We start from the raw sequence: 144,179 nt of genomic DNA, 5'->3' as shown, positions 1-144,179 counted from the left end.
CAGGGGCAACGTTCCACAACTTCACAGAACTTGTAAAAAAAAATCGTCCACATCTTTAGATGGAGCCTTCTTTCTTACAATCTTAGTGGATGTCTTTATGTTCACTGGAAGGACCTACCAATGAGATAAAGCATCAGAGTGTTTATAGCTGTAGTATAGTGTTTAATATCTATACATGGTTATCATATCACCCCTTAATCACCGCTTCTCCAGCATAAATATTCACAACTTGGCCAAACTTTCCTTATAATTGAGACCCTTCATACACTTTATCAACTTAGACACTGTTTTTCCTTTTTAAGAACTGGAGACCAAAACGGGAATGCATATCGTAGAGTACTTACCAGTGCTTTGTAAATAGGGTGTATAATCTGTGAATCAATACCCTATTAAACAAAGAATACCTTGGTGGCCCTTTCTGATGGTGACTGGCATTGCTTGCTAGCGCTAAGTTTATTATCCACAAATACCCCCAGGTCCTTCTTCATCAAGGATGTGTCTTAGTTCCATGAAGGGTATAAATGGCTTTGCATATTTTTTAAGACCAAATTCATAAGCAACTTTTATTAGCGATGCATTGATTCCACTATTTTGGGTTTTGGCCGAATCTTTCATGAAGAATTTGGCTGAAACCGAAACAATCGCTGGCAAATTTTCTAGGCCATTTTGCAAATCGTGCAAATTCGCTGCGAATTCGCGCCTGGCGAATAAATTCGCCCATCACTAATCCCAAACCAAATCCTGGAGTCAGTTTTTGGAAGGAGGACCCTTTTTAAGTGTCAAATACATTTAGGATAGACTCTAAACAAACCTGCTGCATCTATGACCCCACATGTTATTTCCCACCTTTAATAATATAAAGAAATAGAAACTCTACTTTAAATGAAATAGATTTAAAGATAATAGCATCCTTGTCCTTATGCTCATACAACACAGTTTCCTGCATGAACAAGTCACAGACACACAGATATAATTTATACATACTGTGTTTTTAATGCCAAGTCTTCAGATATTCTCGCCCTTCTGATTCACTTTTTTCTCATTGCTTAATATGTTTTGTGACAGACCAGTGCTGCTTTGTATTAGACTGAAAATTACACATAACTAAGCTCTATTTATTGGGATGAATGTTTTAGAGGTTACTGTAATTCATCCTCTGAATTGCAGGAGAATTTGGTCTTTCAGTTGATTAATGAACTGCAATTATAGGGTTGCTATGATAAAAAATAATGTTGAAATGGATATTAGCAGGTAGTGGGACTGTATATTTTTCAGTTATTTGCTGTTCTTATTCTGGCTCATGGCCTTTCAGAAGAAATGCAGGTTGTTCAGAGATGAGTATAGCAGTCTCCCAGCATGACCCTTCCTCTTTCCCTGTTATAATTGCCTTGATAACAGAAAGTTCGCTTAGGAAATACATTTGCAGCCAAGCACAAGGCTTTAATCACCAGTTGTAAATTACAAGCTTCTTTTTCAAGATTCTGAAATATTACAGGGCACAGTGGTGAATATTTCTTCAAACTTCCTCCTTATCATAGTTTATGCACGTCTAATTATTAATATGGAGTTTTCCATATATTGCTGTTCTTATTAACTACATAATCTTATTAACTACAGTGTTGTTCTTTCCTCAGCCTTTCTAATTTCTCAATTTCAGTCATCTTGCAGAACGTGATAAATCTGCTTTTGATGCAAAAAAACAAATATTTTTTGGATAGAATCTGTGCTTACTGTGACCACATACTATGACATATATGCAGATACACCGCTATGGAACATAAGGACTAATACTCCAGAACTAATACTCTATTGAACATTATAAACCTGAACTTGTGTTAAGATGCAACAGTTTATGATAGCAGTGCCAAAACGTGTTTAAGGCTAATCAGAGAAGGAAAGTGTACAGTATGAGGATTATTGTGCTTCGTGATGGGCGAATTTGGTGTATTTCGCCAAAAAATTAGCGAATTTGCAGAAAAATTCAAGAAACTGCAAAAAATTTGTGAAACGGAGCCGGCGTCTCGTTTTTGACGCCGTCGAATTTTTGCGGCGGTTTTGCGACTGTATTCGCCGGTAGCGAACTGCGTGAATTCGCTGTGAATTCGCCCATCACTATGCTTCTTTTTGAGATGGTATTCCGAGCATGTACTATAGCCATAATCATTCTAATATACCTTTTTCAAAGACAAAACCTCAAGAACATAAGACATTATTAAGGTCAAATGAAATATTCACGCAGGGAAATAATTCCTTTATCCAAAAATCCATTATCCAGAAAGCTCTTAATTACTGGATGGCCATCTCCCATAGACTCCACTATAATTAAATAAAAATGTAATAATAATGTCTCTATAATAATAAAACAGTACCTTGTACTTGATCCCAGGTAAGATATATTAATCCTCACTGGAGGCAAACACATCCTATTGGGTTTATTTAATATTTAAAATAAGTAGACTTACAGTATGGAGATCCACATTATGGAAAGATCCCTTTTACAGAAAACCCCAGAGCCCAAGCATTCAGAATAATAGGTCCTATACCTGTATTACATTCTGCATATGCACTGTACATATTGAGAATAAGGGCAAACATTTATACTGTAACAGTTTCAGCTATCTGCATTCCCAATAAGAAAAAATTGTTGGCCCATAGCTTTTCCAGAGCAGAACAGAATTACCAGCAGGTCCTTGATCAAACAGTTTCATTAAAACGACAGCGATTTCCCGAAAACCTGAAGGTGATGAGTAAGTATGGGTAAACAAGCAGACATTCTGACTGGAGATAACATTTTATGATCAATGTTAGTTTGGCAAATATGTGATGCGTAATGCAATAAAGAAGACAGATCCACTGACATACAGAACACTAAAATAATCTCCATCAGAGAAGCGCTGAGCTGCAAACAGCGAATGTTAAAAGCAAGTGGTTCCTAAGCTCACTCATATGAATGTTTTTTCTGATCCTAAAGGTTTTGAGTGTTTAACCAGCTACATATTTCTTACCTTTAGTAAATTATTTTGTTCTTAATAACTTTCAATGTGTAGTAAAAACATTAAACTGTTGAGCAGTATTACATGTTTTACACTGCTCCGCATGTGGTGTTGCATCATGCATAGTATCCAAACTTAGCTCACTGCATTTTGGTGATTTCATCAGGAACCTTGCAATAGAAGAAAAATAAGATTAGGAAGGGGTTAAAGAGAAAATTCAAAGATGAAGGGGTTAAAAGGCAGTTGTTTGTAAGGAGTTTAAATTCAGGGATAGGGAAGATCATGAAAGACGGTGACAAGGTTTGGTGAGACATCCATAAGGAATCAGTAAAGGGGCAGCCACATTGAAACATTGGGAAGAAACATTGCAAAATGCTTCAATGAGATAATGGATGGTACTTATCAATAAATTCAATTAAGTTATACACAATTTCAGGTTGAATTGTGACATATCATTTGCAATACTTTCTAAATCTTCCTAGAAGATGTAACTCCCTTTCAAAAAAATGTAGGGTCTGATGAAAGCACCATACACTATAGACTGTTATGGTTGAAAGCAAAAATGTTATTGGTTGCCATTGGTTACTAGAGCTGGAGAAAATGTTGTTACACCACCCTATAAATATCCATGATGAGTTTAAGGTTCCAAGTAGATTCTACAAATAGAGTTTGGGGTATTGCAAGGAGTTATTTGAGCTTGAAAGTGGTCTCACTGTTTGAAACATTATCATAAACACTTTACAATAGTAAATTCGCATTTGAATTTTTGAAAAATAATGCTGGTGTTAAAATTCACATATTCTAATTTTAATCCCCCAATTTGAATATAAATTCAAATGTGAGATTTATCACACCTCGACCATGGAAACAGTTCTAATTCGAATATTCGCCACCTAAAACCTGTCAATGGCAGAGCTCCGTTGAGCCATTTGGAGATGTTAATTGACTTTCTCACTTTCCATTTTTTTCAGATGGAGAACTTGCTTCAAATTTGTTTATAATTTTCGGGTCAGGACTATTCGATCGAATATTAGGGGGCAGATTCATTAAGGGTTGAATAGTAAATTTGAATTCAAATTCGAATTTTTTTTTTTTTTGGTGTCAAAATTCACACATTTGAATTTTAATCCCCCTATTTGAATTTAATTTCAAAAGTGAAATTTATTACATCTCGACCATGGCAACAGTTCTTATTCGAATATTTGCCACCTAAAACCTGCCAAGTTAATTTACAAGTCAATGGCAGAGGTCCATTGAGCCATTTGGAGATATTAATAGCCTTCCTGACATTCAAGTTTTTTTCAGGAGAAAAACTTGATTCTTACAAATTGAATATGAATTGAATAGGATTAGAATTTTCGGGTCGGAACTATTAGATTGAATATTAGACATCTAATTTTTTTCTTAAATAACCTCCTAGTCGAATTGTGAATATAGTCAAGTCAAGTGGATTTTATTGTCATTTCAGCCATATACAGTAAATAAAGTACATAGTAGAAAAAAAAAATTCAAATGAATTAGAAATTTAAAGACCAACCCTTAGGGGCAGATTTATCAAGGGTCAAATTTTGAATTTGAAAAACTTCAAAATTCAAATTCAAAAAGACCAACCAAAATTAAATTGAAGGGTTTTTTGGCTGAATAGGTCCGTTTTCGATCGAATTCGAATTGTATGAAAAAAACTTTGATTTTTCAAAATCCACCAATTGACTACAAATAGGTTCTATGAGGTCCCCCATAGGCTAGAACAGCAATTTGGCAGGATTTAGATGGTGAATGGTCAAAGTCGAATACATTTCGAAATTCAAATTTTTTATTTTTTTTCAAATTAGAATTGAATTTGGACTATTCCCTAATAGAAAACAGTAGACAATACCTTGGCTATCTGTGTTTCCATTAGTGTCTTGGCAAAGATTCCTAAAAGGATGTATTTATCAGCAAAACACTGTACTAGAGAATATCTTGAGGTGCCACAGGCTGCTCCAAATAGAGAGGTGAGCTTGACATATAATGCAGTGCAATGACTAATGTTTCTTTTCATATGAAGCTTGGGAATTCATCTGCTATGATGGTAGCAGAACAGAGGCATCATCATCAGATCTACAGTTTTTTGCTGATGCAAATACATAAGTTGACTGAAAAGTGCTCTGATGCAGCGTTGATTTGCCTATTATGCTTGTTTCCGTGAGAACAATTTTTATGGTTGAAATACAAAACTGCCTCATAATTGTCCATGTATGTGTAGCACCCTTATCATTTGTTCCTTCTATGTTACGACCTCTGTTCCAATGCTATTATTTTCCTTTCTTCAAAAGCATACATAGAAGGACAATTCAAAATGAGTCTTACATATATGAGTGCTATTACAGTCTATTTTCCCCAAATGAAAGTGGCTTTTCAATTTTGTTGCTTTGTTTTCTCCATTCCCTTTTATTCTTTCTTTTTTTCTTCTTTCTTGCCAATAGGTTTTTGCAAGATTTCCTTAACACTTTTCAAATTTGGGCATAAATAAAATAGAATACCCTGAAATCAGGAAAATATCCTGGTGCAATTAGAGAATGTGTCCATATGTACAGTAATGCACTCAGGGAATTTTATTGAAAAAAATATATAAATCATGTATGTCTTGAGAAAGGTCCCCTAGTAGGACCGAAACGTTGACAACAACCAATCTTTAATTTTTTCACAATAATTTAATATAAAGACCCTGAGTGGATCACTGTACATGTATGGACCCTATTATCGAGAATACTTGGGGCCTGTGGCTTTCCGGATAACAGATCTTTCTACTAGAAAATAATGTAAACATTAAATAAACCCATTGCTTCTAATAATGATTAATTATATATATTTGTTTGAATCATGCGCAAGGTCCAGTTTAATTATTACAGAGAGAATATAAAAAAATTGAATTATTTAGATAAAATGGAGTCTGTGGGAGACAGCGTTTATGTAATTTGGAGCTTTCTGGATAACAGGTTTCCGGATAACCATAACACTGCTGGATTTCTAGGGGGAAACGCTGCATTGTGGGAATAAAACATGGCAATTGTGCTCGAAATTGCACTTGCGGGTGTACATGTGCACTATAGTCTAATTGGAATTCAATATAAGGATTGCTTTTGTTTAGATAAAGGTTAATTATGACACTAAATTATATGCACATACAATACATTGCCATTGTTTTTTTATTTTGTACTATTTCTTACACATGTTTCAAAGTGATTCATGTGTGAAGATTTTACACTTGGTTATTTTTGGTCTTTGCTAAAGAAAAAGGGTAATTTATTCATTTTTTAATTCGAGCTTGTTTAAAAAAAATTGTAAATGTGTTTCAAATTTACGAGAAAATGAATTGGAAAAATCTGATCCTGTTAATTTGTGGGGAAAAATAGTTCATCACAAAAATCACATTCTTTTCATTTTTACAAATGTTAATTTTTTAAAAATAAAAAAATTATGACTGTTGAATATACACCTTTTATTGACTTATGTTGAATCTCACCGGTTTAACTTGGAAAGCTAAAAAAGAATTTTTTTTTATTTTTTTTTGACTGATAGACCTCAAAAGCATTCAATTTTTTTCTTTTTTTTTGCTGCAGTGTTTGAGAATCAGTTTCACATTGTAATAAATCTACCCCTAATATAGTAAAGTTAAAATGCAAGTGATATTGCCTTCCCTAGCAGACAAAGCAGGGCCAATTCACCCCAAATTGAGTAAGTGAATTATTTGTTACTACAGGTATGGGACCTATTATCCAGAATGTTCGGGACCTGAGGCTTTCCAGATAATGGATCTTTCTGTAATATGGATCTTCATAACTCACTAGAAAATCATGTAAACATTAAATAAACCCAATAGGCTTGTTTTGCTTCCAATAAGGATTAATTATATCTTAGTTGGGATTAAGTACAAGCTACTGTTTTATTATAATAGAGAAAAAGGAAATCATTTTTAAAAAATGTGGATTATTTGGATTAAATAGAGTATCGGAGATGGCCTTTCCGTAATTATGAACTCTCTGGATAACAGGTTTCCGGATAACGGATCCCATACCTATACTAGGGTTTCATAATAAAATGGGTTGATTGGATTGGTGTTTATAAAAAAGATGTAAGTGATTAATTGGAATTGACATTTATTTTTGTTTTGGAATATTATATTAAAAATAGCGAAAAAGATAAAACTGTAGATAAAAAATATTTCTAGACTTGGGAAGCAATAAATATACATCCTCTATAATGGGCACAACATGCCATTCTGCTCTCATAGGGCTTTAGGAGAAAACATGTTAAATATTTTAAAATGGCAGACAGTTGTTATGTTTTGGGTAGCCGAGGAGGAGTAGAGTAACTGTAGTTATAGTGTGTGTAACAGTGCTTTATTAGCAGAGTCATGCAGGCATTACACAACAGTGACTTTCACTTTTAAGCTGTCAGGAAGTATGCACAGTATATGTCTGAGCACAGGGACATCTACAGGCCATTTGTATAAACTCCACATATTCCCCCTATAGTAGGAAAGCATTTGGGCAAATGTTATAATCAACAACAATGCATCTTAAAGCAATAATATACATTATTCACATCACATAGTCCTGCGTCCATGCAGGTAGTTTTCTGATTCTCTCAGTATGCCTTATAGGTTCACTTTCTTCAGGCCTATTGCAGTTGACATCAGGAGTAGGAAAGTCCTTCATCAAATGGAGCTTCTCCAAAGTTATATCTAACAGGAGCAAGACGACTTGCATTCCATATGCATCCATCAGATAGTTCATATGTGTATGGTCCTCGCTGGCGTCTCACTTCAAGTGGTGTAGTAAATTTACATTGTCCTTGTTTCAGTATTCCTGGTTTCTTAATTCTGACTAAAGATCTAGGCTGAAAGTGTACTTCTCTGGTACCACGTCAGTATAAGCCTTGCATTTTGCTTGTTGACATTTCACAATGTCAGCAGTAGATGATTTTGTAGGCACAGTAATTTGTGGAAGTTTGATGTCTGCAACATGTAACGTAGTGCGCATCTGTCTGCCATGTAATAATTCAGCAGGAGATGATTGGGTTGTTGCATAGCACATTGCTCTGTAGTTATGTAGGAACTCTGTTGTAAATACTTTCCAAGATTTCCCAGTAAGATTTGCTGTCTGTAGTGCTTCATTCAGACTTCTGTTGAATCACTCAATTTCTCCATTTAGTATGCACAGTATAAGTCTGAGCACAGTGACATCTACAGGCCATGTGTATAAATGGCCTGTTCAGTCAAATACAATTTATCAAATCCATGAATGTAGCAAACAGCAGTGTTTAGGCAATTCGAAAATATCAGCTTCAAGGGAATCTGTGACTAAACTGCTCAAGAACCTTGTGATAGTTAAATCATCTAAATTGCAAATGAAACCTGCTTGCCTTCCTTACAGCTAGGTTTCTATATGTTTTAACAGAAAACCAGTCGTAAAAAAAACAATTTGCACAAGATTAGAATTATTTTGCCAGTTGAAGCTTTATATTTATATAGTTATTTGGAACAATGGTGCCACATGAGTGATATAGCTGCCTTGTGTGGCCCTCTCTTATTGTATCCACGTGTCTTGCTCCATAGAAGGTGCACTTGTCTTGCTCCATAGAAGGTGCAAAGTTTTGGGTTCACGATGTTTCACATGGTAGGATAAAGCAACAGAGCAAAGCAACCCAAGAATAATCACATGTTATTAGTTGTGGAATATGGGTAAACTGAGCATGTGGAACAAATAAACATGATGATCAAGTTTTAAACATACTCTAACCCTAATCATGACACCTTGTGTGGTATAGGATGTACATTCTCTTAATTATTCTCAATATAGGGCCTAAATCCCCTTTGCTATGTGAAAAATACTGTAAATTTTATCATAGTGCCTCCATCTAGTGGGTAGGCCCGGATTTGTGGAGAGGCCACCAAGGCCTGGGCCTAGGGTAGCAGGATTTTAGTGGGCTGCATGTTGTCCAACCACACCCACATAGGTTCAGAAAAACTGGGTATGCACAGGAGATAACAATAGTTTTACAATTTTCCCATTGTTTCAGTCCCAATGCAGAAAATTTGAGCAAATAATAGGGAGGGGATGGGGGTGACGAACGACAGCGGGCCTAGGGGCGCCCACTTATGTAAATCCGGCCCTGCTAGTGGGCACTGAGAAGTTACACCTCAGGGAAATTCCATTACGACAAATAAAACACAAAGGTGCAGCACACAAATAGAACTTTATATGAAAAAAGGCAAAAATGCAACAATATCAGTATTATCAATATCATCAATATCACACCTGCCCTGGGGAACCCGTATGGTTAGTCTAACCCTGACACAGTTTTTACCAGAACACAGTCCCACACTCCACTCTGGGTGGACAAAAACAGTCCCGCAGTTCAGACCTTTCCCCCAAGGCCTCATATCTCCAGCTAGTGCTACCTCCCCCCTCCCCATGTACCTCTCCCTTTGGATAAGGCAGTAGCTCCCACATAGCAGGCAAACAAACACCTGACCACACTCTGGACAAGACATCCACAGTGTCTCTGCAGAAATATCAAATTTTCAGGCCAGGTTTCAAAGCTCCTTCCTTGTCTTCTGTCTGTGCTCTCTACACTCGTCCAAAGTGTGAGCACACCAAAACACGCAGGAATCCATCCAGAGGCAGCTACTTTTAATTTCTAGACCATCTCCTCCCGCTCAAGCTTCAACAATGCACGGGGCCCTGTCCCCAGAGTCCTTCAAGGGCATCACCATCCCTTGGACCTAGATTCCATTTTGATCCCACAGCATCCACCCCCTCTTGATGTGGAAGGCAAAGAGACTGAGCACATGACTAAACAGTTCCACAAAATCTGGACAAATCTGGAACTACCAGGGCACACTTCACTGGAAAAGGAATCATTCCCCCGCTCATATTCAATTAAGGCACAACTCTTAGCTAATCACATCAGGGGATTTCCAGCCTGTACGAGATTTATAGAACATAGGGAAAAGTAACCCTATGGACTCCTACAATTCTGTGGCAGGGTTTAAATGCACAATGTAAAATATAAAGTAGAATTAAAGGGAGTATTTACTGTAAATAGAAAACTGGGGGGATGGATTACTTTTACTTATTAAAATTAGTATATGTGATGAGCATATATATCCACCTCATCTTCAGAAATAATTTGGACCTCCCAATTCCAGGACTTGTCTATTGGTCCCTGGCACACATTAGTGACATGTAGATGATGTTTAAGTACTGTTTATGAAATGTATTTTACTGTTTAAAAAAATAATGCTGTGTTGCTTGTTTGCACCTCTTATTGGGGTTTGAGTTTCCAGCATGACTGATATGGACTATGCCTTGGCCTATCATTGTGACCCAGCTCTTTATAATCTTACATATAAATTACTAACAAATGAATGTGTGTAGTGTGCTTGTGTGCACTGGTGACAATACTGGGTTGGCTGATACAATGCCCAGAGGTTTCAGCAAATAATTAATTGGCCCAAGATTCTGAGATCCTTTATTCACAGGAGCTGGGTGACTTCATGTGTAACATTCCTGATGTAAGGGTTTGTTAACGGCTCTCTACAAAGTCCAGTCTGGTGCACACGGCAAATAGAAACAACAATGCTTGTGTGCTGGTTATAAATAAATCATATTTTCAGCAACAAAAAAAAAATGCAAAAAAATAGGGCTTAATAGAGAAATAAATATCAAATTTTATTCAACGTTTTGGCTCACTTACTTGAGCCTTCTTCAAGAATAGAAAAACTGTGCATGCAAACAAGCCTATTTAAACACTCACAGAAAGGCGCCAAGGTTTGAGTGACGTGAGCAGTGGGTGTGATCTCAACCCCTATCACGTCGACGTCATACTTAGATATAATTCAACAAAGTGATCCAGTACTTCCCCAAAACCTAAACCATCCTGTGCAATCATGTGTGGATAAAAAATGCAATCGGGCATCCAGCCATACTTTTGTATTCTTAAAAACATATAGTACCTCTCACCTCCCCCTCAAGCGAGGAAATGAAGACGCACCCACAAACACACAGCGGAAGTGTAATTCAGCTGTCTCATACCTGTATACATATCAACCCCAATGCAGGTACGGAGTAATGCATAGGGCAGCGGACCAGTTGGTGATCGCCCTTATTCCCATCAGCCAGTTGCCTCAGCAGGCAAACTCCACATAGAGTTGGAGTGAAATTTGCCACACTACCTGGCCTCTACTGAAACCAACACATAACTCTTGCTGGAACCTATTGAACACCCCCGTCCAGGGTTCTTTACTGACGCACACAATTCCCACTGACACCTCCGTCTCCCGGTGGCAGACAGAGGAGTGCTTACCTTGCGCTTTTTGTAGTAGTTTGATATCATTTAGATCGATCACGCAGGCTATTCTAGTCATGCCCATAGGTAGGTTGGTGTGCTAAAGTCCACTCTCTCTGTTTTTATAATAGGCTGATTAATTGTTTTTTATCATTTGACAGGTACTGCTGCACAGTCTCCATTTTCCTGTGTGTGGCCTTTACCCAATTATGAGCCGAATATGATTGATATCATTAAGACTAGAAAAAAAAAAAAAAATTATATATAGATATAGATATAGATATAGATATATGTATATATACATAGCATAACAACACTTTTCAAAGCATGACCATTTACTTAAATGTATTTTCCCACTTAGCAAACTGCCACCCAATCCATCAATAATGGCATTTTGGTGACAGAAACAAGTTCAATATTATTTGTTTGTGTAAAGAGTGGGAGGAAGCCAGTCTCTCAAATGCAACAGAGTTGATGCCAATTTACAGGGAAAAGGAAAGAATAAAGATACAGTATGCTAGGCAAGTGGCTAGAATTCGTGCTGCTCTGAACACTTTCTAAATTATCTGTACATTTACATTGCTGGCAGGCAATGCATTGTGATGTCGAAAATGCCACCTTGCAGCTTATAAATTGGGGGCAGTTCTGGCATGTTGGATATAATAGGAAAGCTGGAGGGAATCTATTTTTAAATGAAAGAGCAGATATATCAAAAAACATTACAGACCAACATTCAAGTGAAATAGACACAACCCCCCCTGTAACATTGGTTTCCCATATCAGGGCAAACTATAATACTACAAGCTTGACCTGTTTTAGCATAAAGCATAATAAGAAACTAGTACACCCCATGACGGAGATGAACAGCAGTGTAGCCAATCAGATCTAAGATCATAAATAGCTCTATGGTTATAAAATGAAATAAGCTGCAGTGAGACATCAACAGCTTGACCATGTAGACACTTATTTGAGGCAATGACCTCCCAGTCAAGTTGGCACCTGTCACATACTGTAAGTTTACATAAGAAACAGATGGCCACCTTAGCGGGTACTGGCAGAAATACACTAAATGGAGGTCATCAAATGGAAAACTATATTGAATCAAGCAGTAGCCTTCTACATTCCTTCTTTATATGAACAACCAGTAGATCACTCAACCAAGATAGCTTGGAAGCTGTTTTCTTTCACTAAGCTAGCATTCATTTTGGAAAGTCTAGCAGAAAGGCATTTGACAGATCTATTTCAAAGCAGGCTTTGCTGCAGTTGGGCACAGGCTGTCCTGCCAAAAAAGCAAGGGATTTCCAGATGGGGGTCACCCATCCTTTAGACAAATATCAAAAGTGGTGTGACTTTTTAACTCGTTTTATTCTAAAATTATATTTCCTCTCGACAAGTGGCATACAAAATTATTATCCAAGTATGTTGCTTGGGTTTCTTCATGATAATGACAGGGCATGAACTGCTTAAATGGACCTTTCCTTCCTCTTGGGGAAGAGTTATATTCATGGCGCATGTATCGGTTCGCTACATTGTTTTGGCAGGCCACAAAAATGGTCAAACCTGCCATGTTTCCTAACATTCACTATACTGGAAATGAATCTACTAATCATGCTTTCAAGTTCTCCGTTCGTCGGAGGTGCGCGCCAAACACACGCTTCCAAATGGAGGAGGCAGGAGAATGCAGCAAACAGCCGATCCCTATCATCCGCTCTGGCTGCAAGAAAAAAAACCAAATAAGAAAAGGGTTTAGACCATGGGATCGTAGAGCTGAAATGAGATGTGAGCATGCAGCCAAACTTTGTTAATCCATTTGAAATCACCATAATACAAAGCAGGCAGGGTGAGATTGGCTTAACGCGTTTCGTGACAAACAAGTCACTTCATCAGAAGCTAAGGCACCCCCTGCTGGCAAACCACTTATATAACCACTTATCACTAATCTCATTTCAGCGCTACGTTCCCATGGTGTAAATCCTGTTCTTATGTCTCCACCCCACGTTCTCTAGGTTGGTGCATATACTCTACATATTTTCTATTGAGCTTCCACTCAGTTGAACATCAATTATTATAATTGCCATGCACATTTATTCATATTTATGCACCCACCAGTTTCATCAATCTGAATTTGCCCAGAGCTCCAGACAGAGAAGAGAAAAATATTGCCAGCATTCAGTTTCAATATACTGTATGTAAATATGAATATCTAATATGGAGAAAATGAAGGAGCTGGCACAATAGTTTGGTAAAAAAAAAAAAAAAAAAAAAAAAAAAAACACCTACACTCAAATGCAGCTTCAAAGCCCCTCATTATGAGTCATCAACTCACACGTTATTAATCCAAATATTGTGATACATTTGAAATCCTCAGTCTTCTGCAATAACAATCACTAGGTCACGTGTGGTGAAATACAAGCTCACTCAACAGAAAAGATTTTTAAACCCCATCTTATTCTGATACATTTGCATAAATACTTCTACTAATAATGATTATATGATAAACTGAATGACTTCACTTTAGAGTTACACAGCTAATAAAATTACAGTTATCATTAGCTTTTACTACCAACATTTATTTCTAAACTATACATCCGGCTTCTACTTTTCTTTACTTATATCTGCCACTTTCTCTTGGTATAATGACCAATACTGAGGTCAGGTGACATTTTTTCCAAGGAAATGCTCCCACGCAGGAAGGTGGCAGCCAAAGGCTGAGTGCAGTATACAAGGTGGGTCTGAGGAATCCAAAACTAGATGACAAGGACTGGGTCAGGAACAGAGACTAGATCACAGCTATACAATTTAATGACCAAGCTCTGGTAATAAGAAAAACCTGGCTCATCAAGGCTCTTGGCTATTGAAATTTGTAGCATCAGCGTTAACGTGACTTAACAAGAGGAGGTGAAGACAGAGATGACAATGATTGCATAAGATTATGAATAAGCTCACAAAGCCTCACATGACTCATCAAGACCATGCACTTATCAATAATTGCGTAGCCTAAACAAGACAGGTCATGCCATTATTTAAAGTATTAACTTCCCTTTGCCCGTTTCCCTTACAGTGGCTTTCTATGCATTCCTCATTCCCTGTGCCTAGCTGTGAGGTGTCTTCCAACATCAATGACTTTAATGGACTTGACACCCCTTCTTTGGATATTTAAACCATCTACCTCACCAAGGTATCAGGACCACATTTTCCTGACCTGGTAAGTCACACCCACAATGTCTAGAGCTGCTCTGCAAAGAACGGCAGGAGAGAAGATTAAATTAATTATTATTTGTCTCAGTATCTGTTCAGAATATCAGTACAACATGTTTCTAGTCATGCAACAGTATGATTCTATTATGCTGGCAGCCCCTATGAGAAATTCTCAATATTTTGTTTGCTGAGAATGTTCAGGTTGTTTATTGCCCTTGCATTTTTTTTCAATGAATCAGATAGGAGTCTCCTTCACATTAGTTTCTTTGGGACTGGGTTTGGAAGTTTTCTGTACCCTGAAATGAAGGTTATGGGAAATGAATTTCATTGTGTTACTGACTGTATACAGAGACATTATTTGTTTTAATAACTTGCATATTTATTTTATTGCTTATGCATGTCTTTTTGCAGGTGTTCTACTTTTGGTTGTTTAGGCTTTTCTCATTATACTGTAGCAGGTGTTTCTGTGATACTTCCCAGCTACTGCCCTCTCACAACTTCCAACAATCACATTCTCTGGTACCAATATCAATACAAAGTTTATAAAATGAAACCCTTGTTATAATAAAGAATTTTTCTGAACCCGAAAAATACGAAACTGAAAATACTGTAAAGAATCTAATTAATACAGTTCTTTTAATCCACTCCAGATATATTAGACTCCCCTTCTCTAACCACTGAAAATCAGATAAAGACCGCAAACTGCCTACTAGTAGTGAATAAATTCGCCAGGTGCGAATTCAGGGCACATCTCCATGTTTTGCTGCCGGCGAATAAATTAGCGAAAATTGGTCAACAAATTCAAAAAATTTTGAACGCGCATCAGAAAAGTCGTTTGCGTCTGATCCACCATGCGTCAACATTATTCAGATGCCCATTGACTTTAACGCCAGTGTCAAAATTGACGCGGGCATCAAAATCGAGTTTCACCCATCACTATCTACTAGCTATCTCCTCCTGGATGAACCAATGGCACCTCACGCTCAACCTGTCCAAAACTGAACTCATGGTCTTCCCACCTAAACCTAGCCCCTTTCATCCTTTCAGCATTGCTATTGATGGCATGACCATTAACTCTGTTAATTCAGCACGCTGCCTGGGGTTATCTTTGACCAGTCTCTCTCCTTCTCTAATCATATTAGTACTACCGCCAAAACCTGCCACCACTTCTTCTTCTTCAATATTGCAAAAACATGCCCCTTTCTTTCAGAAATAACAGCCTAAACACTAATCCATTCCTTTATCCTATCCCATTTAGACTATTGCATCTCCTACTTACTGGTCTTCCTGTCTTCCCTCAAATCAGTCTTAAACTCTGCTACCAGGATCATCCTCCACCTGTTCAACCTCATCGTGAGACCACGATCTTCTCGGAACGATCGTACGAATTTACCATCAACTAAAAAGACCAATTTGCCAGGAAAACAAAGGGGAGCTGCCTACTTGGCCCTGCAAACATAGATAGATTGCACTGGGACCGACAAAGATTTTTTGACCTGGCCGATCAATTTCCTGACAGATGTTTGCCAAAAAAATCATAAGATGTACGATCATTCGAATCCCACTAACCGCACGATAATTTCGAAGGATTGGTCAGACTTTGCTAAAATCGGTCATTCGGCAAGAAGAATCGTCGCATCTATGGGGAGCTTTAGCATTACTGCCTGTTAAGCAAATAATAGCACATAAAATCATTCTGCTAATATTTTAAAGCCCTTCACTTATCTGCTCCTCAATACAGTTCTTCACTTGTCTCATTGTACATTGCTGGCCATCTCTTCCGCTCCTCTCAGAGCCACCTTCTCTTCATATCATCCACTGTCACCTTTCATCTCAAACCTTTCTATCTTGTTGCTCCTTACCACTGAAATTTCATCCCCGAATTCCTTTGTAAGGATTTCAAGAACAAATGTGGAAACTTATTTATTAAAGGTTGAATGTAAGTGGTTTTAGTGGTTTTTGAAACCACAAACTCTAAAACCATGATTGTCATTGAATTTATTATTATAAGATCCTATGCGATGAAAAATACGAAAACTGGGATGGAAAATGGCCTTAGTGCATGACACTTCATTAGAATCTGAAGAGGACTGGTTTATGTGGAATATTTATTCCTAGTGATGGGCAAATAAATTCACCTGGCACGAGTTTGCAGTGAAACGCGTTTCGCCGTCTGTGAATAAATTTGTGAATCTCGTGAAATTCCTGTGAAAATACGCCAGCGTCAATAATCTATTTTCACGATTTTTTTGAGAAAAGGTTCGAATTGCTCAATTCGTCAAAAGGTTTGAATTGCTCGATTTTTTAGTGAAAAGGTTTGAATTTCTAGATTTTTTGGTGAACACGTTTGAATTGCTCTATTTTTTCGTGAAAACGGTAGAATTTCACGATTTTTTCGTGAACTTTTATGTTTCGCGGTTTTTCACAAATTTTTTTGCAGTTTTGCGAATTTTGCGGGAAATTCACAAATTTTTAGGCGAAGCGAAACATGAGAGATTCGCCCATCACCACTTATTACCATGAGTTGCAAGACCACAAATAAGTACACAAGGGCTTTCACACTGGCCTTACAAACTCTGAGAAGAAGGGACGCGAGACAATGGGCTGTCCATTAAGGGAGGAGAGCTTGAGACTGTCCAACAGGGAGATGGGTTCTCCGAGTCCCCCATCTGCAAGCTCCAAAAGATATCACATAATGTAACTACTGATGCTCAATCGATGTGAGTTTGTCTGACAATTTTTAGTGAAGAAAAAATCCAAAAACCTCAAAGTCTGAATCGATTTAAAGAGGTCCAATGGGATCAGAGGAGTGCCCATTGGCTTCTATAGCAACTTGACAACTTTTACTTGGCAAAGTTTTATATTAGAGGTTATTACACTTAATAAATCTCAAAATTTTAGAGCTTTTTAGAAATACAGGGAAACCACAAATTGTTTGTGATTTGTGTAAAAAAAATCACAATTCGACTGTTAGTAAATAGACCTACTATAGAGTCCTACCTTTTGGGCACTAGAACATTAGTCTAGTCCTGGCACCTACTGGACAATGCCCACCCACCCACTTAGACTGTAAGCTCTACGGGGCAGGGACCGACTTCCTACTGTATATCTTACCATATAGCACTTTAGCACTGTGTCCTTTAGTACTGTGTGTATGTGTATATATATATATATATATATATATATATATATATATATATATATATATATATATATATATATATATATATATATATATATATATATATATATATATATATATATATATATAGTATTTATTATGTGACTTGTCCTCCCTGTGTCTACTTTTATATATTGTACTTTTATGTATAACAGGACTTTACAAATAAAATTATACATACATACTTTCTGAGCACAATGTGAGTAAAAATATGCAGTTTCCTCACACCAAATTCTATAAAATGATGGTTTTAAATGCTGGTTACATAAATGTATCATCTTACAAGGAATCAGCTTTGCAGTAATTCAGGTAGCCTATAAACTGTCCATGACTTATTAAGTACATTAAATCAAATGACTTCATGTTCTAGATGACACCTTACAGTCTAGGTGTGTGAAATAGCCAAGGTAATTATACATGGGTGCTGCTCAGTTGAACTGTTGCACCCACCCCTCACTTTTTTTTTAATACATACATCATTTTTAAGCTTCTTTTTCTGCCATCATTCCTGAGGAGTATAGGCTCTTAGCCTGCTGTATATAAATGAGGCGAAACATATGTGCTGTCTACAAATGCTTTATGATCTGTCAGATGCTAGGGGCAAGATCCTTTATGATAATTTATTGGAACAGATAAATGTTTGCAATGGAATATATTATGAAGAAGGTACAGTGTTCCTAATAACTACTGAGAAGGTCATTCATCTGTGCTAAAGACATGCAGACTTGGAGCAATGTGCATGTTATCATATTGGTCAACTTGTATAATGTTGTTAATTTAGGTGGGCAGTTATGAACCCCAAATGGGGTTCTTGAGTGGGCCTGTATGTAATAAACATAATAATAAAACAAAATGCGGCAATACTGATTTTGAGCTGTGGTTTTAAATAAGTTCTACAAAAACACACTAAACATGGCAATCAGTGGCGTAACTAGATGTTGCTGGGCCCCACAGCAAATTAATTCTAGGGCCCCCAACATATCCAGTGTTTGTCCTGTTTTAACAATAAATGTTGAAATTGCTCATCAATGAGAGCCTCATGGGGCCCCCTGTACCTCCTGGGCCCCCCTGCAGCCGCAGGGTCTGCTGCCTCTGTAGTTACGCCCCTGATGGCAATAGTGTATTTGTAAAATAATGATTTAACTGTATAGGTATGGGACCTGTTATCCAGAATGCTCGAGACCTGGAGCTTTCTGAATCACAGATTTTTCTGTAATTTGGATCTTCATACCTTAAGTCAACTAGATATATTCATGTAAACGTTAAATACAAAAATCCAATCCATCAATCCAAAGGTCTATCTCACATATAACGTTTCTCTGCCAGAGTATGATAACCAGCAGAGAAACACCTGTCAGTGAAGCCCTTCATTAAATAAAGGTGTAACCCTTTCCTGCAAATATTATTACTTCCACTGCTCCCTGGTAGAACAGCCTCTCGGGGAATTAAATATATCCCTCTCCATTGAGTGTCTCTTAGCTTAATGCAAGGTCTCTAAACTGATGTTGCTCTTTCTATGTACCCTTTCTACTTTATAATTCCTAGAGTGCAGGAGACATGCAGTAAAACTGATATTCACTACACCTTATTTACAAGGTCCCTGTTTCCTGAACGTCTCTTTGTGTACAAAGCTTTTACTGGGGCCATGTGCTCTAGGCTCCCCATCACATTCAACCCTGGGTCCTCGTAGACATCAGAAGAAGAACCATATACTCCATCCCCTTAAATAAACTATGGACAGAAATTGATCATGAATTAAGAGTTAAAGAGTGCACATTTAATTCTGTTTTTCTTTTTGTGTGTGTGCTATTGTTGTATGTGAATAATAAAGATTGTTTTCAGGAAGATGTTGTATATATCCAGGGGGAAAGCTAATCTAATGGTCTGTCAGTGAGAAGTATTGGGGAACAACTTGTGGTAAAAAACAAAGTTTATTTGACAAGAACTCAGTGGATTTTGAACTCACAAAGGGGCAAATTCACTAAAGGACGATGCGCTTAACGCTAGCGTTAATTCGCTAGCGTTGGGCATTTTCGTTAATTCGACGATTCACTAATGGACACTGTCGTAAATTCGCTAGTGTTACTTCGCACCCTTATGCCTGGCGAATTTACGCAATGGACGTAACTATGCAAATTCACTGACGCGCGCATTTTTCTGAACGCTACCTTTTACGCTAGACTTCCTTCGCCACCTCAGACCAGACGAAGTGCAATAGAGTAGATAGGGATTGCTTCAAAAAAAGTTGAAATTTTTTCAAAGTCCCAAAAAACGCTGGCGTTTTTCTTTTTTTATGGGTGATAAGCTGAAAAAGATCTACATTTTTTTTTGGGGCTACCCTCCTTCCCCCCTAAATTTCCTAACTCATGGCACCTTAACTATACAGTGAGCACATGTGTAGGGCAAAATAAAAATTTTATTTGATGTTTTGAAGGTTTCCCAGGCTTGTGTAGTATACTTCCATTGTAAATTCAATTTGGCGCCGTATGCAAATTAAGCATCGCTAGCGTAATTTCGATTTGCCTAGCGAATTAACGGTAGTGCAACCTTTCGTTTCCCCTGAGCGCAACTTCGGATTTTAGTGAATTTGCGTAGTGCTGGCGAAAATTTGCATGGCGAAGTGTGGCGAAACGGACGCTGGCGCAACAACGAATCTTAGTGAATTTGCCTGAAAGAGTCAGAACCCAGAACAAAGAGGTCACAGGGTTTTTATAAACTTGACGTGAGTTACAAATGAGAGCATAAAGATATCACTCCACAGCAAAAACAAAGAACTCCCCTTACAGCCAAACAGGTGGGTCTGCTCTCAAGGCCAGGGTAGTAGTGACCAAGTCTAGCTTGAGAACAGAATCCATCCAGGTCAGGGGGGTTTTGCATACAGAGAATTGTATTCTCTTTCAGTAGTTAGGGACAGCAGACTTCTACTGAGGGAGAGAGCAGGCCAAGAGACCAGGCCATGTGGGACAGTCCAGAGACTGTGCACCCAGTGTAATGTTGTTGATTGTGTAAAATTGTGCAAACAAACAAAGAATTCCACACAAATGATGCTTGCATGTTCCATTGTACATTGTCCATTGGACTTGTACGCGCTAACTGAACCTTACACTTTGCATTGGTAAGCACGAGGATGAACTCAATGATTCTGATCATGCCTCAAAAAAGGAACTGTTCCAGTATTCTGTCACACAGCAAAATACAGGTAAGAATTGTTGGGTACGAAGGTGCATATAGAAGTGGTACTTTATCATGCAGCCACTTTAAAAGCCCCTTTGTTTGAGCAAGAATTCACTAAAAGGCAATAGATCATCTTTGACCCATGTATAAGTGTTCATTATAAATGTTTTCTATTTTCACAGGGAGCACAGTGTTTAGAGAAGGATTCATATACCTAAAGCAAATCCATGTTAAAAGGAACAAAAGCAAAATGAAAGGTATTATGAATGGCCCTTATTTGCATGCCATTACTCAGAGTTCCTGGATACAGTGACAGCACTTTATGCTGTGTGATTATGTGATAATAAAAATGTTTTGGACCTGGCTGGAATATGTTTAGAAGTGTTCATTATGTTTTGCTGAAATGCAAGCAAAGTCTTTGACAGCAACAAAATGAAACAATAGACAAAATAACCATGCTTGTATGAAAAATATTCTTTCAAAATAAAACCCACTGTACTGAAAATGCACTAGTGGCTCTGAAACTATTTGGTAAAGCCTTCCCTGAGAGGGATGTATTTAGCCCCTTTTGTTCTGATGCACACAAGCTTTGTCCTAGCCATGAATAAAGAAATAAGCCTTAAACATGTAGGTCATTCTATTTCCTCTTTTATCTGCTTCTCTAAAAGCACAGCTGTGTTTTTCATATTGGATGTATAATATATTCGCCATCACACAATTGGCTTGGTTTCCAGATGGTTCCTAGATAGTCATACACATATGTAAGACAATCAAGACAAATCAAGATAGACTCTAATAGACCTTAGCTAACCTAGGTGGCCTTTTATCTTCTCAGCAAAGCAGATGTATTTCCCCAACCCAACACAATGTGATGCACTTACAGCCAAGCCACTCATCCCTTCCAAAAGCATTTAGTGAACTATTGTGTATATGGAAGTGGGGAGATGCTGTTGCTCTTTCTGCTGTGCTATGGAGGCATTTATAACTGTGCTGCCTTTTATTGCTAGCTATTTTTCATTCTCAACTTCTCTTTTACGCTAGTGTCACTTAGGGGAAGATTTATTAAGGTTCGAATGGTAAATTAAGATTTTTTTTTTGTCAAAACTCACAAATTCTAATTTAAAAGCACCAACTCGAATATGAATTCGAATGTGAGATTTATCACACCTTGACCCTGGAAACAGTTCTAATTCGAATATTCACCACCTAAAACCTGCAGAGTTCATGTGCATTTGAAGATGTTAATGGCCTTGCTGACATTCAGTTTTTTTTCAGAGGAAAATTCATTTGATTAAAATTTTCGGGTCGGTCGTATTCGATCGAATATTAGACGTTCGAGTGTTTTCATAAATAACCTCCCGTTCGAGTTGTGAGTACATTTGAATTTATTTATTTATTTCTGATTAATGTGAACTGTTAGCAGGGAACTTAGTGCAGACACAGGCTATTTGGGAAATCTTGACTTTACACATCCTATCATTATGTTACCTTATTATTGTTGTTTTGCAACAGCTTCCTCACCTGACTGTCACGGTTGGCACCCTACCCCAGAACAGATGCCAAGCACCCTGGTCTCGGCTCGACTTCCCCAGTTAAGTGACTGCCTTTGGCCTCGGGAGGAGCCCTCGGCGTACTCAGATACCACCTGGACTTAACGAGAGGTGCAAGGCATAAGTTCTGGCAGGCAATGGGGCACGACTGTTTACAAGGATGCTGCAAGATAGGAAGCCACCAGAAACAGGCAGGCAGGGCCAGCACAAGCAGTTAGAATAGTCAGACAGGCCAGAATCAGGATTAGAGATTAGAGATGTCGCGAACTGTTCGCCGGCGAACTTGTTCGCGCGAACATCGGGTGTTCGCGCTCGCCGGAAGTTCGCGAACGTCGCGCGACGTTCGCCATTTTGGGTTCGCCATTGTTGGCGCTTTTTTTTGCCCTCTCACCCCAGACCAGCAGGTACATGGCAGCCAATCAGGAAGCTCTCCCCTGGACCACTCCCCTTCCCTATAAAAACCGAAGCCCTGCAGCGTTTTTTCACTCTGCCTGTGTGTGCTGAAGAGAGTGTAGGGAGAGAGCTGCTGCCTGTTAGTGATTTCAGGGACAGTTGAAAGTTTGCTGGCTAGTAATCGTTTTGATACTGCTCTGTTATTGGAGGGACAGAAGTCTGCAGGGGTTTGAGGGACATTTTAGCTTAGGTAGCTTTGCTGGCTAGTAATCTACCTTCTACTGCAGTGCTCTGTATGTAGCTGCAGTGGGCAGCTGTCCTGCTTCTGATCTCATCTGCTGACTGCTGCAATAACAGTAGTCCTTGTAAGGACTGCTTTTATTTATTTTTTTGTTGTTTTACTACTACTACTACTACTACTACTACTATAAGAGCCCAGTGCTATTAGTCTAGCAGTGTTGGGGAGTGGGACTGGTGTGCTAATCTGCTGCTCCTAGTAGTTCAGCAGCACCAACTTTAATTTTTTTTTTTAATATTCATTTTTTTTTTATTTTACTTTTTTTATTTTACTACCGCTGTAGTAGTGTATAAGTTGACCTTTTAGGCATTATTTGCCCTGTAGGCATTATTTGCACACTGTTTTCTTCAACCCGCCATCGAGCTGTGTGACCTTGTTCACATTCTGTCTAAATATCCATAATATTACCGTCTCCAGAAAAAACACCGGAGTCACTTTTTTCAAGCAGCCATAATATATTTTACGTAATCCGTATCCACCGCTGTAGTAGTGTATACGTTGGCCTTGTAGGCATTATTTGCACACTGTTTTCTTCAACCCGCCATCGAGCTGTGTGACCTTGTTCCCATTCTGTCTAAATATCCATAATATTACCGTCTCCAGAAAAAACACCGGAGTCACTTTTTTCAAGCAGCATTCATATATTTTACGTAATCCGTATCCACCGCTGTAGTAGTGTATACGTTGGCCTTGTAGGCATTATTTGCACACTGTTTTCTTCAACCCGCCATCGAGCTGTGTGACCTTGTTCCCATTCTGTCTAAATATCCATAATATTACCGTCTCCAGAAAAAACACCGGAGTCACTTTTTTCAAGCAGCATTCATATATTTTACGTAATCCGTATCCACCGCTGTAGTAGTGTATACGTTGACCTTGTAGGCATTATTTGCACACTGTTTTCTTCAACCCGCCATCGAGCTGTGTGACCTTGTTCACATTTTGTCTAAATATTGATAATATTATCGTCTCTAGAAAAACCACTTGAGTTACTTTTTTTCAAGCAGCATTCATATATTTTACGTAATCCGTATCCACCGCTGTAGTAGTGTATACGTTGACCTTGTAGGCATTATTTGCACACTGTTTTCTTCAACCCGCCATCGAGCTGTGTGACCTTGTTCACATTTTGTCTAAATATTGATAATATTATCGTCTCTAGAAAAACCACTTGAGTTACTTTTTTTCAAGCAGCATTCATATATTTTACGTAATCCGTATCCACCGCTGTAGTAGTGTATACGTTGACTTTGTAGGCATTATTTGCACACTGTTTTCTTCAACCCGCCATCTAGCTGTGTGTATTATCGTTTCCAGAAAAACCAACTGAGTTTTTGTTGTTGTTGTTGTTTTTTTAAAAATAATGCCAGGCAAAGGCAGGCCGCCACGCAGAGGCCGTGCTAGGGGCCGTGCTGCTATGCAATCCTGTGGCCCTAGCAAATTGCCCAGTTTTAAAAAGCCAATGACCCTGAACTCCCAAAATGCTGAAGAGGTAGTTGACTGGCTTACACAGCACACCCCATCCTCTACCGTTTCTAACTTTACCACAACATCCTCCTCATCCTCCACTGCTATGGCCACCCCACGTAACACTTCCTCCACCACCGGTGCCCCTTCTTCACTGGGGTCAGAGGAGTTATTTTCCAATGAGTTTCTTGAACTGAGTAATGCGCAACCATTATTGCCAGAAGAAGATGAAGGAGATGAGGACCTTACACCAGATTTAATTCTGGCAGAGAACACGATAGAGATGGACATAATGAGTGATGAGGAGGAGGTCCCCGCTGCTGCTTCCTTCTGTGATGTGTCAGAAGAAATTGATGCATCTGAGGAGAATGATGATGAGGAGATTGATGTTTTGTGGGTGCCTAGTAGAAGAGAGCAAGAGGAGGGTAGTTCAGATGGAGAGACGGAGAGTCAGAGAGGCAGTAGGAGAATAAGACTTAGAAGAAGCAGGGAGGACAGCCCGCAGGGATCAGTAGGGCAACAACATGTATCGGCACCTGTGTTCAGCCGGCCAACGCACCCGCCATTGCCGCCAATACCGCCAACTCCGCCAACTTCTACTGTTACCGCCAGATCGCACACTTCCAAAAAGTCAGCAGTGTGGGATTTTTTTAATGTGTGTGCCTCTGACAAAAGCATTGTAATTTGCAATGAGTGCAGTCAGAAACTGAGCCTTGGTAAGCCCAACAGCCACATAGGTACAACTTCTATGCGAAGGCACATGAGCGGCAAGCACAAAGCACTTTGGGAGCAACACCTCAAAGGCAACAGGCAAACTAAAAGCCACACTCCTTCTGGTCCAGCATCTTACTGCTCTACCTCTGCTCTCCTTGACCCGTCTGAACCACCCTCCACTCCGCCTTCCACCTTGACCACCTGTTCCCATTCCCAGTCATCTGCCACCAGCCAAGTTTCTGTGAAGGCCATGTTTGAGCGTAAGAAGCCAATGTCTGACTGTTGACCTTGTAGGCATTGTTTGCCCCAGTTTTTTTGGCCACAGCCACTGAAGCACAGAGGCCAGAAAAAATATGCCATATAAATGCTGAAAATAGTCATTTTTTGCCATACGTTGACTCAACGTATATGGCAAAAAATGACTATTTTCAGCATTTATGTGGCATATTTTTTCTGGCAACTGTGCTTCAGTGGCTGCAACCAAAAAAACTGGGCAAACAATGTCTACAAGGTCAACGTATGGCGAAAAATTACTATTTTCAGCATTTATATGGCATATTTTTTCTGGCAACTGTGCTTCAGTGGCTGCGTCCAAAAAAACTGGGCAAACAATGTCTACAAGGTCAACGTATGGCGAAAAATGACTATTTTCAGCATTTATATGGCATATTTTTTATGGCAACTGTGCTTCAGTGGCTGCGTCCAAAAAAACTGGGCAAACAATGCCTACAAGGTCAACGTATGGCAGTTGTTTAAAGAGAACAGTAGATTACTAGCCAGCAAAGCTACCTAAGCTAAAATGTCCCTCAAATCCCTGCAGACTTCTGTCCCTCCAATACAGAGCAGTATCAAGCAGATTACTAGCCAGCAAACTTACTATCATCTGTCCCTGAAATCACTAACAGCTCTCCCCCTACACTATCTCTTCCAAGCACACACAGGCAGATTTTTCAGATACATTTTTGCCCTTGATCCCCCACTGGCATGCCACTGTCCAGGTCGTTGCACCCTTTAAACAACTTTAAAATCATTTTTCTGGCCAGAAATGTCTTTTCTAGATGTTAAAGTTCGCCTTCCCATTGAAGTCTATGGGGTTCGCGAACCGTTCGCGAACCGCTCGCATTTTTGCGCAAGTTCGCGAATATGTTCGCGAACTTTTTTTCCGACGTTCGCTACATCCCTATTAGAGATCGTAGAATAGTCGGAAAGCAGGCAAGGTCAGGATTGGAGAGAGCAACGTAGTTTCAGGCAGGCAAAGTTCAGGATTGGAGAGGTCAGAGTAGTCAGCAGGCAAGCAAGGGTCAAGACACAGTAGATCAAACAGGAATTACACAAAACAAACACCCAGGAACAAACTAATTGAACCTAACAACGGGCAACTTGCTGAAACCTAAATTCCCCTTAAATACATTTGAATTTCGCGCCAATTGCGCGCTGGCGTCATCACGCCAGCGCGACTGCGCCTTTAAATAATGCACGCGCGCGCCCTAGAGGAACCGGCATAGGAGGAAGAGAGAGCAGCGCAGCGGGCGTCCACGCCGAAGGAGCGGCGGTGGACCCCACTGCCCACTATACCACCAGGGTAAGTCCTGACACTGACTCAAGCCACTTAACCATTATTGCTTGCTTAAAAAAAAACTCATTTATTATCACTGATGGCTGCTGGTCTCAATGCACTGGGTGTTGCAACACAATGGTGCAGGAGATTTTGCAATCTACCCCATAATAAGGTGATCAACAAAATAAAAAAATGAAAACCCACACAGTTCATTTCTCTTGACTATGACTGGGGTAGGAACCAGGAGGATAGGGTGCTCCAACCCTGCAATACCAACAGAAATGTGGACCACAGCAGCAACCCATGTTTTTAGTTTTGGAGAATAAGTGCAGCCTTTTTTCCTTTTCTATAATAAGGCAGTGCCTTTTCTTTTCCTGTAGTAATATTCATCACATATTGTCTTAGCAGTTAAATAAGTCACAGTGATACTTAATGGTGATGATCAAATTGTAAGTGTGACTGCCATGAAGACTTATATATCTATGTTTTTCTATATCACAGAGCCAGCAGATAACTGACCTCGGATGCTTCATGCCACCCTCTGAGAGTCCAACTTAAAAGGTCGAATGTAGCAAAAGTGTCTGAGGTGGAACAAGGAAGTAGAATAGCAGATGGCCAGATTGTCCGAGGTGGAATGGCAGGCAGAATAGCATAGTAGTTTAGAAAACAGGCCAGGTCAGGATCAAGAGACAGACAAGACATGGTCAGAGAATTAGGCAAACTTAGGAAACCAGAAGAGTGATTTAGTATACAAAGACTTTCAGCAGAAGCCAAAAATGCACCTCACATGAAGGTTCCAACATCTATTTAACCCCAACATGCATGGGTGCATTAAATGCCCCATGGTACACACTTTTTTGGACATCCTGAGGCCACCACAGTGTCCTAGAAGAGACAGAAGGTTGCACACTGCAACACCAGCTACTAATGACAGATCAAGCCTTCTCTTGTTTATAGAAATATGGGCCACCTAGCATTTCGTTTATTTACCTTATCTGCCTGGCTTCAAAATCTAGCTAGCTTGGCTTTGTGCTTTACTGATATTAAAATATAAATAGAACGGCCTCTGAAAAGGGATTCAGAGGAATCCTATTAATTTGCCTGCTAGCTGGGTGCCAGTCAATACCCAGACTGTACTGTAGATTTTTCTTCTCTATTCTTCTATTGAACATGCACTTTCAGCAGTATTTTGCAGTACTCGATAGCTGCAGATACAACACTCAATTCTCTCATTAACAATGGCCGATTTACATATACCTACTGGGGCCGACTGGATATTGATGGCTATGTGGTACAGTCAGTAGTCAAACCGGAACAGTTTTTCCTTGTTCATTTTCTTGCAAAAAAATAATGTGTGAGCTTCAGGTAGCGAAACCCCAAGGCTCCGGCACAGTTTTCAGCACAGAGAATGGAGACTGACACTGCCTTTAAGTTTAAATGCAGCTTTGCTGACTTTTATTTGGCAAAAACACAAATCTTCAGCCCACTGCCTTCACATTGGGTTTAACATTAGCTTTTCATAAGCATTAACAGTCCAAATTCACACCCTCACTGGTGTTAACTTTAACTCACGGTTTCCTTAGCCCTCACTGGCTTTTGGGTGGACCGCAAATCCCAGAATCCTCTCTGGGCACACTCAAGACACACTTGTCTCCTGGGAGGGGTTTCTCTTTTCCTCTCCAGTCCTTTAGAGCTTTCTTTCGAACACAGGTCAGCAGGGAATCACTCTCCTTCCCAGCTACACACAGGCACCTTCCATAACTCAAGAAGGTCCTCACATGGCCCCTCACCCTCCTCCAGCTCCAGAATATATCCAAGGGAAGAAGCTTTGAGGTGTTGCTCCACACCTCCTTTTAACTACAGCTCACCTGTAGCTTAATTAGTTAACTGCCTCTAGCTTGGCAGCTGAAAACCCTTACTGAATCAAGGAATGGAAGCCCACCCTGCTTTCTTCCATTCACTCCAGGGACACACTATCCATCTTTTCCTAAGCCAGAATAGAATTAAACAGCATTACTTGCTGCAGCCACACAGACTTTTCCCTGGAGTTTATACTTCACCAGCCTAATGCTGGTAAAATACACACAATATTGGGCCCTTTTGACGCCCATATCCTACAAATGGATAAGAGGGTTAAATAGTTGCAATGCTTTCTGCATAGTACAGTACATAGATTTTTTTTCTGTTTATAGAAATACACAATAAATACACAATGATGCTTAATATAAATGGAGCTAAAAGCATTTATGTAGGTAGCACAGTTCATTTAACACTGATACAGCAGTGCTTATTTATTGATTGCTGTGTCATGTCAACTAAATTTTTAAAATTTTGCAGCTGCGGGTTATATTTACCTACCAAGTGTTCTGTACTTCCGTCCAAGGAAACAATTAAATGATCTTGTTATGCATTAATATTGCACGTCATATTACTGGTCAAAGTGTAGCAATTTTATTAATCTTCTTATGTTTTATTCCTGTCCAGCTCTTCTTAGGTGCCGCTGCCCTTTATTTAAAATCTCTGCTGTCCTCCTGCCTGACAACCTGCTATTACCATGTCTTATAGAAAAGCAGCAATCTGTGCTGGTGTACATGCATTATGCCTCATTCAACTCAATCACATATGAAAGTACAATGTCATGTCAGAAGGGTCAGTAAAAACCTCTTTTCCCTTGTCACATAAAGGTTGAAGACCATTAGGGATGCCTGAAGTTGGACAGGCTAAACACTACAATTCTTGGAATGGCATGCTGCTATTATTTGCACTCTTCATGTTGCTGACTTTTTCGGAATATCTGATTAGGGAGCAAATACTAAAAATCTCCCACCTACATCATCCATATATAGAATATCTGATTCACACTCCAGTCTAGGCGATGGGAGTTGAGCTGAGGAGACCCTGCAACCTGCAGCTGAAAACTATGAAAGCAGTGAGTTTTGTCCCATTCCAAAACTTAATGAATCACTTTCATTTATACCCATTAAATTCAATTCAGTATTTTTATCAGTGACCTCCACAGACATTGCAAAGCACTGACAATTTCCTAATAACATAAGACAACACTTCCCCACCATATTAAAGTAACCATTTAAAGCACCAGTTTACTCTAAATTAGCTTTTAGTATGATGTAGTGATATTCTGAGGCAATTGGTTTAAATGTCCTTTTTTATTTTCCAGCTTACTGCTCAGTTGCTCTCTATTTTCTTGTTGCTAGAGCCATATTCACCCTAGCAACAAAACAGCCAATTGATTGAGAGACTGGAATATAAATCTGTGGTGCTTATACAAATGGCCTGTAGATGTCACTGTGCCCAGACTTATACTGTGCATACTTCTTGACAGTTTAAAAGTGAAAGTTACTGTTGTGTAATGGCTGCATGACTCTGCTAATAAAGCACTGTTATACTCTATAAATCTTCTGCTACCCAAAACATAACACTTTGACAAGGAGATGGCTCTTCTACCTCTGCAGCAGCTTGCACCTTTTTTTCCAAACCCTGGTAAGCTTACCATACCTTTTACTGCTTGGATCCGTATGTTTGAAAATTACATTATTGCTGCTGACCAAGGGGAGATTTCTGCTGCTAGAAAGCGTGCTTTACTTATTCACTGCCTGGGAGCAGAAGGACAGCGTATATTCTATACATTACCATTACCTGAAGATAATTATGAAACTGCTCTTACTGCTATAAAGAACTTTTTCGTGCCAAGATTAAATGTGGTTGCTGAAAGATATAAATTCGGCCAACGTGGACAGTGTAATGGCGAATCCACAGAACAATTTGTAGCAGCTTTAAGAGAGCTGGTTGTTACCTGTGAGTTTGGGAATCCAACAGATGAAATGCTAAGAGACCAAATAGTGGAAAAAACAAAGTCACCTCGCATTAGAGAGAGACTGCTCCTAGAGCAGGATTTAACCCTTGCAAAGGCTATTACAGTTGCTAGCCAAATTGAAACAGCAGTGGCAGAGGCTACAACTCTCAGTCAGGGAACTGCTGGGAATGTACAGACTGTGAATTCAACACTGTGGCCTAATAATGCACAGTCACAGGCAAAATACAGTGCTAAGGAAAGGGATTCACCTACACTGCAAGTGCAAAACCATACAGCAAATACAAATAGAAAATACTGCTTTCACTGTGGTTCAACACAACACACTGCAAATCATGTTACATGTCCTGCAAAAGCTGTACAGTGCCCCAAATGCAAAAAGGTAGGATATTTTGCTAAGATCTGCCGTAGTTCTGCTAAAGATGTTCATGAAGTCACTACTACAAATGTCACAGTATTAAGTGTAGATAAAGCTGGTACATTTATTCCAGACAAGTTTATATGCACGGTCAGTGTCAGTTCTGCTTCTGCTGACAAGGGACACTCCATTAACCTGATGCTTGATACAGGTTCAGCTGTTTCTATACTACCAAAGGAGATTTTCTTGAAATAATTTGCAAAAGATCCGCTTGTTGCACCTGCCCTGAAACTGGTCTGTTACTTAAAGGATCCAATCCCTGTGCTTGGTTGCTTGTCATTGAATGTACAATTTGAATCAAATACTGCAAAATGTGACTTTTACATTGTGAATAAGGGTACTGCTATACTTGGAAGGGATCGCTTTGCTGCATTAAACCTACAATTAGTTGATGGTCTCATTACTAAAGCACCAGTGCCTGCCACACAGCCAGTGTCTAAAATTTCACCACAAAGCAACACTTTACTCGATTGTGTCAAGAACTTTGTACACAAAGTTAAAATGGATGCCGATGTGGTAACTGCCATTCATTCTTGTGTTACTTGTCATGACAAAACAGCTATCACACATACCCCACTACTTCAGCCAGTACCATTCCCTGATTCAGCGTGGGAAAAACTCGATATTGTCGGTCCTTTTACAGATGCTCCTATAGACTGTAGATTTGCTATAACCTTGATAGACTATTACAGTAAATGGCCTGAAATTGCATTTGTTTCTCATATAACATCAGCTACAGTAATAACATTTCTGACTACTGTCTTCAGCAGAGAAGGTAATCCAAAGGAGTTAATATCAGACAACGGACCACAGTTTGTCTCATCTGAGTTTGAATCCTTCGGAATATTGTGTATAGGAAATCTTCAGTGTATTACCCACAAGCAAATGGAGAAATCGAGCGATTCAACAGACGTCTGAATGAAAGAACTACAGACAGCAAATCTTACTGGGAAATCTTGGAAAGTTTGGGGATGGGCGAATTTGACCTGTTTCGCATCGCCAAAACTGCCCACCGGCAAAATGACGTCAACACTCATTAAAGTCTATGGGTATCAAAATTTGATAACATGCTGAAATAATCCATCCCTATTTACAACAGAGTTCCTACATAACTACAGAGCAATGAGCCATGCAACAACTCAATCATCTCCAGCTGAATTATTACATGGCAGACAGATGCGCACTAAGTTACTTGTTGCAGACATCAAACTTCCACAAAATACTGTGCCGACAAAATCATCTACTGCTGACATTGTGAAACGTCAACAAGCAAAATGCAAGGCTTATATTGACAGAAAACGTGGTGCAAGAGAAGTACACTTTCAGCCTGGTTCTTTAGTCAGAATTAAGAAACCAGGAATACTGAAACAAAGACAATCTAAATTTACTACCCCACTTGAAGTGAGACGCCAGCGAGGAACATACACATATGAACTCTCTGATGGATGCATATGGCATGCAAGTCGTCTTGCTCCTGTTAGATTTGACTTTGGAGAAGCTCCATTTGATGAAGGACATTTTCCTACTCCTGTTGCCAACTGCAAAAGGCCTGAAGAAAGTGAACCTATAAGGCGTACTGAGAGAATCAGAAAACTACCTGCATGGACCCAGGACTATGTGATGCGAATAATGTAAATTATTGCTTTAAGATGCATTGTTGTTGTTTATTACATTTTCCCAAATGCTTTCCTACTATAGGGGGAATATGTGGTGTTTATACAAATGGCCTGCAGAAGTCACTGTGCTCAGACATATACTGTGCATACTTCCTGACAGCTTAAAAGTAAAAGTTACTGTTGTGTAATGCCTACATGAGCCTGCTAATAAAGCACTGTTATACTCTACTCATGCTCGGCTACCCAAAACATAACAATGGAATGGGTTTGAGCAGAAAGATAAGCACTCCAGTCCCTCTGGGAGTTCCTAACACAGACAGGTAACCTTCCTGTTCTGTGTCCTGCTCAAAGAGACCTTCCTAACACTCTCATTAGAATTAAATACCTTTCCACAGGACAGACTTCCCGTGAAAAGGGAGCTCCAATATGGTAATTGGACCGCTGGAATGGACTTTCTACTTTGCTCGTTCCTTCCAGAAGGGCAGATTAATGTGGTGTAAAAAACAGCTGAATTATTTGCTACACGTCGCCAGGCATTGCTGTGCAAAAATTTTGTTTTTTTGGCTTGGGTTTGAATACTTAATCCTAGAGATATATCTAATATAATACACAAAAGCCATGAATATCCTGTAAATAATATCCTTTTAAATGGTGAGTTCTGATGTCATCAGTTATAAATGGTGAGTTCTGATGTCATTTCTGTCACGTGACTCACTGAAACTTGTGTATTATAATAAATAAAGTACCCCCAGTTGCAAAATATGAGGATATTAGAAGTTACCTCTGAGTTCCATGACCTGTATAAAAACACTCGGCCTTCGGCCTCGTGTCTTTTATATGGTCATGAAACTCCTCGGTAACTTATATTATCCTTATATTTTACAAGAGGGGGTACTTTATTCACTATATAATGGTTTCATGTTCAGTGATCAGTACTGACTACTATCATGTACTGGTGAAAAATACTCCCAAGTTCCAGTTCCAGTTGGGATTTGCTCCCCCTAGTGGTCACACAGCACAGGTTTGTAAAAGAAGCACAGAATTTATTTTTTTTAAGCAACATTCTCAAAGCTGATCTTTCCATGAGACTTTTAAATGACCTAAAAAAAATAAACAGATCCCCCACTGTGCTCCTGCTAGTCAGGCATCTCCAAAAAACATTTCATATTTGTTACCGGCTACTAAATACACCGTATAAAATGAAATAATCAGAAAAGTTATCAAGGGGTGTTTTATTTTGCGCCATGCAAATGACAGATTTCCCGACTTTATTTAACACTGCATCAGACCTTTGTTAGTAAGTTCTGGCTCATTGAAAAAGCTTGTAAAAAAAATTATGCCATTTTTACCTAGGCTTGCCAACCTTTCTGAAAAAGTTTACAGGCCGGTGGGGGCGGGAACAAAAGGGGGTGGCCCGTGATGCAAAAGGGGCGGAGCCACACACCATGATGCATGGTGCCTTCTTTGGATCAACTAGCAGTTAGGCAAGTTAAAATACAGTTAAAAGGTTGAACTTGATGGACATGTGTCTTTTTTCAACCTAAATTAAATGTTACTATGCTGCAGAACCTCTTGGATTGTGGAGCAATGAAAATTTCAGCCTTAGGTTTAAAGTTCCACCCACCAAATAGCTGGAATGCCTATATGAACTGCTGCAGATGTGCCTCTCGGGCAAATTTACTAACCTCCGAAAATTCGCCATCGACGGCTTCGTTCACATTGCAACACTTCGCCAGGCGTAGATTCACCAGGACAGCGCTAATTCATCAAAATCCGAAGCTGCTTCCAGGGCACCGAACGCGGACAAAGTTGCGCTAGCATTACTGCGGCAATCGAAGCAAAGTTGCACTAGCGTTGCCTCATTTGCATACAGCGGCAAGTTGAATGGACGTATATGTTGCAGCAAATACATTACATTACACAAGCCCGGGAAACCTTAATAAAATAAAAGAGAGTTGTTATATTGCCCTAAACATGAGCCCAGTGTATAGTTTATGTGCCATATGTTAGGAAATGTAGGGGGGAAGCTGGTTACCCCCAAAAAAATGTATGCTCTTTTTCAGCCTATCACCCTGAAAAAGGAAAAGACGCTAGCGTTTTTTTTGGACTTTTTCAGCTATTTTTTGAGGAACGCCTATCTACTCTATTGCACTTTGCCTGGTCTGAGGTGGTGAAGGCAAGTCTGGCGCAAGAGGTAACGTTCATTAAAATCCGCATCTTAGTGAATTTGCGTAGTTACGTCCTTTCGCCAGAGCGCAAATTTGTCAGGCGTTAGGGAGCAAAGTATCGCTGTCGCTAGCGAAATTACGCCGCCGACCATTAGTAAATCGGCAAAAATCTCAAATGACATCACGCCAGCGTTATTCACTTCGCCCTTTAGTAAATTTGCCCCTTGGAGAGGACAATGCCCGAGGATGACTTCATTTTATTACTGGAGATATCAATAAGGTGTATTTTATGCAAGCAAAGTAAAAAGCTCCCCCCTTCTGCTGCAGAACCTCTTGGATTGTAGAGCAATGAACATTTCAGCCTTAGGTTTAAAGTTCCAAAAAAGAGCTGGAATAAGTTCATGCGAATCCCTGTAGGAGCTGCTGCAGATGTGTCTCTATCTTTTTGGCCAGTGAGAGACTCCCATTGCCTGTAGGAGAATAGGAGAAAGCTGCTGCTCTGGCCACATCAGTAACCTGCTCCTTGCGTAGGGCATTGCTTTTACAGCAGGAGCGCCGCGCTTTCCCTGTGACAGGTCTGTCTCTCCCCCTAGTGACATGTAGCTCTGTAGAAGCCCCAGGTCTGTCTCTGCCTATTCCCAGGTGAGGAGTCTCTCTTGTGTGAGAAGAACTTGAGGAGGAAAGGGAGGGCGTGAGACTGTCATTGTAAGGCTTTCTCCTCCGTGCTACTCCCCTGGCTGTGTGAGAGCAGCAGCAGCAGTTCGTTCTCTGCCCATAGGTAACACAATGATCATCCAGCAGCACCATTTGCACATGCAGCAACAGCAGCGGCAGCAGCAGAAGCCATCGCAGCAGGACTAGGAGCAGGGAGCGATGCTGTTCTCGTGTTGGGATTGACTTGGAACCCTACGGATCGCTTCGCGCTCTCTCTTCCTCCCCCATTCGCATCGCCAACCCCGGGAAGCGGCGGCAGCAGCAGCAGTAGGAGAGTCATGAATCCGGACTTCAGGAGCTGGGTGCTGGCCACTGTCACCTTGTTGGTGGTTTTCCTGATCCTGGCGGATATCTCTGAGCTGGAGGAGGAGATCGGGTAAATAAGAAGTCTAATATGTTCACTTGCTGTTATTTTTGCCTTTGCTGGAACAGTAGTGGGGGGACCTGTAAGAGCTCAGGGTTTCCATTGTCTTCTTCATACTGTCCCTTAACTCTAGTGCATCTCTACATGGACATCTACACTATAACAGATCTATTCATGGCAATGCGACTATTACCCGTGTGTCTTCAGGTACCATAGCTGGAGACACTGCTACACATACACAGCACATTGACAGATCTCCAAACTATATGCTTTCCCCATGCTTCAGTCGCAAGAGGGTTCAAACACTTGTATGCAAAGGAAAGTAGTCAAACTCCATTGGCACACACATACACACATGCATCTGTTTCCTAGGAAAAGTGCATATACCCTGTAGTAAGGCAGAGGGGTTTCATCAGGGGTTTTATGGTGAACTACAGCCTCCAGCATGTACAGACAGCCTAAACTTGATTATAATCTATGGGAGTGGTTTGCCCTGGGCTCTAACACCATTTAGGATAACAGTGTTTAGGGACTGCACCTGACTGCGTGGGGATACACAAGTGGTTTCAAAGGTGCCAATCACCTGGCGCTGGACAGCAGGGTGTTTAATTCAGGACTGTCATGGCAAAAAAAAATTTTTTCAAAACACGTCAGTTAATAGTGCTGCTCCAGCAGAATTCTGCGCTGAAATCCGTTTCTCAAAAGAGCGAACCAATTGTTTTATATTTAATTTTGAAATCTGACATGGGGCGAGACATATTGTCAGTTTCCCAGCTGCCCCCAGTTATGTAACCTGTGCTCTGATAAACTTCAGTCACTCTTTACTAGTGATGAGCGAATAAATTCTCCTGTCACAAATTTGCAGCAAATGTCTGCATTTCGCGGCCGGTGAATAAATTTGCAAATCTCCCACGAAAATTCACGGATCAAAAAATTTTGGACGTTAAAGCCAGAGTCAAAATTGACGCAAGCAACTTTATGGATGCGTGTCCAAAATTGGTGCCGGTGTCAATTTTGATTTTTTTTACAAATTTTGTGGGAGATTCACATATTTTTCGGCGAAGCAAACCAGGAGAAATTCACCCATCACTGCTCTTTACTGCTGTACTGCAAGTTGGAGTGATATTACCTCCTCCCTTCTAGATAGCAGCTCCCTAACACAAGATAACAGCTCCCTAGTAGTTCTAAGAACAACACTCTAGTAAAATACAGGTCCCACTCTAACGCATTCAGTTACATTGAGTAGGAGAAACAACAGCCTGCCAGAAAGCAGTTCCATCCTAAAGTGCTGGCTCTTTCTGAAAGCACATGACCAGGCAAGATGACCTGAGATGTCGCCTACACACCTGCAACTAAAAAAAATACACTTGCTGGTTCAGGAATGAAATTTTATAGTGTAGAGTGAATTAATTGCAGTGTAAACAGTGTAATTTAGAAATAAAAACAACATCATAAAACTCATGGCAGAATCCCTTTAAAATGCAAAGCAGGGGTTGGTGGAAAACAAAAGGATGCAAAGGCAGGGCTCATATCACAAAGTAAGCTTTTCAGTCAAAGCCTGGCTTCTGACTACAAAGGAACCTAATGCTTTAAAGAGGGTATTCCAAATCCGAAGCTCGAGTGCTGAACGGTACATGGCAGCAAGCTGATAAGAGCTGAGTGGGAGATGCTGAATTCCATAGATCCAGCCCTTGCCCAGTTATTTGTGGAATGGCAGCTATCACAGTTCATTCGTATAGCCAGCTGAGCTTAATCAGGGTGCCGGGAGATGGTTACGTTCTCTTAGTGCTTCGCTTAGAAACTCCAATAAAAGAGCAATTATCTCTAACCGTATAGGGTTCTTCTGCCTTCATGCTTAATAATTATACGATCAATGAGAACCTGGATTTTCTGAGGTGACAGGGAATGGGATCTCCTGCTTTCAATGAGCAAAGAAGCTCAGGCTTGTAAAGTGACATATTTTATATTGTTCTTGAGTGACAGGAATCTTCCTTTGTGTGACAGGGAACTCAGATACTTCTGGATCGGTGGAAATTTGATCCAACTGTTCTAAACAGACATAAAATTCCATTTATGAGAGTAGTGGATCATTTTAGAGAGAATGAATATATGTAGTATTTTAGCAAAATGACCTAAATAAGTATTCAGAAAGGAGGTCTAATAGGGATTTAAAGGAACAGGATTACGACTGTGCTACCCTGGTAGAAATCACAGTTATAATTTCAAAGTGGCTGGAGTCACAGTTTTGGGGAGAGGAATAAGTGACATTCACCCAAAACCCATGGGACCCACAGGTTTATGCACAGGTCTGGGTTGAAATTTAGGTGAACATTGTGGGTTCAGTTGAGTGCGGGTCAGACAAGGGAAGAACAGCCCTCCTCTGTTCCTGAAGAATCCCTGTCTTGGAAAAAGAGGCGCGTGCAGAAGTCGTGTACAGAGCAGAAAGAAATGTGGGTGGTGGTCCTACAATGGAAATATTGTGTGGTATAGGACTGGGTGCAAGTTATGGGTTTGTGGGTCAAGTCTCACTATTAGGGATGTAGCGAACGTCGGAAAAAAAGTTCGCGAACATATTCGCGAACTTGCGCAAAAACGCGAGCGGTTCGCGAACGGTTCGCGAACCCCATAGACTTCAATGGGAAGGCGAACTTTAACATCTAGAAAAGACATTTCTGGCCAGAAAAATGATTTTAAAGTTGTTTAAAGGGTGCAACGACCTGGACAGTGGCATGCCAGAGGGGGATCAAGGGCAAAAATGTATCTGAAAAATCTGCCTGTGTGTGCTTGGAAGAGATAGTGTAGGGGGAGAGCTGTTAGTGATTTCAGGGACAGATGATAGTAAGTTTGCTGGCTAGTAATCTGCTTGATACTGCTCTGTATTGGAGGGACAGAAGTCTGCAGGGATTTGAGGGACATTTTAGCTTAGGTAGCTTTGCTGGCTAGTAATCTACTGTTCTCTTTAAACAACTGCCATACGTTGACCTTGTAGGCATTGTTTGCCCAGTTTTTTGGACGCAGCCACTGAAGCACAGTTGCCAGAAAAAATATGCCATATAAATGCTGAAAATAGTCATTTTTCGCCATACGTTGACCTTGTAGACATTGTTTGCCCAGTTTTTTTGGACGCAGCCACTGAAGCACAGTTGCCAGAAAAATTATGCCATATAAATGCTGAAAATATAAATTTTTTTGGTTGCAGCCACTGAAGCACAGAGGCCAGAAAAATTATGCCATATAAATGCAGAAAATATGCATTTTTTTGGTCGCAGCCACTGAAGCACAGTTGACAGAAAAATTATGCCATATAAATGCTGAAAATATAAACTTTTTTGGTTGCAGCCACTGAAGCACAGAGGCCAGAAAAATTATGCCATATAAATGCAGAAAACATGCATTTTTTTGGTCGCAGCCACTGAAGCACAGTTGACAGAAAAATTATGCCATATAAATGCTGAAAATATAAATTTTTTTGGTTGCAGCCACTGAAGCACAGAGGCCAGAAAAATTATGCCATATAAATGCAGAAAATATGCATTTTTTTGGTCGCAGCCACTGAAGCACAGTTGCCAGAAAAAATATGCCATATAAATGCTGAAAATAGTCATTTTTTGCCATATACGTTGAGTCAACGTATGGCAAAAAATGACTATTTTCAGCATTTATATGGCATATTTTTTCTGGCCTCTGTGCTTCAGTGGCTGCGGCCAAAAAAACTGGGCAAACAATGCCTACAAGGTCAACGTCGTTGACCTTGTAGGCATTGTTTGCCCAGTTTTTTTGGCCGCAGCCACTGAAGCACAGAGGCCAGAAAAAATATGCCATATAAATGCTGAAAATAGTCATTTTTTTGGTCGCAGCCACTGAAGCACAGTTGCCAGAAAAATTATGCCATATAAATGCTGAAAATATAAATTTTTTTGGTTGCAGCCACTGAAGCACAGAGGCCAGAAAAATTATGCCATATAAATGCAGAAAATATGCATTTTTTTGGTTGCAGCCACTGAAGCACAGAGGCCAGAAAATTATGCCATATAAATGCAGAAAATATGCATTTTTTTGGATGCAGCCACTGAAGCACAGTTGCCAGAAAAAATATGCCATATAAATGCTGAAAATAGTCATTTTTTGCCATACGTTGACCTTGTAGACATTGTTTGCCCAGTTTTTTTGGTTGCAGCCACTGAAGCACAGAGGCCAGAAAAAATTAAACCAGTAGGGTTTGCACCCTAGTTTGTAACGGTGGCGGAGGGAGGAGGAGGACGCTAAAGGACAGCTGTGTGTGGAGTCATGAGGCTTGAAGAGAAGGACAGCTGCATAGAAGTCAGAACAAGTCTTCCGGCGTGCAGTAACCCTCCGAGATCCACCCCTCATTCATTTTAATAAAGGTCAGGTAATCGACACTTTTGTGACCTAGGCGAGTTCTCTTCTCAGTTACAATCCCTCCTGCTGCACTGAAGGTCCTTTCTGAGAGCACACTTGAGGCTGGGCAAGACAAGAGGTTCATGGCAAATTGTGACAGCTCTGGCCACAGATCAAGCCTGCGCACCCAGTAGTCCAGGGGTTCATCGCTCCTCAGAGTGTCGATATCTGCAGTTAATGCCAGGTAGTCCGCTACCTGCCGGTCGAGGCTTTCTTTGAGGGTGGATCCAGAAGGGTTGTGGCGCTGCCTTGGACAGAAAACATTTGCATGTCTGACGTTACAGACTGGCCAAAGGGCTTTGTCCTTGCAGGTGTGCTCGTGGCAGGATTACTGGCACCTCTGCCCCTGGAATGTTGATGAGTTCCTGAAGTGACATCACCCTTAAAAGCATTGTACAACATGTTTTGCAGGCTGGTTTGTAAATGCCGCATCTTTTCGGACTTGTGGTATGTTGGTAACATTTCTGACACTTTATGCTTGTACCGAGGGTCTAGTAGCGTTGCGACCCAGTACAGGTCCTTCTCCTTAAGCCTCTTGATACGGGGGTCCTTCAACAGGCATGACAGCATGAAAGACCCCATTCTCACAAGGTTGGATGCAGAGCTATCCATCTCCGCTTCCTCATTATCAAGGACTGCATCATCCACGGTCTCCTCCCCCCAGCCACGTACAAGACCAGGGGTCCCCAAAAGGTCACCACTAGCCCCCTGGGAAGCCTGCTCCTGTTGGTCCTCCTCCTCCTCCTCCTCCACAAAGCCACCTTCCTCCTCTGACTCCACTTCTGGCACCTCTCCCTGCGTTGCAGCAGGTGCCTGGGTTCGTTCTGGTGATTCCGACCAGAAATCGTGCGCTTCCAGCTCCTCGTCACGCTGGTCTACAGCCTCATCTGTCACTCGTCGCACGGCACGCTCCAGGAAGAAAGCGAAGGGTATTAGGTCGCTGATGGTGCCTTCGGTGCGACTGACCATATTTGTCACCTCTTCAAAAGGTCGCATGAGCCTGCAGGCATCGCGCATAAGCACCCAGTAACGGGGGAAAAAAATCCCCAGCTGTGCAGATCCAGTCCTACCACCCAGTTCAAAAAGGTACTCGTTGACGGCCCTTTGTTGTTGCAGCAGACGTTCCAACATAAGGAGCGTTGAATTCCAGCGAGTCTGGCTGTCAGAAATCAAACGCCTGACTGGCATGTTGTAGCGCTGCTGAATGTCAGCAAGGCGTGCCATGGCTGTGTAGGAACGTCTGAAATGGGCCGACACCTTTCTGGACTGGGTGAGAACGTCCTGGAATCCTGGGTACTTGGAGACAAAACGTTGGACTATTAAATTTAACACATGTGCCATGCAGGGCACATGTGTTAAATTGCCTAGTCTCAACGCTGCCAACAGATTGCTTCCATTGTCACACACCACTTTTCCGATCTGCAGTTGGTGTGGGGTCAGCCACCGATCGGCCTGTGACTGCAGAGATGACAGGAGTACAGATCCGGTATGGTTTTTGCTTTCCAGGCACGTCATCCCCAAGACAGCGTGACAACGGCGTACCTGGCACGTCGAATAGCCTAGGGGGAGCTGGGGGTGCACAGGTGTGGAGGAGGAGAAGGAGGACCCAGCAGCAGAGTAAGAAGAAGAAGAAGACGAGGTAGAGAGCGATGGAGGAGTAGAGGTGGTGGCAGAACCGCGTGCAATCCGTGGCGGTGACACCAACTCCACTGTTGTTGTTGAGCTACCCATTCCCTGCTTCCCAGCCATTACCAAGTTCACCCAGTGGGCAGTGTAGGTGACATACCTGCCCTGACCATGCTTGGAGGACCATGCGTCAGTAGTCATATGGACCTTTGGCCCAACACTAAGTGACAGAGATGCGGTAACTTGGCTCTGCACATGTTGGTACAGGTGTGGTATTCCCTTTTTAGAAAAAAATTGCGGCTGGGTACCTTCCACTGCGGTGTCCCAATTGCTACAAATTTGTGGAAGGCCTCAGAGTCCACCAGCTGGTATGGTAAAAGCTGGCGGGCTAAGAGTGCAGACAAGCCAGCTGTCAGACGCCGGGCAAGGGGGTGACAGTCAGACATTGGCTTCTTACGCTCAAACATGGCCTTCACAGAAACTTGGCTGGTGGCAGATGACTGGGAATGGGAACAGGTGGTCAAGGTGGAAGGCGGAGTGGAGGGTGGTTCAGACGGGTCAAGGAGAGCAGAGGTAGAGCAGTAAGATGCTGGACCAGAAGGAGTGTGGCTTTTAGTTTGCCTGTTGCCTTTGAGGTGTTGCTCCCAAAGTGCTTTGTGCTTGCCGCTCATGTGCCTTCGCATAGAAGTTGTACCTATGTGGCTGTTGGGCTTACCAAGGCTCAGTTTCTGACTGCACTCATTGCAAATTACAATGCTTTTGTCAGAGGCACACACATTAAAAAAATCCCACACTGCTGACTTTTTGGAAGTGTGCGATCTGGCGGTAACAGTAGAAGTTGGCGGAGTTGGCGGTATTGGCGGCAATGGCGGGTGCGTTGGCCGGCTGAACACAGGTGCCGATACATGTTGTTGCCCTGCTGATCCCTGCGGGCTGTCCTCCCTGCTTCTTCTAAGTCTTATTCTCCTACTGCCTCTCTGACTCTCCGTCTCTCCATCTGAACTACCCTCCTCTTGCTCTCTTCTACTAGGCACCCACAAACATCAATCTCCTCATCATCATTCTCCTCAGATGCATCAATTTCTTCTGACACATCACAGAAGGAAGCAGCAGCGGGGGACCTCCTCCTCATCACTCATTATGTCCATCTCTATCGTGTTCTCTGCCAGAATTAAATCTGGTGTAAGGTCCTCATCTCCTTCATCTTCTTCTGGCAATAATGGTTGCGCATTACTCAGTTCAAGAAACTCATTGGAAAATAACTCCTCTGACCCAGTGAAGAAGGGGCACCGGTGGTGGAGGAAGTGTTACGTGGGGTGGCCATAGCAGTGGAGGATGAGGAGGATGTTGTGGTAAAGTTAGAAACGGTAGAGGATGGGGTGTGCTGTGTAAGCCAGTCAACTACCTCTTCAGCATTTTGGGAGTTCAGGGTCATTGGCTTTTTAAAACTGGGCAATTTGCTAGGGCCACAGGATTGCATAGCAGCACGGCCCCTAGCACGGCCTCTGCGTGGCGGCCTGCCTTTGCCTGGCATTATTTTTAAAAAAACAACAACAACAACAAAAACTCAGTTGGTTTTTCTGGAAACGATAATACACACAGCTAGATGGCGGGTTGAAGAAAACACTGTGCAAATAATGCCTACAAAGTCAACGTATACACTACTACAGCGGTGGATACGGATTACGTAAAATATATGAATGCTGCTTGAAAAAAAGTAACTCAAGTGGTTTTTCTAGAGACGAAAATATTATCAATATTTAGACAAAATGTGAACAAGGTCACACAGCTCGATGGCGGGTTGAAGAAAACAGTGTGCAAATAATCCCTACAAGGTCAACGTATACACTACTACAGCGGTGGATACGGATTACGTAAAATATATGAATGCTGCTTGAAAAAAAGTAACTCAAGTGGTTTTTCTAGAGACGATAATATTATCAATATTTAGACAAAATGTGAACAAGCTCACACAGCTCGATGGCGGGTTGAAGAAAACAGTGTGCAAATAATGCCTACAAGGTCAACGTATACACTACTACAGCGGTGGATACGGATTACGTAAAATATATGAATGCTGCTTGAAAAAAAGTAACTCAAGTGGTTTTTTCTAGAGACGATAATATTATCAATATTTAGACAAAATGTGAACAAGCTCACACAGCTCGATGGCGGGTTGAAGAAAACACTGTGCAAATAATGCCTACAAGGCCAACGTATACACTACTACAGCGGTGGATACGGATTACGTAAAATATATGAATGCTGCTTGAAAAAAGTGACTCCGGTTGTTTTTTCTGGAGACGGTAATATTATGGATATTTAGACAGAATGGGAACAAGGTCACACAGCTCGATGGCGGGTTGAAGAAAACAGTGTGCAAATAATGCCTACAAGGCCAACGTATACACTACTACAGCGGTGGATACGGATTACGTAAAATATATGAATGCTGCTTGAAAAAAGTGACTCCGGTGTTTTTTCTGGAGACGGTAATATTATGGATATTTAGACAGAATGGGAACAAGGTCACACAGCTCGATGGCGGGTTGAAGAAAACAGTGTGCAAATAATGCCTACAAGGCCAACGTATACACTACTACAGCGTGGATACGGATTACGTAAAATATATGAATGCTGCTTGAAAAAAGTGACTCCGGTGTTTTTCTGGAGACGGTAATATTATGGATATTTAGACAAAATGTGAACAAGGTCACACAGCTCGATGGCGGGTTGAAGAAAACAGTGTGCAAATAATGCCTACAAGGTCAACGTATACACTACTACAGCGGTGGATACGGATTACGTAAAATATATGAATGCTGCTTGAAAAAAAGTAACTCAAGTGGTTTTTCTAGAGACGATAATATTATCAATATTTAGACAAAATGTGAACAAGCTCACACAGCTCGATGGCGGGTTGAAGAAAACAGTGTGCAAATAATGCCTACAAGGTCAACGTATACACTACTACAGCGGTGGATACGGATTACGTAAAATATATGAATGCTGCTTGAAAAAAAGTAACTCAAGTGGTTTTTCTAGAGACGATAATATTATCAATATTTAGACAAAATGTGAACAAGCTCACACAGCTCGATGGCGGGTTGAAGAAAACACTGTGCAAATAATGCCTACAAGGCCAACGTATACACTACTACAGCGGTGGATACGGATTACGTAAAATATATGAATGCTGCTTGAAAAAAAGTGACTCCGGTGTTTTTCTGGAGACGGTAATATTATGCGATATTTAGACAGAATGGGAACAAGGTCACACAGCTCGATGGCGGGTTGAAGAAAACAGTGTGCAAATAATGCCTACAAGGCCAACGTATACACTACTACAGCGGTGGATACGGATTACGTAAAATATATGAATGCTGCTTGAAAAAAGTGACTCCGGTGTTTTTTCTGGAGACGGTAATATTATGGATATTTAGACAGAATGGGAACAAGGTCACACAGCTCGATGGCGGGTTGAAGAAAACAGTGTGCAAATAATGCCTACAAGGCCAACGTATACACTACTACAGCGGTGGATACGGATTACGTAAAATATATGAATGCTGCTTGAAAAAAGTGACTCCGGTGTTTTTTCTGGAGACGGTAATATTATGGATATTTAGACAGAATGGGAACAAGGTCACACAGCTCGATGGCGGGTTGAAGAAAACAGTGTGCAAATAATGCCTACAAGGCCAACGTATACACTACTACAGCGGTGGATACGGATTACGTAAAATATATGAATGCTGCTTGAAAAAAGTGACACCGGTGTTTTTTCTGGAGACGGTAATATTATGGATATTTAGACAAATGTGAACAAGGTCACACAGCTCGATGGCGGGTTGAAGAAAACAGTGTGCAAATAATGCCTACAAGGTCAACGTATACACTACTACAGCGGTGGATACGGATTACGTAAAATATATGAATGCTGCTTGAAAAAAAGTAACTCAAGTGGTTTTTCTAGAGACGATAATATTATCAATATTTAGACAAAATGTGAACAAGCTCACACAGCTCGATGGCGGGTTGAAGAAAACAGTGTGCAAATAATGCCTACAAGGTCAACGTATACACTACTACAGCGGTGGATACGGATTACGTAAAATATATGAATGCTGCTTGAAAAAAAGTAACTCAAGTGGTTTTTCTAGAGACGATAATATTATCAATATTTAGACAAAATGTGAACAAGCTCACACAGCTCGATGGCGGGTTGAAGAAAACACTGTGCAAATAATGCCTACAAGGCCAACGTATACACTACTACAGCGGTGGATACGGATTACGTAAAATATATGAATGCTGCTTGAAAAAAGTGACTCCGGTGTTTTTTCTGGAGACGGTAATATTATGGATATTTAGACAGAATGGGAACAAGGTCACACAGCTCGATGGCGGGTTGAAGAAAACAGTGTGCAAATAATGCCTACAAGGCCAACGTATACACTACTACAGCGGTGGATACGGATTACGTAAAATATATGAATGCTGCTTGAAAAAAGTGACTCCGGTGTTTTTTCTGGAGACGGTAATATTATGGATATTTAGACAGAATGGGAACAAGGTCACACAGCTCGATGGCGGGTTGAAGAAAACAGTGTGCAAATAATGCCTACAAGGTCAACGTATACACTACTACAGCGGTGGATACGGATTACGTAAAATATATTATGGCTGCTTGAAAAAAGTGACTCCGGTGTTTTTTCTGGAGACGGTAATATTATGGATATTTAGACAGAATGTGAACAAGGTCACACAGCTCGATGGCGGGTTGAAGAAAACAGTGTGCAAATAATGCCTACAGGGCAAATAATGCCTAAAAGGTCAACTTATACACTACTACAGCGGTAGTAAAATAAAAAAAAGTAAAATAAAAAAAAAATGAATATTAAAAAAAAAAAATTAAAGTTGGTGCTGCTGAACTACTAGGAGCAGCAGATTAGCACACCAGTCCCACTCCCCAACACTGCTAGACTAATAGCACTGGGCTCTTATAGTAGTAGTAGTAGTAGTAGTAGTAAAACAACAAAAAATAAATAAAAGCAGTCCTTACAAGGACTACTGTTATTGCAGCAGTCAGCAGATGAGATCAGAAGCAGGACAGCTGCCCACTGCAGCTACATACAGAGCACTGCAGTAGAAGGTAGATTACTAGCCAGCAAAGCTACCTAAGCTTAAATGTCCCTCAAACCCCTGCAGACTTCTGTCCCTCCAATAACAGAGCAGTATCAAAACGATTACTAGCCAGCAAACTTTCAACTGTCCCTGAAATCACTAACAGGCAGCAGCTCTCTCCCTACACTATCTCTTCAGCACACACAGGCAGAGTGAAAAAACGCTGCAGGGCTTCGGTTTTTATAGGGAAGGGGAGTGGTCCAGGGGAGAGCTTCCTGATTGGCTGCCATGTACCTGCTGGTCTGGGGTGAGAGGGCAAAAAAAAGCACCAACAATGGCGAACCCAAAATGGCGAACGTCGCGCGACGTTCGCGAACTTCCGGCGAGCGCGAACACCCGATGTTCGCGCGAACAAGTTCGCCGGCGAACAGTTCGCGACATCTCTACTCACTATGAGGAACATTAAACTGCTCTACTTTAAAATGGATTGTGTTTGGTCAGTTACAGAGACCTCACAGATCGATCTCTTCCTAGTTTGTGACAGATCACACAGTGTCCTAAACTGTTTTATAAAGATAAGAATTACTTTCATTGTGACACAAACCATGAATGTTATAACATCATGTGCAGATATTCTCATGCCTTCATATCAATGTGGAAGCCCCAGTCTTGCTGCCAATCCAATATTTGGATCAATGAGAGACAACATCTGGGCTTGAGCTAAGTTCTTTCCTGTGTTTTGGGGTGCTGCTCAGGGAACAGTCAGAAACAGCCTTTTCAAAATGTGAGGGTGGAGTAGAATGTTAAGGTGAATCAGTCTGGTAGTGTATATGACCTAACACACAGATTCAATACACACAAGATACTCCAATTGTAGCAGTGACCAGATCCATGCAGTTTAATATATATATATATATATATATATATATATATATATATATATATATATATATATATATATATATATATATATATATATATATATCTTATAAAAATATTATATAATAATATATTTTTCAGAGGTGTGTGTAAATGTACAAGGAGCAATTAAAACTGCTTAAATGCTTAAATTTGGCTGTTCTGAACATTAGCAAATCAACCGTGTGTTGCTTTTCCTTAGCACAAAAATCAAGTGAAAGTATTCATTATACAAAATGAATCACAAACAACGTGCTTGCCGATACTGAGTTCATGGGATGATGAGCAAGCCCCAAGATGACCATAAATAAACACATGCAGGCACGAGGAGCGGAGTGGTGGAATGGCTGCAGCTTTATTACAACTATTCACAATCATCTTTATATTCATAACAGATAATAAGCCAGATTGATGCACCATTCTCAAGGGCGTCTTATCTTCTTCACCTTCCACAGTTGTTTTTTTAGGTACTATATATAGGTATATATTACAGGAGAACAAATATAAATTTAGATATCATAGCGCCCCCTACAGAGAATCCCTCACCATCCACACTCTGGAAGGCAACCCTACTCCCCCATATTTGATTAGAAATCATAGCAAAGCGCTAAAGGCTTGGCATCTGCTTGGTCTGGTCATGTAACTTCTCATTCATCACTTGCTGGTGATAATCACAAACTAGGAGTATGCACAATGAGCGAGGACCAGATTGGCTTCTAGTACGCATGCTCCTGTCTACCAATAAGTAGCAGTGACCCGAATCTAGAGGACCAGCCATGGTGGCTGCTAACCATGCAGCACTTCTCTGCCTTTTCTTACCAGATATGGGGGAGTGGGACCTTCTTCTCCACTGTGGGTGTAACAGTTGGATAGGAGCCTTCCATAGATGGATTCTGTTCCATTCCATATGTAAGTAAACTCCTGGGGAGCATTGCTACATTTATTGGGGGGGGAGCATGATCAATGGAGCACTTTAATTTCACCAGTGACATCTATACTAACTATAGCTAACTATTAGATTCTCTGCCTAGCAAACCCCAGCAACCAATAAAAAGGCAAGAAAACCAGAGCTCCCCAATGAATCAGCTGACTGCATAGCTCAATCAGCTACCATACCATTAATTTCATTATTTTTTTAAATACCCCAACAACCAAATAAAAAGCAATTGCATATTCTCTCAGACTATCACTCTCTACATCATAGTAAAAGTTGATTTAAAGGGGATTCTGTCATGATTTCTATGCTGTAAAAAAGTATGTAAGGATGTTTTTATTTCTAAATTACACTGTTTACACTGTAAATAATTCACTCTACAATATAAAATTTCATTCCTGAACCAGCAAGTGTATTTTTTTTAGTTGTAATATTGGTGTGTAGGCGCCATCTCAGGTCATTCACATACCTGGTCATGTGCTTTCAGAAAGAGCCAGGAGTTTAGGATGGAACCGCTTTCTGGCAGGCTGTTGTTTCTCCTATTCAATGTAACTGAATGTGTCGCAGTGGGACCTGGATTTTAGTATTGAGTGCTGTTCTTATATCTACCAGGCAGCTGTTATCTTGTTATCTGGTTACCTTCCCATTGTTCCGTTGATGGGCTGCTGGGGGGGGGGCGGTGATATCACTCCAACTTGCAGTGCAGCAGTAAAGAGTGACTGAAGTTTATCAGATGAGTCACATGACTGGGGACAGCTAGGAAACGGACAATATGTCTGGCCCCATGTCATATTTCAAAATTACATATAAAAAAATCTGTTTGTTCTTTTGAGAAATGGATTTCAGTGCAAAATTCTGCTGGAGCAGCACTATTAACTGATGTATTTTTTTTAAAAAAAATGTTTTTTTCATGACAGTATACTGTACCTTTAAAGGTGAACAACCCATTTAAACATACAGTCACTTTGTAACTGTAATGTCAGAAGTGATTTTGCTGCAATTCAATGCATGTTGTACATTTTCTGCAAAGACTGTACTTGCATATGCAGGGTTAATGCAATGCTCTGAATTTATTTTAACCTCACTAGTGTGCCATGGGTTAATGCAGTGCTCATTATCCATTTGTACAATAATATTACTGTTATTTAAGACCCTGTGTGCACAGTGACAGGTGAAGGTACACTTTTGTCAATTGCAAATAATTAGGATAGTAGGGGGCCAAATCAGCTGTTTCTCCGCCATTGCTTGTGACATTAGCCTCCCCAAACAAAATAATCACCCTCTGTCTATGTCAATGGATGTCTTTTTCACGGCAAAACCTGGCAATAAAAATCTCTCATCACAAGGGTAAACCTTTTATTGTATTAAAGTGGCCACATTCATGCATCCTGCATCGTATTTAAGGTGGCCATAGACTCAAAGATCCGCTCGTTTGGCGACATCGCCAAACGAGCGGATCTTTCCCCGATAGCCACTAAACTGCGTGGCTATATCGGGGGTAATTAGAGCGTTCGGCCGAACGATCGAATTACGATGTGCCAAGCGGCTCTGACGGGTCCCGTCAGAAGCCCCCATACACGGGCAGATAAGCTGTCAAATCGGTCCAAACGACCGATATCGGCAGCTTTATCTGCCCGTGTATGGCCACCATTAGAGCGGAGTCCCTCTACCTTAAATATTGTATTAGAGTGGCCACATTTGTGCATCATGTTTCAGGGCAAGAGGATTTTAGACACAATGTTGCGGATTATTTGAAACAATTGCATAAAGTAAAATGCTAATGAGGCGCCATACAGTGAAAATCATGTTGTGACCAGGATTATATCGTTTGGATCTTGATTGTAGTTATTATTATGTTTCCTCATTAACATTCTGTCATTATTATTAGGCTAACATGTTAACATCACGGGAATATACCACGTTCTCATTATGAGGAATTTGAGCCCATATAGCCTATTGTACCCCAGCTGGTATGTATGGGAATATACCCATAGTCAGGGAAGGTGAATCATATGAATACATTCATAATTATACTTTCATTCAAACCAATAGGGTTGAGTGCATTCATAGTGAAAATCCATTCACTTTCTTTGGAAAGGAGTAGGGATGGGCGAGTTTTTTTGCCTCGTTTCGCCGAAAAAATGACGCCCATAGACTTGTATGGCGGCGTGCATCAAAAAAAAAAGACGCGCATCAAAATATTTTGCCGCGTGACAATTTAATGGCCGTCTGCGACATTTCGCCGGCGGCGAATTTTTGTCGAAACGAAACAGGTCAAATTCGCCCATCCCTAGAAAGGAGTGCTTTCTCAAGATCACCCCCTCGTATACCCAGAGATATTTTAGAGAGCCCCATGGCTTTAAGGCCACTACTGGAATGGTTAAGATATTCCAAAAAGTGGCGGCTGACCGGTGGCAGTTTCTTATTAGCCTTAGCTAGATCTGGGGCATTATCAATGCTTGCGACATGCTCTAGTAGTCTCTTCTTAAATGCCCGGTTGGTCTTCCCAATATAGATTTTGTCACAAGGGCAGACGGCATATAAACAATGTTAACTGTATCGCATGTAAAACTATGTGTGATTCTGCAAGTTTTCCCAAATCTGTCTATTACTGTATTTTGGTTTTGCATATATTTGCATGCTTTGCATTTACCACATGTAAAAGTACCTGTAAGTACTGACCGATTTTCTTTGGGCAGATGGCTTTTTACAAGCCTATCCCTAAGGTTAGGTGCCCTTCTACAACAGGTTAGTGGTTGTGGTCCCAGCATTGTAGATAGTACTGAATCTGTTTGTAAAACGTGCCAATGTTTAGAATTGTATTGATGGTAGGCCATTGTTTTCAGAAAGTATCTCTATATCTGACCGGTTGTTCTTTGTCATATGAATGTCGCTTTCGTCCCTCCAATAATGTTTCTCTGCGTGTCTTTAGTGCTCTTGAATGGGTCTTATTAACCACATTTCGTGAATAACCCCTTGCGATCAATCTTTCTGTTAGTTCACCCGCTCTTTTATTGAAAGTCTGGAGATCTGAGCAGTTACGGCGCAGTCCTAAGAATTCACCCACAGGGATGCCACGTTTTGTAGCCATGGTATGATGGCTCTGAAAATGAAGAATCGAATTGGCCCAAAACCCAATTAGCTTCCCACCAACCCATGAAAATGTTGGCATATGTGGGAGCAAATGCAGCCCCCATTGCTACTCCTCGCACCTGTAGATAGAATTTCTCATGAAATATGAAAAAATTATGGTTAAGGCAGAAATCTATAAATTAGCTATTCCATTCACTTTCACTTTCCATAAAAAAGTGAATGGCCTGTAAGCCTTGTTTATGTGAAATAGAGGAGTAGACAGATTCTACATCACAACTTACTAGTAATGTGCCACTGTCTATTGAGATGTTTGAGAGTTTAAGTAGGAGGTCGCCGGTATCCCTGATGTAGGAGGCCAATGTAGTTACAAACCTACGTAGTTTCCTGTCAATATAACGACTTGCTTGTTCGCATAGGTTACCATTGCAGACACTATTGGTCGACCCGGGGGTTTGGCCAGGTTCTTGTGTACTTTGGGTAACATGTCAAATGTGGGGGTAACTGAGATGTTATTGTATAGTGCCTTAGATTCAGTTTTAGTAATTAAACCTGTCTGTAAACCATCAGTAATGAGGTTGTTATACTGTGTTCTGAAGCAACTAGTCGGGTCACCTGGGAGTTTACAATAGCATGAAGTATTATTTAACTGTTTTAGTGCTTCAGTCATGTACATAACCCGTGGCCAGAGCACTATGTTACCTCCCTTATCTGAAGGTTTGATAATCACATCCTCCTACTCAGCCATCTCTCTAATTTCAAATCATCTAAATTCAAATTATCGTTGCCACAATTGGGTAGATTCATGAAGTCCTTCATCACTAAATCCCCAAAAACAATTACTGCAGAGCTAGTATTTTTTGGGGGCATGAACCGACTTTTGGGTTTAAGAGATCCCGTTGAGTCTGTCTGTTCTAACAGTAACTCGTTGAGATCAGAAAAGGCCTGTTCGTATGCCTGTTGCTCTGTATGGGGACTGGCTGTATGGATGAGGTCATGTGGATTCTGGGAATCTGGTGTCGCCAACAGTGGATTAACTGGGGATTGAGCATCTCTGTCAGAGCTTTTACAAAAATGTTTCTTCAATAGTAGTTCAACAGAACAAGATCCTTATATAGGGTAAAGATATTGATATCATGGCTAGGAGAGAAGGATAGACCCTTTGTTAAAACCGATTGTTGTGTTACTGTAAGGGTATGATCACTCAGATTAATGATATTTAATATCTCTGAGGTTTTCTCCCTCTGCCCCGATTCCGTTCCAAATGATTGTGCCGACGGTATGCCCAACTGTCTCTGTTTCTTAACTCTCTCCCCCCCCTCTCCGAATCCTTTTCTGTGATCTACCTCTAAAAAAGAGGCAGAGGGTGCTGTTGGATTAATAGGCATACCCGGATTGTTAGGGGTATCATCATCAGATCTTTCTGATCTTGAGAGTTCACTCTGAGGTGTTTACCTCTTATTCCCTTTGTGACCCCATTGAAACACCATTCCCAATGTATAGTCTGTAGTGTCTCTCACAAATTTCTGTTTTTTCCTATCTATAATTTCTTGTGCAATTCGGTCAATTTCCACATTAATTCTGGACAAGCGTGAGGTGTAAACTTCATTCTGTGAAAAATTGGACAGTTGTTTCTCTATGACATTAATCTTAATAGTCAGATCTGACACAACCTGTCTCTCATGCTCACATGCTAAATTGATTAATTGCATGGAACATTGGTGCAGTATACCTTCCCACTTAGATTTGAACTGATCATCTTGTACTTCAAATGTGGGAAGAATCTTAATGCGCGTCCCCCTCGGAATTATATTATTTTCTATATATTTATCATATGTGGATGCTGTCCACCAGGCTTTGGTAAGTTTGATTTGCTGTTGTTGGTATTCATTTAGTAGCAGTTTCCAATCATCATTAGTCGATGAGGGACCACTACTCTTGTCAACTTTAAATACATCTGATAACTGGGTCGACCATTTGTCCCCACAACATGTGTTAAAACATAACTTTTAATAAATTTCATTAAGAAAGAGAAAGAAGTCCAGCTTAACACCATTAAAAATACATTGGGTACAGGGAGGCGAGATACGATTATTGATGTATGGCAGCGCACTCCAGACCACATTCAATAGTCACCAACACCGCAGTCGCTTGTTAAAAAGATAAATTTTATTTGAACATTAGACTAAACAGCGTCTGAGACCTCAGACGCTGTTTAGTCTAATGTTCAAATAAAATTTATCTTTTTAACAAGCGACTGCGGTGTTGGTGACTATTGAATGTGGTCTGGAGTGCGCTGCCATACATCAATAATCGTAACTTGGCGTTTATTTCTTGGCGACGGACTCGGGGCGGCTGCACCCGGGTCACAGCAGGAATCCGGTAAGCTAAATACCAAATTGAAGATTGGGGATATCAAAGTTGGGGATGGTTTTTCTCTCTCCCCCCTTCCTTAAGTGAGAGGCTCGGGGCAATTGGCACCTGAGCCAGTTTAGCTTAATGGTGAGAAAAAATTTTAAGCTAATAAACACTATTGATTAAGCTTATACCGGATTTCACAATTCTCTGTATGAGTGTGAAATAAATTAATTATCATTAATGTGACAGGGAGGCGAGATGCCATGTTAAGGGAAGGCTTAGGTCTCCCTTCATTAGGTGCTGTGTATGCGACTCTTTACGTTTACAGATTCACACATAAGTTAACTGTTACTCATTCCTGTCCCCCTCCTCACCCACTGAGGTGATGTGTCACTGCAACTGAAACACTGCTGAAAAGTTGTCTATAAGAAGTCACACTTATAATTGCCTTTCTACCCGAAAGTGTTTTTGTTCTTTCTGGAGAATTCAACATGTAGATTACAACAAAGAGAGCAACTGAAAATAACTGCACCGCTAGCAGGAAAGAAGAGAGAACTGAGCGGAACTGAGCAGTGGTGCTGTGTAAATGAGAGATACAAATTATATAAGAGAATATATATATATATATATATATATATATATATATATATATATATATATATATATATATATATATATATATATATATATATATTGTAACAGCCGACTATATGAGACAGAACAGGAACAGATAACACAGATCTGTGGGTGTGTACAGGATTTTATCTACCACCTGATTCCACGTTCTTATATAAACCCATGGAAACTCACAGCTAAAGATGCTGTTGCAATATTTCTTCACATTTTTAAGTTTCTAATCAGCATTAAAAATATATCCACAGTAATCTGTTAATAGATAAAAACCTGTCACCTTGTCACCTACATTACGAATAGGGATGTAGCGAACGGCGGAAAAAATGTTCGCGAACATATTCGCGAACTTGCGTCCAAAAATGCGAACGGTTCGCGAACGTCGCGAACCCCATAGACTTCAATGGGAAGGCGAATTTTAAAAGCTAGAAAAGACATTTCTGGCCAGAAAAATGATTTTAAAGTTGTTTAAAGGGTGCAACGACCTGGACAGTGGCATGCCAGAGGGGGATCAAGGGCAAAAATGTATCTGAAAAATACATTGTTGACACAGCGCTGCGTTTTGTGCTGTAAAGGGCAGAAATCACACTACGTCACTCAGGTGATGTTTCTGGACACGGAATGTGAAAAAGCTCACACAGCTAGGTGGCACTTGGTTAAAGACTGGGCAAACAATGCCTGCAAGGGCAACGTATACAGTAGTGGATACGGAATATATTATTGCTGCTGTAAAAACATCACTCAGGTGATGTTTACGGACACGGAATTATTATTGTTATTTAGACAGAATGGGAAAAAGCTCACACAGCTAGGTGGCACTTGCATACCTCCCAACTGTCCCTCTTTTGACCACTCAACCCCCTGTCCCTCTTTTGTACTGGAAAGTCCCTCTTTTCTCTGCACTGAACAGCCAGAAACCAGTTTCTAACTTAATTGGCTTTTGGCAGAGAGCTCAGAACAGCTAACAGGTGCAAATAAGATACTTTGTAACAATTTTGACTCTGGTTGGTGCTGGTAGTGGTGAACTACTAGGAGGAGCAGCACACCAGACCCTCTTTTCTCTGAACTGAACAGCCAGAAAAAAACAGTTTCTAACTTAATTAGCTTTTGGCAGAGAGCTCAGAACAGCTAACAGGTGCAAATAAGATGCTTTGTAACAATTTTGACTCTGGTTGGTGCTGGTAGTGGTGAACTACTAGGAGGAGCAGCACACCAGTCCCGCTCCCCAACACAGCTAGACTAATAGCACTGGGCTCTTACAGTAGCAAAGTAAAAAAAACAAAAAAGAAAATAAAAGCAGTCCTTACAAGGACTATTGGGTTATTACAGCAGTCAGCAGATGAGATCAGAAGCAGTGCCCACAGCAGCTACATACAGAGCACTGCAGTAGAAGGTAGATTACTAGTCAGCAAAGCTACCTAACCTAAACTCACTGTCCCTCAAATCCCTGCAGAGTTCTGTCCCTACAATACAGAGCAGTATCAAGTAGATTACTAGCCAGCAAAGTTACTATCAACTGTCCCTCAAATCACTAAACAGCTCTCTCCCTACACTAGCTCTTCCAAGCACACACAGGCAGAATGAAAAAACGCTGCTTCAGTTTATATATGGAAGGGGAGTGGTCCAGGGGGTGTGGGGGTGGTCCAGGAGGGAGAGCTTCCTGATTGGCTGCCATGTATCTGCTGCTCTGGGGTGAGAGGTCAAAAATAAGCGCCAGCTAAGGCGAACCCAAATTGTCGAACGTCGCGCGACGTTCGCGAACATTCGGCGGACGCGAACAGCCGATGTTCGCGCGAATTAGTTCGCGGGCGAACAGTCCGCGACATCCCTAATTACGAACTAAAAGTTCTGTTAAAGGTGGCCATAGACGTTACAATTACAACTGTTAGAGCTGAATTACAGGTAAAAACAATAGAATTCGACTTGTATCAGCACTAACAGTGGCCTATGTTCAGATGCCATCAAAAGCAATATCCAAGACCGATATCGGTCGGCTCGTCTCATTCCATAAATGCACCAAATATATTACAAATCTTTGCTTCGTAGGATATTATTGGTGCATCTATGGCATCTATGGCCACCTTTATAGAAGGCATCTAAAATCTCCAGCTGTGCTGGATGCAAGTGGTACAGCAACATCGGATTTGAAGGGCTCCCAGCACTTTTTTCAGTTCAATTGGTTTTAGATAGTTCTCCAGAAATAAGGCCTTTTTTCAATTACTTATTATTTTCTATTTGTGATCATTTATTAATACTGAAGTGTAACATTACATTTTTCATATTCTAATGCAGCTCTGGGAGGGGGGGCACTGACTCTTTAACTGTTCTAAATTGATACATTTAGTTGATACATTTGTTATCTTTGTCCCTCCCTGAGTTTCATTAAAGGCAGCTTTTAGAATTGATGCAATAGTTGCTAATACTCCCACAGTTACTGCTGATAAATGTAACAACTAAATGAAATAAATTGTAACAGTTCAGATGCTCCTGGATCACTCAGCTGGCAGACTTAGACACTAGAGACACAAACATTGAACTTTAAATTAAGATTTTGGAAAAAAAACATAAAAAAAATAAAAGACGGAAACTAATTGAAAAAAGTCTTTATTTCCAATGAAAAATCTGAAAACAACTAAATTGAAAAAAATTTTGGAAGGTGAACAACCCCTTTAATATGCAGTCACTTCCAATATGCTTCTCTTCTGGTGATACTCTGTCTCTACCCAGCGCCGGATTTCAATGAGGGGCGCCCCTAGGCCGCGCGGTCCGACCAGGCGGCCGCGCGGTCCTAGCGCCCACCTCCCCTTCCCAGCGCGCCGGCGAAAAAACGCCGGCGCAGCTGCTGTAATTGAATGGGGACGCACACGTCCCCATAATGCGGCCGGGCGGCATGCCGCCCCTATTTTTTGCCGCCCTAGGCCCGGGCCTATGCGGCCTTGCCGCAAATCCGGGCCTGTCTCTACCCTTACAGTCGCTTAGGGGGGTCCCACATCTTGTGGTTCTTAAGCATACTTTATAAAGTCATGGATGCCATAGACTGTCTTGGGATCTCATGCTATTTATTGGCATGGACCCTGCCAAATAAAGTGAATGGGACCCTAATTTTAAAAAATGGTCTTACACAGAAACCAATTCCACTCAATCCCAACACCCTTCACCACACCCCCAATCTCTGCCTGATCCTGTCTGTTACATGGACACTACCCAAAGAGGTAGTTAAAAGAAAACTATACCCCTATTGTATAAAACAGCTTATATGTAAAACCCTGCTGTGGATACCTAAGCTATGGTCTCAAGCAATTAACAGACTATATCTGTATATAAATCACTCCAGGAGACAATGGGTTAAGGGGGACAGGCTGGTGGTTACCTTGTAGTATGTGCTACAGGTCATATACACCAGCTTGAACAATGGAAGGCAGGACTCCTGCTACACCCTGGGGGAGTAAAGAGGAAGACCAGCCAATGGAATGATAGCAAGGGCTGGGGTCTTAAGTCCAGCTAAAGAGGTTAAAGTGGTTAATGTGCAGCTATAGCAATAGACTACGGGTTACATTTGACTCTAACACAAGAGGCTGGGTTTGTTTATATTGAAGATATGAAGTAATGAGGTGGCCGAACTACAATTCACATAGGCTACTGTGCTTAAAATGAAAAGAATAATGCCAGGAGGGTCTTGCAGCAACGAAACGAAACACAATTTATTTGTCCAAGACAAATGATCCACAGGGTTATACTCACAATCCACAGAGGCAATGGATGACAAGATGTTAAAATGCCAGGAGAGTTAGGCAGAGGCAGCAAAATGTTGCAGCATGCGGAAACACACCTCTAGGATGGAATGCCCAGGTGTGGTCTGAATCTCACACAGTAGAACAATTAATCCTGATTCCCTATCCAGCAGCAGTCCATTCAGAGTTAAGGTGAGAGCAACTCCCTACTACAAATCCTGGTTGGAGCACAGGCTACTCATGCTAATTAACCTCTCTATCTTACTCTCCTAGAGAGTATTATTAATGTTTTAACCTGTCACTTGCTAAACCCCATTCACAAGGTCCCTGTTGCCTGACTTATCACTAGAGATACAGGTCCCTCTAGGGAAACAGCTTTTCTGGGCCTAGGTTTACCAAGGCTTCAGTTGGGTCAGCAACCAGAAGCCAAATAGAAATATCCACCCCTGATCAGGCACTATGTTACAGTGATGTTGCAGGAATTGGTCATAAGGCCTGTACGCTAATAGTACAAATATGTATATGAAGTAACCACACAGCTGATCAGTAAGTTAAATGGAATATTAGGCTTTGGGCAAACTGTGTAACATCACCCTTTGTTCTGCTCAGGGAAACACTTCCTACTATTGCTCCTTTTTTATAGGCAGATCAATCTAATAACCAATTAACAATTACCGGTATGCTGGTTTCATTTGGTCAGAAAGGTTAAAACTGATGAACATGTGCGATTTTTAAACCTCAATTACTATGTTACTGTATTAGTAGGGATATTTATTTTATGCTATGGCTGCAGTCTACTGACTGGCCTACTGAAGCAGATAGTTTTGGTATAATAGAGAAAAGGTTCTTGCTTATTCTTAAGGAGCAATGTAAACAGATTTTTTCAGCCAGTAATCAGATGAAACTCTTGTAACAAAATATTCTGCCTGCTTGTTTTCCTCTTGTTACTGTAAGAGTCTATGCCTGGAAACACAAAAGATTCCTGAAAAAGCTTAAAAGGATAGAAGAAGCAATTAAGAAAAAGAGAAAACATGTCGCTGTTTCCTGTAAAAAATAAAAATACATTCAAGATAGTGGTAAGAATAGAAGCGATCTGAACAAATAACTTAGTGAAAATGAAATTTACTACAGCATGTAGTAAAATTCAGTTAGGGTCAATGAATTGCACTGTTAGCATTACATTTTACCAATCACCCTGCAATATACACACAAATACAGTATATGTACTGTATAAACAGCTATGGGATTCATTATCCAGAAAGCTTTAATTTTTTAAAAACAAGTATTCCTTTTTTCTCTCTGTAATAATAAAACAGAACAGGTATGGGACCTGGGGCTTTCCATAATTTGGATCTTCATACCTTAGGTCTACTAGAAAATCATGTAAGCATTACAGAAACCCAATAGGCTGCTTCTGCTTCCAATAAGGATTCATAATATCTTAGTTTGAATCAAGTACAAGGTACTGTTTTATTATTAATGTGAAAAAGGAAGCCATTTTCAAAAATGTGGATAATTTAATTATAGTGGAGTCTTTGGGAGACGGCCTTTCCATAATTTGGAACTTTTCTGGATAATGGGTTTCCGGATAATGGATCCTATATCCGTACCTTGTATCCAAATCCCATAATTAGGAGCTACCTGGATAACGGGTTTTCCAGATAACAGATCCCCACCTGTATTGTATTTGATAGACAAAAAAAGTGTCTCCAAGCCAGTCTCAGGTCACATGGTTTTCAGTTGTGCTACCTCAGCTCCCTCGTGTACGCTCATGAATGAATAGGAAGGGTACACACCAGCTACTGGGAAAGGTAAAGGTTGAGCTGCCAGAGGTGAGGGACAAAAGGCCCTGAACTAGGGGAAGGCAACAAAAGAGGTACATGCCTGGCGCCCCTTCATCTTTGTGCCCTAGGCATGTGCCTCTTCTACCTACCTCTAGTTCTGGCCTGGAGCTGCAGATAATACACATACATGAATAGGGCCAGACAGCCCCACTAAACAAACGTAAAGACATTTTCTTGAATAAAAATGCTGTGCTTTGTAAAAATGACATAGATTTCAAAAGTACCAGCTATGCATACATTATATATAAATGCTTTAAGGATATATTCACTCCTCTTTGCATTTTAATACATTATAAATCAGTTCTTGGCAGTTTTTTCTTTTTTTACTTAAGATTTATAATTTTCATAAAATTGTATATTTTAAAACCACTGTGGTTGGTTCTCTTTTCCCATTGCTAGCAGGCCTGTATTCTCCTTCATTAGGGTTGCAACCTGGTCCGTATTTTATTGAGCTTGATGGTGATATTTTGCGCCAATGTTATTAATAATATTAATAAGCTAATACAGAAAGGCAGGAGGGAATAGTTACGCAACCCTAACCATCTCGTAAGCTGTAGCCTCATGCCACCCTGCAGCTGCCTGATCCCCTGTAGTTCTGCCACTGATTGTTAGCTTTCTTACCAAGAAATCAAGGAGCAGTAAGGAAATTCAAATGAACAGTTATTTGCAGAAGGCCTGAAAAGACAGAAAAGCAATACAAAACAGTAAGGGAGTTCAGTGAATCCAACATGCATACAGCATTTTAGCTTGTAGCCTGGAAAGAGGCAGAACAGCAAAGCTAATGAATATAAAACTATATAAAAGAAAAATGAAGTCCAATTGAAAAGTTGCTTAGAATAAGTCCAGTAATGACTCCAATATCCAGAGGCGTCACCCCCCTGGGAGCAATTGCTGGGAGATTTTTGGCCTTGCTCTGCTATGACCCAGCCACTCCCCAACCCTTGTTGCATTACCCAAGCTCAGTTTATAAATCTGGCGGGCTCCAAAAAAATATGGGAGAGGTAATAAATCTAAATAGCATTTGCTTTCAATGTATTTCCTGTGTTTAGGAAATATTAAAGGGGTATTGTGCACCTGTATAGTTATTGAAACTATTATCCAGAAATGTATACACATAATTATTTTACCATGGACAAGATAAATTGCATGTATGCTATTATTTTGATACAAAAAAAAATCTATATTTTATTTTTTTACATTTATTAAAATTCTTGTTTGTCCAGTTTAGCTCAAGAAATGACCCATGGATTTTTTTTAAATGCATAGGTAAAAAGCACAGCCAGCACAAGACCTATTCATGCAACCCATGTTGAACAAACATTATATACAAATTATTTATACTCCCCATAATATTTTTCACTTTATTTTACAAAACCCTTTTATGTTAATAGCATACTAGTGCAGCTACATCACTAAGTCATTAGAAATAAAGCCGATTGTTTATAGGGTTAGGGATTGATCTGTGGTAGAAGCTTCATTCAAGCATCTGCAGATACAATTGATGAGCAGTAGGGACATCTTAGTGCTTTTCAAATGATACAGATGACAGATTACAAAAGCAAAGCAATGACTGAATTGATATTATTGTTGCTTATTACAGAGAGCACAAGAAATTGATTGATTTGAATGAGATTGTATAGCATCAGCAACTGAGTCAGGAATTGAACTCACAGTTGTGTGTAATGTGAAATAATAATCTAGCTCAATAGGTAAGAAAGCACTAGGCTCGTACTGAGCTACAAGTTATCTAATCTTTATCCATCCACCGGTAATACAGATCTGATACTAAATAGGTGGCTTTTGTATGCTATTACTTCCAAAGAGTTTCACAGCTGGAATTTGCCCAAAGTTTTAAAAATAACTGACAGGGCACTTCAAAATAAAGAAATAACAGTGCAAGGGCCCACAGAACCTTAAGTAGGATTTCCAGCTTTGCTGGAAGCAAAAGCCAGACAAGGAGGTAAAGCAATGATGTTGAGGAGGAAGCTAGTTTGTGACAATTCCTTTTGAAAAACTGGGCTGGTGGCAGAAGGCAATCCTACCCTAAAGAAAGCTCATGCCATTAACTGACTCGCTTTATCTTGGGGTCAATGACCATGAGCACTAGGGACTGCTCTATATTTGATTATGATTCAAAAATGAACTGACTTTCCTCCAGAATGATTATGTTGTCCCTGTACAGTGGGGTTGAAGATATCCCTGGAGGTGTTGGTAAATCTGTGAAATAGTCAATACTAACCATAATGCTCATCCAGTGGGCAGGGAGTGACAGGTCTAGTGGCATGAATTCCATGCTCAGTCTCTACATCCTTAGCCACTGGCATAGTTTTTCCTTTATGACCTCCACCCACTTTTTTTTAAAAAAAAAAATGTTGCTTTATTTCTTCTTTTCTTCAGACAGATATCCCTTTGGCTTATTTCCCCTTGAGAAGTTAAAGAAAAAGTAAATTTTTGTTTTCCAAAGCATTTTCCATTTACCATAAATGTTTTTGGTGTTTGCCAGGTTTTGGGCAGAGATTCCTTTTACAGTGTCCAACAAACTATAAGCCACATTATATTTGAATTCTTTATTTCCTTTGTTCCTATTAATAGATCACTTCAGCTTTCAAAATATTAGTTTAGAGAAGATGCTATTCAGACTTATAGTTATGTACTGTATAGCTGTTAACTTTCTGAAAGCAGGTCGCAGGGGACTTGCGGCACACACCAGCATGCTGCACAAATTTTTCCGGATTGGTGATATCAGTGGAAGTGACGTCAGAAGTGATGTCTCACACATGCACACAACCTCTCCCGAAGCCACAGAAACTGAGCTGCACATGTGCACATTACTCTACTGATGTCACAATGGTTTGCACATTTTTGCCTGCCTGGAAAGTAGTCAGGAATCGGTGGAATGTGAAAGAGTAACAAGAGCTCTTTAAAAAAAAGTGGGGTTGACAGCTCTTTTTATGTCAGTATGTATTGCAATTGATCTCTTTTAGGGAGCCTTCCTAAATCTTAATTATGCTTTGACTGTGGTTAAATCTCTGCTTTAAAAAGTAATGGGTGTTGAGATGCAGGCAAGCTTGCAGTTCACCAAACACATTCCAGTAAATCACCACGGATGTCTTGTCCAGATCAATAAGATTGTCTTGCCTGTGTAATAATATAGTTGCTGGGCACAGAACTCTGTGTGCATGCTCTTCTAGATTAAGGAGAGCCTGAGCCATGCAGTGGCTAAATGCTACATCAGATTAAATTGTGACTCAATACTGCCCAACTCCCAAGATCAGGGGTCTCCAACCTTGTTTTCCCTGTGAGCCACATTCAAATATAAAAAGAGTTGGAGAGCAATGCAAGCATGAAAAAAGTTCCTGGGGTGCCAAATAAGGGCTGTGGTTGGCCTGTCTGTTAGCCACTACCAGGGCTTGCAAATTACAGAAGGCTCTGTTTGGCAGTACACATGGTTTTTATGCAACTAAAACTTGCCTCCAAGCCAGGAATTCAAAAATAAGCTCCAGCTTTGAAGCCACTGGGAGCAACATCTAAGGGTAGGGACACACTGGGCGATTTGGGGAGTTTTAGTCGCCACGAATCGGCGCGTGTGATTAGCGCAGGCGATTTTTCATTTTAGCCAGGCGCAGAGCGTGGGGAGGCATTCGGGGAGAAAAGTCGCGGCGATTAGTCGCCAGGCGACTAAAACTCCCCAAATCGCCTAGTGTGTCCCTACCCTAATGGGCTAGTGAGTAACATGTTGCGCACAAAAACTAGCTGGAGATCACTGCACTAGATCATTGGACCATGAGCTACAAGAGTGAGTTTCTCTGTAGCAGCACATGGGGCTTCTATTGCTAAACCAGGCTCTTTTTCATTTTTAAATGAACGAGCATATGTTACCATATGCCTAAGAAGGCCTTTCCAAGCTAATTTTACAATTAAAGTGTATTGTTTTGCAAAAGACTATGTCTATACACCTTGTACTCAAAGAGAACAGAGTATTTTTTCCATTTTAAAGTAACACTTGCCTTTCAAAAGAAACTTGTTCTATGCTTTAGAAATACCTACAAGAGGAGCTTGCGTAAAGATACAGTATAACGTACTTCAGTGGCGATTTGGCTCTTGGAAGCATCACATAGACTTGTAAAAAGGGGAGTGCATATGTATTGTGAGTAATGCATGGTTAAATATAAGGCTTAAACACATAATCCCATTCAGCCTACTTAATTTGTTAAAAGCTCAAGAGGTTATAGAGGCTGTTTTTGGCTGTTGTCCCCTAGCAATATCAATATGAGATTTAGCTTTTAACAGCTTGCTTCCCTAGTTGAGAGAATGGGCTTTGATTTTGGAAAAGGCTAATTGCCTGGCAATCTCATATGAAATGCACTCACCCTGCAAGATGTCTCATCCAGCAGCAGGTGGGTTAATGATGACATAAAGCTCAGGCTGTTCTGTAACTTCAGGGAGCGTTTTCAAATCGATAGATGTCTCTTTGCTTTAATGATCTTTCCTTTTGAAATGGAAATCTGGAAAGTCTAAATCGATGAAGAAAAAGTAAATAGGTCAACTTCTGGGAATGGACTTTATCATTAGTGCACTTTTCATGGGTGATTTGCTCTTCACCTTTTTTTTGTGATTTTTTTTTTATCACTCCTGGAGTGGAACCAACATCCCATTACCTGTCATTTTATGTGAAAGAAAGGGTAAGGCTGCTTCTGTTATCTCAACCTGAGGAAATCAAATAATATGAGGCACACCTAGATTTATGAACATGAAGTATTTAATATCGGCATGTAAATGGCATGTTGCCAACCTCCTTTACCACTGCCAACACGTTGAATGAACATCTATTTGGGTCAGAGATTGTTATCCCGCATGGCAGCATAAAAGGCAGCAGATATAATACAGTATAAAAGCTTGAAATTTATTAAGACTTCTTTTCAAAAAGCTGTTTGATTAATGGCACCTCATTAATAATAAGAGATTTCCTTGTAAACTAGGGACACACTTTTGTCTGAATTCACTGGAATGAAGCAGTGAATTGCAGGCAAGCAATTATAATTTAAGTCCCATATTACTGAAAGAGTTACTGTATTGTACATCGTACTCAATAAATATATCCTAAAACTTATTTACATGCATATGTTGATTGAATCTTATTGCAATAAGAAATTATAATGATAAACTATAATAATTGTAATTATAATATCGTGCTTAGAAAATTATGCTTGCAAACAGCAGTTCACAAAATATATTTCAGAGTACCTAACGAAATGCATTTGCATATTAAAATGTGAGCTCTGATATGCTGGCCTCAGTTGTGGAGAGAACTAAACGGGCTTGGCAAGAAGGGTTTGGATTTTGGTCTCACAAATTCTGATTGTAGCTCATTCTTGTTGCCAAACTACAGTTTGTCTCAATTTGTTTTAAATTTAATTCAATTTGTTTAAAAACAGATCATGCTCTATTAAGGTTTTTGATGATACAATGAAGTTGTGCTGAAAGAAAGGCAAATGAATTGGACATCATAGAGAAATAAAATGATGCGTCATTGGATTTGTATATCAAAACAAATCAATGAAAAGGGAGAAACCATTGCAAATAATGTCTTTGTGCCTGGACTTTCTAGACAAAAAGAAGAAACATAACAAAATAGTTCCTCATGAGTGTGGGACAGAAATTAGGATGCATTAAAGGATAACTTTAGCGCTAATGCAGCCAAAGGTTATTTTATGCAAACCTCCATGCCTTACCCTCTGATCAGAAATAAAGTAGAAACATCTAGCTGTTTGGAACAAAAAGTCCATTTTAATTACCATCGTGGGTGGATTTCAACGAACACACATTCTGATGTAGAGACTCTTTGTTGTGTTCTAGTAATTTGCTTGCCCAGTTCTGCTGGGTAATTTTTGCAGAGATATGTACTCCTATAAAACGCATTTATTTTTTACTTGTAAGTTATAAAGTCTGCCTGTTTGATGAAAAATAAAAAGAAACATAGAACAACACTGTATTGCTTTTCTCATCCCATTTTACTCTTCATTTCAGGCATTGATTATGCGGAACACCTTTGAGTGTCTCATTAGTGTCATGCAGTGAAAGACTTCTAAAAACAGAAGGTATTCACATGTCTCATGCTACACACAACAGTGCCTCAAAATGGAAAACAAGCAGCTATAACCCTCACTTAAAGAGAAACTATTGCGAAAATCAAAATTTAAAATAAGCTTCCTCATACTGAAGTAAGAAACTTTCTACATACAATCAATAAAAAATTCTGCATAGTTTCTGAAATAATCAAGTTTATATTCACTATTCATCCCTTAGCATCTGTTTCTCTTCATTCTGTCTTCATGCAGCAGTTAGGTGTCAGATGAATGATTCAATTTATCTTATAGGGGGCTCCCTTTTCTCCCCTTTCTAGCAGATGCATTAGAGCTCACTAAAATAACTGATTCCAGTACAAACAAAATCTAACAAAATAACCTTCTTTTGCACAAATTCTGCATGTAGAGAGACATGATGGGGCAAATTCACTAACTGGCGAAAATTCACCAGCGACGGCTTCGCTGTCACACTTTGGCAGGCGAAACTTCACTCAGGCAACGCTAATTCACTAAGTTACGAAGTTTCGTCGCCGGCGCCGAAAGGTTGCGAACTTGCGCTAGCGTTAATTCAGCAAACAAATCGAAGATGCGCTAGCGTTGCCTAATTTGCATACTGCGGGAAGTTAAATTTCAATGGACGTATATGTTGCAGCAAATACATTACACTACACAAGCCCAGGGAACCTTAATAAAATAAAGTTGTTAAAATTTTCGCCAGCGTTAGCCACTTCGCTCTTTAGTAAATCTGATAATTTTAATAGAGTGAGTTCTAATAAATCTTCTAGGCAAAAGGAGCCCCCTATAAGATATTTTAAATCATTAATCTGACACCCAACTCCTGATGAAGACAGAATGAGGAGAAACAGATGCTGAGAGAGGAATAATGAAGATAAACTTGATTATTTCAGAAACAGTAATTAATTAATTGTATTTAGAAAATTTCTTATTTGAGCATGCTGACACTAATATAAAATTTTAGCGATAGTTCCCCTTTAAGGAATGGGCGGAGACATGCAAATGACCCCTTACAGTACCTGTGGCCAACTGTATAACTATAACCATTAAAAACTATAATTCAGGGGGCGTGGCCTGCATGGAGAGCGGATAGGACGTGGGTAGCCTAAGCTCCGTCCTGGGGCCCAATATACTGGACATTTCCTGCCACTTACCTGCACACAATCCTCACTACCAAGTGAGAAATCGCTGCTAGATTGCCTGTGCTTTGCACGGATGGTGAGACGCGGTCGGAGGAAGAGCGCAGCCACAGATTCTGGGAAACGGCGCATCATGCCGACTCAAAATGGTGCTGAGACGGGTACACCGCGCACCATCAGGGAGGCGGCAGCGTGTGTAGGGGAATCTGCGGAGAAAAGGCTGGCGTGGTTTGCGAGAGAACCCTCACCTCCGCGAGTACAGCAAGGTACGTTAGATACCCCACAAAAGGCGTCTTGCCAGGTGGACAGCACCCCGGATGGGGTCCCCTCCCCCGCTCTGGACACTATTACAGAGTGCGCACCTGGGCCTATTGAACCAACGCTCACTGAAGTACTCAGTGCTATTACCACTAACCACACCATGCTAATGGGGAAAATAGACGAATTAAAGACTGATTTTGCTATACTGAAGCATGACACGCAGAAACTGCGGGAGAGAACGGGTGAGGCTGAGCGGAGGATAAGTGAGTTGGAAGACTCCACTGCCCCACTTCCAGGGCGTTTTGCAAACGCAGAGAAACAGTTGATCCAGCTTGACAGCAAAGCAGATGACCTTGAAAACAGGCTCAGGAGGAATAACATACGGATCCTGGGTCTGCCTGAGAGGGCGGAAAGGGCAGAGGTGGAAAAATTTGTTGAACGTTGGCTCTCCTCTACCTTTGGGCAGTCGGTCTTCTCCAATGCTTTTATTGTGGAAAGAGCCAACCGTATACCTGGGAGGCCGCCAACACCTGGTGCACCCCCGCGACCGTTGATAGCGAGACTTTTGAATTATAGAGACAGAGATGCAGCATTAACAGCAGCCAGGAAGGCTGGAGACCTTCACTTTGATAACCAGAGGATTTCGATTTACCCTGACTTCTCCACGGAAGTGAGAAAGCAACGAGCGAGATTTACAGAAGCCAAGAGCTTGCTGAGACAGAAACAGCTCCCTTATGCCATGATGTTTCCGGCGCGACTCCGGGTCACGGATCAAGGGAAAGCCCACTTCTTTACCGCACCCGAGGAGGTCATACACTGGCTGGAGATGAGACCACGCAACTCCCCACGCAGGGAATGAATCCTTTTCCCAAATTTGCCTGAGTTAGGACATGATACCCTGTATTCACAGGCGCAGGACTCCAACTGTCCTAACACAGTGTCGCCTATCCTGGGAGATTTTCTCCACTACATGACATGCTGGTAGACACTCCTGTAACAGGTAACATGACATTGACCAACACTTGGCAGGACTTTATTTTGTTTTTTCTTTCCAGCCCCAGGTCTTTGGAAGCATTGGAGCGAAAGCAAAGAAGAAGCAGAGGTTAACGCTTATCTGAGCTTCTGGCGGACACTAACCCCCCAACACGTTGATAAGTACTTTTTTTGTTTGTTCTGGGAGTAAACTCACTCATTTTGTCAGGATGGAGTGGGTGGGGAGGGAAATGGGGAAAAGTTATGGGATTACCAGTTGTTAGGTTTTTTGATGTCATTTGTGATATTAGATCATTTTCTGCAGTACGTGAAGGGGATGAGAAGCATCTCACCTGGTTTGCTATTTTGGTTAAACATTTCATAGCAAGGTATAATGGCTAAGGTTGATATCTTATCATGGAATGTGAGGGGTTTAGGGGACGCGATAAAAAGGAGATTGGTATTTGATTTTATACGTAGGCACAAACCCCAGATTATATTACTCCAGGAAACACATCTGGTGGGAGGGAAGACACTTGCAATGAAAAAACCCTGGATTACCTCGATGTATCATTTAGTCTATTCTAGTTACTCTAGAGGGGTTTCTATTCTGATTTGCAGAACTTGTCCGTTTATTGTAGAAACTGTTGTATCAGACAGGCACGGCAGATTTATTCTTTTGCAAGGAATGCTCCAGGGTAAACAATTCACCTTAGCAAATGTGTATGCCCGCCTCCACTGACGGAATCTTTTTTAAATGAGCTGACAAATAAGCTAATTACATTGCCAGTGACACCTCTCCTCCTTATGGGGGACTTTAATGCCACTGCGAATGCAGACATGGATAAATTGCACCCCCCTAGAATCTCATCCACTGTCTTAAATAAATGGACTTCCACACTCCAACTGGTGGATCTGTGGCGTGCCCGTAATCCAGGGGTGAAGCACTACACTTGTTATTCCCCGGGTCATAACAGCATGTCCAGGATTGACCTAGCATTGGGTTGTCCGGAGGTAAATAAATGGATCCGTAAAGTTGATATTCTTACCAGGGGAATTTCTGATCATTCGCCCATAAATCTTACCCTATCCATCTCCCAGTCTCCTGTGTCTGGAGGCTGAGCCCCTACTGGGCAAATAATGCTCATCTGAATGAGACCATACAGTTTAGTATAGAGGCTTTTCTATCCACGAATACTGATGAGGTATCTCCACAATGCACCTGGGATGCTTTTAAAGCGTTTATTAGGGGGGAATTCATTAGTAATATTAAGGCTATTACGGATTCTCAAAGGGCGGACCTTTGTTCTAAAACGCAAAAAGTACAGGAAGCTGAGGATACCTATGTTAGGCAACCATCTGACCGCACCCGTCAAACTTGGCAAGATAGGCAAAGGGAGCTGAATTTAGCGCAAATTGAACTTACAAAGAAACATATACTCTACCAAAAGGCTAACATTTTTGAATATGGGGACAAGAATGGGAAGTTGCTGGCTCTACTGTCTAAAGATATTAATGCCTCTGGGGCTGTCCCGGCGGTGAAACTAGTTAATGGGGAAACTACCTCTAGCCCGGAAGGTATTAATAAACGTTTTGTTGAATATTACTCTGACCTTTATAGTTCCAAATTGATAGTTTCTGAGGGAGAGGTGCAGACATACCTGCAAGACATTGACATTCCGGCATTGAATTTACAGGCCAGCACTGATTTAGCTATACCGATCTCATCGGATTAGGTAGAGGCAGCTATTTCAGCTCTTCCTGGTCTGGATGGCTTGCCTATTGAGTGGTACAAGCATCATGTTAAAAAAATAGCTCCCCTACTGGCCAATTTATTTAATGGAATTCGGATGGGGAACCCTCTTCCTGAATCCATGAGAGAAACACTTATCATTCTGATCCCTAAGCCAGGCAAGGATCCCTTGGAATGTGCCTCATACCGGCCTATATCACTCATAAATGTGGATGCTAAAATACTGGCCAAAGTGTTAGCGATACGTATAGCACCTCACATGGCTTCTGTGATTTCTCCTGATCAAACTGGTTTTATGCCGGGTCGTATGACAGATACTAATATCAGACGACTTTTCACCAACATTTCTATTCCGCATGACAACAAAGGGGAAAGGCTTTTGATTCAGTGGAATGGGGATATTTGTGGGCCACAATGCGAAGGGTGGGCATACCCCCAGAATATATTGCCTGGGTACGGGGACTATATTACTCGCCGGTGGCTAGGATTAGAACCAATATGTCGGTGTCAAAAGCATTTCCAATAGGCAGGGGTACTAGACAAGGCTGCCCTTTATCTCCTCTGTTATTCGCACTTGCGATGGAGCCCATGGCCTGTCAAATTAAAACTTCACCAGAAATAGAGGGTCTGATGGTGGGTACAAGACGGGAAACTATCTCCATGTACGCAGATGATACACTCTTATATCTGCCCAACCCTCATAGAGCATTGACCAGCACATTAGAGATCATTAACACTCATACCACCTACTCTGGTCTCAAGATCAACTGGTCCAAATCAGTGATCTTCCGCATAGACCGCCCCCCCCCTCACTCACCTGAAAGGGCCCACGGTCTTCAATGGGTGGAGTCTTTCAAGTACCTAGGGATCTGGATTCATGCTGACCTTTCTCAATTTGTGGACCTCAATATACAACCCATTTTGCGATACATCGCACAAAAGAAAGAGGCATGGCTGAACCTCCCCCCTCACTTTACTAGGGCGCATCAACTTATTTAAAATGATGTTATTACCAAAGCTCACATACGTGTTTAGGCAGGCCCCATTGATAATCCCTAATTCGATCTTTGCAAAGTTAAGAAGCCTTATGATTTCTTTGTTTTGGAATGGCTCCCACCCGAGATTGGCTCTTAGTACTCTACAGCTTCCGACCACTCAGGGAGGCCTGGCTGCTCCTAACCTTTACTGGTATTTTCTGGCGTCCCAACTGGTGGTGGCAAGGAATTGGGCCACTCCGTCTCACACCAATGCAGCTACACTTCTTGAGGCACAGTTGGTAGGATCACTTGAGGGATTGAAAAACCTTCTCTACAGATGTACCTCAACTAACAAAAACACCTCTCCCTTAATGAGAACCACAGTGAGAGCTTGGCAGACTGCTCTACAATTTTATCCTAAGCCACAACAGTCTTGCTCAGAATTCTCCCCTCTCTGGGGCAATCCCAAACTCCGGCAGCTCCGTACCATCCCAGATCCGCAACTATGGGCTACTCGTGACATAAAATACTTAGCAGATATTATGGTGGAGGGCAAGTTGATGGCTTTTCAGGATCTGAAACAGAAGTATACACTTCCTAATAAAATGTTCTTTAGGTACTTGCAGCTGAGACATGCAGTGCACACCCAATTTCAGTACAATGCAATAGATACCACTCCCAGACCTATTGAGTTAAATATACGAAAGGTTACACTTGATAAACCATTATCGACCTTCTACGCACAATTAATGAAGGCAGGGAGTGCTTCTCTTAATAAACTTGTGGCTAGGTGGCGGAGGGACATTCCTGGGATTTCTTCGGAGGATTGGGAGGATATTGTGGACTCGGCCTTTGAAGGGGTTATTTGTAGTAAAGATAAAATGACACAACTGAACTACTTGCATAGGGTGTACCTTACCCCATATAGACTCCACAAAATGAACCCGAATATACATGATGTATGTCCCAGGTGTTTTCACTCCCCAGCAGAGTTTTTACATATGGTTTGGGAATGCCCGATCATTCATAATTTTTGGAAAGATGTAACACAGCTGGTTAGGACGAAAACTGGTCTCCCACTGCCCATGGATCCCAAAGTCCTTTTATTGAATCAAGTAACTGATCTAGTTCCGAGACACACTCAGAGGACTCTACTATCTATTCTGTGTATGTATGCAAAAAAAATGATAGCTATAAAGTGGAAATCAAGTAATGGGCCTACTTTACATGACTGGGAACAGGTAATTGAGAATGCACTGCCACTCTATAAAATAACATATCTGAGGCGGGGTTGCCCTGAGAAATTTAATAAAGTATGGGCGCCGTGGACAGAGGAAGATCCTGACCCAGACGTGCCTTAAGGTCTGTTTTACCTCAGGAATGCACATTATTCCTCCTGGGCTATGTTCCATGCTATGGTGATATTGCGATGTAAAGTCTTACTGGTTTCCTACTGTACTTTGTGATGAGAATTCAAAGGTGAATGCTTTATCTTGGTTTACAATGTTGCGTTTAAATGTATTACCCTTCATTGATGACTGTATTTGTGAAGAATGACATCACTTCGGTTGTGTTTGCTTTGTTAAACTTTCTTTATTGAAATTGTACAACTATGACAACTGTGTGATTCATGCTGATTGTACGATTGATCGTTGTGCAAATAAAAGAATTGTTAAAAAAAAAAAAAAACTATAATTCAATGTCTGAGAAAATGTGAATGTCTTCTGTTTTAAGAAGCCTTGTACTGCATGTCATGCATTATAAAGGGATTATATGTCTCCTTTTTGCCCTCTCTCCCGCACTGTGATGATTTCTCGCCTTCATTATTGTTAGTTTATATAATTTTGCATCCATAATGAAGTTAGTGTTAGTGCAGCTTACATTCATAAATGACCCCTAACATGTCTTGCTGGCTCTCAGGTTTTACTGTTTAATTCTAATGTATTTGCATATTGAGTGAGAATTTTCATTTTATGTGGTTTATTTCTATATGGCATGCATTTAAGATTCACCAGTCAGTATTCAATGTGCCCCATTTCACCGTTCCTGGCTCTTTCTGCCTTCTTATGCTACCCACTTTTTATTGTCTCTGTCCACAGTTTGAATCTAATTTACAAATATGACCTTAATATACCTTAAAGCTACTTAAAACTACATAAAAACTACCATTTGATGATCATCTGGGACTGATTTGTTTAGGCTATGATGATGATAAAAAATATTATAAAAATCATCATTATCAAGTGTATAATGGGAAAATGTAAATACAATTTTATCTCAGATTCTTAACCTATAGGCTGTTAATCATTGTTTATGGTTGGTCACCCTGATCCCTATGAATACAGTGAAAGTCTTTCCTACAATAGGCATCAAAATACATTACATAAACCAATGTTTGAGTCATAAAGCTACAGTACTTCACCAACTTAACTTGAGCCCGCCATAAAAAAATTTAGAAAACCTAAAATGTATTGTTCATTAAATAATAACAGTCGTCTATATTTGTATCAACCCCTAAAATCTAAAAAATGCATGCCTGGGTATTAAAGAAATATGCAATTTATGGAAGATACAACATGGTTTTATTGTAATGATGTGTTGCCAATTTCATCAGAGAATCTTGTAATTATCTAATATTTAATCCTTTGTGTGGCCTATATTGTATGTCTTATGATCATATTTATATTACTAAAAATGTGACTATTTTGTTTAAAAACAAACTGCTTGTTATGATAATTATCATGATACAGTAGCTTGCGATATTCTTCATCCAATTTATTTTTAATGCAATGTTCTGAGGTTAGTGCAAGTGCCATGCCTACCTCTGTTCCTTGAGGCACTCCATTTCAGATTAATCACTGAAATATTTAGTTTTAATTTCCAGCCAGGCAAAGAACACAGTTCAAAAGTGAAGCCCGGGAATTAGGTTGCAATGTATAGCTCAAAAAATGTCAAAATTCAAGAAATATTGCACAGTAGAAATGGGCTGATTGATAGGTACTCTTATTCGGCTGCTGCATATTGACAGTGCATGCTTGCTGGAAACTGTCACAATGTGGGCTAGGGGTGTAAAGTTCTCTCCAGGGATCGCCTAGCTTTTATTGAGAGCAAAGAGACAACTCTTCCCTGAAACAAGGTAATTGGTTTAGGAATAATCCCTTGTCAAATGCATGCTATATTTGGTGCTTAGTGCTGGCATAGAAGGGGGGAAATCACCTGGGCATGTTGAAACAGCCTCAGTGGGTCTCAACATTATCTTTGAAGTTTTACAGTTTTAAGTTTATCAACTAAAGCTGTCCTAGAAAGGTTTATGCTGGCAGTAAAGACACTTTTAAGAAGTGATACCTAATGGAACTGCAGACGCTGCACTGGGGAATGCATTTGCATTGTAGAGTCTTGTTTCAGAATGTGAACAAAGCTACATAGGGGTTGACTTTCCTGTCTACCATTACAGCTTATTGTATGGGTAAATGTAATAATAAATGTCATTTAAAAAAAGAACAGGGCAATTTAAGCAATACACATACAGGTATGGGACCTGTTATCCAGAATGCTCGGGACCTGGGGTTTTCCGGATAACGGATCTTTCCGTAATTTGGGTATTCATGCCTTAAGTCTACTAGAAATTCATTTAAACATTAAATAAACCCAATAGGCTGGTTTTGCTTCCAATAAGGATTAATTATATCTTAGTTGGGATCAAGTACAAGCTACTGTTTTATTATTACAGAGAAAAAGGAAATCATTTTTAAAAATTTGGGCTATTTGGATTAAATGGAGTCCGTAATTCTGGAGTCCGAACTTTCTGGATATTGGGTTTCCAGATAAGGCATCCTATACCTAGACCTACAGGTACATAAAGCATTATAGAGATTAATATATGGTCCTTTTATATATTCATACATAGTTATCATATCACCCCTTAAGCATCTTTTCTCCAGCAGGAACAACCCCAATTTGGCCAGTCTGTTCAAATAGCTGAGATTTTCCATACCTTTTACCAGCTTAGTTGCCCTTCTCTGCACCCTCTCTAATTCAATAATGTCCTGTTTGAGTGGTGGAGACCAAAACTGTATGGTGTATTCTAGATGGGTCCTTACCAGTGCTCTGAACATTGGAAAAATGACCCCTTCCTCCTGCGAATCTATGCCCCTTTTAATACAGCTCAAGACATTATTGGCCCTTGAAGCTGCTGACTGGCATTGCTTGCTACCGCCAAGTTTATCATCTACAAAGATTCCAAGGTCCTCTTTCCATTATGGATTTACCCGTTTCCATTAAGGGTATACGTGGCTTGCATATTGGTACATCCCAGGTGCATGACTTACCAACCCAGATTGCCAGTTTATCAATATACTTTTTTTTTTACTGAACTTGCCAGTAAGTGTTGCACCCAAGTCATAACATGGGGCTAAGCAAGTGAAAGCCATAAACCAGAAATAGCCTTTTGCTTTCCTCTATTAATATTTCATTGAGCCAAATACAATGTGAAAGTAAAAATGGAATAGGGATAGGGTATTTCATATAAATTATAGGATTGCATTTGTTCTTACTATTATCAATAGCCACAGATAGATAGGAATACACGTTGTTTTAGGGCTAGCAGAACTAAATGTACCCAAATGATATTGTTTCTAATGACTTACAGATCTAAAGTACACTTATTGAAGGCCAAATAAACCATGGCAATATGCATTTTGAAGTTCACTGTTCTTCAGTAGGCTTTCCATTTTTCCCAGTGGACACACTGTTACTGCAGATAGTAAAGAATCAGTCCTTACGATGCCTAGGGTGCTTTATACTCATAAGGGACAATATCGGTGAATTATAGCAGAATAACAGTAACAGACATAATGCAATGAGTTTGTAATAGTTTGATTATAGTAATTCACACAATTATTATTTTTATATAATATAACTTCATAATCCTATAATTAATGTTCTAATATAATTTTCAGCAATTCCCATAGCTGTGCTCCGCTCTTGCATGTTTCAGCTTTTTAGAGAACCGTAACTTCATCAGGAATTAATCATGAGTAATGGGGGAAAAAAGCTTTCATTCAATGAAACCTCCCCAGAGCCAATAACAGGATTCAGCCTCTGTCACATTAATTATCCTCAGTTGAACGTTTAACTCATTAACATTTTTTCAGTATAATATCTCTTCTGTCTTATCTTCCAATTGCAAATGGAAAGAATAGTAAACACTTACGTGATGTTTAAGTGCTCTTGTCACCAAACCCCATTGTAGTGGTTTGATTCCCCCAAATGATGTGCCCAAATTTTCTTTTAGCAAATAATGGTAGTTATAATTGGCTTTGATTTCTATATAGAGTGTCCTACCATGTTTTTCACATTATTCTAAGGAACCCCTGAATTATGGAATTTTTGCTGCCCTTCCCTAACCACTAAAGAAGTCTAGAAAGTTTTCAAGAGGTGTATGTTGAACTTGAGCTTGGTGCCTGCCATCCCTGCTATGTTGTTACAAATACCAATGTCTTTTTTGGTTTAGATGCAACCAATAATTTCTATGTACCAGCTGTATAATAAATGATTTGCCTTAATAGTTTCCTGGTCTGAGCATTGAAGCTTGCTCCTAGCTCTCATTATTGTGTCTAGTTTCAACCTTGCCGTGAATTGTTTTTCCTAGCCCAGTCTTGCCTTGTATTTCTTGCTTCTACCTGGCATGGGCCACAAATGTATTTGTATTGACTCCACATTTTATGGCTTCCTTTTCAGATTGTAGGAGTTCCCCCTCAAAATTGTATATTATATATTCAATAATATACTGTAAGGGATCAGACAAATCCTTCCCCTTTTTGTCTGTGACATCATCCAGCCCAGTTACAGGCTGTTGAGCCATTCGATTGGCTAGGCACCCCAGTGCATCATTGGGAAAGGGGGAGTGACAAATGTACAGGGTTTCCGACAGAGCGTATAAAGGGATCCCTGCTGCAGCAGCCAGGGAGTTCCAGATCTGTGGAGTGTGACAGTTCTGCTTAAAAGGAGTTTCCAGGAAGAAGGAAAAGGAAAGGCTACATTTTGCTCTGCTTGAGAAAGTATTTGACCATTAGGGAGAGCCAGTTTCTATCTCCTTCCTGTGGAGACTTTGGCCACTGTGTGTTTCCCCAGGGTGAGGACAGGTCTTGCTTGTGTGCCTGCCATGTGGGAGCGGTAAATACTTTCAAAGGGAAAGGTACCTTGGGGCAGGTAGCGCTACCTGGGGACACAAGAGATCTTGGAAAAGGGACATTGAACTGACCAGCTTTATTCTACATTTATCCACCCAGATGTGGAGTGTGGGACTGTGGCATTGAGAGACTGTGCCAGGGGTTGATAGTCCACACAGGTTCCCCAGCGTAAAGTGATATTGTGTGATTTGCATTTACAGTTACTAAATACAGTTTACATAAAGTTTATATTTGTTTTATTGCAAACTGTGTGTGTTTTATTTTTCCTAGTGGAAATCCCCTGAGGTGTGCTCCTCGGTATTCACTAGGTGGAGGCACTGCCCAGTAAATCCCAGTTTCTAGTACTTTTCATACACAAAAGGGATTCAGGGCCCTGGATTGTCAAGGGTTAATTGCTATTCAAAGAGACAGTAACCAAATTAGGGTTATAAAGCATTACAGCAACATTTATTGGGTGTAACCAATACATTTTATTAAAGGATACAATGATTTGATGGGGACCAGCAATATTTTTCTTGACCCATACAATGTGGGGAGAAGTAGCACTTCACATATAGAAAATCAAACTGTATTTGTATCTAATAGAAGTAGAGTGCTCACATCATTCAGTTGTTTTACTGTGAGCTTTGCTGACATGTTATTAGTTTTTTTCAAGGTATAATGATCTCTGGGGTCGAAATATAATAGTTCAGAACTCTTTTATATTAGTAGTCTTTTATATTAGTCAAAGGTGTTTGCTTAAAGTTCAACTGTCCCACATGACCATCATTCAGATATTGCATTTAGCTATACACATACATCAAAATCCACTTATCTCACATGAATAAACCATGAACCATTGGTCTGATCACTAAGAATAAGTGTAAGGTGCTTGTTGGTCAGGATAAAACACTTACTTCATGCTTCTCCTGAAGTTTTTCATTGGTTAGTTAGTCAATAGAGCTCAATATGTGGGCCAGTTGGTGTCAATCCTTTCTTACCATAGCACATCCTCAAAACAGGGTGACTGTGTACTTTTTTCAGATAATTTGTAGCCTTACAATTAGATAAGAGGGGCGCACGCTGGTGTACCATTGTAATGTGCATATGTCCAGCTACTGCAACAACACAGGTGCAGTCACATAAAGGCTGCAACAATTTATTTTGTAGACCACTGCCATAGATTACAAACATTTTATTGATTATATTGATCTGTGGGCACAGAACTAGTTCCATGTCCCTTTCAGTCAGTGTTCAGTGTGAGTTTTTATCTGATATACCAACATTGTTCTCAAACTCTGGTGCTGGCCCCTCTAGGGAGAATGGGTAATGCTTTCCTGAACTTAAAAAACTGAGAACACCTTTCATAGACAACCCTATAGTTTGTTAGGACTTCAATCATGTGTGTGCTAGCTGTGCTTATTGCTAGTGCTATCAGTGCATGACTTGAAAGGCCTTGTGCTGACTTCTGTAAACCAGTCTCTGTCCCAGTAAAAAGCACCATGGTGAACATTGTTAAGCCTATGATTGGGTGTAGGGGTGTGCATATCTTCCTAAATTGAGCATATCTCAGCCTATGATTGGGGCTTCATCTTAAATATGATCAGCTCCTTTTCCATTCTAGTCACTGACCAAGATCTCGCTAGGGTGCTTGGATTTTTAATACCCCTCATTGGGGTTATAGCTTCCCTTTTTTGTGTGTGGCCCAAGGGCACTACATTTCTTTTTGAAAAACTACCTTCGGTTTGGGGGGGATAGACAGCTGCCTAGATGGAAGACTACAGACGCCTTGTTGCTGAACAGTGCTTAGCATCCTTGCTTCTGCAAAGACAAAAGCAGGAACATAATTAATAGTAGTAGGAACATAATTAGAAATTGAAACTTGAGCATTAGAATTTGCAGTAGAGGGATATCAAATAAAGCTGGCATGCATTTTGTTTGCTAAGGTAAATTGATTCTGTCCTTTATGTAAATTGCTGGAACGCTTCCAGAAAAGTACATTTCAACTTGAATTTGATGTTCAGTAATTCGGTTCAGCAACATGCCTGCAGGTTAAAATTCTCCTGGACCTCAGAGAATTAGTTTATTTATGATATGACTGTTTATCATAAAAAGTCAGTTTCTATTGTAAATGTCCTGCACTTATAACAGTGTGTACATCTATTGTGTGATTGTACTCACAGAATATATATATATCTCTTGAAAGCCTTCTGCAGGAATCTGGGTCCTTTTAAATGATTCGCTGCAGCAACGCGTATTAACATGTTGTTCTTCCATTAGATTAATTCTTTTATCCATGTTGCCATAATTGTAAGGGTTGTGAATTTGATGCCGCTTGATGTTCCTTATTTAACTAAGACCTAGTAAACCTTTCCCTATACATGATGCAATATTATCAGTGTGGCATTTGTGTTGTGCATGTGCATGCCCTTACTTGGTAAATGCATTAAGCAATGGAAATTGTCATACCTGGGTTATCATGTGAGTCCAATAAGGGACACACACACTGGTGCGCACACTTATTTAATGTTTACCTTCTTAGTTGTGCCGTTGTATATTAGCTATTAAAGGAGAACTGATTTATGGCAGGCTGTGTGAGATCCTCCAACTTTATATATGATAGCTTACAAGTCAATTAGAATGCTTTGCTTATGACTCATCATCAGGGTCAGACTGAGGGATTTGGGGCCCACTGGGGCTGCTGCCTCAGGTTCCTCCTCTGCTGCACGTGTGTGCAAGCGCATGCAGTCAAATTAAATTTTTGCTGCAAGTACCTCAGGGCAAACTATGGCTCTGGCAAACGTGTCCGCATGTGCACAAGCATGCACACTCAAACAGAGTTTTTACTGCCACTGGCAGGAAGAAATACAGGTTTTTCCCGGTGTCCCGCCGGCCCAGTCTGACCCTGCTTGTCATTCACTACGGCTGTAGTTTTCTACATGTAAGGGCTGATAATGCCTCAAAATACAAACACTGGGCCAAATGCCATTCAGTGAGAAAAAGTTATTTTATGTTTTATCACATGAAAACTCGTGGACAAGATTTAATTTGAACAGAATTCTAATTCTGTTCTATTTTTTTCCCCATAGACTTCAATAAAGTTTTAAACATGAGATAAGTTTTTCTGTATTGAATTGCATCTCAAATGAAATCGTGTCCATGAGATTTCACGTGATAAACCTCTTTCTCACTGAATTTAATCTCGCCACTAATTTGATCTAGGTTGTTTATCCAGTGGCATTATGTGATAAACCAGGAGATTTTTTTTTCTTCACTGAATTGAATCTGCCCCAAAGTATGATCAGGAGTAGCGAGTTGCAAATTGTGGCCCCTCTGAGTGGTCTGCAGCAGTTGAAAGTGGATACAGTCTTTATTGTAATGCCTGAATGATTTGATTGCATGGTCTTTATAGACTTTAAAGGAATCTTCAAATGCTCAGGATATTTTTCTCTATGTCTTGAAAATAATATTTGCAATATTATTTTTCCAGAAGAAACCCTTTCCTGAGCCATCTATTTCTTGACTACAGGTTTTCAGAATGTTACAGATCCATTTCTGGACAAAACTGTTGTGTTCTGAAAGATAGCAACATATTATTTGGCCACTAAAGCGTTTATCCTTACATAATGTTTGCATTATTAACCTTCAACAGTTACACTATAATGTAGTTTGCTTATTGAATTCCACAAGCATTCTAGAAAAGCCTTTGGCTTTGATATTGTTGACCAGCATACAGTATATCCACCACTCTGCCTTTGGTCACCTAGACAATGATTTAAGTGATCATTCTGCTATTGAGAATGATCTGTCTCCTGTGTAAGCTGTGTAGTTCTGGATCATTATACTGATGGTACTCATGTCCACTTGACTAATGACATTGACTTGCTGTCAGCTGTCTCCTCTTAGTGTCCTCCAGATATATGTAAGGCAACTTGTGAGCAGTTTCACTAACATTTATTCATCTGAGATTTCAATTTCTGTAAAGAATGTCGTGTTGTTCCTGTACCTCATATATACCCCTAATGCCCACAAGACACTACTAAACCATGAATTATTATAACACAGTGTCCTTGATGATTTTGAGTTCTTGTAAAGTCACCTCTAAATAAATAGTTTTGGTTTTTACAGATTTGTCAGTAATATACAATAATGGTCTTAACTGAAAATATTCCCACCTGTTTTCACAAATGCTATATTTGATCAAGGATTAAATAATGTCCACTTTTATTACCTAATCCTGACCAACAACAATTGATTTGTGCTAAACTCAATTAAAACTTAGAGCTAATTTCAGTAAACCATTTTTTTTTAACTTAAAAAGTCATCCAAATCTTTCTAGAAACTATTTAATGCATAAATTACAAATGTCCAAGGAACCTTAATAAAGACAAAAGAGATCATATAATGCCCTAAGCATGTTCCATGGCACTCAAATGTCTGGGGAAAAATGTTAACCCAAAAAAGTTTAAATTAGGACTTTTGCAGGCAAAAAAGCAAAAATCGCCAGCATTTTTCCAACTTTAATGCATTTTCGGCAGACAGGATATGATGTAAGTGACATAAGATTGAGGAAGATCTAAGTCCATTTTGGCAGTTCGTCTGGTCTGAGGTGGCGAAGTCAGCACTGGCAAAAGAGGTAAAAATACACACTTTAGTGAATTTGCTTGAGCAACGACCATTTGCTTGAGCGAAAAATCGCCTGGCAAGCGAACACTAGCGACGGTCTCTTTCGTTAGTGAATTGTTGTCTGTGCCTTTTAATGAATTGGCGATGTCCCTGCGGATTGGATTTCTGGCCACTTCGCCCTTTACTAAATGTGCCCCTTTGTGTGAATCTGTAATGACCACGTTATCCAGAACCTTGTAGAGTGACGTACCTGCAGACGCACAGGAGAACCCTGTGGGTTCCGGTGTTCACCGACGCCCTTTAGGGGCCCGGGGCTTTCTGCTGCGGAAACCAAACAGGAAGTGCTTACAAGTCCTTAACAAGGTACCAGCAAGGATTAAGAGAAGACCTAGTCGAAGTCAGGTGAAGAGTTCAAGGCAGGTGGCAGGAATCAAAGTCAGGGATCAAGCAGAAGTCAAAACCAGGAATTCGAGTCAGAATAATACGCTTCAGCAGGAACAGATGAACTGGAACCAGCTTGGGCATAGTCAAAATGGTGGACTGGCCTTTTAAAGGAGATTTGGCGCCAAGAATTCGAATCCGACGCCCAAGGATGGCATTATGAAGCCCGTCACTACGCTCATCGTCCATGGAAACCTATTAAGTGCAACCCGGAAGTGCACGCCTGCGCACTAGGAGTCGGGAACAGACGCGCGGGGAGGTCTTACAGAATCTATACAGTTGACTGACATTGCAAACCACAAGCAAGCCTTGGTCCTTCTCCATCAACGATTTGCCTAACAAATTTTTTTTAAATCCCAAATGTACTGTATAGCCTTAAATTTATCAACATTGAAGCTCATCTTAGCTGTCCAGACCCTGCTGGTTAGATAATGAAGTTAATTAAACTAGATTATCCAAGATGGAAATTAGTGCTCCACTCTGCTTATTATTTCATATGTTTTATTTATTTTGATTAGTAGTTGCTCAAGGCATGTTTATCAAATTCATATACACTTACATTCATTTGTTCTAGTAGACCTTCAGTGTAAACAAGGAAACTCAGATCATCACCTCAGCCACTGTTTGTATTGCATCATTCGCCTCAGCAGTTCATTATTGCCTTTGTGCTTGTTTAGAGGTAATGAAGACATCTTTTCAACTTATCACAGGATAATAGTGTTTTTGTTTCCACTATCTGATTGTTTAGAAGTCTATTGTACATATGAAAAAGAAAAGTATTTGAGCAATTCAGTCTTTTGGCATGGTTCCTCTTTCCCAGATATGACAAGAGCCAATGCTGACCTCATCTTTAGATCTACAAGGTTTACAGGCTACACATGCAAAGCTTGTCTGCTATAATAGATCATTAGCAAACATCTCACTGTTATTTATGTTGCCCTGTTTGTAATTGGGTTACCTTTTGTTTTGAAGTGTGTCTTCTTATATGTGAAGCAACAGTATTATCCGTCTTTGTTTGTTTCTTAGGGTTAGTCCACACAAGGAGATTCGGGGAGATTTTGACGCTTGTCGACTAATCGCCTCGTCTTCTGAGTGACAATCTCCCCGAACTGCCTTAGCGTGTTTTCCCATAGGCTACAATGAAAAGTCACCTGCCTGCCTCAGTGAGGCAACTTTGGGCGACTATAGAAAACGCATCGCCGCGTGTGCATTAGCGCAGGCAACTTTTAATTGTAACCTATGGGAAAACACGCTGAGGCAGTTCGGGGAGATAGTCACTCAGAAAACGAGGCGATTCGTCGCCAGGCGACTAGTGATGGGCGAATTTGCGCCGTTTCGCTTCGCCGAAAAATGTGAGAATTTCGCGCGAAATTCGCGAAACGGCGAAAAATTCGCGAAATGGCGCCGGCGTCTCGTTTTTGACGCCGGCGCCCATTTTTGACGCCGGCGTCCGATTTTCGAAAAAAAAATTTTGACGCTGGCGAATTTTTTTGGCGCATTTTTGCGGGCGTTTCGCGAATTTATTCGCTGGCGGCGAATCGCGCAAATTCGCCGCAAATTCGCGCCTGCCGAATAAATTCGCCCATCACTACAGGCGACAAAATCTCCTCGAATCTCCTCGTGTGGCCTTACCCTTAAGGCTCAGGGCACATAGGCAGATTCAGGGAGACTAGTCTCCCGGCGACAAATCTCCTCTTCTTTGAGGCGACTAATCTTCCTGAACTGTCTCCTCAGCCTTCCCACCAGCTAAAATGTAAATCGCCGAAATCACCCGAATTTGCCTGACGAGGAAACTTTGGGCGACTTCGGAAACTAATTCTACTGTCTCTTTAAAAATTCGATTTCAACTATTCGTCATCTAAAACCTGCCAAATTGCTGTTTTAGCCTATGGGGGACCTATGGGGGACCTCCTATAACCCATTTGGAGTCAATTGGTGGACTTTTGGGGAAAAACTTTGATTCGGTTGAATGCGCTATTACTTCAATTCGTACTATTCTAATTCGGCACATAAGGACCTATTATATCGAAAACGAACCTATGCGGCCAAAAAAAAAAATTTTGACTTCATTTCAGGTGGTCTTTTTGAATTTGAATTCGACCCTTGATAAATATGCCCCTAAATGTTCATAGTTACCCAAGTGATATTCAGATACTTTTTTGGGGTCATTGTTGGTTATATGTATTCCTTGTACTTAAAGGGGCAGCATACTCCCTTTTTTAAAATGAATTCAGTGAAAAGGTCTTATGCTGGACATATATTTTGCACATTGTTTTAATTATAAAATACATTTCTTTAACTAAACACGGCAAACAGGAAAATTTAAGCTACTTCATGTTTGGTTGCAAGGTAGATAATTATATTTTTAGGGCACAGATCAACCCTCAGGTCCATATACTGGTAATCTAATTATCTTACTCACAAGGACCAAACATGGAGTAGCATCACTATCCCTGTTTTACCTGTTTAGCTCAATATATAGATTTTTTCGTGATTAAAACACGAATGGCAAAAAGCATGTTCAGCACAAGTTCTATTCACTGCACTCATGTTGTTGAACAAGGGGTTATGCTGCCCATTTAAAGTAGATCACTCATCAATAGGAGTTATTATTTTCAAGAAAAGTATTGCCCCAGTAATGAGGGAGTGGATGGAAATCACCATTTAGTATAAGCCCCATGTACATTTTCTACTTCATCTGTAATAAACTTAATAAAAATGTGATCCCACTGCTTTAAATAAATACTTTCAAATTGTATAACAATGATACTATTGCATATTCTAAATTATTGATATTATTATGCACTGAAAATCCATAATGACCATCATTTATTGTTTAAATAAAGAATACCTTATTCTTGTCTCATTAGCGGTTTGTAGTAATAAGACCTTTTACCTTGCAACTGGTGTATTTTTGTACAGTATTTTCAGACTGAAAAAGGCAGTACACTATTTTATGCTTGGTGATCTATTTATGGCCCTTAAGACCCTATATAGGATATTCTACATTATACTTTGATGAAGCTTTCAGAATAAATCAGTAGGAATACATTCTAAGTTACTGGAAACCTTGCTTAAAGAAAATTTTAAACCCATATAAACGGAGTTTAGAAAGTGGAAATACTCATAGGCACTGCTGTAATCCTTCTCTGTCTTTGCACATTCATAGAGATAACTGCTCATTATAAAAATGCCAATATTTGGAATTAACATCTCCTGTCTCACAATGAATACACTCAACATACTCTCACAAGCAAGTTATGCCTGAGCAATTGTAACAGCTGAAAATAAAAATACATATGTATTGAGGTGCACTAAGACGGCTTCTTGTTTTCATGCAGCACAATTAAGTACTTTTCTTTGATATTCAGAAAGTAAGTCTGGGCAGCCAGGTAGGACTAACTAACAGCACTGATATTACTAACATCGCAGTTATTAAATCATTTAATAGTTACAATTATTAAAAATAGCAACCAGTTATATTTTTGAACGATAGAGATGGGTTAAAAGCAGAATGATAATTATGATAGTGTCCCTTTAAAACAGGTAACTCATTAAAAGCAAAATATTCCAAGGCAAAAATCACTATTAAGAAAATAAACTGAGAAGAGTTGTTGTTTATATGCACACGTTTTTTTATGAAAATTAAATTGTGAACCAATGAATAAACCATCCATAATCTTGATGAATGGATTAGACTGTCTATTTGTTTTGTGTTCATAGAATAGTGGAACCGGTTGTAATGTACGATTGTCAGAAAGCCGGGCAACAAATCATAGGTCCTGACAAAGAAAAAAAATACATGTACAATTTTATTTTCCACCAGCGGCCGATAAGGAATAGAAATAAAAATACAATTCAATTAATAGCCTGTACATTATTTTCTTATGAATATGGATTTGTGATGTAATGTTCAATAAAATGGAATTAGATGCTGGCCTGGCCAACAGGGAATTGAACATATTGTTATTAGTCTAACTGCAAAATTGAAATGTCTGATGATGTTAACTGTATTTTCTCCATAAAGGACATTTGAGCATATTGAAGTCTGCAGAGTAAATTATGTGTTTAAACTACAAACTCAAAATCTTACAAAGGTTGTTTGGTGTAGAGGTGCAGAAGCCTGTAAATGGCTCTACTTCTAAGAAAGAAGATCATATCAGGAAGGATTCAGCATAATAAAAGACCCACAACAATCTAAACATCTAAACATAGGGCTTACTCCATGTTGATAGGAAGCTAGTGAAGTGAGGAGTAGATATTATAGAAGTTTTGGAACAGGTACCCCATGAATGAGGTGTAGAAAGTTAATAGCAGATTTTCATCTAGCACACTTCTAGAAATTGTAAGCTAGCTAGGGTAGGTAGAAATAATAGCATCAGCTCCACCGAGGAGAAATTTTTAGTAAATAGTTTATCCTGGGTGATACAATACCTTGCCTAAAGCAAAGGGGGACACAGCTGGAGAAGGACTCAGGATATATATTAATCCCCGAGAGGCTTTGTAAGAATCTCTTAGCCTGGTGGTCCAGTGGCCGACGAGGATGCCTGCCACATGGTTCCTTCCCGGTTATCCTATGGCACGTGCGGCCGTGATTTTCCGGGTTTATGATGATGTCACTGCACAATGGCGCAAAATTCAAATGTATTTAAAGGGTCTTTTGAATGCATCACATTGCCCGTTGTAGGTCTAACGTGTTTAACTCCTGGGTGTTTATTCCTCATGAATCCTGCTTAATTATATTGATATTGACCCTTGCCTGTCTGCTGCCTATTCTGAACTCTCCAATCTGACCCTTGCCTGCCTGTTGACTATTCTACACTCTCCAATCCTGACCCGGCCTGTCTGTCTATTCTTGAACCCTGCTTGTGCTAGCCCGGCCTGCCTGACTAGTCCACTATGGAACTAATTAGTAATGTAGTTATGATAGTAATTGAGACCCTGGATTTTTAAAGTTACTTCTGGGAGTCCTCTGTTGCTTACTGTGATTGTGCCTGTGGAATGATGGGTGGGCTGACTCATAATTTGTTATTGTGTTGGTTGGTGACCCAGCAGACTAGGGATTCCTCGCAGTTCGTACTCACTAAATACTACAGAAGTTCTGCAGTATTGTCTGTGTCCTTTAGGATGCCCTTCTTATCCCATTCTTCACTCATTATTCCTCTCTATCTTAAAATATCACTGAAGTCCTGCTGTTTTCTCTTTGCTTCTCCTAACCTCAATTCAAATCACCCCCCTCTGCCAGCCCGAGCACCTAATTCAGACTACAACTCATCAACCTAATTCCACATTTCCTACCCTTAACCTTATGTGCCCGACCTTTCTAACTACATTATGAGCTTTCATCCCACATTTTATTAGCAACTGTGCAACATCATGTAACAGTATCTGCTCTTTAAAAGCAAGTGAGTAATAACGAGGAACAATATACACACAGGAATTTGTAATATATGTAATTGTAATGATACATTATAAATAGTGGAGATATTCTGTTTTCAGAAGAGCTCATGCTTTGGAGTTAGAGGAGGGAATATACTAGAAAAAGAGGCTGCTTACATATCTTTACAGAGTGAAGGTGGATAAATTGAATATTCTTGTACTAGACAAGGTTATAATATGGGGATATATCTAGTGGGAAATCACCGTGATTAAGGAAATTTTTACTAATTCACACCTTTTTTGAGGCTGACTCAACTGAGGGTTTAGTTGCCATGGCAACTGAATGGGGGCTAAAAGCTCACAAACAGGGAAATAATGACCTGCCCAAGCTATAACTGATTGTTACAGGCGTCTGTAGCAAAAACATCTATTTAAAGTAAAATCTTTAAAGCTGCTACAACACTGGGGATTCCAACAGGAAACATCAATAGCTGAGAAGCTCATAGGGATAGAGGAGGAATAGTTTTCTCTTAAATTGTTCCTTTCTTCTGCACTCTGCACTCTTCTCTGCTTCTATAGAGAGTATTATGTTGTTGTACATGTTCCAAGAGAAGCAAACTTTGTGTAAATAGGATTTGTTTATTTTCTTTTTTCTCATAAAAAAAATCCACTACAGATTAAAGGGTCAGGGGGCACTGACCAGCCCTGTCATTATTGCCTACCATAACACCGTAATGCCTGCATGTCTCCCCTTCCCAGAATGTTTATGTCAAGTTCATGCCCACACAATCATGAGTGGGCGCAGACCTGGGTGCAATTGCATCTGCTGCACCCCTGAAGGCCTTTAGATTACCCTGTAGTATGCTGTAGACAGTGATATTCTGAGACAGTTTGCAATTGGTCATCATTTTTAATTCTGAATGTTTTTTCAGTTATTTAGCTTTTTTTTGTTCACAAACTCTCTAGTTTGGTATTTCAGCAGCTATCTGGTTGCTAGGGTCTGATTTTCCCTACCTAGCAACCAGTGAGTGGTTTGTGTGAGAGACTGGGATAAGTATAGGAGAGGGACAGAAGAGGAAGATAAGTAATAAAAAGTAACAATAACAAATACATTGTTGCCTCAAAGAGCAATAGTTTCTTTTTCTGCTGTGCTTTTTTTTTTAACGCTAATTTAAATACTGGAAAGTGTCAGAAGAGGAAGGGAAAGAACTTAATAAATAATGACCTAGTGCAAAGTTGCTAGGAATAGGACATACTAACATTTAACTTTAAGGCGAGCAACCCAAATCACTTTAAAGTGAGATTGTATGATAAGGGCATTAGACTTTAGCAAGGTCTTATGTGAGTGACTGAACATTATCTGTAAGAACTGGAGATATATTGCTCCTATATTAACCTCTTAAGTGCCATAGCATTTAAAATCTATGGTGCATTAATTGAAAAAAGCAGGTGATAGTTCTGGCACTCTAGCTGCTACACAGTTGTTTAAATGGCAACAGGAGGCAGAGGTTACCAGCACGGAAAGGGTTAATCAATTAAATTAAATTATTCTCTTAGGGCAGAGATAAATGGTCAGATTCGGGGAAATTATGCTGATAAGTAAAATATGACAACATAAAGGGTAAGGGCAGACCCGAAGATTCGGGAAGATTAGTCGCCCGGCGACAAATCTCCTCCTCCTCTTCGGGGGCGACTAATCTCCCCGAACTGCCTTTCTCTGCCTTCCCGCCGGCTAGAATGTAAATCGCCAGTGGGATGGCACTCAAAGCACTTGGTTTTCCAAAGTCGTTCGAAGTTTCCTCGTGAGGCAACTTAGGGCGACTTCGAAAAACGGATCGCTCCGAGTGCCATCCCATCGGCGATTTACATTCTATACACGGGAAGGCAGAGGAAGGCAGTTCAGGGAGATTAGTCGCCCCGAAGAAGAGGAGATTTGTCACTGGGCGACTAATCTCCCCGAATCTTCGCGTCTGCCCTAACCCTTTATGTTGTCATAGTTTACTTATCAGCATACAGTGTATATGTACTACTGAGTTTACATAGGGAGGAAACTGCAAGCAAAAAACAAATCCTTTACCAATTACCAGTTGCAGCTTAAGACAGATATAATAAATACCCTGCCACAAATGCATGTGTTTATTCATTTCTTTCCACAATCATAAACATTAACAATGCAACGGCTCATTTTTCCCCAGAAATCTAATAAATACAACCATACAAGTGATCAATAGCATATAGATTCTAACATAACTCTTTTCAGAGATGTGTACAGATATAATAACAAGTCTGCAGCAAATCAATAAACTGTATTGGGTTCTCCGGCAGTGCGAGGAATATTAAAGAAAGGGGCACGGAAATGTTCTTGCACTCTCCAATCCGAAAGTATCCCAATGAATACAGATCATGTTACACGTAGCCCCACTGTACATTTTGATATTACCATTCATTCCCTTGATGTGGTTTTCAAATACATTATTTGACTGTAATGGAGTTCAGAGCAAGACTTGTGATATGTAAATAAGTAACAGTATTGACCTTTTAGATGCCACAGAATAGTGGTGGATCCAGGACCAAATAGCGTTCTCTGCACTAGAAGAGACAAATTTCTGGTTTAAAAAACAGAAATTCTGCTCTAAAAGTTACAAGGAATGGCTTTTTGCTGCCCTGGTACACTAGCGTTTTTTGGGACTTTTCAACTATTTTTTTAGTGCTACTCTATTGCACTTCGCCGGGTCTGAGGTGGCAAAGGCAAGTCTGGAGTAACGTTGGAGGTAACGTTCAGTAAAATCCGCATCTTAGTGAATTTGCACAGTTACGTCCATTCGCCAGAGCACAAATTCGCCAAGCGTTAGGGAGCGAAGCACCGCTCGAGTCTATATCCTTCGCTAGCAAAGTTACGCCATCGAATAACCGAAATGACGTCACTTTGGCGAATTTTCGCCCCGCGTTTGTCACGTCATCCTTTAGTAAATTTGCCCGAAGGTATGAATATCCAAATTACGAAAATATCTGTTATCCGGAAAACCCCAGGTCCCAAGCATTCTGGATAACAGGTCCCATACCTGTACATGTGTGGGGTCTGTTATCTGGAAATCCGTTATCCAGAATTATTAGGCGATCTTCTGTAGACTCCATTTTAATCAATTAAAATTTTAAAAAATGATTTCCTTTTTCTCTGTAATACTAAAACAGTACCTTGTGCTTTATCCTAACTAAGCTACTGGTATAAATAATCCTTGGTGCATGTTAAAAAATCCTATTTGGTTTAATGTGCAATGATTTTTTAGTACACAAAGTATGGAGACCAACGATGGGCAAATTTGTCCCACTCAAAATTACCCACGAAATTCGCAAAACGCGAATTTTGACGCCCGCAACAATTTTGATGTCCACGGCAATTTACATCAATTTTGATGCCCAAATTAAAGTCAATGGGCGTCCTAATAATGTTGACGCGCGACAGTTTTGACGCGAGCGACTTTTCAGACACACATCCAAATTATTTTTGGCAAATTCTTTGCAAATTTATTCGCCGGCGGCGAAAGACCTGTTATTTGGAAAACACCAGGTCCCAAAGATTCTGGATAATATGTCCTATACCTGTACTGTATTCCATTTTTCTGCTGCTAACTTATTTCACCCACTCAAAGTTCTGGCAAGATATCTAATCATCTGATGACTAGCCAGACAATCAATCTGTTAACATCACCTACTGTTATTATTGCTGAGGCCCTTTGATGTTCTTTCCAGATATTTCATTGTGATTTATATCCCCAAAGCACAATTTTGTGTATGGATTTAAAATGACGGCTATTTAAAAAAACAGCAATATTCATTTCATGTCCGTAAACTTCACTTTGTGTATAAAAGGCAGTAAATTGAAGAAGCACAAACATTGTTTAGAAAAATATATTTTTTGTTGCCTGAAGGCGGGCATCAATGCCAAATGACTGCTGGATTCACTAATCTCCCAATTCTCATATAATGAGTTGGGCTATTATTTCAACCTGTTTTATGACACTGCTGGAAAGGATCCATGCAACAAATATTAGATATAAGATACAGCTTCATAAAAATGGATAGATAGCTTTCAACAGGTTTGAAAACATCCATGATGATACTGATAATAACAGTTACCCCAGTATTATACTGTTTGTTGCTCTTTTGGGCAGGGCCCTTGTTACCGCTTGTATCAGTTATTGGCTGCTTTGTACTGTATGTAAATCTGTATGTTCAATATATACACCCATCTATTGTACAGCACTGCGGTGGTTGACACTAACTATGCGATAATAATAACCAGTAATACCCTAATGTGTTCACAGTGCCCAGCTTAAGCTCAGCTTGAGTAAATGAGCTTCTGCTGCTGGAGGCACGGGATACTGGAAGCTGTATGTTGGCACAGTTAGGGGGTTATTTATCAAAATCCAAATTTTTTTGTTAATTTTATTAAAAAAAAACTCAGACCAAACTAGAATCCACAATTTGACCTTATTTGTTATTTAAAAAGCACAATTTAATTGTATCAGGGAAAAACTCGATATAATCGAGCAGAAATCGTTATTGTACGATTTTTTCAGTTTTTATCCCGAATTGCAGAAATGTTCAGATTTTTGCTTGAAAATTCCGAAATAGTCGGATTTTCGAGCTAATTCCAGCGCAGACCACAGAAACTTTCAAATAGGATAGGGACCTCTCCCATTGACTTATATACAACCTCGGCAGGTCATAGATGGAGGATTTTCATATTCTGACTTTTTCCATCCTTGAGGTATAATAAATCTCATTTTTTTTATTTTTTTTGCATTCAGACTTTAATAAAAAAACCCCATTAGAGTGCAATAAGTTGGCCATATCTGATACATGAATGCTTCTGTTTGTATTTCTATATGTTCACATTCCAAAATGCCTGGAGTATAACTATGGAGGCATCAGATCTAGCAGGCCATATATATATATAGTACTTTAGCAATACTTCCATCAGCGTTGGCTGCAGAGTAACTTACTTTTAAGCTTCTAAAGCCTTTGTCATGGAAGTTCAGGAACTAGAGATTTGTTTGACACAAGCTCTTTGAATTCTGACCTCACTAACCCCAAACAAAGGGGAATATTTATTAAAGAGTGAAGTTAGAGATCACCATAGTCGACTAGTGTGAAATTCTGCCTCTCTATTCATTTCTATGGGATTTTTAAAGGTATATTTATCAAAGGTTGAACTTTCACTTTCACCCATTAATAAATACACTTTTAAATATACATACATATCTCATCTGAAGATTGTATCCTACATGAGTTGCTTGTCAAATACCTGTATTACTCTAAATGTGAATGCTTAGTAAGAAGCCATGAAGCAGCTTTTTAATCATTGGAGAACAGGGTTCTGAATTAATATTCTCTCCTCTTGTCAGGGAAGACATTAACTTAAGGTGGCCATACACGGGCCGATAAAAGCTGCCGACAGACCGTGTCGGCAGCTTATTGGCCCGTGTATGGGGGCCCCCGACGGGCTTCCCCGATCGAGATCTGGCCGAAAGTCGGCCAGATCTCGATCGGATGGGATTAAAAATCCCGTCGGATCGCGGCCGCATCTGTTCGTTGATGCGGTCCCGCGATCCGACCGCCCGTTTGGCGAACGCTAGGATCCGATCGTTGGGCCCTAGGGCCCACGATCGGATCAGCCCGATATTGCCCACCTCAAGGTGGGCATATCGGAGGGAGATCCGCTCGTTTGGCGACATCGCCAAACGAGCGGATCTATCCGTGTATGGCCACCTTTAGACTGCAAATTGTTGCCTAATCAAGCTGAAGATGGTTGTCATATTGCCATATTTTTAATATATGTGCCCCATAGATTGGCAATGAGCTTGAATAAAGCCATTGAATCAGAACAAATGCTCTCAAGGGTCTACTGTTGCTTAGTGCCGAATTATCATGCCAGGAGGAAAAGAAGTGGGAAGAACTCTGTTTCACAAAAAAAAACCATAATTAAAATCCCTTTTACTGTTTCTAATATATTATCAAAATGCAAATGATGTATAATAATGTTAACATATTATTAGGAGCTTAATTATGTAATTTAACTTTTCTTGCTATGGGGTCGAGTAAGTGTGAACACAAATCAACTCGAACATGAGTTAAAGATAACAATTTGAAGCTTGAATAAAATATTAATGGGGGAAGAATTGCAATACTTTGTAAAGGATATTCAAAATATATATAATATATAAAATAATACTGTATATCAGAATGTAGGCTGAGATGCTATGGAATGCTATGGCCTTTTATAAAGGGACAGCATACAACGTACAGTAATTGCGCTGAACAGGGCTGTCTTACTGAAGGCCTGTGTTTCTAGATAAGGTGATTTTATTCCAGGATAGTTGACTCAATCTCACACAAGATGCAGAGTGCAAACATTGCCCCAAATTGCTCTGCCCATGGGCACTAAAACCATGGTTAGCAACATCTGATTGGATTGTAACTGGTGGAATTATGGAATCAATGCATCAGAATTACAATTTATAAATTAATTAGTCATTAGATAATTTAATACTCAATCCATTTCTCATTCATTTTGATTGAATCTCACGCACAGCAGGCTCTGATTGGTTCTACAAAGATTATGTTAAAAAAGTTGGCTCTGACTTTTTAAATAGGCCGCCCACCCAGCCAAAAGTAAATCTATACCATGTTAGGAAAAGTGGAGAGCAGTCTGCTTGCCTCAAGTACAAAGCTAGGTCAGGGGGCTCAAGAGGTTTAGCAGGAGATAAAATTTGGGGTGGAACTAGACCAAGAGAAATTAAGATGGATGTACTGCTGGAGATAATAAAGGATACCAAAAAGGATATATGGATTGCACATAAAAAGTCAAAAATTTATTGTATCAATACACTTACATATGAGCAAGCCGCCCTACGCGTTTCGACCACCTTGGTGGTCTTCATCAGGGGAAAAACACACATCAAGTGCCCGTTTTATTTTTTTTATATCTTTTTTGTACTTGATGTGTGTTTTTCCCCTAATGAAGACCAACAAGGTGGTTGAAACGCGTAGGGCAGCTTGCTAATATGTAAGTGTTTTGATACAATACATTTTTGACTTTTTATATAAGACTGAGTGTGCAATCCATAAATCCTTTTGGTATAATGTTTATTGGGAGGCTTTATTTGGTCAGTCTCCATGGGATTGGCACCTCAGCAATTATTCTTCTGGGTGTGCGCTTTCCAAATTAGATTTTTGGAGAAAATACAGGAAACTGACCATTTTAGGTTGCCTATAGGTGTCACCTTCTATAATGGCTTGGGGCAGCACAAGCTAAAAAAACAACTCTAGTGCCAGAGACTTAAATGTTTACTTAATAAACAATATAATGATATACAGTAAATTATACCTGAGCATTAATATCTGAGGTTAAAATTGACTTCCAAAGGAATCTGTGTCTCAATGTAATAAAAAGGCCAGTAAAGCAATTTACTTACCAGAGCTGTGTAAGTAATTGTATTGATAGGACAGAAAGGAAAACCATTTTGGTTGGTTTTCTGGATATGCCATTTTTTGGTTATATAAATCCCTGTGTATTGTTTCTGAAGAATCTGAAGGCTACACGCTAAATCTTGTTTTCTCTGTACAGAGTAGGTACTAGTGTATTTCATCTCTCTAATGTTTTATGTTTGATACGTTAAAGCAAAGTTAATGATGTATTTACTTTATATGTTCTGAATATTTGTACTGAATATTACCTGTGACAGTCGCTGATTACATTTTATGTCGAGTGCATACAGCATGCTCCAGTCTAGTCTGCCAGGGAATTAGAATATAACCAGGTTTTGCTAAGCTTTCTTTATGGGATGACTTGATTGTGAAACCAAAGCTTGCAGACAATAACACAGCTTAATAAATAATGTATCGCCTTTGTCTTGCAGGAGCACTGGAGGGAGCGGCACAATCAGATCAGCTGTGGGAAACGTACATATCAAATCTAATAGGTTTGTAAATTAGATTTTTGTTCATTTGTTTTGGCTTCAAGGCAAGTTATTAATCTGCTTGCATTCTGTCTTAAGATTCTTTTTCTTGGTAATAACGGTAAGCACTCTCCATGTCCATCTTTTCATTTATCCTATCAGTGAAGTGCTCCGTAAAGAGGTGCTTTATATCTTCTGTGTCAGAATTTGCTTTGCAATTCTGATCTGCAAAAATTGCAAATGACATTTTCAGGAATACAGAGGCTGATGGGGAATCCTCCAGCGTAATCAATGATCCAGGGTTTGTTTATTGAAGTTCTAACAAAATATCTTCTAAAATGTTGATTTTATAATACAAATGACAAGGAAAAATGAATAAAATTCAAAAAAGTATTGAGGATAATATGAGTGAAGGCTTTGCAGAATTCTGGATGTATACTAAAGGGCACTTTTAAATGTTTAATTTTTTCCTTTCGTAGTGCCAATGTAGGAATTGCAACATTATCATTATTATTGTAAGGTGATAGATAACTGCGATTGCTCTTATACAGGATCTGTTTACCACGCAAATCAATATACCCGTGACTCTGTATCACTGGGGATGGACCCTTGCTTATGGTTTGAAAAAGGGTATAACAGAACTACAACCATCAGGTTGAGCAAATCAGCTGGGCACCAGTGGTTCTTAAAGCAAGATAACTCTTTATTTACAGAACTGTAGCACAACTTTCAGGAGGATAATTAATATAAATTTAGTTCAGTTACTCAGTAGTTACATACACCATGCTTTACCCATCAGAGGGTTAATAATCAAACAGTAGATATAGTCAACTAGGAAGTGTCCCATCCCAAATATCAGGCCCTTCAAGTGGAACATAGGTGAGCTAGAAGTGGTTAATGCTAGCATCAATTCGCTATCATTACCGCGCACAGGGACATCATCCAATTTACTAATGGGCGCAGGTGTCACTTTGCTAGCGAAAGAGATAGGCGCTATTCGCACTCTATCGACAGGCTACAATTTGCTCTGGCGAATGGACGTTACTCCGCAAATTCAATGAAATGCAGATTTTACTGACCATTACCTCTTTCGCCAGACTTGCCTTCACCAGCTCAGACCAGGCAAAGTGCAATGGAGTGCAGAGATCTTCCTCAATCTTCTGTTACTTACATCATATTTTTTAGTGGAAAAACCTTCTAAATCCAAAAAATGATGGTGTATTTTCCTTTTTTCAGAGTGATAGCCTGCAAAAGTCCTTGCAATTTTTTTTGGGGAATTTTTTTTCCCCCATACATTTTCAAACATATGGAACATTAACTATACAGTGGGCTCATGTGTAGGGCATTATAACAACTCTATTGTCTTTATTAAGGTTCCCTGGACTTGTGTAATATAATGTATTTGCTGCAACATATACGTCCATTCAACTTTAAATTTCCCGCCGTATGCAAATTAACCTGAGCGCAAGACTCCTAGCGAATTTGGCACAAATTAACACTAGCGCATCTTCTCTTTCAATCACTCACATTGGTGAAGTAACACTAGCGAAACATCGCATGAATGAGCGTTGTCTAAGCGAATTTTCGCCTGGCAAAGTGTAGCGATGGGTGCAAAGCGGTCGCTGGTGAATTTTGAGTAAATCTGCCCCTACGTCTGTACACTTGAATCTACCTAATTTGGCCCAGAGTGTAGATTGCCAAATCTGGCAATGATCTGCTTGTTTGGTGAGGTAAGTATGGCCATCTTAACATTTGCTGACTCCACAGTATTGTTAACACCTAAAATGATTGCTTTTCTTGACCACTACATACTGTAAATATGTAAGTCTTGCATTTGGGGAGCAAAAAAGTTTACAGCCTTAACCACCCTACTCTGACTGGCTCCTGCAAAATATAAGTATGCTGAGCTCTTCTATATAATTGTTTTTATAGTTTATAGTTTTACAGTGCAAGTATTCCATTAGATTTGCACAGTATACAAGTATACTGATACTATAGCACAACATGTGTTCATGATGAAAGAGGACGGAATATTGTGTCTAGGGGTCTAAATATAAAAGAAACAGACCCTGTGACTGCCAGGGAGCTCACAAGGTATAGGGAGCCCAGTGGGACACGGACACTGATTGATAAAGAGTTTCAATATTCAACTATGAAAAATGTTTTGGTCTTAAAAGCTGATGGACCCTTAAATGTTTTTGCAATGGGGCCTAATTATTTTTGGCTGCCCTTATCCTTATGTCATGTTATGTCACATGGAAACCCTTTTTTCTATATACTGCATTCTCAAATGACCACATTGCACTGCTGCTTCCTTTAATTTTTCACCTCAATTTCAGCTCGAGACTTTATCTGACAGATTTTCACATCATTCCCCCTATATAATTTTCCTTGCTTTGGTACCTTGTCATTAGCCTTTAATTTGACATAAAAATGATATTTAAGAACATATATCTGTTGACTGCTTCCTTTTAGCCTTTACAGCTTTAATCATTTCTGACTTTGAAAAATTACTCTAGAAACCGCGTTGGCAGAAAAACGACTTTGTGGCGGACTCTCTGTCACTAAATTCTATGTTCTGCGTAATTAGAGCCCATCCTCAATTTACTCTTAGATGTTTCTTTAAAACTTTCAGGGTGTATTATAGGCTGGAAAGACATTCATTAGATGGATGGTTCAGACCAGTCATTTTGCAATTACAAGAACAGCTACAAATGCTACTTCAGTTTGCCAAATGAGCACCAATTATATTTTTTTCCATTTTCACACTGATTAATTATAATCATTAATATTGACACAACAAAGAATAAAGAGTATGTGATAATTTACATGCTGATATTATTTATATAATGTATTTTTTGTTATTACTTAAAGTGCAGACATCATTAAGGAAGCCATATACCTTAAGATCTGCTCATTTGGCGAGTTGTTTGTGAATGGAGAGAATTCTATATTTCCCACACAAGTCAGTATAAAACTTCTGATGGAATATTCTCCTTTCTCATTCCGAGCACCATACTGTCTCTCAGTAGGGGTAACAGCAGCACATCTCTCTTCAGGCATCTCTGACCATTGTTCCCTGCTGTGACAAAGTGATGTGAAGGAAGAAAAAACATAAGAATTTGCCTTTTCAAAAAACACAGATTGAGGGGGAAGTGAATTGGTTTTAAATCTTCTGAGGCAAAAACAGATGGAAAAGGAAATACTTTCCCCGAGTAGATTGTAATTCATTACCCAAGTCAGGAGAAAGGAAAGAGTCTTATGAAAAGAACTGATTGAGGACTCATTTTGAACAGGTGAATTTTGTGCTTGCTGAGTGTGCTTCACTCAGTAGCTGCGCCGTGATTACATTGCAGAGTTAATCACACAGGGGGATGGCTGCAGCTGGCTGAGCAAATTTCTACTACGACAGTTGCTCATGAAAAGCCACACAACTAGACTGTTTCACTTTTGCTGAGATATCTACTAATCCCCATTATTATTATTACTGTTATTTTTAACATGTATTTTTAGAGCGCTAACATATTTCACAGCACTGCACACAATTAGGGTGATAATGGTCTAGCCCTGGATTTAACATATTCCTCCTTACTTGATTGTATTAAGGTAAGTGGTTGAACTCAAGGCTTCCAGGCGCAAAAGTTGCATTAGGGCCCTCTTGCCATCAAAATCCCTACAGCGCTGTGGTGTTCACAGGTCATACTCTCTGCTCCACTGGTAGTTAAAAATACTAAATACAGTTCTCTATAGTGTGCCCAAGAAGAGGTAATAGTGTTGGTGGGATAATTATTATTATTAAAATGTTTTTGTAGAGCACCAACATATTGCAGCACTGTAAGATAAATGTGTGAAATCACATGAATTACATACATAGAACATACAGAGTTACATACATCATGACCAATACCAGTACAACAGGTGATGAAGGCCCTGTGCAAAAGAACTTACTAAAGGGTAAAGGAAAGAAACATAAGGTGTGGGAGTGGGCAAGCTGGTGAAAGTAGGTGAAAGATGTAGCATAGGGTATTGCATTTGGTAGCTAAACAGAATGAGGGTAGGCTTTTCCAAATAACTGTGTTTTAAGAGATCTTTTGAAAGCTGAAAGGTTGAGAGAAAGTCGGACAGACTGTGGGAGAGAATTCCAGAGGAGGGGTGCAGCCCTTGCAAAGTCTTGAATGCGAGCATGTGAGGAGGTAATGAGAGAAGAGTTGAAGAGAAAGTCAGTAGAGGAGCGTAGTTAGCGGTTGGGTGAGTATATACTGTAGAGATGAGTTCAGAGATGAAGGGAGGGGCAGAGTTATGAAGTGATTTGAATGTTAGGGGCATTAGTTTGAATTTTATTCTGAAAGGTAGAGGAAGCCAGTGTAGGGATTGGTAGAGTGGCATGGCAGAGGAGGAGCAGTTGCTGAGGTGTATAAGCCTGGCGGCACTGTTCAATATGGACTGGAGAGGTGACAGTCTCTGGTGGGGAAGGCCAATTAATTTACAGTAGTCTAGACGTGATATGATGAGAGAGAGTGAATAAGAATCTTGGCGGCATCTTGGGTGATAAATGATCATATTTTGGACATGTTCCTTAGGTAAAAAGTGATTAAATATGAGGAGTGAAGGACAGGGCAGAATCTAGGATAACTCCAAGGCACCGGGCCTGGGGAGACAGGCGATAGTTGAATTGTTAACTATGATAGATACTTCCAGGATGTTATGGGTGTTAGTTGGAGGAAAGAGAACGATTTCTGCTTAAAGCTGGCCATAGACGCAAAGATTCGATCGTACGAATTAACGCACAATCTGACTTTCCCATATCCCGACCCTCCACTAACCATTCAGATCAAAGTCTTACCATTCAGATCAAATAAAGTAGTAAAAGAACAGATCAGCCGATGTTCTGCCCCTGACAGCAATCGTTCGATAGTTATGTCTGACAAAGCTAGTGACAGTCTCCCACTGAAAATCGTACAATCGGCAATACATGCAGAAATTTTCTAACCTGTCTGATCGACCAAACGACCGATCTCCACCGAACGAAAAAAAACGACCGATCTCCACCGGACGAAAAATGTCGAGACTCTCCACACATGGTCCGAAAATCGTACAAATCCACGATTCGTACGATCTGATCGTTGCGTCTATGGCCAGCTTTAGAGAGTTTTAATCTATGGTAGCGTTGCAACATCCAAGTAGAGATTAGATACCCTTGGGCATTGTGGCCTAAACAGGGACAGGTTATAGAGTTAGAAAACTGGAAATTTGGCTCTTAAAGTTACCAGCAGGAAGCTCACCTCATTGGTGCAGAGCCCCTGTGTGAACATACAGGCTCCAATAATAAAGTAGTTAACAGAACAAGCATTTATAATTGCACTTCTTTTATTGTGCTGCCTTGTTCTAAATTCATCCTTCCGAATGATCCAATCGATAAATGAACTAGCTTCCCATGATCTTATACAAGGACCAAGGACTAAATGAATATTAAATGAAGTTGGATTTACTATAGGTCTATAGTATTTATGGGCTTTTAGCATGTATTAGTAGTCGGTTGGCCAAGCACATAATAATTGTCAGTAAATGTATTATAATAGTGAAGAGGTAACTTCCTTGGTATTTATGCCACTGAATAAGGATTTTAAAATGCCAGGAGTGGGTCGTTATCATCTTAATGATATGGGGGCTAACTAACATCTCTGAATTTGGGGTAATGCCCTTAATCAAAAGAGACTAATAACCGAAAAATATTTTGCTGCAGGATCCTGAAATGTCCAGTTGTGCCTGAGAGGGCACAACATGGAATTACCCATTCATCTCTGCAATTTCTATAATAAAAAAAAAAACAACCAGAATATGCCAAAAACTGCATTGTGTGCATAATCAGATTGATTGACAAAGCCAACTCTCCATAATAAGTTAAATTATGTTGCAATGTCTGACCTGTAGATTCCACTGCGATGAGGGGGTGCATTTAAAGAATAATAGCCTCTACCATCTTTTACTAATAATACTGACACAATCCTATCAATTATAGGAATGTGTTGTAATAACTGTCTACAAGTACCATCAAATATTAGCCAAGAATTTTAACACCTAGCCGAACACAGGATTGCTGCTGCTTTCAAAAACACTGTTTAATACGGTGTGCATAAATCATCAGTATCATCAACAACAATGGTTCCTGAACAGGGTGCCAGTGGAAATACAAAAGTGTGCTCTTTATTTTCCTGCAGAAGGAGGCAGCTGATTCTAAATGTGGATATATGTGATCTCCAGCTCTTATCCAGATGCTTTCAGGCACCTAAACTATTTGTATAAGCAACATGATCTCAGATAGCCGTGCACTTCAGGTTTATAGACAGAAGTGCTATTAATAATATTCCCAGACTGATACATAATGATTATATTACTCTCATGTGTCTTGTTTAAAAAGACAATCTTAATACCAGTAAAAAGTCCAGCAGCACCTTTTCATCATTAGAAATATCAGGTTTGGGCCTGTATTATTACAATTATTCTTCATTTTTACAGCACACCATATTCAGCAGAGATTTATAGACATTATACACTAAACATATCAGTCACTGCCCCATTGGAGTTTATAGTTGCCAGTCCCTGCCATATTCATACACATTATGGTCAATTTTATCAGGAGCAAGTTAACCTGCCTGTACATTTTTGGGAGTGTAGAGGGAAAACTGGTGTACCTGGAAGACAAGTACTGGGTGAACATACAAACTCTTCTCTGGAATCAAACCTAGCACCCCAGAATACAATATTGTGAAGAGACAAATTTGAAGTGGATGGAACAGAGACATGGCAGTTAGGTTTTACAGGTCTAATAAAGTTAGAAAATAAGAGCTATTATCACAGTAGCTATGGGTTACATCAGATGACTATGGGTTACAGGCCCATGGCAAATTTTGCTCCATTTGTAGCAGATTTACCTTTTGGCAGATTTATCTATTGCCTATTACCATACTTTTTTCCACTGAAAAATGCTGTATCGTGGTGAGCTGCAATGTGCTATGTCAAAACAAAGTTGGCTCTAACCATAATATTATTATTCTCCTTTAGAACCCCATACATCATTGGGCAGTCGCTGGGGGATCCCAGGAGCAATTCCAGGGTCTGATAATAGTGACTTATGCTGAAGAATAAAATAAGCTGCCTATCTGTCGTTGAACAACTAGTTGTTAATAATACCCCTCTTCTCTTTCTTTCCGTCGTGATTTTCATCCAAAGACAGGTCACATAGCATACCGTTATTTGACATTTAAAGCATACACTTGGGGAGTTATTTATTAAGCTCCAAATACTCGAAATCCGAAAAATTCAGATTTTTCTGGATTTATTAAAGTCCGATGGTATGAAAACTCTGAATCCGAAACCCGGGCATATAAAAACTCTTAAAGGGATACTGTCATGGGAAAAAAAATTTTTTTCAAAATGAATCAGTTAATAGTGCTGCTCCAGCAGAATTCTGCACTGAAATCCATTTCTCAAAAGAGCAAACAGATTTTTTTATATTCAATTTTGAAATCTGACATGGGGCTAGACATATTGTCAATTTCCCAGCTGCCCCAAGTCATGTGACTTGTGCTCTGATAAACTTCAATCACTCTTTACTGCTGTACTGCAAGTTGGAGTGATATCACCCCCTCCCTTTCCCCCCCCCCCCCCAGCAGCCTAATAACAGAACAATGGGAAGGTAACCAGATAGCAGCTCCCTAACACAAGATAACAGCTGCCTGGTAGATCTAAGAACAACACTCAATAGTAAAAACCCATGTCCCACTGGGACACATTCAGTTACATTGAGAAGGAAAAACAGCAGCCTGCCAAAAACCATTTCTCTCCTGAAGTGCAGGCACAAGTCACATGACATGGGGCAGCTGGGAAATTGACAAAATGTCTAGCCCCATGTCAGATTTCAAAATTGAATATAAAATAATCTGTTTGCTCTTTTGAGAAATGGATTTCAGTGCAGAATTCTGCTGAAGCAGCACTATTAACTGATTCATTTTGAAAAATTTTTTTTTTCCCATGACAGTATCCCTTTAAGGTCCTGTATAAGTCAAAGGGGAAGGTCCCAGTGTCTGCGTTGATCTCTGTACAAATATCTGATGCTTTTGGGGATTCGGAGGCTCGGAGCATAAAACTCCAAAAATTTTTTAGTTTTTTCTGGAAAACTTAGAACAATTCGGAGTTTTGTCTGACCCTATTTTTTAGGGCTTTTTTCTTCTTAAATAAGGCTCTATTCGGTAATTCAGAGTTGCTCGAAGTTGAATATTAGAAATACTGAGATAAATTCGGACCTTGATAAATAACCCACTTGGTGATGGAGAACAATTGTCAATGTATGACAAGTTGCTTGGACACTTAGGTGTTCGGTATCCCTTAGGTGCCAGTGAGTGAGCCGAGTGAGCAGCGTGGACAATGAAAAAGTTATTTAGCCAGAAGCTGTTTTATTTGCCTTGCTGTATAAAATGTTATAATTGAAACAACTGGTTGTGACATCATTGGCCTCTGTGTGGATATCATTGTATATGGGTATAAGCTCACCATTACATCTTCTACTTGATGGTTTTATAGTTATTGAATGTGACATCACTGTTAAACAGTTATGAGTTGAAGCCATATTTTACATGGGTATGAGCTCACCATTACATCTTCTACAATATACAATATATTGGGAATAACTTGAGCAGATGGTTCATAAAGAATAAGTCTTTAACTACAGAGGTCATTATGACTAGACATTATGCAACTGTCATAAACAAAACAGTGGAGATTGAGTACCAAGTTGACAACATGGTCAGTTTGTTCATTAAAGCTGATCAGTTGGTTTACTGCCCATTCTTTTCACAAAAGAAATCACATGAATGCCTTATAAAGGGGGAATATTTTTCAACAGAGCCACTGATTCATGGAGGTGACTGTAAGTGTTCATCCTTTGATAAATTCTATCCGAAAAACAGAAAATGTACACCCATGCTGCACTTTAAAAAATAAGACCACAATGCAGACACGTCATATGTTTGTTTACAATATAATTGTCACATACAGATAAAAGCCACTTACCCTAATAAATGTAAAGTATAATAAAACCATCATCAAAATTCCATAAAGTATTCTAATTAGGCAAAAAACAAAGTATGTGGGTATGATATTGCATGATATTAAACATGCCGCTATAGGAATAGGTGTTGCTTTATGTAGTTGTGGGGATTTTAATTTGCTCCAAACAGTTCTTGTCATGGCCAAAATGGTATGACCGTAATCTAAAGATGAAAAGAACGTTTATATTGTGCCACTGCTACATTTTACAGCATATCAGAATACATTTTCAGTGGCCTTCAGTTGGGTATTAAACCAAAATTCCTGTGTTATTTTCAGTACAGAATTACTTATAAAACTCTAGCCTTGCACTGAACCTCTGACGCAAACGGTTTTATCTGCAATGCAAAGAAAAAACACATTTTCCAAAGTTCAGCTCAGCAGTTACACAATGGCAGAACTGGAATTAAAAAAAAAAAAACACATCATATTCTGGTTAAACTCACCTTTTTGAAAAGTTGAACTACTGGGTTTCTTTCTAAAATGAAAAAAACATGGAATTGATTAACATATTATTTATACACGTGGCTTTGCAAGACAGCTCAGTCATTAGAAGCAGTAGTAATAGAAACGAAATGGTATTTATGGACCCTGCAGAATGTACAGTATGTGTCCAGTACAGCATCTCTGCTTTGAAATCTAACTGAGTGTTTCTTCTTTTACTTTTTTCAGAGTTGAACTGATACATAATGACTCGTCTGCTTCAGGTTCTGCAGGCAGAAGTAATGAAAGCATTAAGTACAGAACCAAACCAGTCCCATATATATGGAGACACAACCAGACACTTGCATTAAAAATCAGGTAAATGAAATATAATGTATTACTGCAAGTTTTGCTTTATGCGGTGATTACCCAACTGCTCTTTCTCTATTGTCACGATCGATTTTAGAGCAGGACAGCAAGGGTATTTGCCCTAGAACACAATAAGACATCCCTGGGGATAGAACTCAAAATACAAATGATACTATAATGGGGCAGTCAGGGAGGGGCAGGCAGGACACCAGGAACAAATCCAGTGGGCCTCAGCCCTTGTAGGCTCTGCAGACCAATGCCTGCTCCCCCCACGAGAACTGTGGCCAACAAGGAGGAAATGTGGTATGTGGTGTGCAGCCGGGGGAGCTTGCAACTGTTGTGGGAGGGGCAGACAGTAGCCCTGGTGGGCCCGAAATATCCCAGTCCGACACTTGGGCATTATGCAATAGGCAGGTAATTCTTTATCACAAGCCCCATTGATTGAGCTCATTTTGAACATTGCTCTTTTCAGGTGGCTCTTATCTTTGTATAAAGGTTTTTGAAAGGTTTTATAAATGAATTTTGCACCCCACTTACATCTACATCCCTGTCACTCCAGAAGTGTAGGAAGTTTTATACCTGCAAATTATGTATGTACTGAATATTTTTGCTCTGAAGCTCCAAACCCAGCTAAGGTCCCAAAGACCTTACTCATTATTAAAATGAACACGTGTGAAAGCTAACTGAAAAAAACATTGTTTTTTCATGTATAAAATGACAATGACGAGAAAATTTCATTCTGTAAATCTCCCATTTTTTATTGTCGGGCTCATGTTAAAAATGGTGTACATTGTTATATCATGTATTAAATCACGAAGAGCAACTACAAAGAAAACAATAGTAAAACATTTTACAAATCATGTAGTGGGTTCTATTGCATTTATTTAACTTAATATCTTCTTACCTTTAAGGTTTACTCATTTAACCCTTAACCCACTGCAGACTATTCCTCTGGTTAATGTGGTTTCCGGTTAGTTGAAAAAATTAAAGGTGCTGTGTGTTCACCTTTAAATAAATTTTTTAGTATGATGTAGACATTGATAGTCCAAGGCAATTTTTTAAATTGGTCATTTTTTTTCAGTTATTTAGCTTTTTGTTCAACAGCTTTCCAAATTGGTGTTTTAGCAGCTATCTGGATGCTAGAGTCTTACGGGTAGTATTTCCCAGGCAGTGGTTAAAATGAGAGATGAATATGAATAGGAGAGGGTCTACATAGAAAGATAAGTAATTAAAAAGTAACAATAGTATTAAAATTGTAGTCTCACAAAGTAATAGTTTTTGGCTGCCTGTGCCAGTGACCCCCATTTAAAAGCTGAAGAGGTAGACAAATAATTTATAAAAAAAAATAATAAATAATTTGCTAGGAATAGATGATTCTATAACATACTAAAGTACCCCTTTAAAGGAATTGTTCACAGTAAAAATAAAAACTGGGTAAATATTTAGGCTGTACAAAATAAAAATGTTTCTAATATAGTTAGTTAGCCAAAAATGTAATGTATAAAGACTGGAGTGACTGGACGTGTAACATAATAGCCAGAACACTACTTCCTGCTTTTCAGCTCTCTTGGTTTACACTGACTGGTTACCCTGGTTACCAGGCAGTAACCAATCAGAGACTTGGGGGGGGGGCACATGGGTCTTATCTGTTGCTTCTGAATCTGAGCTGAATACTGAGGATCAATTGCAAACTCACTGAACAGAAATGTACCATCTGGCCCCCCTTCAAGTCGCTGACTAACTCAGAGTTAGAGAGCTGAAAAGCAGGAAGTAGTGTTCTGGCTATTATGTTAGACATCCAGTCACTCCAGCCTTTATACATTACATTTTTGCCTAACTAACTATATTAGAAACATTTTTTATTCTGCACAGCCTATCTATTTATCCAGCTTTTATTTTCACACTGAACTGTTCCTTTAAAGGGATTCTGTCATGATTTTTATAATGTAGTTTTTATTTCTAAATTACACTGCAAATAATCCACTCTACCATGTAAAATTTAATTCCTGAACCAGCAAGTGTATTTTTTTTAGTTATAATATTGGTGTGTAGGCACCATCTCAGGTCATTTTACCTAGTCATGTGTTTTCAGGAAGAGCCAGCACTTTAGGATGGAACTGTTTTCTGTCAGGCTGTTGTTTCTTCCTTTTAAATAAGAAGTGAATAGATATAAGTACCCTTCAGGCACAGACTAGCAACATTATCTTATGATGTAAAACTGTTAATGTGACGCACAAAATCCTGTCCAGGTATTGGATCTATTATCTGTAAACACATCATCTAGAAAGCTCTAAAAATGGGGAATTTTCCATTTTTTTACGTAATAAGCCAGTGCCTTGTACTTGATGATAACTATCATAAATCAGTGTTGATGACAAAACAGTACAGGGGTCATTTAAAATCTCAAAGGCAGTTGCATTTGCATAAATTCCCTGGCATGTGAAATCCCATTCATAAACTTTAACTAAGGTACATAAAAATGTGTTCCTGGTGCTTACATATAGTTGCACTCACCTTTCTCCTGTTCTGAATCAAGTGCTGTTGTGCCATTTGGCACACGGGAACCATGGAGCTACCCAGTAACATAACTATGGGGTAGAGGGCCCGGGTGCAGACTGTGCAGCCAGATCCGCCCACCCACCTCCTGAAGCTTTTTTTTCAGAATTTTCTTGCCCATGTGAACTGTCAGGGGGCTCAAAGGGGTTGTGGTCTCTGGTACAATTGCACCCCCTGCTCCCCCATATAGCTACCATCAATAGGCACATCGTAATTGTGTCTAAAGAATTGGGTGCACACATCACTTTCACGCCAACTGGATCTTCCAGTTGTAAAAGGGACATCTGCCATTGACTTCTACATGAACTTGGCAGGTTTCAGATGGAGTAGTTTTTATTTTTTATTTTGGACTTTTAGCAGCCTTCGGTATGAATCTAGAAAATTTTTATTTTTTTCCATGATAAAAGGTATTTTCCCTTTAAAACTCTGACCAGAAAAATTCTGACTTTAGTAAATAACCCCTTTGATGTTGTGTCTGATTCCAAAATATTTCTTGTCACATATCTTCCTAGACTTCCTAAACTTCTGTTGTTACCAACTTCTCAACAAGACACTCTTTCAGGACTCAGGTCCCTGGGTGGGTCAGTACAAAAAGTGCCCTGCCTCAGCCCAGTGGGTCAGCCTCCTGTGAGAGACCAGCTTCATTACAGAACTGAACTGAGTGTGCCTTTAAAAGCAGATTAATATGTATCTCACAATTATGAGTTATGCTGATATACACATTGGCTTCTGCAGAGTCATATTGCTGTAATGCCACGTTATTTCTTTTACTCACCCAGTTTATAGTGTAGAGATCGAATCCGAACATGCATGAATCACAACAAATATAATGCTAAAATCGATTTTGTTTGTAAGGTTAAACAGTAGTGATGGGCGAATTTGGGGAGATTCATCGAAAAATTCCCGAAACGGCGTAGAAAAACGCAAAACGGCGCCGGCAATAATGTGCCGGCATCCATTTTTTTCACCGGCGGTGAATCACGGGAATTCGCCATGAATTCGCTCCAGGCGAATACATTTGCCCATCACTATTGAACAGCATTGTTATTAGAAAGTAAAAATATAGGAATAAAACATTAGAAATCTAAGTACAATGTCATCAGGGCTCTTCTAAAAATTTCTCTACATTACGTGCTATGCTTTTAGTTACTTTTAAATGCTTATAGCTAAAATGATACCTGTGCAATTGGAATAAGCAAATCAATAACCTATCTTGTTAGCCCCAATGTATTAAAGTTTCCAATGTGGAGGACAACAACAACAAATACATTAAACAACAAACACAGTAGAATCCAATTTGCTGTAAATACCTGCAAATTATTTCCTGGGCTTTTCCATTTATATGCTTAGTGTGACGCTGAATATTTCTAATTGCAATCAGATGGCTTTATGCAATGCTTTAACTTCATTTCTCTGCAGCCATTACCAATTGTAGTATACTGGTAATTTCCAGAAAAATAATCTAAAAAAAAAAAAAAAGAAAGATCTAAAAAGATCTAAAATGGTCAAAATCTTCTTTGGACCCAGTAAAACTGGTTTTAGGCTTGCTTGGTGGAAGCCCTCATTGCAACAAAAAATAAAACAGATACAGTATATTCCTATAATATCAAAATGTGGTGGACAAATGTAGAAAACATTAAATACGGTTTTGGATATCAAGAGTAAAGTACAGTGGTAGTGGATCCACCTACATATGTTTACCATTATGAAGATGTTGACGTCTTCGCAGCAAGCACTCTTCTATAAATGTTACCATTTGTGTTGTTTCAGAAAACAAATACTGCACTTTCTAGATGCAGAAAGGGACATTTCGGTTTTGAAGGGGACCCTGAAGCCAGGGGACATCATTCATTATGTATTCGATCGAGACAGCACTATGAATATATCGAAAAACCTGTACGAGCTTTTACCAAGAACTTCTCCTTTGAAGAATAAACACTTTAAGACGTGTGCCATCGTTGGAAACTCTGGAATTCTTCTCAACAGCGGCTGTGGGAAAGAGATTGACTCACATGACTTTGTTATAAGGTAACCGTGTAGTCTGCCTCCTGGCCTCTTGCCATATTAGAAGGTTATTGGGAACATTTCTACCATAGGATCTATAATATTCACCCCTTGATGATAAGTTTACAGATGTAGTATAGGGTTATTAAAAGGGGGACATGTGTGCAAAGTGCAAAAAAGGCCACAGTTCACTTTGCACACTATGGAGTGCACCTATGGCAGAGCTTAATCTTCTCCCCTGCCCCGAACTTGCATATCATTTATATGCAAAAGTTAAGAAGCATCAGGACTTTCCTGACACTGCTCTCTGCATTGAGGGTTGGATTTTTGATCCGGTGCTCACTATACAGAACAGCACACCTAGAGGTTTAAGTGCTAAAGCACTAAAGGTGGCCATACACGGGCAGATAAAAGCTGCCGACAGATAGAGTCGGCAGCTTATTGGCCCGTGTATGGGGCCCCCCGACGGGCTTCCCCGATCGAGATCTGGCCAAAATTCGGGCAGATCTCAATCGGATGGGACTAAAAATCCCATCGCATCGCGGCTGCATCTGTACGTTAATGCGGTCCCGCGATCCGACCGCCCGTTACAATTTGTTAGGATCCGATCATTCGGCCCTAGGGCCCACGATCGGGTCAGCCCGATATTGCCCACCTCAAGGTGGGCGTATCGGGGAGAGAACCGCTCGTTTGGTGACATCGCCAAACGAGCGTATCTCTCCCCGATATGCCCACCTTAAGAGGTGCACTCTGGCACTCTAGCACTTGCACCCCTCGGTTACAGTAAGGGGTTTATTTATCAAAATTCTAATTTCTTCTGATTGTTTAAAATATAAAAAGTCTCACCAAACTAGATTCTATAATGTGACCTTATTTATTGTTACAGTTAAATCAGATCAGAGAAAAACTCGATAAAATGGAGCAAAAACCTTAATTGTACAATTTTTTCAGAGCTTTTTCCCAAATCGATAATTTTTTCCTGAAAAGCCCACATTTTTCAGATTTTTGCCCAAAAAAGTCGGATTTCCAGACTAATTCCAGTGCAGACCACAGAAACTTCCAAATAGGATAGGGACCTCTCCCATTGACTTATATACAACCTCGGCAGGTGTGAGATGTAGGATTTTTGGATTTGGACTTTTTGCAGCCACGGGGTATAATAAATCTTGAAAAATTGGTGTTTTTTTCTTTAATATAATAAATAACTCCCTTAATGTTGGGTTACAACTACTTGCTATTCCATTATACTCCTATAAAAATAGAAGAAATGTCCCTTTTATTACTCTTTCCAAAATTCTTCCACTAAATGCTTTCCTGGGGATCTGAAGCACTGCTCATTTGTAAAACAATCAGGAAAAGATATATAGGGCGCTCAAAGTAGATGCCATGTTTAAGGCAACAATTTGTTTTATCCCAAATTGAAATCAAGCTCAGTACAGGTATGGGACCTGTTATCTGGAGTTTTCTGAATAACGGATCTATCTTAATTGGGATTTTCATACCTTAAGTCTAGAAAAGAATTTAAACGTTAAATAAACCCAATAGGCTTTTGTAGGGTCGTCTGTTTCCAGCACATTTCATTGGGTGCATCTAAGGGGTTAATAAAGCAACAAAATCATGTACATCCATGTAAATGTATAGAAATGTTCAATTTGTATGTAAGAAAATAACTGAAGTGTAGTTTATCTCCTGCAATTTCTGCATGCATTAGAAAAGTAATCAGGTTTTCCAATGACAAAATAAAGACACAAGGCTCCGGCTGTGTGCTTATAGGCAGGGCTCTGAGCTCCAAGGTGACTTGTGCTACATTATTTGATAGAATATATAAGATACTGTTTTAAAACATAATTAACAAGTCTGAACCTGCCTCCCCAGTGTGTAACCATCCTGCTGTTAAAAAACCCTCCAGCCATCACAAGTATCATTATTGGAAGGCTGCATCTCTGAATGTCATTTAATACTAGGCTTTAGTCTTTCAGCGCAGGCATGGCGGCACAAACTGCCAATCTGATATCTTACCCATAGCAACTTGAAGAGGCAGCTGGCTCTAACTGCTGTCATTGCAGCACTAAAAAAGATTTTGCTCCAACGATGTAAGATTTTCTTAGAAAGATTACAATCCCACATTGTAGTAAGAAGCCTTCAATCAGCCTGCAATGGGACACAGTAGATATGTCAGGGACAGAGCTTGATTTAAAGTGGGACACTCGCAGCGCTCCGCAAATTCACTAAAATCCGAAGTTGCACTCAGGGGTAGCGTAAGGTTGCGAAGTTGCGCTAGCGTTGATTCACCAAGCAAATCGAAGTTACACTAGCGGTGCCATACGGTGCCAAATTCAAATTTCAATGGAAGTGTTCGGCACTACACAAGCCTGGGAAACCTTCAAAACATCAAATAAAATGTTTATTTTGCCTTACACATGTGCCCACTGTATAGTTAAGTCGCCATGCGTTAGGAAATGTGATCTTTTTCAGCCTATCACCCATAATAAAGAAAAAACGCCAACGTAATTTTTTAACTTTTTTTGAAGCAATCCCTATCTACTCTATTGCGCTTCGCCTGGTCTGAGGTGGCGAAGGAAGTCTGGCGTAAAAGGTAGCGTTCAGAACAATGCGCGCGTTAGTGAATTTGCGTAGTTACGTCCGTTGCACAAATTCGCCAGGCGTAAGGGTGCGAAGTAGCACTAGCGAATGTACGCCAGCGTTCGTTAGTGAATTTGCGAAGTAACGAAAATGACCAATGCTAGCGAATTCACGCTAGCGTTAGGCGCTTAGTGAATTTGCCCCAAAGTGAGGTTAGGGCAGATGTTATACTGTTAAATAGACTGAAGAACCTTTTTATGTTTCTTTGGACACTAAATAAGTTGCTCATAAGATATCATTTATATAGCCTTGCAATTTCATGCAGTATAACTACCGTAATATCACAGTGACTGTAGCATCTCTTATGCAGTCACAATAAACATAGATATCCTGAGATCTATTGAACTGGAAACATTCCTGAAATCTGAATAGAAAGGGGAGCTATATTGCACCCGTGCTATTACCCATAGCAATCAATCCAGGTCTCTGATTTCATTTTTACACTTAGTAGCCTGTTCAGTGATTGGTTTATGTACATATCCAATAAATATGTATTGGCATGGGTTACATTATCCATCAGCTTGTGATGTGTGTTATTTGCCTTTATATCTGTGTTTAATGAGTGGAAGAAGCCATGATTGCAGCAAATTAAATAATGACCTATTTTATGCACATTTTATTTTACATTGAAAACAGAATTCTTGCATTGCATCTTTCAGATGTGGGAGCGATAGTGTATTACACACAAGCAATCTGTTTTTTTAATCTATACATTTTAACATGTATATTATCTAAGAAGTAGAAGTTCTAATGCAAGCAAGAAGGGTTTAGGAACTTTGGGGTACAGTTTCAATATAGCCCTCCCCTATGTTACAAAAATGTGGCGGTTGCAAGCCCTCAAAGTGCATAGGAATTGCCAGAAAGTGGTGGGAGTTTTGGTGTGAATGTTGCCATCATGCAGGTTAGGGTCGTGGGCTAAACTGTCCCAACTTTTACATTTAACCCGCTACAAGTCGTGGATTCTAGATCTCAGGTTCAAGTCTAGCCTCCGGGGGAATCACGTTGTCTACCATTGCTTAGTACCGGTCATGACCACCTTGGCTGACAATAAAATGGTTAACATTTGAGAAATATTATTATTGTTATTACTATACATTTATATAAAAAAACTGAAAAAAAAACTATACATTGTTGTACATAAAAACATACATCCTTATATAGAAGTGAAAGTTGTACTGGTGCATATACTAAAGGAGCAGAGAATAAATGCCAACGTCTTCTAGTGTATTATTATTATTATATTTATTATTATTATAGTATATTATTATTATTATTATATTATAGTATGCAAGTGGTATGAATTTTAATCATTAGTAGGGATGAGCAAAATATTTTGCCAGGTTTCGCAGAAATAAACCCTCATTAAGATAGAACAAAACAAATAGAGACATCTGATAATCCATTTTTACTCAGAGATGACCCTAACACTATAATGGATAGTAAAACAAAAGTTGCAAATTTCGGCAAAACTAAATGGGTCAGAATCACCCATAACTAATAGGGATGTATTGAACTGTTCGCCGGCGAACTAGTTCGCGCGAACTTCGACTGTTCGCGTCCGCCGAATGTTCGCGAACGTCGCGCGACGTTCGCCAATAGGCATTCGCGTCAAAAATCGTTCGACCATTCGACCATTCGATTCCTTCGACCGCTAAAATCGAAGGATTTTCGTTCGAATCGAACGATCGAAGCCATTGGATTGAATGAAATCATTCGATCGAATGGCTTCGATCGTTCGATTCGAACGAAAATCCTTCGATCGAACGATTAAAATCCTTCGATCGTTCGAATCGAACGATTTTCGGATGTTCGAAGTTCGCGAACTGTTCGCGAACTGTTCGCATTTTTTGCCGGTGTTCGCGAACGGCGTTCGCGAACACATAAACGGCAGTTCGCTACATCCCTAATAACTAAATCATACATTTGAGCTACTAATAAAAAATAGAGCTCAGTGGACACACCATATATTCATATTTATTTTTTATATATATACAACAAAATATTTGACGCAATTATTTGCAGAAATCATTATATTCTAATTAAGGCTTTGGCTGTGCCAGCACAAATTCCATTTAGAACCAGATTTTGGAAAGATAATTGTTTTTGTACAGAAGATTATTTATCTGAAACCATCTATTATTTTCTGGCATTCTAAACCAGGCTGTGTGTTTCACAACTGCTGGCAAATGGTAATAAATAGAAAACGTATCCTTGGCAAGGGACTCTTTGTGGAGTAAAGCGTTACATGGCGTATCTGTTTTGGAAAGTGAAGAGCAGGAGAGAGCCTGATACACACACACACAATACAATTTAATAGGCTTCTGTTGAGTAAGAACAGAATTGGCTCCCAGCTGTCATCATTTGGGTGCATGAAATTATTCTCTGGCTGATGCCAGCTGTTAATGTACATTCTTAGTTTCCTCCTATTCAACAGGTGCAAGGTAGAATTATGTAAGCTTAGGGTATTTATGGGCTCGCACAATGCACAGAGCCATAATATGCCGCGAAAGCACATTTGTAGCAAATTCCTGTTCCTTATTTTTTACTTCCTTTTAAAATCCCCTTATATATTATATAAGAAAAGATGTACCTCCTATTGTAATATATAGGGACATTAGAAGATTCTGTGACCATATGCAGTAAAGGTTGTAGACCAAATGTGGCAGGTCCACATTTGTTAGAGAGTTATAGAGTATTTTTATTCAATGCAGTTGATAATAATTGGTTATTTTTCAGATGTAATTTGGCACCTGTTGAAGAGTTTGCCAAAGATGTTGGCACGAAGACCAATCTAGTAACCATGAACCCTTCAGTCGTGCAACGTGCCTTTGAGGACCTTGTCAATGATACATGGAAGGATAAATTCTTGCAGCGTTTGAAAAGCTTGAATGAAAGCATCTTGTGGATCCCCGCATTTATGGCCAAGGGCGGAGAGGAAAGAGTAGAGTGGGTGAATGACCTGATCATCAAGCATCAAATTAACGTGCACACAGCCTATCCTTCTCTACGCCTCCTACATGCAGTTAGAGGGTAAGGTATTTCAGGCAATTTACAGGTTATGGTTTGTATATAATTTAGTTACAATATGAAATTTCTTTAGTCTAGTCTTTAGTTTGTGTGGATTATGGTTATATAAATGTTGTCCAGAATATGCTGAAATGTTCATTAGGTGGTTTCAAGCCAGAGTAACCTTTTAGTATTTCTATTATCTAATCATGGAGAAGGAATTGCAGACAGTGCCAAACTCATAGTATATAGTAGTGACATAGACATAGAGTTCACATACATACATATTTGCAGCTAGGGGAAGGAGTAAATATCCAAATTAAAGGACCATAACTGCAAGAAGCACCCTACTGGAAATTATACAAGAAGAGACTTTTTGCATCTCTCCAGTAGACATGAGTAAATTTGAGTCATCAATATAAACTGGAAATGCTACATCACATAAAATAAGATTATTCTTCTTATTCAATCCTTAGTTTTTAACATGGGACAGCATAATATACTGATGCTTTACCTATTATGTTATACATTTGGGCAGTCACTGTGAATTTACAGTAAAATGATAGTTGTTTTTTTTACATTGGTGCCTTGTATTTACATTACTCTTCAGTTCTCCCATGATCAATAGTTTACATTGTACAGTATGATTTTTTTTTCAACTCTTTCCACTGTCAGTCTTTGGTCTAAGCTTGGCTGTTGGATTATGATTTGATCAGTGGTGTAGCTCAACAGGAATTGTAGAAGCTAAGTCTGGCAGCAATATTATTTTATTGAGAAGCAGGAGGCCACATACCGACTAGCGGATTCTACATCTACAATTTATGCTTTCTTCAGAGTGATGAGAACAGAATTTGTTGTAGCTACTTGATCCTGTTGATTCTTTTGCACACTTCTTGTATTACTTGCTTTTCAGCTCCCTACGGTCCTGATAATGTACAGCTTTGTCAATACACCTCCTTTATATGGTGCCTCTCACTTATAAATACTGTATATGCCTTGTCCCTACAGCATCCTATTGGTGACATGTCTGAAGGTTCCCTAGAGGATCAGTTTTTGATCAATTTTGGTCCTTGACCAGTTACAATATCTGAATAGTGTCAAAGAAAGCAGATGAGACTGATGAATCCAGACCCCAAATGTCTATTTATCAGTAGATAAGTCAGATCAGTCAGATGAAAATAATATGAAACACTGGCAATTTCCAAGATTTTTCTTTTAGTGCATATTTCTACTGAACAAGAACACCATACAATTCAAATATTATTCAGTAATAGGGATGTAGCGAACTGTTCTGCGGCGAACTTGTTCGCGCGAACATCGGCTGTTCGCGTCCGCCGCAAGTTCGCGAACGTCGCGCGACGTTCGCGTCAAAATCGTTCGACCATTCGGTCGCTAAAATCGAACGATTTTCGTTCGATACGAACGAAAATCGTTCGATCGAACGATTAAAAATCCTTCGATCGTTCGAATCGAACGATTTTCGGATGTTCGAAGTTCGCGAACTGTTCGCATTTTTTGCCTGTGTTCGCGAACGGCGTTCGCGAACACATACTCGGCGGTTCGCTACATCCCTATTCAGTAATAAGTTATCCCTTGGAAACCTATGAATGAGTTTAATGAGTTACAGATTATATAAATGTTATTAGGCTAAGGTGAACAGATTGTGACAACCTTCTCCCATTGTATTTGCCCTGAAATGGGAATTACATTTTTTGCATCTGTATTGACGTGAAGCCATCTTTCTGCTAGTCTTTCTACAGACAGGTTTTTATCAGAAAACGATTACTCCTTCAACCTTTGGTGACATTTCATTGTATTAAAATAACACATAAACAATCTATAGAATACTGTATATACAGTGTTTCCTCCAATATTAGTATGGATGTTCGGACACCATATTAATTCATAGGACTCCACTAGAAATCACTTTGCTCTATTTTGAAAACACTTCTTCCTGATTTATTTCCGGACTCATTTGCAGAAATCGAATTAAAGTTGTAAATGGAAAACAACACCATAGATAAGAACAAAAACTAGCTTTTCACAATGCAGGAATTCAACCTGCCATCACCTTCAAGCTAATGATTTGAAAAAAAGCCAAGGGGAAGTAAACTTTACCTATCATTATTGTTATTTTTGGGGGAGGGGATTCGTTTACAAAAAAATGGGGTCCTCTAAGGCCTTGATGGACCCTGGGCAAAGAGCCAAATGGTGGGCCCATACTATTTTACTTAATCATAAATAAACTTAGTCCAGCATTTAGGCTTCAGCCAAGTAGACTCCCTTCCTTCCATTTTCTCATTTATTAGTTGCATTTATTTCCCCAACATTACACTGAGTATTATAATTGCCTAATATTTTAAAGGGAATGTAGTTTTGCTCAACATATTTAGGAAAATATTCTCATAATCTATAAAACAAACCACAGTATGTTATAAAACTGGAAAGAATCCAGATGTTCTCGGATAGCATAGTTATAAAAAATTATTTCCTTTCCTCATGTACAAGTAATAACCCTGAAACAAATAATAAACATTCATCATAAAGTCTAAAGACTCATTTAGCTGTTTTATACTAAAAAACAGAAGCCCATCCTTAATAAAAAGAACTTAAAGTGGAAGAAATTTAGGGGCATATTTAACAAATATCAAAGTGGGGGAACCCTGAGGAGTTCCAGTGAATTCAGTGGTCTCTCCCATTTATCAAATTTCTTTGATTTAACCAATGAACACATGTATTAAAGCTGATTCATCAGAATTTATTCCAACACTTTGAAGTGTCAAACACCATTTTGTTCTATGGATTTATGGTGCTCAGTGCTGCTCAGCAGCTGTCTGAATTCTTGCTCCCCGATGTATATTGCATGCAGAGAGAGAGGATTTGGACATTTATTATTTATTCCAGGACAAAGTGTGTTGCAATTCTTTCAAAGCCATATTGCAAGCCAGCAGTTGCCAAATTGTTTTTCAAATCTACATGGCATTTATCTTCAGGGCGTCTTTAGGCATTTTATAAATAATGTTATAAATACATATATAGTATCTCAATTTACATACAGACCAGACCAGCCTGACAAATATGGTACAATGGTCGGACTGGTCCAAAAGGGCACCGGGAATAAAACGGGTGGGTCCCAGCCTTCTTGAGCTCCACCAACCAAGACCCAATCACCCCCTGCTTTGCAATTGCCATGCCCCTCCTGTGCCATTGGTCCCCTACAGCCCTCCATCCCCCAATTATTGCTTAGAAAGTATAAGGTATGTGTGGGGTGGGGGAAGGGGCTGGCAGTGGGTGAGCAGACAGGTAGGGGCCCTTGAGGGGGTGTGGGGGCCCCAGAGGTAGCCCAGAAGTAGCCCAATCCCACTCCCACCCCTATGTTAACAATCTCGAGAAACATTCACCACTCTTATTCCCACCTGACCACTCTTCAAACAAGGCCACCATTTTACTTGCTTACCCCTTCTGAGGTGTCCTGCTCCCGTCCAACCTCTATCTTATCCACTCCCAAAAGCCATGCTATCCAAGATGAGATATTCTTCCACATTGTATGCTCTTGCTTGACAGGAGCAGGGACCCTAAGACTGAAGGTGATGCAGCCAACATTGCAGACTCCACTGCACAGCTCTAAATTCAATGTTTGGTTAAAAGGGAGCAGGGCTGTTTCCTGAAGTCCCAAAAGGGGCGTAGGGTTTTACGGAGGGGGCCTGCTATCTAAAAATGTATTAGGGGAACATCTTTTAGTTACGTTCATCCTACATAGAAGCCCCTAAATGCACCTATGCAGCCTTTTATGTTAAATGGAATGTGCCTATTATTGTGACAGATGGGTTCATTTCCATCAGGATCTACAAATCAGGAAGTAGAGCCCCAACATTGTATCAGGTATCATGGAATAACTGCAAAGCAACCATGATTCTGCCAGGAAATTCTGACCTCCGACAATATGGGCGATCTGCGGAGTTGGGCTGCAGAAAGCAGGAAAAATACTAAAATTTAATTTTTGAAATTGGATGAATTAAATTGGTAATTTGGGCATGGATGCAGGGAACATGGTGTAATCCTGCCTGGGGTCTGGCTGCACTCTGCACGGAACTACGGAGAAGGAGGGAGCTTTTATTTGCCTTCCACCCCTCATGAATACAGCAATTCTAAATTATATATGATGGGGGTGGCCACAGGTCTCTGTGTTCTGAAGCAAAGCACAGTGACCTGCAGTAATCCATTGATGCTGGAGGGCAGGTTGCAAAAGGAAAAATTGCAGAATTGCAGGAAATATTGTCATGTATGTGTATTTCTATGTCTATGTCCGCTATGTGGGTGCTATTTAAACTTGTGTATGGGTATCAGTAATGTACTGTGGCCATGTGTGAGCAGCAGTATGTCACTATAGATAGATGAGAAAAGTGTGTATTGTCCAGCGCTCAAACACCAGTACTGTTTAGGTATGGGGGACCTATTATCCACAATGGTATGGACCAAGGATTTTCCAGTTAGGAATCTTAATTCCTTAATTTGGATCTCCATACCTTAAATCTACTTGAAATAGTTCAATTGAATAACGAATCCTATATCTGTACGAAAGTTTAATGACTAAACAGAATATACAAAGATAAATGACCAATGGAGTATTAATCTTCTACTTGTAGAATCAGGATGTTTGTGCTGTGTGGTTCCCTTTCTACTCTTCACTTGTAACAATCACCCCAAAATACCCTAGAGCACAAGGACCTGTAGCACCTCCCATTAATGTCAGTGGGAAGTGACCCATGGGCAGTAGTGGGAATTCTGTAAGGGTGATTTAACCAACTAATTTTCAATTTCCCTAAAATTACTTCACATCAGTACTTGCATCAGTACTTGCAAAACTTGACTTTTAAGGCTGAACTTGCAAAAGAAACAATTTGGAAAATATAAATTTTTACACTGCAGGACAGCAGGAGAATGTGTAATTATCCATTGTTTCAATACACAAAATGGCAAGTGCTTAGCTCATCTATCATTTTTAGCAATGTGACTTACATTATTTAGCTTTTCACTCATGTTTCTTTACTGCCCTGTGTCCCGCCTCGCCGAACTCTTGTTTTGGTCATGGTTTCCATGTTTGATAATGAAGCATAATGCTAAGGAAGCAAGATTTTTTGTTAGTAAGATGAATGAAAGAGTAGAACAGCTGCTATGTGTATTCCATTTCTCTGAATAGGGCACATAAATAGCTTTAAATATACAGTATGCCAAATAAAGCCCAAGCGTTTGAGTACATTCTAGAATGAACTGGCTTTAATGTGAGCACTACACGCCAGAAATTGTTTGATTTCTGTGCTTTTCTTGCCCGGTGTAACTGTGTGTATCTAGCAACAGGAGACTATACAAGTCATATAAAGCATTAGCTTAAGGTCCTGTCTCAGTACGGAGGTGAGGCAATTTATTCTGGAAGCCTTAAGGATATATGAGGCTTTTCAGCAGTAACTGTTTTCCCTGTTTCTAATGAATAGTTCTACTCTAATAGGCTCTTTAAACAAGCATGCTTCTAGCGTGGCCTTGTACTGTATCCTGCAGGCCTCCTGTATCTAATCGTATTCATACTGGACTTGCACCACAGAGTTTTCTGTTTATCTGCTACTATATGCTGCTCTTTTAAATAATTGGGCCACGGAGTCTCTCAGGCTTTTCGTTGGCAAGATGAATGGGGCATCGAAGAAAAAGCACATTTGTCCTAATGGCAGGGTGCTAAAAATACAAATCTGGAAATGACCCAGCACCTGCCATGGCTCAGCTAGATAGAATAAAATATTTCAGAGATTGAAAATGCAGGCAGGCATGCACAGCATAGATTAGCAGAGTGATAAATAATGAAAAGGCATAAGCAATAGTAAAAAAAATATATATATATATATACACATACATATATTTATCATTGGTGTTGAATATTTTCTCCATGCATGATACATTTGCTGTTATTGAATCAGTGCTATCGTAAGTAATTTGAGACATCAGATGCAAGTATGCCATATTAAAACACTATTTTGCAAGTGAAAGGTATAGAGATCTATAATACAGTTATGGGACCTGTTAGAATGCTCGAGACCTGGGGTTTTCCGGATAACGGATCTTTCCGTTATTTGGATCTTCATACCTTAAGTCTACTAGAAAATCACCTAAATATTAAATAAATCCAATAGACTGGTTTTGCTTCCAGTAAGGATTAATTATATATTTGTTTGGGTCAAGTACAAGGTACTGTTTTATTATTAAGGAGAAAAAGAAAATCAATTTTAAAAAATCTGGATTATTTGGATATAATGGAGTCTATGGGAGACAGCCTTTCCGTAATTCTGAGCTTTTTGGATAATGGGTTTCTGGATAACGGATCTCATACCGGTAGTTCATCATGTAAGAAATGCATTTCTGAAGCATAGCACAAATGAAGGTGAACCGATCAACTTTCCTCACCTAAGATATGAATTTATTTTATGGCTCAGTTCTCATTTTCCATTTATGCTGTACTTTTTTTGCTGAGGGTACCATCCTGTTGTTAAAGGGCAATACTGCTGCTTAATAATGTACAGTCTCGAGGAAGATCTCGTAAAGGGACAGAAACTATGACAAATACATTTTGTGGACATCTATTTATTTTGATATATATATATATATATATATATATATATATATCTATATAGATATAGATATATATACTTTTGTCATTTGCCTACATAAAAAATCTTTTTATTTTAAGCATTAAATAGTATATGGTCATTTTACAATGGTTGAAACTGTAAATGATGTCCCTATAATACACAAGAGCCATGAATATCCTATAAATGATATGGGGCTCAGTGATGACATCAGTTATAATCGGTGCCTAGGGATTTATTTTCTGTCATATTACTTGTGTGTCTATTGAAAATAAAGGTACCCTCTGTTGCAAAATATGAGGATATTAAAGGTCATCTCATAGTCCTATGACCTATATGAAAGCACTTCGCCTTCACCCTTTATTGGCCATGGAGCACCTTGGTGACATAATATCTTTATGTTTTTCAGCATACATTAATCACTATAAAAATGTCATGTTCTGACACTATAATATGTTGTTTATAACCTAAAAACTTTTGTCTCCAAGCACCTCTTCCCCCCCCTGCCTTCATGGAACCCCCCTATTTTGACACTTATTCTCTTCTTCTCCAGAACTGCTCCTGCTTGCCCTCCAGCCCTACTCATTCCCCACCTCCTCTCCCACCTCCTACCTTTTCCCCTACTCCTCTACTCTTTCTAACCTGTTGGTGCATATAATATGACCTCTAATATTACGTCACTGATGGGAGGCTGGACTGATAGGAGAGGAAAACAGCAGAAAGGAACAGAAGGTTCTTGGAAGTAAAAGAGAAGAGAGTGAAGGGCAATAGTTTGAAAGGCAACATTGTTCAGAGCATGGAGCAATGGAAGAGAGCTCCCAAAGTGAAACACATGCATACAAATTCTACAGAATATGATGAATAATGTACCCCCTATTTATATTTAAGATATTAGTAGTCAACTTGGAGTTACATGACCATGTGAAAGCACTAGACTGCAGATGACTTCTAATATCTTTATCCATTTCAGTAAGTGTAATGTTCTGAATGTTCACTATCTTTCCCTGTTTATATATTGAAAACAGAAATAGAGCAATATATTGCATTGAAATGATGCTCCCTCCTAAGTACTCTCAACAAAAATTCCTTAATTATAAATTGGCATCTTACCATGGGTATTCGCTCTAAGACATGGCGTAAGTCTCTCGGTAGATTACCTGCCTGTAGCGTTATTTTTTTGTAGGCACCTCGTTCTTCTTTTAAGGTGTAATTGAATTAAGTGTATTCTGTAGCAGCTGCATTCTGCTCTGTGCTGCCACAGTCAATTATTTACTTAACACATCTCTGGAACACATATAGTGGCTCCATTCTGATAGAAGGCCCTTCTGGCTGGATCATTTTCTCTCCAACAGCTGTGACCAGCTTATCTACCTGAGCACCTGCTCACATGGATTCTCAAAGTGTTTGTAGTTTAGATTGGACCTGTAATGAAACAGAACAGCCTGACATTCCACAGAAGTGCGAGACCATTCCTGGCGGGACACATAATTCTTCTCTCATTATGGACAAAAAGATAAGTATCTGAAACACCATGTTAGGCATATTCTCCAGGAGCTGTCCTTCATTACACTTCGCTAATAGGATTTTTAATCCTTTCACATATGTATACTGTATTTCACTTTGTAGGGATTACTCACCAAGCCCAGTGTTGTTGTCATTTGAAAATAGAAAGGGATGAAACCCACCTGTTATGTTATCCTTGTCCTTATAATAATAATAATGTATTTGAAAAGCACACTGGCTAAAATTAAGGATATACCCTATATATAAGATGTTTCTTAGCTTAAAGGGATACTGTCATGGGAAAAAAATGTTTTTTCAAAATGAATCAGTTAATAGTGCTGCTCCAGCAGAATTCTGCACTGAAATCCATTTCTCAAAAGAGCAAACCGATTTTTTTATATTCAATTTTGAAATCTGACATGGGGCTAGACATATTGTCAATTTCCCAGCTGCCCCAACTCATGTGACTTGTGCTCTGATAAACTTCAATAACTCTTAACTGCTGTATTGCAAGTTGGAGTGATATCATCCCCTCCCTTTTCCCCCCAGCAGCCTAATAAAAGAACAATGGGAAGGCAACCAGATAGCAGCTCCCTAACACAAGATAACAGCTGCCTGGTAGATCTAAGAACAGCTCTCAATAGTAAAAACCCATGTCTCACGGAGACACATTCAGTTACATTGAGAAGGAAAAACAGCAGCCTGCCAGAAAGCATTTCTCTCCTAAAGTGCAGGCACATGTCACATGACCAGGAGCAGCTGGGAAATTGACAAAATGTCTAGCCCCAGAATTCTGCTGGAGTAGCACTATTAACTGATGCGTTTTGAAAAAAACATGTTTTCCGATGACAGGATCCCTTTAAATCTAAATGTAAAACCAAAATGGTATGTTGATGACTAAACATAACTTTTATACAGTGCTTTACAGATATTATACATCATTCATATCAGCCCCCTTAGATTCTATGGTTATGTGCTACCTCCACAAGCATCATACCTATACCTTGGCTGGTAAACTCCCATCACTAGACACAATGTAGATGTTTAGACAGGTCTTTACCATGAAAAGCAGACATGACACACATGGATGCAATGAAGGCCCAGATTTTATTATAGCAGCTTTGCAGTTGGGAACAGAATTGAGCAACCTGACTGGGAGCCTGACTCTTTAGACCTGTGTTTTTTTTTTATTGATGAACAGACAGGCAATACATTTCTCATGCAATGCTCATTCACAAAAAAGAAAGTACAATATTTTTAAAATGCGTTTTGATTTACCACTTTTTCTCTCTTCCTCCCTCCTATCCCCAGCCTACATGCCCCCCCCCCCGGGGCAAATGCCCCCAATTATTTACTCACCCCTCGGTGCAGATTCTGGCCCCGGAGTTCACAGCAGACATTATCTTCTTCTCCGGTAATTTTCGTGTCTTGACAGCGTTTTCGGCGCAGTTGGAGTAAATTTACGGTCCCTAACAACCCCGCATGCGCTGAAACTTCAGAAAAAGACCGAAGAAAGAAGATGGCACCGGAATTCATGTAGAAGTCAAAGGCAGAGGTCCCTTAAACTATTTGAAGATGTTAATAGTAGTGATGAGTCTAATTTTTGCCAAGACGCCCCATAGGCTTCAATGGGAAAAAAAATGTTGCACGTCCCAAAAAATTTGACATGCGTCCAAAAGACATTTGGGGAGCAAAAGTCAAGGTTTTTTTTTAGGAGGAAAACAATTCGAATTTGATTCGAGTTTTTGGGGTTGAGACTATACGATCGAATTTTGGAAGTTCACATTTTTTCAAAAATAACATACCATTCAAATTGTGACTAAAATCTAATTTATTTGAGTTTAAAATTCACATTACTCTAAAACTCGACTTTGATAAATAATCCCCAAGGTGTTCTTAACTAGTCTCACATTTAATCAGTATTAAAGGGGAAAGTTGGAAGGTAATAAGATGTTCCTGTTGGGTTTCGTATTAACAGCAATAGGTATTACATATTTGGAGACTGTGGTAACATTTTGCAGTTGTATATATGTGCAGGCATGGGCAGGTGGATGGCCAGTTAAGAGCCAGTTGGGTTACGATTAGGGTCTGGCCGGGTCGTTATCAAAACATTGATAGTTTATGTTTTCTCCCAAACGATAATTCTAATAAATCAGTGCCGCTCCATATATATATATATATATATATATATATATATATATATATATATATATATATATACGGAGCTTGATGGTGCCCACCGTTAACTCTGTTAACACCCAGGTGCTGATATAAATGTATAGCATATGCAGGACATTACAGCACTCACGGGATCTTTTTAAGTTGAAGCAAAATTTGTCTTTTATTTTATTTAGCTCAACGTTTCGAACCCTCACAGGGTTCTTCGTCAGGAGTATAAAACAAACCACCAGAGCCCACCACCCCCTGGAAAATATACCTATGGAAGTATTTTGGTGCCAAGCTGTGTTGCTAGGCAACCCCCATTGCTACCGAACCGCGGGTCCTCAGCAACAGGTTAATCTAATAATGTGTGAGGAATAGAGAGTGAGAGTAAAGTACAAGTAGAAGGTACAGAACTTTAGGTGTAGAAATGTGCAGAAAAACTGAGAGCAAATCTTACCGTGCCAGTAAAAAAAAACACTTGCCTAGTCTCCTCCTCTCCTGGTCAATCGGTAGCACAGCTATCGGTGCATTAGCCAATTGAATTGCAGCATAGAGGTGTCCGTGTGTCGTCCAAGTGTCACTGTATTAGTAGAGATCTGGTATCCCATTTTGCATTGGTCTCTCTGAGCGGAATTACAGGGGTTTGCACCACAGTCTCCCTGGGTGGAGGGAATATAATGTTTGAGGCAAATGTGCCGTCCTCTGTGCTATGGTCAGACTTACATGAGGGAACCCAGAAAGTGGTCTCATATACTGTTTCCCCTCAGTTTTTCCTGCACATTTCTACCTCTTAATGTTTTGTACCTTCTACTTGTACTTTACTCTCACTCTCTATTCCTCGCACATTATTAGATTAACCTTTATGCTCACATCTCTCCACACTCCATATTCTCTAACCATTGCTTTATTATTGCTATTTATTTTACATTATTTTGTTGGGAACGTGGTAATAAAAGGAATGTAGACAACAAAATACATTTTGTACTAACATAATTGTTGGTTGTTGCTGAAAACGAGAGAACTAAATACAAGAACAAAACTTGACGTTGAATGCCGCATGTGCATTTTGTTGACAATATCGTCATGAAATATTACTGTAAAGTGCTTAATAAATCCATAATCATTTTTATTGAAAATTCAGCTGAATATATACAACAAGGCTTCTGGAAATGGTGGTGACAGCTCAGCAGGACATAAACAAACAGCTACATATTCACACATATTGTATTTCTTCAAATAAAGATACATTCCAAACATTACCCTAAAAGCCTGAGGGAATAAAATAAGATTTTTATGTCTACTTGGCACTAGTGATGGGCAAATAATTTCCACATTTCGCCGCGGGCAAATAAACTCGCAAAACTGCCGTGAAAATTCGCTGGCGTCAAAAAATTTTTGGACGTGCATCGGAAAAGTCGCTCACGTCAAAATCGTTGCGAGTCAGTATTATTCGGATGCCCATTGATATTAACGCCAGTGTCAAAATTGACACAGGCAGCAAAATCCGCATTTTGCTAATTTTTCGCTGGAAATTCAAGAATTTTCCGGTGAATCGAAATGGGACAAATTCTCCCATCACTACTTGGCAACAATAACCAATTGGATGAACAGGAGTCTAGGGCATATTTATAATACAACATACATTGCCAGGCATAGTTTTTGTATGTGTTTTTTGCTTAGAGTGACTCAGACGGAAGCAATGTAAAATAACGGCATCAAATCTGGTGTTCGCGTGGTTTAAAATTACACACACCTTGATAAATTCGCCATTTATGTTACACCATTTTTTTTTGTCAAAAAGAGATCAGCATTGAGGTGGGAGAAGGACATGCTGTAAGTGATCAAGACAAGTGAAGAAATGAGTGGAGGTATCAACATGAGTTTGGCCGACACTGTTTCACAGGAGGGAAGAGACATTTGTAGGAGAATTGACATGGTTTACAGAGGTGGGAGGTAACAGTGAGAGAAGATCTGAATGATAAGGAGTGACCCATAGTAACCAATAAGATGTTTGCTTTTAAACAGTTGACCAGTCAATTATACCTGCTGAGTGGTTGCTATGGGTTACTGCACCAGGGGCAAACTTAGTGCCTTTTATTACATAACCCCCTATGTGTGCCAAATGGAAGGTGAGTACAATGGGAGGAGGTGGTACAGGTATGGGACCTGGGGGTTTTCTGGATTAATGGTATTTGCATCATTTTTAAGTCAACTAAAATATCATATAAACTTTAATTAAACCCAATAGGCGTATTTTGTTAGTCGGAATTAAGCACAAGGTACTGTTTTATTATTGCAGAGAAAAAGGAAATTATTGGATTAAAATGGAGTCTGCGGCAGATGACTTTCTTGTAATTCTGAGCTTTCTGGATAAAGGGTTTGCAGATAATGGATCCTGTACCTGTATCAGCATCAGTATAGCCAACACAGTTTAACAGTTGGGATATACCTGAAAAAATCCTGCTCTTTAGTGAACAGACTAAACATGTATTTATATAGCGCCGACATATTGCGTAGCACTGCAATATATACAGTATAGCTAACCTGTTGCTCATAATTCAGCCCTTACAATCTAATTTACCACATTGCGTTGAAGGTTGAGGAGTCAGTTATGCCTCGTGTATGGTTTCGGATGGTGGGAGGGAACCAGAACACCTGTAGAAAAGCCTGTGCAAGACATGGGGAGAAAATAGAAACTCTTCGCAGAATTTAGAGTCGATTAATATATATATATTTTTTTTTTTTCAAAGAAGCATTTTCTCAATAATATTCTTTCACTTTTGTCCTTGAACAATAGAGTCTGGAATGCCTAGGAATAACATTTTTATTATGCAGCACAATATAACTTTATACAAACACAGGAAGGCATTTTGCCACAGTGGTGTTCAGTATTAGCGAATGACGTTGCCTTTCATTACGGTTTTCTTTTCAGGCAATGCCTGAATCCTAGCAATCATCCCAAATTCATCCACGTTGAGAAAAAGTTTATACAAAAGCATTTGATGGGCTTTATTATTTGGGCTCTCTGCTGGCTATATAGTACTTATCTATTTTTTTTCTTTATTTAAAAATTGTTATTTATATTTCTCTCTTGTCCCCCCTTACTTCTCTCTCTCCAGCCCTTTTACCAATCACCATAGCAAATAGTAACCTCTAGTGGTGGAAAATGTAACATGCGCAAAAAACCAAAGTCAGGAGAACTTAAAATGACAAAAAAAAGACCTTTAAATACATTTAAAAAATCCTGTACAGGGCAGGTGATAACTTTGCCTCTGGCAGCACAGTAAGTGTCACCTCTGGTAACTTTAATAGCTAAATTTTAATTTTATTTTTTTAAAAGTTGGATATGCTCCCAACTCCTAGACCTGCTCTGACGCAATAGAGACAAACTAAGGGTACGTGCAAAGTGCAATTGGCCTTTTTTTACCCATAAGGCAAGACAATTCCAGCACCATTGTGGGCGTACAAGGATCTGCACTCAGTGCATCAAAATTGCTACCCTTCTACACAGCATCAGAAGGGGCAGAAAAGATGCAATGGTGAATGGTGTAACTATACAGTACTGCAAGGCAGTGGCATAACTATATAGAAGAAGAAGACCCCATGGGTGGCTGGGGAACAGGGGAATCTCAACAGCAGGGTCTGCTTCCTTTATTGCTGGAAAAGGATCTAGGTGGCCTGGAGATGTTGGTGGGAGGCTGGGAGTGGGCAGGTAGGGGGCTGGGTAGGGATGGCTAGGCCCCTTATAGATTTTTCTGTGAGATGTCCTGGCCAAAACTATTTATACCATTGCTGCAAGGAGCATGTTTTGATGCTAGTACCTTTAATAGACGGTATTAGTAAGGGGCATATTTATCAAGGGTCGAATATCGAATTTGAAAAACTTCAAAATTCGAATTCAAAATTAATTTGAAGGTTTTTTTGGCCGAATTGGTCCGATTTCAATCGCATAGGTCTGTATTCGATCAAATTTGAATTGTACAAATCGAAGTAATAGCGCATTTGATTGAAGTCCACCAATTGACTCCAAATGGGTTCTTTGAGGTTAAAACAGCAATTCGGCAGGCTTTAGATGGCGAATGGTCGAAGTTGAATGTTTACAGAGACATTTTTTTCTAATTCGAATCTAATTTGGACTATTCCCTAGTCGAAGTACACAAAAAATAGCTCAAAATTCTAGTTTTTTGAATTCGAAAATTCACCTTGACCTTTGATAAATCTGCCCCTAAGTTTAGCACAAGAGCACACATAGCTATGTAAATGACCCCTTGTATGTTTAAAGGAGAATTCAACCCCCTAGGTGCAAAAATCCTCCCCCCCTCCCCTGCGTAGGCCCCCCTCCCTCCTCCCCTCGGCCTACCTCCCCCCCCCAGGGCAAATGCCCCTAACTTGTTACTTACCTCTCCTTCTGGGTACTCTCCTGCGGAGTTCACGGCAGCCATCTTTTCCCAAAAGCTCTTCTTCCTGTAGTCATCGGTGACTTTCGGGCGCATGCGCAGTAGATCCGAACTGGCAAATGCCTCCTACTGAGCATGCACCACCAAATGCCGATGACTACAGGAAGAAGAGCGCTCGGGAGAAGATGGCTGCCGTGAACTCCGCTGGAGAGGCCAGAAGAGCTTTGGAGAAGCCACACACCACACAAAAACAAAGATTCTTATCCTGGTGCCCAGCAATAGAGGAATCGGCCACCTCACAATACGGGTAAGAAGAATTTCCCTGGCACACAGGAGTTGCGGTAACAGGGCAAGCCCTTGCAATTTTATTATGCAGTTGTGCAATGTTTCGGGGACACACCCCTTTGTCAAGCATAACAAAGGGGCGTGACAAAGGGGCATGTCCCCGAAACGTTGCACAACTGCATAATGAAATTCCAAGGGCTTGCCCTGCTACCGCAACTTCTGTGTGCCAGTGAAATTCTCCGCTGGAGAGGACCTAGAAAGAAGGGTAAGTAACAAGTTAGGGGCATTTGCCCGGGGAGGAGGTAGGCCGGGGGGGAGGAGGGGGGTCCTACGCAGGGGAGGGATTTCTGCGCCTAGGGGGTTGAATTCTCCTTTAAGGAGGGAGCTGAATTTCTTTATCTTACATGTGATACATGATTCGTACAGGGCGAGTCATCTATCTGCTGCAGGAGTGCCCATACTTTTCTCACGTGACGTCTACTTTTAGTGATATTGTCCCATTATGATCTACATCCATAAAAGCATTGTTGGCATTCTGTTTCATGGAAAATAGTTCTTAAATATTGATTTATATTGCTATATTTAACAAACAATTATTTCTTATGTAACCATAACTTAAGAAATTGCTGAATGGAAAGAATGAAACAGGAGGGTGATTTAGACAAGCTGTTTGTTGACAGTGTCTTGAGATCTACTGATCACCAGCTAAAGGTCTACTGGTAGATCCCGATCTACCTTTTGGGCACCCCTGATCTACTGTATCAACATATCTCATTATGATTTATGTTAAATGAAGGTCGGGTACTGAATTGTAGGTAGTATGCCAGCTAACTGAAAAGGATCCTCAACCAAACACCCAAGCTGTGTAGTTTCTTCCTAACCAAGTCCCATTTTGACATTTACCAATGGTTAAACATATAAATGAAAGGAACCTGGGCCCGAGCAGGAGAACGGGGTTAAAGGGTTGTTCACCTTTAAGACTTTTATTTTTTAGTATGTTGTAGAGAGTGATATTCTGAGACAATTTGCAATTGGTTTTCATTTTCTATTATTTAAGGTTTTTTTGGTTAGCTTTTTATTCAGCAGCTCTCCAGTTTGCAGATCCAGCAAGTCTGCATTACCCTAGCAAACATGCACTGATTTGAATAAGAGACTGGAATATGACTAGGAGAGGCCTGAATAGAAAGATGATTAATAAAAAGTGGCAATAACAATAGATTTGTAGCCTTACAGATCATTTGCTTTTTGGAAGGGGTCAGCGACGCCCATTTGAAAGCTGCAGAGTCAGAAGAAAAAGACAAATAACTATAATACTATAAAAAATAAATAATGAAAACCAAAACAAAAGAGTCATTTCTTTTTTCAGCCTGTGTTGATAGACATACTTAAGTTTATATAGTCCTGGAATGGCCTAATTTTGGCACTCATTTAAACTGCAGTGGTTCTCATGATGTGCAATCATATATCTTTAATTTTTTCCCTCCAATAGGTACTGGCTGACTAATAAAGTGCATATAAAAAGACCAACAACTGGCATCTTAATGTACACTCTGGCGACCCGCTTCTGCAACAGGATCTACTTGTATGGGTTTTGGCCGTTCCCCCGAGATCTCCACCAGAACCCTGTAAAATATCATTACTATGACAGTCTTAAATACGGATACACATCTCAAGCAGGTCCACATGCAATGCCCTTGGAATTTAAAGCACTTAAAAATCTTCATCTTCAGGGGGCTTTAAAACTTAATGTTGGCGAATGTGGAGCCGCAACATAGCACTTTACTCAACGCATTTCCTGCAACACAAAGAACCAGTCGGACAACTATAGGAGGAAAATAGTAACACAGTTATTGTCCACATGTAAAAGCGTTATGATGACGGAATTGCAGATCCAAAGTAAGAAAACAAAGGCCTTGTCATGGAAATGCTACAACTGGTAAACTTCAGTGAATAGGAGAAAGAAGTATATCCTTTTTATTCCCGTCGGCACTCAGAGACCTGGCACATACAGTACAATTCTATGTCCAAGGTTTAATCTGGAAATGTTTCATATAAGCAATCATGAATTGGAATGGATCTGCTGTATGATTTTCTTTACATTGTTACTGTCCTCCCCTTTCCCCTTGAAGTTGCACTTGATCTAGATTAGTAAAACAAGTGGTACTTGCACTTCCATGACTTGAAATGCGTGGCTCCCCGGAACACATATAATGCACTTAATGACAGTCGCAGTAACTGGAAATTAAGTAGGAAAGTAGAAAATAGGAATTTTAGAAGCTTCTACTAAATCCATGGAGTATGGTTGCTTTAGACAAACTTGCGTTTGAATTTATAATTGCCTATAAATATTTGATGTGAACGTCAGAACAACTGGAGTGCAAACAGGCTTACCATGTATTTTCCTTTCAGAATAAGAGTCATACAACAAAGGGGTAATGTATGTTATAGATGTGTTTAAAACCAAGAATAGTTTGTCACATACCAGTCTCAATGTAATACACAATGGAATTAATGTTACTATGTCACAGACTTCGTTAAAATCAGCAGAATTTCTCTTATTCCGATTTTTTCTCATTGGAGAACACCATTTTTTCGTAGGAAGAAAAACTCAAATTTTTCGGGATTTATTAAACCCTGAGGTTGTTAAAAGTCCAAATAAAAAAGTACTCCAACTAAGATCTGCTGAGTTAATGTAGAAGTCAATGGGAGATTTCCAGAAGATATCCTGATCTGTGCTGGGCTTCATGCAGTAATCCGAAGATTTCATAGTTTTACGCGACAAAGACGAAAAAGTTGTGGTATTTGAATTTTTTCACGATTTTGTCAAATTTTTCCGCACACCAGAAATTTTTGGGAAAATGTATTGATAAGTAAGAGGAAAAAATCTGCGCATATTTGGTCGGAGTCGTTTTCAGAAAATTTCAGTTTTACAATGTAATTGAGATCTTTATTTCAGCTCTCCAGATGTTGCAGAACTAAACCCCCTAATGTTCTCCAATAGAGAAATTTTTCGCCAGGTTTTGCCATGAAAAAAATGCCCATAGGCAGCTATGTAATAAAAGGCCCTACGTTTGCACAGGAGCAGTAACACATAGCAACCAATTAGTAGTGGGGCACATTTACTGGTCACCTGTTTAAAAGCAAATACCTTATTGGTTGATACGTGTTACTGCTCCTGTGCAAACTTAGGGCCTTTTATTACATATGGGGGAAAGACTCCAATGAGTGAAAAAAATTGTCGCCCATAGACTTCAATGTGTTTAGTGAATTTTTCGCAAAACTGGTCAGATTCACTCATTAATATTCTTCAATAATCGTAAGCTGTTAAGTGATATGAGCTGTTATATAGCAACATCAGAAGTGTTATATAGCAAAGTCATAAGTGGGAAATGCCATTTCTAAATCTTTACAATAGAATTGTACATGGAACTGTAGAGTAACAGAGGAATACATGTCTTGTAGAGTGTGACTGATACAGACCAGTCCCAATGTTCAGTGTTTGAGGTTATGCTTTAGATATCAGGTGTAGAGGTAAGTAATAATGACAACATTCAATATGTTCAATGGTCTAATAGTTTCTGGTTCTCTGAAGTTGATAAATGTGATCCTGGAACATGTCCTTATGGGTTTGGTTTAGTCTTGACCTGCTATTTTGTTGTTTGTGAAGCTGGGTAGCAAGAGGTGCCATAATTTAAAGTTTTGTATAATTCAAGATGCTTTGTATTTGATGCTCTTAATATCTTGGGACAATTAAAGTCAACTATAAATAGGCAGACTTTTTTTTCAATAACCCACAGATAATTTGAAGTTGCTGTCTGCAGCACTAAACACTAAACATCTGCTTTTTGATACACAAAATATCACACACTCGGAGTCTGACCAGTGTTGCTGCCTACTTCATACTTTGAGGATACATTGGCAAGGAATCCTATCACCATTCAGTTTTTGTGGGACTAAGCAAATACATTTACAGAACACCAAGGCATAGCATTTAGTGGTTATAACACTGGCATGTTCAGCCAGCAATCTCATACAGGCAGGTTGGTGGTTTCTTAAATACTGTGTAGCTACCACTATGTGAACTCAGCTTCTTGCTTTAAAATGTGGTGAAGTACCTAGATGTGTGATCCTTACTGTTGGGGTCTGTGATTTGCCTCAACCTGTAAAATACATCAAATGTATAAGAGTTGTTTCAGACAGAGGTGAAATTTACTGTATGAGTTTGGCCAACACAGAAATGTCTAGCCTAAATTATATACATTTTTTTACCCAAGGGAAACAGCCTGACAGGCTCTGCTGGGATTCAAGCCAGGGACCTTTGGATTGCTGGCTCTTTGCCTTAACCATTGAGCAGTCTGCAGGGTTGCTTACTATCTATTACCTGGCCTTTGCAGCCCTGATTGGTGGTTTGGAGTCAGCCAATCAAGGCTGACTCTGCCCTATTCAAGGCAAGCCCACCTCACACTCCTTGCCTGAGCATTACCTAAAATAGCACTGTGGCATTGACCCTAGCTAAGGTTCCTGTTCTAGCCAGCTTCCATTTCTGTCTTGTCTTGCCTGAACCCTTCTCTGTCTTGTCCTGCCTTTACCCTGAACCTTGCCTTGCTCTTATCCTGTCTTGCTTTAAACCTTGCCTTGCCTGTTCTTACTCTGGTTCCAGTCCTGTTTTGACATTTATCTTGCCTAGTTTTAAACTTTCTTTGACCTTGCCCTGCCTTGTCTTCCTCGCTATTCTAAATATTGCGCTGCTCCTTCCTCCAATCCTGACCTTGTCTTGACCTTACTTTGCACCTTGCCCTTTCTTTCCTTTTCCTGTCTGAATTTTGTCTACCAATCCTGTCCCTTATCTTTCCCTTTCTTGCTTTCCAGTCCTCCTGCTATCCAGTCCTTCTGCTATCCAGTCCCCAGTCTGCTCCTGTCTTCTGATCTGAACTACGCCAGCACTATCCTTGTTCATGTCCAGTCTACTATCCATCCTGTTTTGAGTCTACATGCTCGTCTCCCTGTTTCTGTCCTACCATTTAATGACTTGTGTGCACAGCCAGTCCCTGCCTGAACGACTTGCCCTTTTCTCCTCTGCCTCCACAGCGCCCCCTACGTTATCCTTACACACCCTTTTAGTGTATTCAACAATCTCATTGTTGAAAACAATCTCATTGATGAAAACCATCTGCAAAATATATAATTAAATTATGTAATGTATTAAAAGTGTTAAGACTAGTCACCCATAGCACCCATCAGCAAGTACCATTTACTGGTCACCATTCTGAAAACAAATATCTGATTTGTTGCTATGTGTTACTAGACCTGGACGACCTCTGTGCCTTATATCACATAAAATGTAATTTAAAAAAAAATTGTAATATTACAAAAATGTCTTGACTCTCTTGTTCATTGTGCTATCAGTGTTCAGCTGAAGAAAGGCTAGACTAACTCTTATTCACATATATAGACATTTCTGTGGGACTAAGCTGCCAATTTGCAGAAGGCATCCTGGGAAGGAACCCCAAGTTCCATTTTCCTGGAATAACCTATAGTCTAAAGCAGGGGTCAGCAACCTTTACTATCAAAAGAGCCATTTTGCCCCCGATTCAACTAAACATAACACAGTTTATAAACTTTTAAAAGTTTTAGCCTTTTTTTAATTTTAATTTTTTTTAAATTTTACTTTGAAATAAATTAAACACTAAATAGCCCTATTAAATGTTAATGTTCTCATCTGTTTAATGTGGCTTCTGTTTCTGAAGCTCCATGCTGATCTTCCATCTCTTGTCTTGAGTGTGTGACCGCGGTAAGGACCATTATGAATCATCTTGCTGCTGCTTGGTATTGCCTATCACTCCTGGGACGTCTATACAGTCCTCACACCTGCTGGTGGCTTCCTGAGTGTGTGACCACGGTAAAATAACCGTTAGCTTACCGCGGTTGCACACTCGAGAAGCCGCCAGCAGGTGAGAGGGCTGTATAATCGACATGACAGGCAAAGCCGCAAGACCGAGCCGCAGCAAGCAGGATGAAGAGCCGCATGAGGCTCCGGAGTCGCGGGTTGCCTACCCCTGAACTAAAGCTTGATTTTAAAGCACAGCCAGGGCAGCGGCTGATCAGATCCCAACACCAGGCCAGTATCTGTGATTCACCTTGGGATCCTTTAAAAAATATGCCCTTAAATGTCTATTTAAAAATTAAGCATCTTTCTTAATGCAGCATCTTATCAAATCAATAATAGACAAAGCAGAGCATACAGAGTAAAGGGATATTTACATTGCCAATACACAACAAAATGTCAAGAGTTTGCTGAATGAATAGTTTAATCAATGGTACATTGTTATATTAACAGATATGTAAGGTTTATTAATAATGTTTAGATGGGAAATAAAGATCCATATGCTATTGATGTTTCAAATGCACAGATCTTTTTCCCTACAGTCATTGAAATATATTCTTGTAAAATAAACATCACGAGTGGGCTAAACTGAGATTTCATGGGGGTTGCATAGCATACAGATAAATATGTATGGGCTGCACAGACATGTAGAACACAGTCTCTCTTGAATACTAAGCTAAAGTGTCTCTCACAGCTAATGTGATACATAAGTGGGAGAGGAGAGATCTCTGTTATACACTCTCCTTATCCTACATCATATTTACATCTCCATAGCTGAATCACTTCAAATGGGAGAGCCAGGTGGGAAATGTCACTTGGATAAGCATGGTGCATTGCTTTCATAAATGTGGTACTACAGATTTGATGCTCAGATGATCCTAGTCTGTATCAGGTATGTCTAGTCATTTTGTACCCATTACATTGATATATAGCAACAACAACAGTATAACAGTATAAGTAGCAACAACAACAGTATAGTTTACAATAGATCTGGTCCACCAATAAAGCCAAAGTGTGCATGAGATTCAACAAAAAAGTTTCTTAGGCCACTTACTGCTGCTAGTTGTTACAAGCACATTACTCAACGACTCAACCAGCCTCTGCAATGCTGTTATATATATGTGATTATACAATAAAAAGTCTAATGTTTGGCCACATGTAACCCATAGCATACAAAAAGAAAAAATGGATCGAAGCACATTCCCTGGTCCTCTGTTTTACAAGTAATTTAGTATCTATGCTATTGCATACATATATTTTGCAAAACAGGGGATTTTTTGTTACAGAATTATGACCATAACATTGATAAGCCACCATCAAGGTAAACAACACCACTTGGTGGTAACTATTTACATATGGTCAAGTTTTTTCTAGGGTGGCACATCCCTGCATAGTTGCATATCATGGGGTCAGTGTCTCCAGACCACAGCATTGGCTTAAACGGGCTTATAATGCTACTGACATAGGGGAGGATCAAGCCCATATATGCCGATGCCATGGTCTGGAGACACTGACCCATACGATATGCATCTATGCAGGGAGGTGTTTTTGTAAAAACTAATAATATCCTCTGCTCCCATGATTCTACACCCCCTTTCAGAACATCTATATACCTTACTTACAGCTAAGTATCCCATCTCTGTTATGGGTTTGCCTAGATTAGTCTCATTAAATGTAAAGGTTGGTTCTGCATGCTTTGACAAGTGTTTTTGGCAGAAAAGAAATACTCAGAACTGTCCATTTCATTCCTATGGAAATAACTCGCACCCAAGTGTGATTATTGCACATAAAGGCTTTAAGCAGTGTTTTCAAGCAACAATTATATCAGAAATAATGGTTGTGACAAACTGCATGACCTTTCCTTTGTGCCATTACCTAAAGTCCCAATAGCATGTTTGTACAGATCCTCTTAGAATGACATAGCCTAGATTTATTAAGTTGCCCTGCATAGTTTTATGCATATTGCTTTATATATTGCCAGTTAGTGAATGTGCCATTGGATAACCTTTCTATGTATATAGCCTTTTAGGAATTTCTCTAACCATTTACAAGCAGCACCACCAAGACAAACAGGCTTTAGTTTAGGAAAAGAGCTTTGGCACATCTACTGTATCCCCACCATCCAACCCTACTTTATGATAAAAAGCAATCTGATTAAAATTATCCTTCATAAAACCATGCTGATTGCCATTTATAATGCCCTTATCCTCTCCGGCATATAATCTTGAATGTCATCCTTTAACAAACCTTCAATTAACTTTCCCACTACAGGTGTCAAATTTGCAGGTCTATAATTGCCATCTTGACACTCTTTTTAAATATTGGAATTACAGCAGCATTTGTCCAACCCATTGGTACCATATTAAACATAGGAATTCACTGGAGAGCCTGTCAGGCAGTGATTATTTAATGTTTACTCAGAGATGTTTTGGCACTACATGTTTCAGATACCTGCTGATGACCTAAAGTCTGGGAAAATAAGAAAAAGTGCCCTGCCTAAAATTGTCCTAAGCTATATAAGTACTTAAGACAGTCTTACATTAGGCCTGGAGGTCTAGTCTTCATTAACTTTGCTTAAAAAGGAAATTTCTGTTGTAGTACAGAAGACTTGAATATGTTGTCAGTGGATAACTATGGATATGGTAATTAAAGAGACCCTGTCATTAACCCAGTCAATGCAATGTGAGCATTAAATGAATAAAAATGCATGATCAGAGGTTATTTTCTGAAAACCTATTGTCAAAAAGATCAGTAAATCAAGAGATAGGCTGCTGAATTTATTGGCAAGGTGTTTTTTTCAAGAATTAACATTTGGCCATGCCCATAATGTGATTGGCATCTTCACTCACCAACAGCAGGGTTTGAAACTCAAGGAAAAAGTCAAGAATTTTAAAAGGAAGGAAGTACAGTGGTGCAAGTGAAGACATGTAGTGAGTAGCAGAGTAGCGAAGGGCTTTGAATGCTAGAAGTATTTTGTATGCTATCCTTTGCTTTACAGGCAGTAATGACATGGATTTTACCAGTGAATGACCAGGAGAGAGCAGGAGGATCCTAGCAGCAAAGGGAGAGTGGTGGGAGTCTGGGAAACGGATTAGTAGGAAATACCAGTATTCTCAGGATTAACAGTCATGCCATCAAGAGTAATGGTTAAAAAGGTGAAAGCCCAGGTTTGGGTGGGAACCCATGAGGTCTGTTTAAGCTAAGTTCAGTTTGAGGTGGCACTGTTCGCCCACAAGAAAATCTCTAGGAGGCAGTTAAATATCAGGGTCTGAGCGTCATCTGCATAAATGTGATATTTATTTTTCTTTTTTTTTTTTTTTTTAAATAGGCAGGTTAGAGGAGACATAGGGGCAAATTCACTAAGCGCCGAAGCGCCGAACGCTAGCGTTAATTCGCTAGCGTTTGGCATTTTCGTTACTGCGCAAATTCACTAACGAACGCTGGCGTAGTTTCGCTAGTGTTACTTCGCACTCTTACGCCAGGCGAATTTTCACTAGCGACGTAACTACGCAAATTCACTAACTAGCGCAGTGTACTGAACGCTACCTTTTACGCTAGACTTCCTTCGCCACCTCAGATCTGGCGAAGCGCAATAGAGTAGATAGGGATTGTTTCAAAAAAAGTCAAAATTTTTTCTAAGTCCCAAAAAACGCTGGCGTGTTTTCTACATGATGGGTGATAGGCTGAAAAAGATCGAAAATATTTTTTGGGGCTCCCCTCCTTCCCCCCTACATTTCCTGACTCATGGCAACTTACCTATACAGTGGGCACATGTGTAGGGCAAAATAAAATTTTTAAATGATGATGATTTGAAGGTTTTCTTGGCATTTGTAGTGCTGATATGTATTCCTCCATTGAAATTTGAATTTGGCGCCGTATGCAAATTAGCCTTCGCTAGCGTAACTTCGCTTTACATAGCGAATCAACGCTAGCGCAACTTCGCAACCTTACGCTACCCCTGAGCGCAACTTGGATTTTAGTGAATTTGCGGAGCGCAGGCGAAACTACGCCTGGCAAAGTGCGGCGAAGTGCGGCGAAGTTGCGCCTAGCGCAACTTCGCATCTTAGTGAATTTGCCCCATAGACTCCCAAAGTCTTAATTAAAAACTGCCCATGCTTCCTTGCTTCCTGGCTTGGTTAAAGCCTCTGGCTGCTCTATAGACTACCCTGATCCTGCTTCTCATTAGTGATGGGCGAAAAATTCGCGAAACGGCGCCTGCGTCTCGTTTTCGACGCCGGCGTCTGGTTTTTTTTGACAATTTTTTCTCTGACGCCGGTGAATTTTCACTGCCGTTTCGTGAATTTATTCACTGGCGTTGAATCGCGCAAATTCGTCCATCACTACTTCTCATTCCTATCTTGAACTATTAAAATCTTTCCTGGAACTTCACCTACTGTGGCCTACCTCTGCCCCAGGCTCTTCAACACACCACCTCCTCTAGCAAGTTTGCACCAAAAGAGAAAGAACATGTGGTAGTTTCCATTTTTAAGGAATAGAGAACCTTGACACCCCCTGGTCAAATACTGAACTGGCCGAGATACTGCTCCCTCTCCCAAGTGTAAAACAGGCCCAACTCTTAACTTGCCAAAACTCTTCTGAGGACTGCGTCTAAATGTAGAAAAGATTTGTATAAATCACTGTAAACTTTTTTTTTTTTCCTTTTTTTTTCTGTTTGCCTTTTTTTTTTACATGCTTCACATGGAAGGGAAACACATTGCAAATAAAAATATAATTCTTGACACCTTAAACCTCTAAGCATTATTACAAAATTGAATCACGATGAATCAATTCTTAATATATAAATATCTTATATTCCCCTTTTTTGCGCTTTGCCACTCCCTCAGTGATTATGCCTTTCCTTTTCCTTTAAAGTAAATAACATATACAGGCAAGGTCGGACTGGGCCGTCGGGACACAGGGAAAAAATCCTAATGGGTCCCAGCTCTTGTGGGCTCCACTGGCTCAGATCCAGTCCCTGACGCAATCTGTTGCCACTGCCCCAACTTCCTTCTCCTGCCCCGGAAAGGTACGTGGGCGGAGAGGTCGCTGGAGGAGGGTTGCGGTATTGGCGGAGGGGCCGAAGGGGGTTTTGCGCCAGGGGCAGGAGGCAAGGATGGCCCTAAGGTAGCAGCCCCGGTGGACCCTGGGCCCCCCCAGTCCTACCCTGTATACAGGTAATGCAAATATTATTTTATTACTGCAGGATATGAATAGTTAAAACTCACTTTCCTCTAGTTACCAGATGATATATTGTATCCTCGAGTCAAGAAGAACAAAAAAATAATCAGCACAAGAAGATTATTAAAAGCAGGCCAACCTAATTCAGTGGGGGGGGAGAGAATTAGTCAAGAGAAATGGAGATTGCATTTATTAAATAATTACATGGCTCAGCTAATTACATTGCTAAAATTATTCCAACTGTAACAATACGTGCCAAACATATTACAAAATACTTAAGGTTTTAAATGTATTGCGATGACAGGTTAAAAAATTGAATAGAATTAGAAACAAAGAATTGGGGAAGGATGGGCTGAGCATTTAGACTACAATTTAATAACACTTGACAGTAGCATTGATTGTTTTTTAATTTTATATTTGTAAATTGAAGGCTAATAATATTCACTTTCCATTTCCTTGAATTCACCTTTTTTTAAGCCACCCATGGACATATTATATTTGTACATAGTATAGTACGTACTGCTAATCTCATTATCTGTCTCTCAAGGACCAAACATGGAGTAGCTTCAGTTTCCCTGTTTGTGAATCACCTGACTATTCCTGTCTCTTTAAATATGGTGTTAAAAGTAATGTATGGTGACGTATTGGGTTATTTATTGCTTCGCTGTAATAATCAATTTTATACACTCATATTGGATTTAATATATATCAATTTAACTAGGTAATTAAAATTGTACAGTTTGTAATTGATTTAGCATGCATAGCAATTCTTTATTCCCAAGAGGATGTTCAATTATATTTTACATTTATATTTTTTAAAGAGATGCTTTTAATGAAGTACACACATATTAATGTGTCCCTTGAGAGCACTGCAAATTATTTTGCCATTAGTGAAGTCTCGTAAAGTAGTGATTTACAGCCCGATAGCATATTTTCACTTTCCCTGCTTGCACTAGTTTCCTGGCAATTTCCTGTTTTTCCCAGTAATTACTGTTACAGAGTGGTTTTTATATAAGGAAACAGCATTTTCTGCAGCACTCTGCAAAATATATACATTTTCTACATGTCCAAAAACCGACAAGGTGGAAAGATTACAGCACCTCATAAACATACAACTATTAGCTCAAAGATATAATAGTATAACACTCATTAATCTTATGTTAAAAGATACATTGAATTTAGTTATTTAGCAACAAAAACCTCTTTATCCACTTGCCTTAAGGCAACGTTTCAGGCTTCTCTGGCCCTTTGTCAAGCCTGAGCAGCCCGAAACATTGCCTTAAAGGGATACTGTCATGGGAAAACATTTTTTTTCAAAATGAATCAGTTAATAGTGCTGCTCCAGCAGAATTCTGCACTGAAATCCATTTCTCAAAAGAGCAAACAGATTTTTTTTATATTCAATTTTGAAATCTGACATGGGGCTAGATATTTTGTCAATTTCCCAGCGGCCCCTGGTCATGTGACTTGTGCCTGCACTTTAGGAGAGAAATGCTTTCTGGCAGGCTGCTGTTTTTCCTTCTCAATGTAACTCAATGTATCTCAGTGGGACATGGGTTTTTACTATTAAGTGCTGTTCTTAGCAGCTGTTATCTTGTGTTA

At 39.8% G+C, this 144,179-nt stretch overlaps 1 protein-coding gene across 1 annotated transcript; it reads left to right on the top strand.

The window, feature by feature from the left end:
- Positions 1 to 35,045: 35,045 nt before the first annotated feature.
- Positions 35,046 to 133,466, top strand: st8sia2.S (ST8 alpha-N-acetyl-neuraminide alpha-2,8-sialyltransferase 2 S homeolog). Its single transcript, XM_018255305.2, has 6 exons — positions 35,046 to 35,984; positions 96,391 to 96,453; positions 106,207 to 106,335; positions 110,653 to 110,910; positions 116,266 to 116,559; positions 133,005 to 133,466. Exons 1-6 carry the CDS (start codon positions 35,887 to 35,889, stop codon positions 133,288 to 133,290), a joined length of 1,128 nt encoding a protein of 375 aa, XP_018110794.1. The 5' UTR covers positions 35,046 to 35,886; the 3' UTR covers positions 133,291 to 133,466.
- The last annotated feature ends 10,713 nt before the right edge of the window (positions 133,467 to 144,179 follow it).

Source organism: Xenopus laevis, chromosome 3S (genome assembly GCF_017654675.1).
Source record: "Xenopus laevis strain J_2021 chromosome 3S, Xenopus_laevis_v10.1, whole genome shotgun sequence".
Lineage (NCBI taxonomy): Eukaryota > Metazoa > Chordata > Amphibia > Anura > Pipidae > Xenopus > Xenopus laevis.
This window is presented reverse-complemented; position numbering and strand designations above follow the sequence as displayed.

Bases quoted from the DNA above. Each gene is read 5' to 3' on its own strand.
- st8sia2.S (XM_018255305.2), top strand. From the start codon at position 35,887: ATGAATCCGGACTTCAGGAGCTGGGTGCTGGCCACTGTCACCTTGTTG. The intron at 35,985-96,390 runs GTAAATAAGAAG...TTTGTCTTGCAG, and splicing joins GAGCTGGAGGAGGAGATCGG to GAGCACTGGAGGGAGCGGCA. The intron at 106,336-110,652 runs GTAAATGAAATA...GTGTTGTTTCAG, and splicing joins ACACTTGCATTAAAAATCAG to AAAACAAATACTGCACTTTC.